This window comes from Vanessa atalanta, chromosome 4 (genome assembly GCF_905147765.1).
Source record: "Vanessa atalanta chromosome 4, ilVanAtal1.2, whole genome shotgun sequence".
NCBI lineage: Eukaryota > Metazoa > Arthropoda > Insecta > Lepidoptera > Nymphalidae > Vanessa > Vanessa atalanta.
In genome coordinates, this window is record NC_061874.1 from 8824018 (window position 1) to 8968196 (window position 144179).

Below are 144179 nucleotides of genomic sequence, written 5' to 3' on the forward strand. Positions count from 1 at the left end.
TTACCTACACTCACTAGTCTCTCAGCCGTGTAATTTCATCCGACAATATTATGGACCACATTTATAATGTTGTAACTTTAGTTCCATAGTTTTAGTTTAGTTAGTTTGCTATTTTCAATTAAGTATGCCGTGGCCGAAATGGGTCAGGACGACATCATCATCAACTTTCGTTACAAATAACGAGTCCTCAAAATTCATAAAGAATTTATTAACATGATTATGAACAGTAATTATTATGTATATGCAATTATGATTGTTATTCTTGAATTGTTACCCTTAAATTTACTAGTATACTTCCTAGAAGCCTTTAACTACCACAATATGTTGTTGTTGAATAATTATTATTGACTAATAAAAATGGCTTATGTGTTTCTATCAATTAATAATACCCATTATAAAAAATACCTTACTTGAATAAAAAAAATCACTAGCTTTTATCGGTGGTACAGGTTTTAATTTCATTCATTATATGTATATACATTTTAAAAAACAGTTGAAAAATTTCATCAGACAATTTATTACATGAATCAGAAGTTTCTTAATTACAAACAAAACATTTATATAAAGCTATTGAATTGCGTAAATATTACTTTTGAAGTTGTAGTATAATCATCATCAGCCCGCATTCGTCCACTGCTGGAGATAGGCCTCTCCAAATGCACGCCACTGTGGTCTTTCTTCGGCAACTAGCATCCAGTTGTAGTAAGCTGATGCTTTTCAAAATTATCTACGCATTTTTTTTTTAATATTAAGCATTGATGTTGTAATTGCGGTAATTTAATTATGGATAAAGTTTCTTACATTGTAATATGTAATTGCGGATAACCCGCAAAAGACCAACAAAACGAGCCTTGTATTCGTTTAATTGGTTACCCGTGCCAGCTTCGAAAAAAACCGCAGCATATTGCGTCCAGCGGGTTAACCACCCGCGAAAGAGAAATTTTCAAATAAAGCTAAATAGTTACACGCTGCATTTAAAATTAGAACCCTTTAGGGCGCCACGCCGACAGACAAAGAGAGAATGGCGAATTGTCGGCAGGTAGCGAATATGCTACAGCGAACCCAATAATTACTAAGGGTTTAATAAATGGCTCTTTTTCTAAATTATGAAGGGCCGATCGCGCCATACGGACATACCTGCCACGAACCCTTCGCCTGCCGAAATAATGAGCTGACTATTGCCATTTGCTAATAAAACATTGAAATATTGATAATACCATGAAAATTTCATGTTTTATTGTCTGTATCTCGTTACTTTATCTCAGAGTTAACTTTTAGAAAAGTAATTTATTTGAAATGTTCCTTGATCTACACACAATAGGAACAAATAATATGTTTTGCACTAAGTAAATACTTATACGTAAAGACGTTACCTACGATATGAAAGGGTAAGGATGTGACAACAAACACCTTTTAGCCTAGAGGCAATGGAGTGGAGCATAATGATTTGTAATTCTGATGTTTTCGCTATTAAAATCGCATTTCCTATAGGCGACATTTAGCAAAGTCACTGAAGCGCACACGAGAGCATTCCTAATGCTGCTACAAAGCTCCGCTAAACAATACCTTCGAAGACGACCAAAAAAGAATTCATCCACATCGCCTTCTTGCGACGCACTCATGGGTTTGGTTTAAGTTACAAGAAGACACGTGAATTTGACTCCTGAAATATTTATTTAAATGAAAGTGTTCTGTACTTATTCATTATTAGCTTAAATATCGACATTATATTGATTATATTATTTTTTTTTTTTAATTATTCGATTTATATATATATAAGATTGATGAACATTAAAAAAACATACATTCGTAGAAATACTCGAATATATAATTAGTACCTTTACTGAGATTTAACTTATCACTGGAAAAGTTACAATTTTCTAAATGAATGTTTGAAACCTCTTGCGTCTTTATATTTCCATCAATGACTCGTGCATCATCATATTCGCTTTAAACTTGAGCCACACACGGAAGTTAACAGAAGGATCGAATGAGTGGCACGCTACCTACTAAACTATAGCAATACACTCAACCGTAAAACTACTGCCGGTAATCCTTTACCGAAGCAAGCCTTTCACGAGCGATAGCCTAGAAATATTTGTTAAATATTTTGGCGGATGATACATTGTGTTCTTCATATAACAATTGCTAAATGGATCGATCGTTTGAAGCTTTGACGGAAGCAAAAAAACTTGTACCTTAGTTTAATATCAAACGGATTAAACTTATATGCTAGTAAATCTCACCAAACCTATAGATACTTAATATGGAATATTCCGTATACCTACAGTAAACCGATGTTCGTAACCTAAAGTATTTCATGAGTACCTACCTCAAAGCAAAATTTGATAAATTTAAATGTATGTACATAAAACAAAATATTGTTATTTGAAATTAACTGTAAAAGCTTAAAATCAAACTGTACAAGTACAATTTATTCGTACTATATGCAAAAGTACTATTACGTAAGAACTCAATTTGTTTCTTCGTAAAAAATGTTTTGTTTTTCGTCAATATAAAAAAGTATCATAATTACTCCATGCATATATGATATTAAAATAAGAATTATTACTACAGCTAGAAGTTACATACGAGTTGTTTCGTACAGGGCTGTTTTTAAATTCTAAGCGTCCGATAATAATTCTTACAGGATTGCATTCGTGGCACCATTGTAACGGTTTTACGTTTATTATACGATGAACTACTTTTTGTGGTATAGCGACTTTCTTATACGGATGTATACCTCAAGGTCCAAGTATACAATTTTCACACAAATTTTCAGTAACTGCCCGGAGTTAGGAGTCGCCAGTTCTATACTGTCGTGCCAAGAAAATAATTTTGCCCAACCGTATCGGATTTCCATCCCATCGGACAATTTACACCGATTGTACCAAAACGTGGCTCCTCCAATTGCTTATCTTTGTGATTGACGTGTCGTGAATGAAATTCGGTCTCAAGGACATACTTCTGTTTTAATTTTTTAAATTTATTTTCACCAACAGAGGGAAAACCGATAAAAAGTACAAAAGCTTTAACATTATTTACTTATATTAAACACACTCAATATGTACTGTAAATAGCCGACATACACGTCATGCGATGTAAATTTAAATATCGAAATCGACTCCAATCGATTTCCTAACTACCATATCCTACTTTCGAGAAATTGTATTTTATGATATTAATTACTCGATCAGTAGAGACTAGAGTGAGACTCAACCAACTAGAGAGGATTTTAAATAAAAGTCAATTAGTGTCTATGCTCATTTAGCGCAAAATATTTTGCAAATTTGATCTAAAAGAGAGAAGACGAAATTTTATTTATAAAATGTTATATTCTAATACTGTTGAATATATTATTTTAAAAATGATGAATAACAGCTGGATGCTATTATCGGTCAGTACAAAATTTTTTGCGTATCTTTTAAACATAAACACTTATAAAAAATTACAGTCATTTACATTATTGAGTTCACAATAATGTTTCTACAAAATTACAATCAATTTTAATTTAAGATACGGTGTTACAATAGAGGTGCTACTAAATTTGTAAATTTTAAGATTTTAGTGCTATATATGAAATGACACGATTAATTACCGTTATCAATTTTTTTATTGGTGTTTATAGTACTACATTAAAGAATAAATGAATTCGCACATTAAATCATTGAATACAATATTTTGGAAAAAAGTAGCAATTATCAGAACTTTTTTTTAAATATTTATTTTAGAATATAATATAAATTTGTAACAAGTGTCCAGACATGGCATAATTTATTGATTATTGTCAACTCTTCACTTAAATAGGTGAGCAGACAGAATCTGAACATAATCGCTTACCATTAATACCCGTCAAGCAAACTGCGACACTCATTTGAGCTAAGATCCCATCATTAATATTGAGTAATAAGTGTAGGCGGTCCCAGTAAGAATACATTTCATAGGAGATCCTTTCACCCTTTACGGCTCTCATCTATTTGTCACTGAAAAGGTATTCGTTCTATTGAGAAAAAAGAGGTCTGTGATGGACAATTGTGCTTCTGAACTATATCCATTAACGAATATCAGAAAACTTCGTGTTGCCGATTTACACGCTTGTCTTACCATTGCCACTTCGACACATCTAAATCAGCGTAATTTCTCATAAGTATGTTTATGTATTAGATATATTTTTTATTTATTTATTTCAAAGAGTAAGATGGACTAGTAAATGCCCCGCCGTCCATGCCGTAAACAATATTAAACGTACCTTACAAAGTCAATGCGCCAACCTTAGGAAATAATATTAATGTTATATCCCTCGGGCCTGTAGTTACAGTGGCTTACTCCCTCTTCGAACCGGCCAAAACAATACTAAGTATTTGTGTTTGGTAAAAGGATATACATATGATAAGTGTGTAAACTCTATTATTATAAGGTACATATGCAGCCGGGCTTGCAGAAATCCCTATCATCAAATGAATACAATGTAAGGTTAATCACTACATATTATAAAACAAAATCGTTTCCCGCTGTCTCTACTGACTGATTTTGATGCGGTTTTTTTAATAGATTGAATAATTCAATGTACATATATCATCCATAATATAGTAGAGAATCACTGATCATTTTAGAGATTTGATTTCTAATATGATGTCGTAATTAAACTATAAAGGGCTCTTTTGCGCCTACGAGATTGATCAAAATAATGTATTGCAGTATTGTATACCTTAAATTAGTCTTCAAAAAGTCCGCGATGGTATATGTCTATCTCTTAGGAATAGCCCACAAAAACCATTTTTTAATTATTTTTACGAGAAATAATGGCTTATATACGAAGCGATGTTAAGCAATAGATATAACATTAATCCTTATCCAATTAATTACCTTAAATACATTGTGCGTTTAATATAAATCAATGTGGCGCTTAACAGCATGTTATTTAAATAAATATTTTCGAAGATATTACAAATTTAAAATGCAGGAACATAGCGGTTTGTATTGTCTAATAACAAAAAAGCTGTGAACGTTGTATATAAAGATAGTCTGTAATAAATTTAGTATCAGCATTGCGCCCGTGCGTAGCTGGGGCGGGTCGCTAGTATTTTATAAATCATTGAAAACACTACAAGCTAAGTATCGACAAGCTAGAACACGGATTTTTATTTTTTTTACACTTTTTAGATTTAAATAGATCGCGTAAACATAGCGCGTGAACACACAGTTTAAAAATTTACATACATGAAGTATTTTGATTATACATATTAATCAATAATCAATTTGTTTATAATTCTAGAATATCAATATTTAAGCGCGCCTAATCAAACATACCTACGTCCTTTTTATGCTGTTATACGTGTAAGTACGTAGTGCGAGTAGGCTTCGCATTCGATTCTCAAGGATTTATGACTTATTATTAGAATTCCACTTTCACCACAAATAATATTGTCACTCGAACGTTATTGCTATGGTAACATATATCATATCTCTTCGCGGATACATATATGTAAAAGTATTGATTTGTCACAACGTTAAGGCTAATAAATACATAAAACAGCTTAAGTGATACAATCGCATTTGCGTTGGTCCCGTTTGCTTTTGCAATATTAATTAGGACTTACTTGTTAATTTTGTTTAGGCTCTTGAATTCGACTGTTTTATGATCGTTAGATATTGGTAAAATCATTCAACTACCCAAAACATTTATATAGAAACATGTCGATCAACCGACACGTATACCCTATATAAAAATGAAAATATTTATTAAACATTAACAAGAACAAAGTTTTTAAAAATATCTTGTAATGTTACTAAAACTACTAAATAAATAATAAAGCTTATAGTAAATAAAAATCAATTTGATTAGTATATTTTCGAACAATCAAACTTAGTATATTTTCATGACATGTACTTATATGGATACGAGTTATTTTAAATAATTATATTAAAACAAAATCTGCAATTTTAAGTAGGCGCACTTTTTGCTATATTCATAAGTAATATAGCAGAAAGTACGCCTAACTTTAAATTGTAATTTTATTTGCAAAAAACATAAAAAGTAAAGTAAAAACCTGTTTATTTCCCAATGTTGGGCAAAGACCTCCTCACCCTTTTAAGGCGAAGAATAACAAGAATGAATACTATGTAAAATAATTCTTAACTTCATTTCAGGAAATGAGACTTAATAGTTAACCGTCTTTACTATGAAATATTAAATCAATTGTTATTCGAAACAAATTGTTTATAACAAACGGGTTTTCCTAAACCTCTTTAAAATCAAAATGCGCAGCGAATCTAAAGTCGATGTTCTATAAGCTCCTTCTTTTTTAAGTCAGTTAAAGGACGTATAATAAGCAAATTATCTAATTCTCATTCTAGCACTAAAACACAAAAATATGTGTTTTTATTTTAAGATCGAAGGCATATAGTGAAATATTTAGTCTTTGATTATAAATAAATAAATGATTAAATATAAATTATTTGAAATGTTCTCATTATTTTAAATCTTTATTAAATTAAATCTGCGATAACTTGTTTTTAATACATTAATATTTTTTAATTACATTTTTTATAATACCTTGGTAAAAATGAATATGAGGAAAAATTAAATAAGTATATTTTTTGTGGCATTGCCCGTCTATTATTTATTTATTTAATGATATATTATCCTTTCACATGTCCGTCTGTGCATTGCAACCAGGCCTCTATACAAAAGGGGAGCCGTCGGTCAACCCATTAGCTCGGACGCACTGCGGGGGCTCATGATCAGTTTGCTCATGTTAATTTATGTACTTTTGTTGCTTTGTACAATAACAATAGGGACATTTTATAGCATTCGGCTGCCGGACAGCCAGATTAACTTCTATGCTCGCTTTCGGCTTTCACTCGTTTTGTGCAACAACACAACAGTCAAACAGGCACCTGGCAATAAAACATTTAATGTCATGGAAATGAAAAAATACTTATTTTTTGCCCAAATAGTTTCACTTACCTGCTTTTAATTCTTATAATCTATTTTGATTACATTTCAGGGGATACAAGTACTGATAGGTCTTTATTAAAGCTCGTCTCGGAACAATTCACGTGTTATACATCTTAAACAGCAATTCCTGCACCTGCTCCTGGCACTGCTCGGTTTCATTTAGAAATGTGGGTAAGCCAGTATAATCATATGCATAAGGCACATACCATCCTATCCTACTGTTGGCGGCGTTGTTGTAAAGAATAGTTAACATCTCTAAGTGCTAATATCTACAGTTGGTGGGGATCAATTTCTATTATTCATACGCCTACTTGTTATATAGTTTTTGAAATTGCATAACTTTATTATGATGATGTTCTCGTGGTCAATATTATGACGGCGGACAGTTGTGTCGCCATAGTAATGGCGGCACAGCTAGACACACTAACACCTTTGTCTATTACACGGACGATGGTAACGATGCTATCGGCAGATACATCGGCCGAGCGGCAGGTGTTTCAGAAAGGACCATCCAAGAGCACAGCCTCAGGACATCTATACATAAACGCGACATGAGAGCCGCCGAGGCTGTCATGTCGCGTTCAACTCTCACTGATCGAGCACGGAGCAGGGCCCGCTGTATTGCAGTAAATACGATTAAAAAAAAACTACTATATACAGTATTTTTATATATTATCATATATTATTTATTATGGATTATTTATATATTATTTTAAAATGAAAAAAAAAAGCCAGCGTGGGCCACGTCTTCCAAGAAAACGACAAGCTCGAAGTCCAGCGAAGATCTGCTGTTGTTCAGTAAAAATATAAAATAACGCCAAAATTTATAACATTAAAATGTAAAAAAGGCACAGGCTTCAGTGAGCCCATGGATGTTGTAAATAAAATTTTTAAAAAAAGACGACGATCAGCGGGCATTAGCCAACTATATAGAATATTTTACAGCGCAAAGACATAGAATATTTACAAAAACATAAACACTGATGAGCTCTCTATTCATGCTTATATTTCGGTGAGACGGCAATCCGATAGGATCGATGTGGGATCAGGTGCTGGACCAACGGCTTTACTAGTTCCAAATGGTTTACGTGAGGCACAGTAGTGCTACACTGACTTTCTAATTCCGGATTACTTCTGAGAGTTTCTTGACAGATAAACCCAATGACTTCTTGACCCTAACCACGTTTCGAATCAGTACGTGTCACCTGCAGGCAGCTTATTCCCTAACCAAGCTAAACTAAGAAGGCGCTTGAAGTTTTTCACATTAATAAATAAAAGCTTGGTACTTTATCTTAATTTTATTGTACATCATCTTAAAAACAAAAAAAAAAAACAAAATAAATATTACTATTCATTTTCAATAAGTAAATCATCATCTCTCACAAGCCTCTGTGATCCATTTCCTGATACTAATTCACCATGAATTCTCACACGATACACGCAAGTATACAACGAGTGGCCCCAGTTCGAATATATTTTTATGCGAATCAAGTTGTATCCTTTATCTGAATTATGCAATACTTCGAAATATTGTATAGGCTTCCCCTCTCTTTCGTATTCGAATGTTCCAAAATCAAACGGATAAGGATCTCCTCGATACTCTAGTCCTTCGATTTGAAACAGCCGTGGTGCTGATGATATTTCCCTTTAAGAAATAATCATAGGTTCCTTATTTACTTGCAAGATAAAACAAAAATTAAAAAAATATAGGTTAAATTAAGATATGTGAATAAGGCTATAACATTGGTATAAATTGACAGTCTTTGTAAAAAAAAGCAAATATCACACAAACAAAAACATATCTTATTTCTTTTAAATGCTAAGTAAACAACTTTTTAACATGTCTATTTGTATTTGAATTAACTGCTTTGTTTTTATAAGTTTTTGCAAATACTAAAATAACACAAAGAAATCCAAAAACATAAAAAATTAAGTACCTGGTGGGTGAAATATGAGGTGGTATATGTTCGAGACTAATGCCGGTTACGTGAACTGTTCCAATTAATCGTATCGTCGCCTCTCCTCGAGCTCCTTTGAATGCCCAACATTCACCGGGCAGTGTTCCTGGTCGAATGATAGCACTGGCTCCGAGACAATCGCGACAAAGCAAGGAGCTGATGACGTGTAACATCCAACCGACTGGAGATTCATAAATGACGTGCTCCAATGTATCGCCAGTGTCTATAACGCGAGCCCCAGCCGTCTCCAGTGCGTAATCAGCCATCTGTTCATAGAATTCATTTCTTTTAAACATTTAGAATTAATTAATAATCTAGGCAAATTAGAACCAAAGTTCTGTAGTTCAACAAAAAAATCCTAATAATAATAATAGATTTTCATCTGGAATATGTAAGTTGATGGCACATAAGAGAGTATTAATGTTTTCACCTCGTCTTCGTCACTACAAAAGTTTTTAAACAAAAGTTTCACCTTTGTCGTGACAAACTATAAAAATTTAAATTTCCTGAAGATAAACTTCCATTCTAAGTCAAGCTACCTTGCACCGTGTAGTACACGCGTTACTATTATATAAAGATCTAGTATCCGCCCGTAGTTTCTAGCCGTCAGGTGTAAGGGTTAAAAAAGTAGCCTATGACCTTCCTTGTAGTTCAAGCTTGCTTTATAACAAATTACATTAAATTTGGTTCTGTATGTTGTCCATAAAAGTGCGACTGACAAACAAAGTTACTTTCACATTTATAATATTATAGTATAGAAGTATAAATGTTTCGGGAAATATGAGCACTGTCCTGTAATAATTCAGAATCTTTTGTTTAATGTCACCCAATTTTGTAAATCTTAAGTAAATGTGTATATCGTCAGCAAAAAAATGGCAGAGTAAAATTATATTTAGTATGTAAAGAAACAGATATTATAAAAATTAAAACAATAGGTTAAAACAATCTTTCCTCGAAGTACACGATAACATCGGTACACGCTGTAATCAAACTAAGAATCCTGGAATCGTATAAGCTAACAGCACCTAAATAGCTATGAAACCAGTACATTACCGATAAAGTTAATATTAAACGAATTTTAACCTAAATAACAAGGAAAATGTCAAAATCTCCAAAAGATATTATAAGTACTACTACTACTACTACTGTATACAAAATAAACATGCATAATTTATAGACGTACCTGCCATATGATCACAGATAGACCAATTATACTAGCTACATATGACAGTAAATATATTTTAGTATATTTTCTTTTAAAATAATACCTTTCAAAACTTTTAAAGATATATCTAATGATATAAAGCAAAATAATATTGCTTTTAAACAAATAGTCTGATGGGAATTTCTAAGTCTATATTCATGTATTTTGTTTATAAAGTAATAAAACTGTGACAATCTCTTTGAGATGTATTAAGTGCCTACAACGATAGGAGCCTTTTGAATGATTTTATAGATGAAAATACGAACTAATAACAAACTTTTCTGTTATCGGTCAACCATTAAAAGGATTATATATATATATACATTTTACCTGACGATCATAGTCCCGCACATCAAAGGAATGAGATAGATGCTGCGAAGGTTCTAGCGCTTCTTTAGCCCTACCGGCTGCCGCTGCAACAGCTGGCAGTACAGAAGAGATACGCTCCATCTCATTTTGTAATCGTTCATGCTTGCGATTTACCTAACCAAGTTGTTTGTAAAATGCTTAAATATCAAAATTACTACTAAATATGAAATATTTCCTCTTGTCTTACGGTGAATATTTGTGGCTTATTTCGTTACTCTATTATAGACCAGGTTGGAAAAATTGGAAACAGCTTATGGGGGTTTCTATCGATATTTTTCTAAGCTATTAAGAAAACAAGCGTAAAACTTATTTATCCAGCTAGGAACAGTTGTGATCCATGTTTTAATTAATCTCGGCCATCTTAATGAATAAGGACGATAATCATATTAAAATTATAAAGAGGTAAGATTAATTAAGGATGTATGTGAAATATGTCTTTGTTTAACTTTAGCCGATGATTTGAAAGAAATATTTGAGAATAAAAGCCTCATATAATTCTGTGTTATTCGTACTGGAATTTGACGACAACGAACTAAAATGATAAAAAAGTATACTTATGTATCGTAGTCAATGCACGGCCAAATAAAGGATTTTCATAAACTTGATACATTTTTTAATTTTTTCACGAAAAACCACTGTCGCCGATTCGTTATGGTTAGTTATTCGTGATTAACTTTTGATGTTTCAGTAGCGTTCTGTGATCTGCTGTTCAACTCAGTACGTCCACCGTATTGGACACGTAAATGAGGCAACGCAGCACATGACTTGTATTTAAATTTAAATAACAAATTGCGTATTAATTTGATTGAAAATCGTAAATTATTAATCAAAATGACATAATTTCATTACAAATTATAAAATACGAACAGAAATGATTGGGCATTGACATTTCTCCATGAAAATTAACCTTAAAAAATAAATAGATTTACTGTGGATTTGACCTTACAAATGTACATCATTAAAAAGCAAGAAGGTATTCATTTGGCGTAGTTTCTTTTCGTTATAAATACAGTTTACACTACTTATAAAAACTTACACTCTATCAATGCGATTAATTTTATAGCCACATTCGAATAATTGCCTAAAAATAGTAACAACCTCTGTAAGCCCGTGAGTTAGTTGCATAACCACATATTTGACATCTGTAAAGTCGCCGTCTAATGCCTCCTGAGAACTCCCGAAATGCATATATACTTGCATTCCGAGTAACAATGTCAGTACCACACAAACAAACGACCGAAAAGTGTTATGAAAATAGCCTTCTGATTCGTATTCATAATCCATGTAGTCACTCTAGTTTTGTACTGTGCTAATATGTATAGAAAATAGTTTCTTAAAATCGTAGATATTGATTTTGACAACGGTTTGATAGAAGTCAAGAAGGTTCAATAACGAACGTTTACAAACAGTAAGCATGGTAACGAGAACCTTTAAAAAGTTTGCAAGACTGATATGCTGCTCATTTTTTAAATTAAAACTTAAATAGACAGCGGTAAGATTGTTATCTTTGACGTTTTTTTTTTTTATTTTAGGTCAAAATAAACACATGCTGGGGTTTTCGTACTTTATTGTTTTTATACCAAAACTGCGAAGGTTGTGACAATATATAAAATAAATATTTGTAGTCCAATGTGAACAACTACAGTCGAGTCATCCATACGCACACTCGGCTAAGATTACCGACTTTCATATTGTTATATGTCAATAAAGTAACTTGACTGACAACGGAAGCATTTGACTATAATCGCTTTATTCTCCAAATAGATAAAATATAATACAATAGTAGTACAGTATAGTAAGGGTTGGGGCTCAGGGCTTCTGCTGCTGCACGGTGTACTCGATCTGCGCGGCGGCCACGGACTTCATGGACTCGTGCGCGTTTTGCACGTTGGCGCGCCACGCCAGCAGCACGTCGCGCAGCTGCTGCCACTGCGCGTGGCCGAACGTGCGGTGCATGGTGCTGGACACGCGCACCGAGCGCGCCGCCTGGTCCATGCGCGCGCGCACCAGGCGCGTTTTCAGGACTAAATGTATAAATAATAAATATATAAATTTAGTAATTATCACTATTTACCAAATGCATTACTAATAAAATTATAAATAAGCTAAAGCAATGAGCAATAGCGAGACTGGGTAGACAGAAGCGAGAGGTCCCACTAACCAATAAGTTTATCTTTTTTACTAAGTCTTGTCTAACTTCGTTCGAAATTCCTTTCATCAAAAGTTGAAAGTTGCTGAAAGCAATGAAGTCTCATTGTTTTCAGCCTATATAGCCTATATTGACTCATTGTTTTTTAATTAATGAGAATGAATAATGTGATATTTATAAGCATTATATAGGCATAGTGTCCTATAAAATTTATGCTATTGTGTAAACTTGGTATAGGCAGCTAGTATAGCGATACAAACAAGTGTAATTAGCTCTTTAAAGTCCGTTTTGTGCTAAATGTTGTAATAATACCTTCAATTATAAAAGCTTCTACATTTTTCTCTTCAATCTGCAATTCGGATATAATTTCGTCAAAAGTAATTTCCGAATTTGATTCCGCCATTTGCATGAAGGACAATATCCTCATCTTCTTTATATTTTGTTCATGATTTAAACCTGAAAATGAAATCAAATCAAATTAACATGTGAAAATACTTATACCTTCAATATATGCTGTAGATTTTGCACAAAGACAAATTATTAACAACTAATTAAACTCAAAACTTTTTATAATAATAATGATTTATACTGTATTCCAACCATTAGAGGAGAAAAGCCAAACAAAGAACAATTGACAGCAAATTCAAGCAATATCATTGGTCAAGAGCTTGATTAATCTATAATATTCACTATGGATTTATGGAAAATGGCATTATGAATTTCGAGGAAACAGTTATCGGTATTATGGAAGTAAAATTAAATTTGCCATAAGTAATGTTGTATTATAAATAAAGATATATTAATCATAAACTCTTAGTAGTGCACAATTTAGCTAAGTTATTAGCAAATCGCATGAAATACGTAATTCTAAGCTTTGTTTAAGTTTATTCCTACTTTGATTTGAATAGGATATAAAATATGTGCTTGTAAGGATTATATATGTATTGTTATTAACTTATCAAGAAAAAAATTAATTAATAAACAATTCATCTGTTATTGCACTACTATGTCTATTTCATTAAATACCTAATAATGATGACAATGACAAGATTTACAATTACAAATCAATAGTACTTATTAGGTACTAATACAAATTATTTATTACATTTTGTGTTTCTATCGATCACATAAAAATATAATTAATTAAAATATTTATATTTTACCTTGAGACTGTACAAACTCCTTATGATTGTTATAAAAAGTTTGGTAGCTCGACAATTTTTCCGAAACAAATATAGTAAGCAAGTCATAAATAAGCTCGCCTTCCAAGAAACGCACAGGTTTAAGTGACAACAGTGGGTCCAATAGGAATGTGTTAGGATCGGCAAGAGCTGTTACTATACACTTAATGGCATCCTCTCTTGCATATGAAGCATTTTCATCAGTATAAGTACCAAGTAATTCAATCATCACTTTTGAAGCCAGTTCACTGAAAATATAAAAAATAAAACCTTTTAAATCTTAATCATAATTATACATTATCGGTGCACTTTGAAAATAATTATTATTTTAAATTAATAAAATAAGATTGATATTTGTGGAATAAATGAAAGATTTAGCTTTTCAATATATTCACCTGTTTTGATCTTTTAGCACTTGGTGTAACAGTCTGTAGAGTTTTTGCATTTGTTCATTAGAGGGAGGGCAGCTAGCAAATTCCCTTTTTAATTGATCCACTCCCTTAAATACTTCACCAACTGAACTTACACGTGCCGCCAATTCAATTACATGATAGTACACATGGTACCGCAGGGGAGAATTGGCTTCTAAATTATTGTAGAGGCGCCACAAGCTAAAATGTGAAATTAATGTCATTTTAATATAACTTTTAATACACTACCTATGATATTATTGATATTTGGTATACTTACGATTGCAATGCAACCACACCAAGTTTTGGTCCAGGTGATTTAGTTAGCCTTTGACTAAATGCCAAGATAAGGTTTTCTCCTCTCTCCAATGGAATCTAAAAAAGTAATCAATTAAAAAATTGGAGTAAGCTCCAAAGAAGATAAGTAAAAATCATTCAAGGACTTAATTAAGAATTCTTAATAAATTAACAGAAAGATCACACTAATTCTACTTCATATGCAACTATCCAAAGTAGGAAATTAATGTATTCTTTTCATACTTTCATTAGGTGCAAATGTGATTTAGATGTTTGAAGAAGAATATCAGATCATAAAAAATATCATATAAACTTATAGATCATGCTTTTGATAGAACATATTGATCTCAGTATGATTAAGTATAAGCAGGAGGTTCCTTTTTCTTGCTCTCAGTTTAATTTAGATCTATTCACTCCAGTTTAAACTACACAAAAATCTTAAAATCAAAGGTAATCATATAATATATTAGAATTTGAATTTTATGTAGTATTTACTCTGATCTTAATCGTCTTAGGAATGACACTTAATACTAATGAACACCAATGGTTTAACATGGAGGGGTGCGCCTATAAGAGCTAATAATACTATAAACAATATCTCTATTGGTTCAATAAAGTCTATGCTTTAAATGTATGTAAGAACATTAATTATGATTACCCAGCAAAAATTATCATATTAAGAACAAAGGTGCAGTGCAAGGTTAGTTTTAAGTTGTTATTTGATTTTTCTCTTTTTTGTTGACAAAACATGAATAATTATCCTAGACACAAAAAGAAAATCATGTTATAAATAAATGTACTAAGACATACTTCACACAAAAAGGGATATCTTAGACAGATTGTCTTTAAATTTTACACTTGATGTGTCAAATAAGAACAGCCTTGCATGCCTTTGAGACTAAGTTCTCTTTGACATGGATACATTTTTTTTGGTATGTTTAATATTGTAATAACTAATTAGGTATCTAAAGAAGAAGAAAAATATGTATTATATCCATTGAACACAAAAAAATACTTACTGAAACCATAATAGACACAATACTATTTAGAATCGCTTCAATATCAGCCTCATTATTTTCTTTGAAGCACACGTCACATACTCCAACTATTTTGTGCAAATCATCTTCAATGCCTTTTGGAGACTTCTCCTCTGATATTTCAGCGCCAAGACTTTTGAAATATTTTCTTAATTCTAGTGCCTAAAATTAATAAATGAAAATAAATCGCACACACATTTTGATGATGATAAAATATTTTGTGAAAGAAAATATTTTATTATTCTAGAAGCATTCTACTTAATTGTTTTCATTAGAGTTATTTCACATACGCAAAACATTTAAAACTCTTGTTAAGGTTATGTTCACGTGAACTTACTTGATCTTCAAGCGATATGTCCATAAAAACCGCTGGCCCTTGCATTTTTGCTTGTAAATACTTTAATTAATGTGTTATTTAGTTATTTACTTAAATTCCACCGCAAAATACAGTTTCAGCATTTATTTGTACGTGTGCCACCAAATCGCTTATGATAGTGACAGAACTGACAGATGCATAATTCATAGATATCCAAAGAGTATACAAACACTATGTTTCATTTAATATGTATAGCGACCCGTAGTCATAGATATATATTACGGAGAGTAGAGGTAAGGAGAAATAGAGAAGTATCTGATATAATATAGGTCTTCATCCAAAAAAATGTCTAGTTGTCTACTGAAATATATTATACAATTAGGATATCTTAAATTTCCAGAATGTCGCTAATATAACTACAGTAATGAACTTAAATTTATTTTAAAGTAAATTATCCGAATTGAAATTTAAGCGTTTAATAATTTCGATATATAAATTTTAGTAACAAAATAATTCGAAATATCTTACACACATTCATACCAACATGCTCACATTCACACATGCATCCACATGCACAAATAATAAAACGCACGCACACGCATACATAATATCACGCACTGTGAGTGCGTGAGTGTACATAATATGTCGATTACAAAAATTACACATAATAAAATACCTTTATTTGATTAACTTATTCACAATATATTTTGTAAGGCGATATTTCTGATGTATTTCGATTATTTTTAAGAGGACTAATTATACTTAAAACATGTTATTGAATTAGCCCAGCTAGGCTAGCCAGTACCTATATCTTTAATCCATATTTCGTTTGATGACTATGTTATTATACACCTATACATATATTGTCCTTTTTTTTTTGTTTAACGAGAAGGAAATGCATTTACGCATGCCGCCCGGTCGGAGGGCCGGGACGGGTATGTGGGACTCAACCGGGAACTAATGCCCCGTGAAAGGGCACGCTATTGCTAATGCCCTGTCCTACCCACTATAACCATCCTCGGGTTTCCACCATGCCGCCGAGTGGTGAGGCCACGGGATCGCCAAGGGCATGCAACCGCGACTCCACCAGCAGCAGCCGCCGTAAGACGGCTGAATATTCATGGAAAGCGCGCCTAGTGCGCACCTTCCCCCTCATCCTCCACGCGGGAATGTGGCGAACTCCCCCGAATCCGCCACTGGAGGCTGGGCGTCAACGAAGCTGACGCCCTGCGGCGGATAAGATGGTAGGCTCCGCCGCTGACCGCCGGTGTAAAACACCTGGGAGGCTCGAGTAGCGAGCCCTCCCACTCCCTCCTAGCCAACGAGGCCACTCACATGGTCCGCCCTGACGCCGATCAGGGACGTACCAGGAGCAGCCTCGCGGCATCCCTCCCGCCCGTCTTAGCCGTGGCCGACGAGCAAGCTCAAGCCGACCCCGTTGCCCAGGGTACACCATGAGGAGTTGACTGACATGTACCCCACACATATATTGTCCTAGATCAACCATGTAATTGTTAATGAATATTTATTTGTGAAATAAATATATTAAGATTGATATTTTAACTATCAAATAACCTATTTGATTGCCTGCAATCTATTTTTTACTCGTATAATATAAGTACCTGCTATAAAAACTTATTCTTTAATTATAACGATACTTCAATTCGATTAACATATTTTCGATATCGATTTATTCAATCACAACAATTGACGATTATTGAGAATTGACATTGGCATATTATTTATTTACATTGTCAAACTTAAACTCATTCTACAGTTTACACTTTACACGTAAAAAACGTGTATTGAGAAATAAAAAGTTGAATATCTTCATTTTTCAACCGGTTTACTATTCATAAACACTCCAATTATATTTTTAAAGTACTGTTGAGGTATTTTAAATGGAATAGCTTTAATTCAAAATGACAAGTTTTCATAAAAAGTCCCTCTCTCTTTCAAGTATTAATGGAACAAAATTAAAAAATAACCTTCCTTATATCTCAAGTGGTATACCATCATTAGATTTTATTATTGGTAAGATACAATACATTATATAAAATAGATGTTTCCAATAAAAAAATATAATTTTACTATGTTATACTTTTAGGAGGAGGATTACCTGTCAGCGGTATCTTTCTTGTAGGTTAGTATTTTATAATTTCGTCCAAATTTTTAATATTTCTCATCCAATACTTACATATATAAAAATAATTTATAAAAAAAAAAAAATATGTATCTGTTTTAATATGATTTTTCAGAAGAAGATGTTCTAGGCAGTTATAGTCGAGTTCTAACAAAATACTTTCTTGCTGAAGGTGTTGTGTGTAAGCATGACCTGTTTATTGCATCAGCTGACGAAAATACAGAAGAAATAGTATGTATTATTGATATAATTAAGAATTATAAAACATACATAGAAATGAGAAAATTAATTTATATTTTGTTAAGTTTTAAATCTTATTATAATGAAACCAATAAGAAACAATAATATTATCTAATTTATTTAAGTGGATAGGAAATATGAATTAATAATCTTATTTGAATATCAATTTCCTAATTTAAAAACTATTTAAGCAAGATGCATACTAAATGAAAATGTCTTAATAGATTATAATTGTTCTAATAGGTCAAAGAACTGCCTCAAGTGTGCACAGTACCTTCTGATGAGAAAGTCAATGAAGTATCAAGTAGTGAGATGAAAATTGCATGGAGATATGAGGGACTTGGTCAAGTGGAATCTTCATTTGGTAGTAATGCAAACTTTGGTCACAACTTTGATCTGAGCAAACATATCGGCATTGATACAATAAACAATTGTAATATCACACATTGTAGCCTTGACCAAAATGAAAATAATTTAAATAGTGAGTATTACTTACTATATAATATAGTAAAGTTAAATAATTATCTGATTTTCCTGTTTCATATGGCTATGTACATTAATAATTTTGAGGCTAATAAAAATAAATGTTGAAATTAATATGAAATATGGCTTAAAACATTTTGGATAATGAATTTTTTTTACAGGCTTCAAAAATGATCTTTACTACACCCTTTTAGTCAAAATTAAGGAGGCCTTGATAAAAGAAGAGTATAACAGTAATAGTAAAAATAAAAATATTCTCCGTGTATGCATTCAATCTCTGGGGTCACCTGTTTGGATGGCAATGGATTGTGACCATGATACAAACATTACTTATGGACAAGATCTTTTAAAATTTGTATACTGTTTAAGAGTCCTACTCCGCGGTACAAATGCAGTAGCATTTATTACAGTTCCTTCACACTTATTTGATGTAAGTAATTAAAAGATTTGTATTTTATTTAAAAAATTATGGCAAGCATTACAAACATGCTTTAGCTAATGTTTCTTATTGTATCAAAACTGGTTTTACATTCAAACGAATACACAGTTTAACTAATCACTCCCTGAAGAAAAATTATTGATAAAGCCATTTAACACGATTAGAGCATACTAATTTCATGTTTCATATGAAAATAAAAATTAAACATTTTGTTTTTATTAGGATGATCACATCATGAAAAGACTTTTGTATTCAGTTGATAATGCAGTAAGAATAGAATCATTTGCTGGATCAAGCAAAGAAACAAATCCTGTATACAATGAATACCATGGTCTTTTTCACATAACAAAGTTGTCTGCTGTTCATTCGCTGGTCCCCTTTGTACCACCAAGTCTGGACCTAGCTTTCAAATTGAGAAGGAAGAAATTTGTCATAGAAAAACTGCATTTACCACCAGGTATTCCTTTAAGCTCTTGTTATATAAAGCCGAAATGTTACTATTATAACATGAATCCATACAGAAGATTGCAAGTGTGATTGAATTTTCATTTGCCTAATTTGTGTTTATAATTAATACTGTATATTGTTATGGAAAACTTTCTGTGAATTCACCAAGTGGCATTGATCCTATATGGTGGAATAAGCTCTAATCTTTCTGCCCAATAAAGAGAGAAGTATTTGCTCAAATGTGCAAAATAGTCTGGAAGGCTTTGATGCTATAACTTTCCTTTAACTTTATTTGTTATAAACTAATGGGTGTTTTTAATAACTTATTTCAGAACTTCAAGAATCTAGTGAGCGTGAACAAGATGATATAACAGCAATTCCCAAGACATGTGGTGGATTTAAGAAAAAGGATATTGATTTTTAAAAACTATATTGTTACATTTTTAAAACTAATTAATACATATATTTTTCACAAATTACATTTTTTGATTTGACCTATTGACCCATGTTTAAAATTTTATAGTAATTTTAAAGAGTGTAGTTACAAACTGATGTTAAAATAGCTCATGCATTATTTTTAGGCAAAACTGACTTAATTATTATTAGTCACCCCACCTGTTCGACAGAGCGTATCTCCCTAAAACCGGCAAATGTATTCATCGCATATTTTTCAACGGCTTACCATAACACGATCACGCGTTGTTAACATATCGTATTTATACTTAGTGACACAGTTTTTATATATTTATTATTAAATTAAATAATGAAAGAAATAGCGAGTGCAAGAGTTTTGTTTGGTTGTTTTAACACCATATTCTTTGTAAGTTAAAGCAAATGTTATTGTATTAGAACATAGAAATATGATTGTTAAAGTGATTTTATTAATTGTTAATATTTCTTTATTGCAAGGGTTGTGGGTTTTTGAAAGTGGTCTGTGGATTCCTACTTCTGAGTGATTCTCGAAGGATTCTTCTATCTCGATTGCTTGCGATGCCAGAGGACGGACTGTATGAACCTCCGTTCTACTACGTCGCTCTCGCGCTCCTGGGAGCTGGACTTATTGTCTGCACTGTAGCAGCTATAGGTGTTTGGGCCACTTACTTGCCTGGATACATTATTTTAACCTTCGTAAGTACTTTTTTATGGTTATATCTTTGGTTAAATTAAATTAAACAAATCATATAAGTAAAAAGGTAGGTTTTAATGTCAAGAAATTCTCCGTAGCAGCCCGAAACTATGTAGTAATGTTTTCATGACCTCCCCTTGAAAGGCACGTTAAGACGTTGTTCCTACACCTGATTACTAACCGTTCGTGTTAGATTTTTATTTTACTTGCACAAAAACGTAACAGTGCATTGTGGGTATATTAATTTATAATGCCTGACTTACCGCAGACCAACGACTTATTTTCATGAGTTTGTTTAACATTGTAATATGGTTCCAATTGCAAGGTTCAAAGGGTAATGTAAAGAGCAAACACGCTTAAAATATTTATATTGTTGAACAAATAAATCTGACCTATATCTTTAAAATATGTTTTTTAAAATACTCACACTATGAAACATAATAACCAGTAAGAGTTTTGCTTCCAGTACTTCCTGATAGTGCTCGGCTTGCTACTCTGCGAATGCGCAGCGGGTGTGTTGGCGGCAATATGGTTGCGGTGTTACGGCATCCAGGCCACCCGCGGCGGAGCGGTCGGCGCTCTACAGAGCTACTACGCAGTACCTGACTTTGAACATTTCACAGCGGCATTGGATTTAGCGCAGACTGAGGTATACACGATTTATTTACACATCACAATCTTTTAAGGTCATCAATAATGTAACGCACATTACATCGGTAATGTCTAAGTATAAAGGACTACGAAAATATATTTTTCCTTTTAAATATATTCACCTGTATGACGGATATATTTTTCAGATCTTTAAAATAATTTATTTATACCTCCTCATAATAAAAATATCATCAAAATACGCCGAAACTGCATCCTTGACTTCATCACCGATACTAAATTTCTAACCCTGTAGCTCTTTTTTCATTTTTGGAAATAGGTAGTAATCACTCCGGGCCAGGTCTGGACTGTAGGATGGGTGATTCAAAATATCATAGCCCACCTTATGCAGAGCAGCCAACGCAACGCGGCTCTTGTGGACGGGCGCGTTGTCGCGCAGCACACTTTTTGTCAGTTTTCTCTTTAATGGCTTTTTTAATAATCGCCCTAATATTGTAGCGTAGTATTCCCCGGTTATAGGAACACCTTAATCTTTACAATCGATCAATAATATTTCTTCAGAGTCCCAAAAAACCGTTGTCATGAGTTTCTCAGCTGCCTGTGACACCTTTAACTTCTTGGGAGGTGCCCTTTTTATGCCACTACATGGAATCTTGTTTCGACTCAGGTTAATAATGATGAACCCAAGTTCCGTCTCCAGTAACAATTAGACTCTATACACCATCCTTGTCTTCGTTGCAGACGTCAAAAAACGAACGTGAACACTCACGCGCTGTTGTTTTTGCGGCGGCTTGAGCATTTTCGGCACCCATCTTGCTCTGACCTTAGTCGTGCCAAGACGATATGCCGGATTTTTTAATATGGTTATATCAGATACTCCAACCTTTTCTGCTAGTTATTTCTAGTATAATCGAGCATCGTTGAATAGAATTTTCTCAACTTTTTGTATAAGTTGAGAAATGGCATGGTCACCTCGATGCTTTTGCTCGGCCTCAGGTCGCCTTTAAGTGATTTCCATCCTTGTATAAATAAATTATGCCACTTGTACACCATGGTTTTTCCTGGGCAACAGTTGCCGTAAGCCGATTACATCTCATTCAGTATAGTCGGAACAGATCTTCTTTGTTTGGTAAGAAACTTTATAACGGCACGATATTCGCTATTTTCCATATATCACTTTTCACTCCCGATTATATTGCTTGGTTGACGATAGTTCAAAGAATAATTGTTTAATAACAATGAAACCTCGTATTTATACTAAATATGAGGCACTGAACACGTTACGATCTTAAAAAGCTTAATCACCCCCCTCCAACCCTCTCATTCCGCGACCCTCGTATAGTGCAAATAAATAAATATGACGATAAAGCATTTTTTTAATATAAATGTATTTAATTGTACCAATCGAAATGTTAACTTATTTACTAATCAAATATTAAACTTTCAGTTGCAATGCTGCGGCATGACAAGTGCACGCAACTACGACATGTCATTGTGGCAGCTGCGACGTCTCGGCCCGCGCGGCATGTCTGTACCGCTCAGCTGTTGCGTGCAGACCGAACACGTCTCCTATCTCAACCCCGCGCCGGTAAACCAATCACGCTGCCAGGAGGTGCAGCCCATTCCGCAATTCAGACATGTGCATGTAAGTTTGTTTCTTCTTACCTGTATCACCGAGATGTAATGTATTACATATATACAAAAATGTTCAATGTTGGTGTAACTGACATCTATATACATTATTTCAGAAATAAAATTATTAATTTTATTTAGTTACACAATATTGTGTTAATATAATTTTACTTTAGACTACTTTGAAAAAAAATTCCGCGGTCTCTTTTACAAGATGTAGATATTTACAAACATTATATTGTAGCAAGTGGATACTTAATCTGGACCTTAATCGCAAGTCAGATCAGTGAAAGCACTACTTACTTTTCTTATGATTGTAATTCATTTTGTGGTCGGCAGGGAAGGTAAACATCATGAGGAAACCCATCCACCATTAAGTGTGGTGAAACTTATTTAGTGCTTATAGCCTTCTTCTTCAAGCGAGAGGAGGCATCTGCCTCTTTTAACTTTTATAGTTAAGTTACTTTACTATTATATTGTTCAATTTCAGGGTTGCCAAACAAAACTGGAAGACTGGTACCAGGAGCAATATTTCGTATTTATGTTAGCATTGTTTGTAGTAGCCGTCTTCAAACTCGCCATATTATTAAGTACTGTGTTTTCATGTATTCGACTAAAAAAAAGCAAGCAGGAGAAGCATTTCTTTACGTTAAAAAGTATGCAGAATAAATCGAATGAAAATATTTACGAACGCAATGTAAGCTTACACGATGAACCGATAACAGCTAAATATGTTCAACCAAATAATTTTTACAGTCCCCGTGTACGCAATCCGAGGATCTTCAACAAGCCCAATGAGATGGTATGAGAATTAGCCGCGGAGATAAATGCTTTAGAGAGGAAGTTAGAGACGTTCTCAGATATTCTGTATAAACACCAAGCCGACTCTATTATGTGGTGATAAATTTTTAATCTTTCACGCAATCAAATGCTTTATAAAAGCCTAAATTAGTAATTCTTATTTTTTCATATGTTATTACGAAATAGTTTCGCCATATCCGTCTGTCCTTCGTTCAGTATAATAGTTATAATTTACGAGCTATATGCTTGAAATAATTATTCAAGTTATCGTGCTTTTTGAATCTTGAAAAAAATTTAAAACTTCATTTTATAGATGATTAGATAAATGTACTAATTTAAAATAAAAAAAAGCAATTAAATCTTCGGTAATTGTGCCCTAGATATGGACTTGCTCAACAATCAATACTCTAATTATTATTATGTACATAACTCAACTAAATCGGAAGTGCCATAACTATGTACAAAATATTTAGGACAAAAGCTATAAAATCGATCAACTAACTTCTATCACTGACATTCTACACCTCGTATTGTAGATTTCGCCATCTCTAAAGTTTTATCTCCGTTTATTTATAAGGATTTGTATTATAAGTAAAAGACTGTACCTAGATTGTAAGATGTTATGAAAATAAGTGTATAAAATGAAAATCATGTTTCAATAAGTAATATTATTTTCAAAAGAACATTCAAAAATTGGTCCTAAAGTTAAAACATTGTTAACAATGGCTCTGGAATGTTTCTATCATTCATAAATGGATTTACAGTTGTAACAGAGAGCTAATGTTTCATTTTACGAAATGATTGTCCATTTTATAAAGGAATAATAGGTGCATTATACATAATCATACGTTTTTTTCTTATTTAGCTATGCTTTTTTAATTAGAATATAAATTTTAATGCCATCTAAAATTGTAAAATGTTCATAATGTATAATATACATATGTATACGATAAGTTAAATTTAATAACATATTGACAGAACTTGTTGAATAAAGGTAAAAAAGAAACCAACATTCTGAATATTCCAGAATCCCACAAACCCTATGTGATACATGAGATCCTTAACAATAACAATATTCTATTCATAATAATTGATTCTATTTTAACCTATAGACCATTGAGACCGACATCACAGTATAATCTACTAATTACATCTTAGGTACAGGAATGACCTTAAAATAAACTTAATTAATAAAATTTACATTTGCACTATAAATTAAAATAGATTGGGTCGTTCACAGGCGGAAAATGAAACCTCGCTAACAATCTTGAACCCGACTGAAGAGACATCAATCGTATAAATAATTACAAACACAATTCCAATAACTCAGCGCCTGCTTAGTGACGAAAGATTATCAGCAAGGTTTTAAATGGAGGTCCAGAAAACAATAAACTATATTGTAATGTCAATTTACCTCTATTATAATATTACAGACGTTATAAATGTATTGCCCCAATTTATGTCGCCATTTCGATAAATAAATTTATAAGCGTGTAAATAAAATCGTTGAAATGTCTTTTGTGCTATTTACTTATATTAATATTTGTAATAAATATACATAGTATATAAAGACTACTTCGCAAAAAATGAGGAAATTAAATATCTCACAAAGATAAAATTAAGTCATGTGAGAATATTCCGCTACTAATTTTAATTATTTTAATATTCTATAAACAACCTTACTATACAATATTTTTACAAACGAACTATGCATGAACAACCATAAAAACTATAAACTCTAAGAAATGGAATTCTTTTAGAATAAATATAGTTTATATAAAACAACGTATCAGAAATGTTTAAAAAACATCGGAAGAACCGCGGCGGCGCCACGTTATCTGGTTGAAAACTTTGGTCACAATTAGTTGCACGTTGGTCGCGAGTTAATGTAATATGAGGACATCGACGACAATGAGAGAAAATGACAAGACATCGATCGACCGCATGCCGGGTTCATCGGCATTCGATCGGGCATCCTATCGAGCCACTCATAGGATATCGTTGAGGAAGGAGTTGTCCAGCGAGTTGAGCAACTCCTGAGCGGTGAGATTGCTGGCGTCCGTGGAAGGCATGTTATCGAGGAAGTCGAGATTGAAGTCTGCAGTTTGTCCGGTGAAGGAAGACGCCGAGTGAAGGGAGGAGAAATGGTGAGGGTTGTTTCCGTTGCCCTGCATGGGTCCGTTCTGAGACATGATGGAGTTCTGCATGGCGTTGGTCTGCGCGTGCATGGGCTGCTGAGTGGGCTGCATGGGCTGCATGGGCGCGTGCGCACTGAGGCCGCCCATGCCGGCCTGCTGCATGCTCATGCTCTGCGACTGCGACATGTGGATGTTTGGCATCTGGAAGTAAACAATTTTAAGATACTTTTATTTTATGTAGGTAAGTCTTAGTATGAATTTAATTGTTTGTTATAATTGTGCATTTTGTATACTTTTTGTTTTTAAAAATATTAGAAACTTTTATTTTTTCAAATACAAAAAATGTCACATGTATTTGTTGTAATAAATACATCACAAAATCTATAGATGTTTTCAATAGAATGTTTACCTGTCCTTGCACGCTCATCATTTGATTTTGTTGCATAATTAGATGTGACATTGAAGACTGTTGCTGATTTGATGCCCTGGAAGTAAACAAACGCAATGAATAAACAACTAACGGCGTCAACAAGGTGAGCGCTGGAGGTTAAAGGGGGGGAAATACAACTAGTTAATTAATCATTACATCACTATGATTGTAGATACCGAGATATATTTGTTTTATTTGTATTTATTATTGTTTATGTCAACTGCTTTGTATGCTTGAGATTTGAAAAATATTAAAATAACAGGTTTTCTTTACTTCAAGCATGAAAACATATAAATAACATACATAATGATTATATGAAGTAATATTTGTCTCTATGATGGCAGAAAGTATTAGCAGTTCAAGAATTAATTGTAGTCATTTATAACCATTGCATTAATATTTGAAAATACATATTGAAATACTTAAGTATTTTATATTCGCCAATAAGATACCTTTGCTGTTGATGCTGCATTAGTTGCTGCTGTTGCTGCAGACGCGCCTGCTGCATTTGTAACTGCTGTTGCTGTGCCATACTGCTCACTCCGCCCACATTGCCCATACCCCCCATACCACCCATATTGAAGCCTGTAAAATAATTATCAATTTAAATAAAATATGTAAAATTATAAAAAGGCATTACTTTTAGTACTCCAGTAATAACAAATAAGTATTGTTTAAGTTGAAGCCAGTCTTAATGGTTCGCCGTTGTCAGTAAAATATACATTGGCGAATGTTTATAGCACGAATAGATAATAAAGAAAAACTTTCAACGATGTATGTGAATATGATCGTATACTATATGATTATAGTATAAAGGATTAATTTAAAATCATTACGATCATATGAACCTTAATTCTACTTTTTTAAGCCATATTTTAAATTATTCCAAATCAGCAGTAAAGACAATAATCTTACGAATACCTTGGGTATTCGTAAGATTAAAACTCGTCTTTACTAATGTATCCAATGATTTGCGTTTATAGTCAAAACAATTTTTTTTTTTTCAAAATTTCTACAGTGCTCTGTAGCATACGCAACATTGATGTAATCTCTATTTTCACATTTTCATATTGAGACGGAAAATTCAACACGACCGGAAATTAAGATGCAAGACCAATGGTTTTACGTACTTTCCGAGGCACAGAGTGTACACACTGATAGACTACGGGCTGTTATTGATTCCGTAATCATTATGAGAGCGAGCCTCACTCTGGCCTAAACTTTGAAATGCCACATTTCAAGCGAGCGAGCAAGCTCTTAATAAGGGCGGAGGCGGTATATCATTTGCTTACTACAAAAACGTTAGCACTGGTAATTATACCTGAAAGATTTTAAAGGTTTATCATGTAAATAATATTTATGAGATCTTATTTCAGAAGGTAATGTATGTAGCTAATGATTTGATGTCGCCCGTACATAATGACATATATAATAAAAGAATAGCTACAAAGTTTCTCCTTTTCACCTCGTTGAATAATTCACATTCCATTCTGGTGGTAAATTAACGTTTAATTGACACGATATACTTTTTAAGCAGCGCCTCGAGAATGCTCGTTTTGATTGAAATAGGTTTTGAACCCATTTGAATAAAATATATTTTCATTTGTTGTTAAACAACAATATGGTAATATTTCTAAAAAGGTAGTTTCGTCGGGTTAATTTCGGCATTATACCTTGGTGGTGGTGCGGGAACTGCTGCCTGGCGGTCTGCTGCTGTATGAGCACGTGCCGCCAGTCGGGCGCGTACTGGCGGGCGTGCGGCGCGAAGGCGCGCGGCGCGGGCGCGGCGGGGCGGCGCGGGCCGGCGGGCGCGCCTGCGAAGCGCGCCTTGTACTCCGGCGGCGGGGGCCGCATCTGCTGCTGCTGTGCGCGCAACATCTGCTGCTGCTGTTGTTGCAGCAGTTTGGCTTGCTGCTCGCGCGATATCCCAGCCGCTGCTATCCCTGTTTCACATTAAGAATTGAAATTCGAAAGGACAATTTTATTAAAGTAATTATAAGGGCGCATCGAAATTGCGATCTCTATCGAATTTGATGATTTCTGTATTAGTTATCTATGCTTATATTTTAAGTACGAAAGTAAGTCTGTTTGAACCAAACCACTAAACTGAATTTGATAATTGATGATTTGGTATGAAGCCAGCTTAAACCCTATAACATGGGGTACTTTTTTATACCCAATACCAACTGAAAATGCGAGCGTAGCCGCGAACGACAACTAGTTCCATACGTATGCAATGCTTTACGAACATACGAGACTTATTAATAACTACTTTTGTCATAAAATTTTCATTATTGAATGAATTGGTACGCAATACCCAAAGAGTAAGAGAAAGTATTATTTTTTAACAAAACGTATATATAAGATGTGGAACGAAGTTGAAATCAATATACATATAATCAATAATCATAAATTTCAAATGCACGTTACTAATAAATTGATTTGAAAAATTGTTAACGTCGGTTTTTTTATTGTATTTATATATTCTAACAACAAGCCAAAACCGATAATAATCAAACAATTTGCTAAGAATTATTATATATAAAGTAAATTTTAGCTCTTAATTTATATTAAATAAAATAACCATTTAAATTGAGCTCGAAATTATTACAAATGTAATAAAAAAAAGAAAAAGTAAAAACGATTAAATATGTGCATATATCTGTCATGTACGAATTGACGGCAAAGTCCGCTGAATGCGTTCTGTCTGCATTATTAAACATAACCTCATCTACTTGTACCGTCTGGGTACTGGATACCGCCGCCGTCTATAATGCATTCGACATGTCGACCTCGCCCATATAATTATTACAAAGTAAAGATTTTCACATAATTCCTATCGATACAATAAGAAACGAGATCGTGTAGTAATCGTATATTCAACGTAATAGATAAGCTAAATCTATTGTAATCATTTGGATTACGTAAACATTCAGTCCGTTGAAAAAACTTTTTTATTAACTTTCTAACTTGTTCTTTTATTCATTCAATTGAAATAGTTTCGCTGTCCATTTTTATTAATTAGGTCGCTGTATATTTAAAACGAAAATAAAATGACATTCAATAATAACTATTAACATTGCGTGAAACGATAAATACAATGTGCAAGGAAATACGAAATAGCAGTGCATACTTGACTACATACTTTTCTTGATAAAAAACTTACTACAAATAATTATTTCAGAATCTGGAAAATAATGATACTAAAAGATATCCTGAAATAATTATACTCTATTTATATATTTTTTCTCTTTAACAACATTTAAAGTATTAAAATGTCATAATTCCGAAAAAGCTAGTGAAATAAAACGGAAACAAAATATGAAACATCTAGATTTAAGCTAAATCAAACTACGATATCTACAAGTATAGTCATGATGTTAGTCATGAGTTCCTTTACCCAGCGTTGGTCCCTGTCCAGGTCCTTGGTTCTGCTGCGGAGGCCCGGTCGGCCGCGGTCGCATCGATGGAGAAAAGTTAATGCTCTGCGACTGAGACACCGAGTACGAGTCGCACCCGTTACCTGTTAATATAATAAAAAAATATATATATTCTTAATCTTCGTCAAATAATTAACAGTTATTTTGGACGTTACACATACAGATTAATTACTCTAGTTATTTATTTGATCTGTACCTATGTATAAATTGAGCAGCTGTTGTTAGTCTAACAAATTTTAAGGAAAAGTTAGGGATGTACTATTTTTTTAATCCCTTGCAAAATATATGTGTATAGTATATAATTAGTTATATACTATTTATTGCTATATTTATGGTAAAGGTATGTACATCACATATGTAGATATATATATTTCAAAATATTTATTATTTTTTCAAACACGTCAGATAAATCATTAATAAACTAACGCCGATAATAAAATGGATGATCGACCATTTAATTTGTTATAATTTAGTATACCATATTTTGAACAGAACCAATCATTTGTACGTCACAATTTCGCTCAGCGTTTTTATTATAACGTGACCATTTTTTACATTCTGTTTATCACAATTCTTTATTGTATATAAATAAACTTCGATAAGAAATGTTGAGTCACACGAGTACATGTATCAATTTCTGTATCGTAGCATACGTATCAAGCAAAAATGCAAGCATTTCTATTTATGAATTTTTCGCTAAATTAATTTAATAAAAAAAAGTATATGATTGTTACATATCAATAAAATTTAATAATTGGTACAAATTCTGTTTTTTTTTTACCTTGAAATATAAATAACTGTAAAAGGTGTGCACGTATTCAGTGATTTACTCAATTAACAATTATCTAATTAAATACTTCTATTGACTTATATAAGCTTTTTTCGTATTTATTTATAGACGTCTTTTTTCTAATATTAATTCTGTAACGTATCATTCTGTCGTCAGTATTGGTTTTACTTCCCATTAGACGCCAACAATTTTAAATATTATTAAATAAATACTGTACTATATTTAATATGACTCTATAAACAAATATACCAGGTATATAAAGTCATATTATGAGAGTAAATAAAAATAGTAATAATGACTGTGCTGAATAATGTAGATACGATTATAGTTAGTGGGCAAGTTGTGATAACAAACGTACACAGTTACATAACGTCTACTGCTAAATGTATTATTTTATATTTATGAAATTCAAATTGATTTTCCTCATATCATATTATTTTCTTAGCTCGGAGCACTTTATTTTTTAAATTAAATATTATAATAGTAAACGAAACATTTATTGTTCATTGTCGGTATTTATTTACGAAGTATATTTTTATGTTATTCGAATTATAAACGGGAATTTTGGATATTCTTATTATTGTAATTAAACGCAGTTACGGTTATAATCTTTGTCTTATTAGGAATTTTCTTAACAATACACAAATCTTTATCATACCACAAAATAAATAGGAGCCGTTGTGAATTATACATTAAATACCCTTATGATAAACGAATAATATAATTGTAGAATCATTTAAAAGCTCGGATATCTTTGTATAGAGAGTAGAGACGTAGATATTTTACATGTAATGTTGCTCAAAGACGAGACGCCCATATAATCAACATGTATTATATCGGCGCGGTTTAAAAAAGTATAACTAAAGTAGCTTGTGGAGTGAACGCAATAAAGACTTCAATCTATGTCATCCCCGAAGTGCGCGCGGCACATTCTCGCCGATCGTCAACCTCAGAGCACACCCTCCCCCCGTTCACAGATCAACTGAACGGCTACTGCATTTTAACACATGTCGAAAGGCTTAACGCGTCAACATAAGGTGTACTTTCGCACACAACACCAACACACGAGACACTAAAGACAAGCTAGTAGAAATACACATACCCTTAGTGCATTGTACTGTGTTATGAAAAATAAACTTAGCACGCAACGTTACGTTGTTACTCGAGACTCGTGTTGAAAGATGTTTAAGTAATGTGCTTTTTATAAACTTTAAACTTTTAAGCTATTTTTTGTTTATCTTTTAGTGAAAATTTACTAACATCTATTAATATTCGATAGATCGTGTAGAGCAAATAAGATACGACGTTGACTTTTAAAACTTTGAAACAAACTAAAAATGGCAATATGTGTTTTTTATTGTTAAACCGGATGCTACAAGCAAAAAGGTTATCTACAATTCAATATTACACCAAAAAGCCGGAAACAATGTACATTCCATCCTAAATATTTAACCGAAAATAACATTTCACTTATGGGTTACAATATTACTATTATTATTTTTTCAACCTCCTGAAGGCGTGACTATTTATTGCTGAACACGTTTGACTAAAACGCGTCAATTATAATAGAGGTATACCTTGATGATGCTGTGGAGATGGAGTGCCTTGGTGCTGGAAGGAGGCATACATGCCCTGCTGCGCCGCCGCTGACACGTGACCGCCGCCCGCGCCGCTCACTTGCATATGTTGCGCTGCGGACACCTGTCAGAAAATAAGGATTTATTATAAATATTTATAACAACGTTTAGTAGACTACGACTTGACCCTATTTAGTTTACCGACATATTTATAGGCTTTACTTAGGAATAATGAATAAAAATAAACAAAGATTACAATAAATAGGTACACTTATTATTTGAAAGTATTACCTACTTGACATTAGTATTTATATAAACAATGTAAATTATATCAATACATACAGTATCAGTTTCTATGATAGAAACCTGTTATTGCGAATAAGTATTTAGGTATTCGGAATATATTGCGCTGCGGTTATTCTGGTTACTTACATTCATATAAACATTTTTTTTAAATAGATAATGAGTAAAACTGTATTAAAACTGCTGCGATTTATAATAGGAAACCAAACTTTGTACGGAACTTAACCGTTTGTAAACTGTATTTAATACTTTATTAATCAACAAAACAAATAATTTAATAAGTATTTAAGCTCATTATATCTAAGAAGAAGCTCCAATAAATCATTTCGATTCGCATTGCAGGTTGCGAGGCATGAAATGTCTTCGCGGGTGACAGCTGTCCGTTTGAAGACACGGGCGGTGGGTATACATCCACACACCACACATCGTCGCCCAGCGCACAAACCAGTTCCGCGCCCCGCTCCGCTACCTCAGTCTGCGACTCGCCGGCTCGATATAATATGCGTAATAGCCGCTAAGCTGTATTGTACAGCTAGACAAGCTAACGGAACCTCTTATCTAGTCGCGCATCGCCTTTCCGCGCGCGCCCGCGGATTTCTATCACGACGTGCATCTACAATATTAAACTAGCCAATGGGAACTGCGCTTATGTGGAGCTTGCAACTTAGCCAGTTTCCCGTTACGATGCAATCGAAAACAGTGTAAAAAGGTCTTATCGTTCACATAGTTAGATAGCTAGCCCAAGGCGTGTCAGTCTTTTTACTTTTTCTCTGACGACACAAGCCACTGAGCTTTTAGCAGTAGGTGGTCACGTGACCTCTATAAGACCCCTGTTATTCGTTCGTGCGATTTGGGATCCATTATGTAGCTTCGTAATATCAAATGCATATTCAATTTATTTAGAAACAACTGAGGTTAGGTAAAAGACTTGATTTAATCACTAATATTTTGTTGTACATTTTTTATTCAGGACAAAATGAATAACAAACTTCCGTTTTCAAATGTAACGATTATTGTTATCGTCAATTGTAAGATATAAATTTAACTCATCGCCTGAAATAAACAATTTAATCGTTTTTTATTTCAAAAATCTACGTGTCTACGATACGACACACAACATAATTTCTTTAATAATTAATTTAGAAAAAAATCTTCTCAAATGGGATCGCATGACGTCATGGCTCGTCGCTGTAGCGGTTCGTGGAGTACGCCCACGAACCGACGTCACTGACACCCACAACTCGGATCAGACTTAAAGTTCATACTAATATTAAACCTGTAAATCATATGTTGCCATTGCACGTAATCATTTAAAATAACCTGAATATTATTGTTGTTACGTAATGAGGAATCAAGTTTTAAAAATATATATTTCCCATGAGGAAAGCAAAATTGTAATGTTATATATTTTGAATTACGTCCACAGTTTCCTCACAATTATAAAGTTTTTATACAAACCATAAAAATACAAATTTCTTCTATTGTACAGCAATTTGTAAATGAAAGAAACAAACTCACTTGACAACTTAAAATTTGTTTTATGAAATTGTATTCAAAGTATTACACAATAAGGAATTTGATACAGAGGCTTCGTCGCAAGTAATATTATGTAACAAGTTGCTATTTCGTACTCAATTCGAATTTATAAAACAGAGCCACATAATGAATAATGTCACAAGTGTGGTACTCAACATCATTACTGAAAATTAAAGACCAGGAAAGCTTAAAAACAAACGACGTAATAAACATACCCAACATTGTTATCATTACGTAATCCCAGATTTTGCACAGATATATATTTAACGTTTAGAGAAATAAAGATAATACATATAAGAATCAATTTAACATATCTTTACTCTACTATTTAATATTTCTTAAATGATGTACCTAATGTAACTGGAGCAAGTGGTGATAAATCAAAATCAAGAAATGATTTTTCAAGTAGGTTATTGTGGGCTATACTGTATGTAATCGTAATGTATGATTGAATTAAATTTAAAGCTACCACCCGGTTCGGTGTAGATTCTAAAAAATAATAATTTTACTGGATGGGCAACAACGAACACTATCTCCACACCTTTTTATCATCCATTTATACAAAAATGCATGGAACAACTACATACGTACAATTATTGATTATATTACTGAGATGGCATTTATAAACGACATAAGTTTTAGTCGACGCCTTACTCTTTATGTCGTTATAATATTAGTATAGTTTGCAGGGATCGAACCTGCAACTGTAAGCACAGCGGCGAACAGTACAGTAAATGTGCTAACAAATCCGCGAGGCATGTCGGTACGGAGAATTTGGTACAATATCGAGAGTTGATTGCAACATGGTTTATGGTCGATCTGTTTTCCATTTTCATTCAATTTTTGATAATTGCTTTGTTTTCTTCACAATAAGACGTTGCAACCAAATAACTTCCTACATTTTTGTGAAAAATTAAAAAGAAAAACGTTATATTGTATGAACTGAATGCAATTAAACGAAGTTATTTACCTTACTGTAAGAGATACTAACTTCATGGAAGGTACAACATACGTATTGGAGTAGAACATTTTTAATTAAAAGAGCGTTAAGATAACTGTGGGTGGGACACGTGGTGTCAATGCAGGAAGTAATCGGACGAGTGACTACACTTTTTTATCAGAACACTTCTAATGTCGCCTGCGATGTTTAGACACTGTATACTACATTACAGACCGTGTTTCGACACACATTTTGGTAACAACTTAAAAAACTAATCCATGTCAAACGACAATGATACCAAGACTATTATCCCGTCATAACATTTTGGTCGTATTCCACTTAACACTGCTTCAATATTTTTAACTATATCGCAAAAATCGTAAGTTCATTATACGTGTAAAGTTAAATTATAAAATCAAACATATGGCTCTAGCACATATGGGATTTGCGAATCCTATTTTGGACATGTGATTGAGGTCATTCGGTTTAAACGTAGTACATACATACTATTGTTTTACCATATTTGCACATCATTGATACACTGTTATTATTAGTGATGGATTATTTTTAATCTGTATACTAAACTATTATCCTATGTAAATGTAAATATTTTATTGTTTTGTACGTAATTTTTAATATGTTAATTCGCTTGTAAAAATTATATATCAAATAATTTGCCTTTTGTTCTTGATAATATTCATAAAATCCAAACAGTATAGTTTAAATAAGTATACAACAATCTCAGTCTATAGTATTCGTTTTGCGTCAAGCTTTTGTTATGAGCATCACATGGGCTAGCTCTACCCTAAATTCTAGTATGATAGTTTATTGTTAACAGCTGGCAAACCCACAAATCTGTTGATTATTTAAAGTACTATTAATTAAAATAGTTGAGCTGTCCATTTTATACATATAACACATATGTAGAACCGACGAAAGATAACTTACTACAAGTAAACTAGTCGTGGCTAATCATTTCAGACTATTTATTGTTAATGTTATTTCAAAATTCCATGCATAAATATGAGTAAATATGAGCAAATAATTACATTTTGATTATATTATATTCGTTTGTACGCGAAACTTGCGTTATATAATTATGATTATTTCGTAAATTTCAAATTCATAGCGTTTATTTATAACTTTTTCATCAATTAAAATATGTATATTATATTAGGTAATTCATATATTTATTTATAGCTCATACTGCACCAAGTTCATACTTTATATTTAGTTACCTAAGGCAAGCAAGTTACGCTCTGAAACCATGAAATGCCTTCTCGGATTTCTTTAGCGATAATATCAGTCGGTATCTATAGAAGTAGTTGGTGTAGCTATGCTAGAGGAAGACGGCAAGGATAGTCGCGTCGCGCTCGCTTCTAACCCTTCGGAGCCGAGTAGCCGGCACTAGGCAGCGCGCGCACTCTGTGCCCGGTCGATACTACACCAGACTCCCATGTTTTTTATGTCCTTTCATGTCACGAATTACCCAATAAAGAAGACTTCCAATTACAAAACGCAATTTACTGCATACATTTTATGACAGTCCGGAAAATTATCGTCGTGGTCTCAAAGACAGGCGATATGTTACTTCTCTGAATATTAGTTAAAATCTACACGTTATACGGGCAACACCCGTTGATATTTCGCTTCTATTCTTAATGTTTGCTAACGATATTGACACGATACTATGTTATATTATATGGCGTAGATTGTAAACATTATATTGTATAGTTAAGAAGAAACCGAAAGCAATATAGGACCTAATACGATAATCGTTAGACAAACTAAGGAATCTGATGCTATTTAAATGAATGGGATGTGAATAGTTATTATCACTTACTTGCAAATTGTGATGCGGTTGTGAGAGATGGAGCTGCTGCTGTTGAGACATGTGTAGATGTTCCATGGGAGGCTGTGTAGGTCGAGGCCGATATCCTCCGTAGCCACGGTAGCGCGCCCAGTCCCCTCCTGCAGCCTGCTGATGTTGCTCTGCCATATGTTTCAGCGTCTGCGCTGCGGGAGACATTTCGCCTCCACCATAGGGTCGGGGTGCAGGTTCACCTTCCGGCGGTTCGTGATTACCCATTCCGCCTCCTCCATTAACTTTCCCGCCATCAAGATCAAAGTCTTTCATGAGCTCGGGATACTCGGATATTTCAGTGATGAGGTATTCGAATGCGTCATCTCCGTCGTCCTCGCCGATGAGATCGGCAAGACCTGGGAACGCTGAGGCGGCATCTCGTTCCAGAGCCGCCGCACACTCGTCGAGACCGACGAATTCGTCGTCGGCCACCTCCGATTTGCATTCGGCTTTGCATTCCCGCTCGCAATCTAAGGGGGACGGTACGCGCGGAGGTTGCTGCGGCGGCGGCGAGCCGGATGTTTTCACCGCGTTGGCGAGCGCTTTCACTGTCACGTTCGTAGAGATCTGTTGCGGTTGCGAGTCCGCTGCGGAGGTGGTAAATTCGAGCTGCTGGACTATTTCAACAGAAAACTTAGTTAGCCCTTCGCCAGCTCCACTTCCGGTATTGTTATTACCACCACATTGTAATTTAGCTGGTGGCTCGTAATCACCACAACCGAATTTTTGTTGCTGCAACAATCATTTCTCAATTAGTTTTAAAAAATATATATACAATTATGTAAATTAAATATATGTTGTTAGTTGTAATTGTTTAGTGTTTCAGAAACGAATGCCCTTATATTAAATTTGAATCAAATATTTTCTCTTCGTGAAATAAAGAGATTATTGGAATATTATGTATTTCTTAATCGTTAATTGCATACGCTAATATATTTGTCCTTGATCAACTAGATTAACATTTAACGAGAAAACATAAATAGGTATTGATATTTAACACGTGAGTTACATATGTACGAGTCCAAAGCAAGATCCGTGTAGACGGTTAATATCCGGCCAACAACGAGATTCGACATCATTTAGTAATATGTATGTTTCACGTCCAATTAACATTTAGCAAGGATAGGCTCTTTAAAGCTATAAGATGTCAATGTTCTGGTAAATTAATAATATGATCGTATTAAAACGATATTACTTAGATGCTACGACATCAAAATACGACGTCGAACCCAGTGTGGACAGACCTTAAATATTTGTAAGATCACGTGTGCAAATATCTGCTAAACGTGTATGGATGTTTACTACATGCAACCAGACGGCTATCGTTGATTTTATTCATATAGCAATGGTTCTATATCAAAGTCAACCTAAAATATATACATTCTACTAAAAACAGAATAGTATTTTTTTCTCAAAATTGTTAAGTAATATGCAATTTAAATTAATAAAATTACAAATTTCAAATATCTCATTGTTAAGCTAATACTTTTTTTTTTACGAATTACGAAAGATTTTATTACGAATTTCATATTAAGTTCATAATATATTACGATACTAGTACAATTTATAAGTGATTGTCAACTTTAAGTTGCAACCGATGGTCGGCGTAAGTATATATTTTAATATACATATTTTACTAGCTTTCCAATCGGCACCACAAGAATACATTTACGAGGTAATCCTATGACATATTAAACATCAGTTTTGTGCCAAGCGAACCTCTTTCTCAGTCATAATTGCAGGACGCATACGAAGATCAAAAATCCAATCAAACTTTATTAATTCTAGTAGGCTGGTACAAACATTTCAAATAATCGTAGTACTTTTAAATACATACATTTTGAAATATCTAAGGTAATGACGCCATTGAAAATGTTTAGTCATTCATATTGATAATATGGTCTAAATTAAGTAATATGTCGAGTTAATGTTGGAGTAATTATATATATATTTGTAATGTTGGAGTAATTATATATATATTTGTCCTACTATTTTAAAAAGAAATTATTGTTTTTTTTCCTAAATATATGTATAAGTTGTATTTTTTAATAATTTCGAATTCACAAAGTTATAATTCCGATCGAAAAAAAGTATTATATTAAGCTCGTTTATAATATCAGGATGAAATCATGTTCCACGGTAAGTTTATGTTGTATATTTTTGATATATATGTAGATTATTATATCAACGTAATTTGAGAGCAAGTTTTGGGACCGGGCGCTTTCCAAACGAAAGAGGAACCTTATTAAAAATACTATAACAAATACAAGAAATTATATTTGCGCACTATATCTATCGTTATCATAAAATAAATAACATAAAAACAAGCATTTTCCGAAAATAAAAATCCCGTTTACATGTTTCAATTTCAACCATTACTTTAAGACATATTTAAAGATATTTAAATCAATGCAAGCGCTTATAAAAGGCGGACACGCTCGAAATTACACCGATGACACAGTACAGTACTGGTAACTCTAGTTAGTTAAGATTTTGAGTTTATTCTAAAACAGAAAGTTAGAATGGGTAATGTTCTACTTATTATTATAAAATACATAAAGATGTATGAATAAACTTTTAAGGCAATGTCTATTTTTCCACGTTAATTAAAAAACACAAACCTGTCTTTATTATATACTATTTTAGTAATACAATAAAAATAAACTTATTACGCATGCCGCTATACTAGTCTGCGATTATTTTATGTGTATATTAATTAATAAAGGAACGATACCACCAAATATTTTTAACAACCTTGAGCATAAAACGATGACTACCACGTACTGCATTTTTTTTTTAATATTCAACAAAGTATATAACAAACTTAATAATATACTGCCACTCAAGATTTTTTTTACTCGGAACTTTTTGAAATCTGTCCACAATATTAAGAAAAATTAAAAATAATATATATCATGACTTTCTTGTATCAATTAATTATACTAAAAATTATCGATGTTGAAAACAGTATAAAATAAGCAATATTGAAATTTGAATGGTTGGAATAATTAGCAAAACTGTTATTGCAATTCACAATAACTATGACTGTTGATCACGCATTGTTGTGTCGTAACTACGTGATGGTGATAACATTCAATCATTTGTGTTAATTGCGATCTAAGTATAGAGAGTAATCCTGTTAAACGTTAATTACATTGCACGTGATTGAAAAATGCAATACAGTACCGGTAACTTGAATATAAATTATGAATACGTTTTAAAAAACCTTAACTTGTGTAAGAAGTTGAAAATTTAGTTAGAGCGATACCTTAGGAAAGTGTGCAGGCTCGGAGGTCGTCGCAGTGAGCGGCGCGAGACAATACGAGGCGATGGTTGTGCAACGAAGCAGTTTACACAACCTCACTCCGCAGCCCTACCGAACTGCAGCTAGTAACGCTTAACAATAGCGAAGCAAAATATTCGAACCTTTTCTAAATTATAAATAAGTAAAATAAGTAACATTTCACTTCTATTACAATCTTAATCAATTTAATCTGCACACTGTCTTAACATCACACAATAATTAACCTATTTTTTCTTTAGCATACAAAACCTGAATACTATTTCCTTTTTCTCGAACATACGATATTTTATTTACGCGCTATGTCGCGTCGCGTGTTATATACAATCGTAGTCGCTAGTAACGACAACTACAAACACGTGCCAATCAAACATAAGGCATACTTTGCGACATTTTCTTATAATTATTTTATAAAGAACCAGAGAATCAATGTCCAGTGGATACAAGAAATTATAAATAAATTTACTAGTTGCCACTTATATTATTTATTATTGAAGGTAAATATTAATAATCACCGACAATACGTTTAAGAATTATTTAATAATCGAATGGTTACTTTTTTATTTCTAGTTTTATGCAATACTCTTTTCTTTAAAATGTAATGACAAACGGAATGAAGCACGGGATGCGATGGCAGGGGTCAAGTCAATTGACATCGGGTTACATCCGGGCGCGATTCGTCGCGTCCCTGCGCTAGCACGTGCTGCTAAAACAATTATCATACACGGTTCACCATCAATAGAACTGAGATATATAAACTTTTTGGACATATCAGGATAACTGGTTTTATAATATTCCAGGTACCGTCAATTACCTTTTTTTAACGGTTACGTTTTATAGCCTATGACATTTGAGATAGTACTACTCATATTATAACCATTTATAAATTGTAAAACGGTTGATACATTAAAGCTCAATATGGTGAAAAACATACGACAGTTTTAATACTACTTACTCTTTACTTGTTGCAAATGTAATAAAACTCTCAACTGTCATTGTAATCATAATAGCAATAAAAAATCAAGTTAAGAATGATGTTAATTTTATCTTCGTCATATTGCTTATCGTATAATCAGATCGAAATAACTTAATTATCACAACAATAAACATCCATTGTCTTGCTCTTGTCACTTCGTCATGTTCATTGATTTGGTCATCTGAATATGACGTGTAGGTATTAATATAGGTATACTTTATATTATTATATATCATACTCTATAAATTTACTTATTATGTAGAATATTGTAGAATGATTCAAGGAGGAAGTCTAGCCGTCTGGGGTACTACCACACAGTGCCCAGTTACTCTACCACCAAACTTACTTTGAATTGTTGTTCTTCAGTTAAAGTGGTGATTCAGCGTTATTATAAGAAACACAATAAGGGACATACTATTATAAACCCCGGAGTGATTTGTGTAAACGAAAAACAAGCGAATCACTATAACAATATGTACAAATCGCTAACCTTGCAATAGATTGCTATGTAGGATATTCATTTACCGGTACCCCTTTCGAACGAAACCTCGAGTCGAAATGTATCAAGATATTTGGAAACATAAAGAATCGCCATATTCATGTGGGGTTCGAACACCATCATGCTTTCAACATTATTCGAAATTTTACGTCGAGACGTAGACGTGGTACTCTACGTGGTAAATAGTATTTTTTTTTTTAAATTAGGTCTATGAAATGATATATTTTTATATACTTGTAAAATATTTTTTGAAGGTCAATTTGTGTAACTTGCCTGGTTTATTTATTCAAGTATGACTGTACTCAATTTTATAAACAATAATTTTTATTATTATAGAATTCTGTATTAAAGTATTCGACGTAGCTGGTTCCGATTATAACTAGTTATCTTATTTTTTTTATCTTTACCTTCATAAGGTTTTGTATAGTATGAAGGTTTGTATAAGCTATTCTATCATCGCTGACACAGTTATGCGCGTTAAAATAATATAGGTAGTTATACGAATGAGCAAATAAGCAACTTGATGGTAATGGTATGTTATGTTACCACCGCCAATAGACATTGCTCGCGGGGTAAGAAATATTCAGCCCAACCCTGTAAAACATGCGTTGGGACCAAATCCTTTTTTTTTTTTTTTTTTTTTTCTCGCTGGAAAAACGCGTTACGCGCTTCCCCCACGTGATGGAGGGTGGGGGGGTGTGTGGGACTCCCCGGAGCCCTGGACGCCGAGTGCGCCCAGGTACGCCGGGTTTACCCACTAAAAAACCAGCGGTACCCTCTCCGTCTTTCGGCGGGCGCCACGGGATCGCTTGCGCATGCTACCGTGACGCCCTGACGGTCGGCCCGCCTATGTTGGGACCAAATCCTAAATCAAGACGTCTTTATCAAAAAAGTATTATTTTAATGAATAATAAGATTTATTGATTAAATTTTCCGGTATTTTATTATATATGCGTAAGTATACCATTGCCTGAAATCGTTCTGTGTACTATATGCACGTGGAAAGCAGTGGGGGGGGGGTGAGGAGGGGATATATAAAATGAATGTTCGTATATCTTATAAGTATAATATATATAACTTATAATATAACATCTCTTTGAAACTAATAGACTTCGACACCATATGCATTTTTTTAATTTTTAAAGTACTCAGTCACTGATATCTGATTTGGATGGTTACGTTAATTTTAATATCACTGATAAGACGTGAGAACTGAGTACTGCGGTATCTGCCATTCGTAATAACTTTTTATTGCTTAATCAAATATTTACAACAACGGCAGTAAATAAATAATGAATTCATCGTGCATTATAAAATTTGGCGGCGTATTGCAAAACTGAACATGCACCGTGAAACCTACGTAATTGTAAAAGAACTTCAGCGACAAGGTTATATGCAATCGATCAATCGTAGTACCTACAGTATGGCACGTAGCATTAGGGATTGGCAAGGTTGATGTAATACGGTGAAGGGAGTGTATCGATTGAACTGAACATGTTTGATCTCCATTAACCAAAATTCGCTTTAAGTCGAAACCTGTACCAATGAAGACCTGTATTTTATATAATATATTATAATATGGCAAACAATTCTGTGTGTATGAAATCGAAGGAAACATGAGGTTAAGTATCCAAGGTGACATTCAAACAAAACGCGCAACCAGTTATGTTACGTACGAGCCGTGTTCGCGACTACGTTCGCGTGGAGTTTGCACTTTGATATCCATTGCTGTATTGAATATCGCCTGAAGTCTCTTTGGAAACTCTAAATAATCATTCCACACGACACAACATACTGATTATCTTATTTATATAATATGGTATGTTTAATCTGTATTTTTTAGATACTTTCTATTACATAGCTATCAGAGCAAATTTCAAACATTACAGTAACTTTTGTTATGTAAAAATGTAATAGAAGAAAGAAAATTTGCTAAATTTTCTGCTATAGTAAAGAAAATTAGCACTAAAAACGAATTCGATTTGAGTATAATAACACTGTTGTAATATTAGTACTTGAACGTTTTTAATATAAATGTAAATTGCCCTTTAAACTTTGAAATTTAGACAAACAACGGAGATTATCGTTATGTGGAATACATCCGGTCATAATAGTCAATTCTTATAAAAAAAAAAAAATTCAACCTGGTGGTTACTGGTTTATTTGGAAAGTGTTACAGATATTCGAGAGCTTTATAGAAATTGTAGTAATCTACTTAACCTTAAAATAAAAGTACATATAAACGTGCTTCTGTACATATCTAACTAGATCTTTACTACAACAGAAACTAGGGTTTTATGCAACTTTTTTTCAATACTTAATATATTAACCAAATATTATTACACGATCAGTATGGAACCCAGTACCACAAACCTCGCGTGTTCCAAAAAATAAATAAATCAACAGCTTGGAAATGTCCAGCTGCTGGGCAAAGACCTCCTCTGCTGAGAAGGTATCTTGTAATACATCATCTATAGCAATGTATACATTATCTATATCTAAATTGCTAAGAATACAACAATTTAAAAAATAATGCTATTATGTGTGTTATTTATTTTGTAAGGGATTAATACCATGAAATCAATAAATAGATGAAAAGCAATCACTTATTTATTTCATATCAGTATTACTGTGACTTTTCCATTGAATATAGATATGATGCAGCGATGTGTAAGCATCTAGAAATATTTAAATCTTACCAAGACTTGTGTATATATCTATTAATTTTGGCAGTTCGAGAATAACGTCTGAACCAATAAAGTTCTCTACTCAAATACGTTGAAATAATAAGATTAAAAAAAAAGCGTTCCATATGAATTGGATTAGTATTTTTTTGAATCGCGTAAAAAACAACAAAAACTTACCTTCTTTATTATGTTATATATATAAATATATATATACCAAGTCAAATCCTTTCTTCGTCGTTTAAAAATTAGTTGTCGAACATTGTAAAGGTATTTAGAAAGAATATATTTTATGACAAAATAAGGGCATTTGATATAATAAATGCGTAAGTTAATTTGTAAAAGCACTGTTAGTATAAAGTAATGTAAGATAGCTCACACAGCTCACATGCACGCTGCTGTGCAGATTGCTGCTAATGGCAGGCAGGTCGGGCTTCCGGTCAGTCTTCTTCGCCTGTCGCTTGGCCTTGCCCTCCAGAAAACGTTTTTGGAGCGCGCTCGTCTCAAGATTCTGCTGTTCGCAAGCTCCACTGAATGACTGGTCGAATCTTGGCACGCATTCCGACTGACGTCTTCTATACGTTTCTATTCTTCGCCTGGGAAACAAAAAAATAAACTGAATTGATTAAATTCTTTCATTATTACCTTTTGTTTATTAATATGTTTATCATTGTCCTTCCTTATCATTGTTCGGAAGGTCATTGTATACACATTACACACGACGGCTTATCGATATATATTTATTAATATTTTTGCATAAGCAATCAAATTAATGTTATTTCCGATACCAATGGCATAAATTCATACTATGTCTTTATTTATTAATTATAGGTTAGTGAGATTTAAAAATGAATTGCTATTTGTGGAAACAATGAACTCTTAAGCGAACATAATAATGTTATAATCTTTTGTGAAACAAAATATACGTTGTGAAGATTTGTATGTGTTGAAACCAATATTACCTACGTATGGATGTTATATTGTGTATCTCAGGAAAGAAACCTCTTTTGTCCAGTTTGCTTATACGGCTGCAGATTATAAGATCCTAGGTTGGGATACCGGAGAAAGTTATTGGGTTGTTCTCTCAAGATATAATCAGTAGCAACCCAGAGTTAACTTGGCGATGTTATACTCCTCAAATAACATTAACCTGATCTCTATTCGGCTGTGGCTGTGATGATAATGAATGAATGAACTCTAGTATGATAGTGCGTCTGTGTTCTATAATAACAGATTCTGCGCAGTATCAAGCCGCGAATGGCCGCGCCGTTGCCGAAATCGGATAACGCGAGTAACGGAATCACTGAAGGCGGGGATAATGTTATTAATTGGGTCATATTTTTTATGTAGGTAAGCAAGATTTCATGAAATTTTATCAATAAAATATCAAATTACTCATTAAACAGAAAATAACTTAGTTTGAAGATAATTTATATTGACTTGAGAGTTTATGTTAGATTGGTCAAGACTGTTCTTCTTCAGGGGAAGATGAGGCACATGAAGGTGCCAAATGTGCTAAGCGATGTCGATGTTCAGTCAGCCGCAACTCCCGAGCGCGGTCACCTTGAGCAAATGTTAATGCGGACACTCGAACAAAAAAAAAATAATCACTACATTATTCGTGAGCAGCTGTGTTGCCAAACAGTAAAACATTCAAGGCTTCTTACCTTCCTTACCTTCGTATTTTTCACAAAACAACTTTTTTCTGTATTATATAAAACATAATTCAGGTATATAGACAAATTGGTTTAAATTAAGGGGAGTACCCCTTATTAATCAAATTGATTGAAATATATACAAGTGTTTATTGATTTAACTGGTTTAGTAATACGTAAAGCACTTTTTAATATTACCCGAAATAAATTTATTTGCCGTTATTTAGTATGCGAAAGCAGCACAATATTTGGTTTGCTAATTGATTTTGATTATTGAATTATCAGCACATTTTATAATTTATTTACTGTTGTTAACAAATTACAATAAAATAACATTAACAGTAATACTTATGCAAAAGTTGTGTTAGAACACAAATAAAGTTGGCATAACAGTTTAAAAAGACGGAAAGAAACTAATAAGTTATTGTATGTTCGTATCTTAGACACAATATGAAATAATAATATGACAAAAAAAAACAATTTACTAACGTTAATATAAGATTGTATTAAAAAACAGTGCAAACTATTATGAAGAAATGAACCAAACAAGACTTTAACGACATTTCTCAAAGATTGCGTTGTAGGATTGCTGGTCTAGAAAATTCAGCTTTTCTTCCCCTTTATAGCGACTAAACTAGCATAATACTTTATACGAGGGATATGCCATGTACATGATATGGTATTAATCGAACAAAATATTTACAATATATATTCTACTATCTTTTATTATTTCGAAATAATCTATTGTGATATTTCGTATATTTATAACACACAGGAAACACATATATCAAATTGTATAATCATAACTATGCCTAATTGATAAAAATAATTATAATATTTTGTCTAATCTTATTGTATCATATTTTACACGTATAATGCAAAATTGCGTCTATTAAATCGATTTTGAATATTTAACTTTCGCTCAGTCGTAACAATAATAACAGCGTAGTCATTCACCGCATCGTGTATGAGTTAGGTAATCTTTTCGATTTGTAGATATTACATAACAAGTTAGTATCGTGGTAACGTCACTCGACGTTTCAAAGCCGATATCAGCGCGCATAGCTACGAGGTATTAGGCTGTATAAATTATTAAGTGCGATAAGAACCTTGTTTAATTACTAGAATACCGTGACGCATTACTGGTAGCAGTGATGCGCGCGCGTCGTTGTATATATTGCGAGTTGCGTGGACGCTTTCGATGCCGAGTGCGACAAAGTTGTAACCCCACCTCACAACGTTATCCAGGGAATGGCAATAGATGACGTTACTTACTACGACCAGTTTAGCTCTATGCTACTTTCACTAACAAGATGATACTTTTGTTATAGTAAAAACGTTATAATACATATAATATGTTTATCTTCAGGTGAACGAGGAATCAAATTGGATTTTTTAGTGTAGAAATGGGTTGCTCATACCAGATGCGTAGACGGCTATGTTAACGACTGCAATAGTAGTCGTATTTAATGTTATCTTCTAAATACGATATAACAGTAACTTGGACTGCAAATAAGATCGATAAATGTCGAGTGAAACTCAAAATAACAATTACAAATTTGAGTGTTATGAAAATAAAGTCACATATTGGTGATTTAAAACAATTATTCTCAGTAACTATTTAAGTTTCAAGATTTAATACAAGCTAGATTAACGCTCCGTCACCTCTGTCGGTCAAAAACCTGTCACATTCTGGTTTTCTGATAAGATAGATTTTATCATTCGTCAGTCAACAACAACTAATACGTTGAACGTGTTTAAAATTAATATTTTAGCGTCGAAAACCATTTTTTACAATCTATTAGATCATAGTTGAGATTTAATACGAAATCAACATTATCATATTTTATACAGCAGAACAAAATTTTCATTTAAAGTCAATAGCGCATTGCTCTTTCTAAATCGCTTAAAGGACATTATTAAATTATTTAATAATTCATTGAAATATGTAATTATTTGTTTTAAACAATAATCGCCTAAGTGGTTAATAAAAGAGCTGTTAACTTGTTTAGTGTTTTCGTTATTTTCAAGTTTAATTAAAGGACGATTCGGATGCATACGGCGCTACGAGGGGCCCGGCGCAACGCGTGTTCGGGCGTACCGCACACCACCCGGTCGCACATAAACTCGTAGGTGTTTTTGTTTAGTTCATTGACCAGTACGACTGTCGCGCGCAACGCAAACAACGCCTCCGATAAGTCCCGATTGTATGTCACGCTATGTCACCGACACCGTAACGTTGTGTTCCCTCAGGTATCGTCTCCTGCTCTCTACACCTGCTTTATATTATATTCTGTTAAAGCCGCATCGACACTTTACTTTAGATAAGTTACGAAGACAAAAATTATTCCTTCTTACGCCATTATATTTATTAATAATAAACGTGACACCATTGTCTGATTCATTTGATTTCATGTTAGTCACTTTATGTATTAAATAAATGTTGTAAATTCGAGGGAAATCACTGGTTTGTGATGATGATTTAATTATTACAGATTTATGTCGTTATTGTTGGCTATTGTTAAATATATTTATTAGTTGACTACATACATATTTCGCACCACTAAGCGCCACCTTTTATTTCATCGAATCATTGAAAAATCTTTAGTAGATCTGATTTCATCGTTGTTTCGCATAAGTAAGTACAACTTTCTCTGAGACACGGACGCGATACACATACTGTAACCTCCAAAGTCTGCTCCTTTCATATTAATAGTCGACACATACTACAAAACATCGACATTAAAACTAATTTTAAATATTAACTAAGATGTTTTAATTATTCACGGGATAAGTTATATTATATAGGTGATAATTTTTGACCTCTCTATTAGAAATTCTAAATGATATCATAGGCCTTAATAATAATTTAACATTTTAAACTAAATTTACGTCTTACACAATAACGTTGACCTTAATTGGGAACCGTAAATATTTCTCGGTATTTGCAGTAATCTAGCTTAGCATTTAGCATTTCTATTATTTTTTGCGGTTTCAAAATAGTTGTTTTCAAATCGACATGACTACAAAATAATTCTAATAATCTACAGTAAATTTATTATTTTTTGATATTATACCACTTATAACTTACAAGTAATACTAACGTTTTATCTCGTATACCAAATAATTATTACAAGTTACATTTAAGAAAACTATGCAAATGATATAATACATAAAATTACCAAACTACAGACAGTCTGAACAGACAGGAAAACTACGCCACACAAAAAAAAAAACTAAATCTTGGATTTTTCTTTATATTGACATTTTCTGCGAAAGTCTATCTTAATTTGAGTAGAAAAAGATATTAAAAATTGAATCAAAAAGTGATTAAATGACAGTTTGTATATGAGTAGCGTAACTATTTTTATACATTATGAAAATTTTGTTGTTTCGGCTTTTTTACGCTAAGGAATCATGCTTGTTTAAATAATCAATCTAGTGATTTTTATTTATTTAGACCATTCATCTGTTATACTAATTTTATTCATTTGCCTGGCTATGTCGGGAAAATATGGTAGATGAACAAGTATATCGAAGCCAGCATTGCGGATTGCGTTGAACTTACAAATTACGATCGATGAGCAGAAGCGTTAGCGTGAAGAAACTATTCACCCAATATTCGTTTCACATTAATTGTTTTACACACTTTTGGATTTTAATTTGCATAATTAAGTCCTGTAATCGTCTTTCCTTATTACATGTAGTAAATGAAAAAGATTCCTTAAGTATGATTAATGTCCAAAAAATGTATCAGACACTCCATCACGCAAGACATCAAGATATTAGCCAAATTTTTGTATTTTAAAAATTCTACTCACAAAGCAATATAATAAAAGAAAGTGACACCAGTGACTACATGGTGAATACTATAATAAATACATGGTGAATTGCACTCTTTACAACAAATATGGAACTACGCTAAAAATATATATTTAAAATATGGACTTCTTAGAACTTTCTAATTCACCCCCGTATATATAAAATTAACGCTTGTTTATGTTGGTACATACGTTTACACACAGTTCATCCGACTGAATACTTTGTTCAGTTTAGTTCCTAGGAATAGGAACACGATAATTTCTATAGATATTTCTATATAGGTATGATTTTAGGCTACGATGGCCTTTCTAAACGGAGCCTAATCAAATATACAGGAGATTGTGTCCTCAAACTGAGGGGCACAATATTCGCTCACTCTCATGTTCCAATAGGCCGGCAATCCGACACGGCCTCGGAGTTCCGGCGCAGCACCAATTGCTTGCCAAGGCACTAGGAGAAGCATTGCCTAACTTCCAAACTCTGGGCTACTACAAAGAAAATCTTGACAAAAAAATCGAACCTAGAACTTGTATTAGCCCGAACCGGAATTCGACTCTTGGGTAGTATTTTAATTTAAAACTGATTTTACACTTTACAGTTTATTATTGACAAACTAAAGAACGCTAAAGTTTTTTATCAAGTTATTTGTTACACACTCGCGCTTGAAAGAGTGATCGTATTCTAATGAGATTTTGACAAGAAGTCGACTATATCGTGGATTATAAATGGGATACTAATATTTTATTTATTATTTCATATGTTACAATGTAATTTATGCCTAACGAAGCAAGCTATTATTATTTAGTAATCATCAAAACAGTATATTAATACTAAAGTATTAATAGCGAAAAATGATCTTCGAAAAATAAGAACGATAAAAAAATGACTAAATAACGTGATAGAGATTAATATAATTTTTAAGTTACACATATTAAACATATAATTGAGATATAATGTCTAACATAATATATGTAGATATTTTATCTTGTAATGCAGGTTTGCCGAGAAATAAATATAGTCGAGTGTATGCATGCAGTGACCGTTTTATACCGTTAGATTTAGCACGGGCGTAACATTGTACCTAGAACAGCTCAAAATATGCAGGTACGTACTATGTAGTATCTTATCAACATAATGAATCAATATTATACATAGTCTCGAGGAAAACGGCATCTTTAAATAAAACTATCGAGCAGACTTTAAGCATAGAATTAGATTATTTTAGGGAAATAGAATAGTTGAATAAAAAAATATATCTAGTAAACCCATTGACATTATACATCATGAAAAATGGTAAAGAAAACATGAGCTTGTCAAATATTTATTTTGTCTAATTTTAAAGTATAGGTATCGGTAATATTACTTTTATTTCGTATTTTTTACGTTTTAATCAAGCTAGTATCTCATTATCCAACACTCTACAAATCTGTTTCATAACTTGTTATAATAAGTTAAGTAATAATTTATTTGGAATAGTGTTTCTCATAAAATGGACTGCAAATAATTGGTGCTATATACTTTGTGGTCCATATTTTCTTTACTGTTAATACATTGTTTTGCAACCTTAAAGAGCACCATTACTCATTTTATATTGGAATTCATAAATCTGGAGAAAAAATGTATTTTCTTACTACACAGTATGTTATACTTGGCAACATTGTGCGCCAATATGAAATTGATGTTTTGTTATATGTTCTTCTTACACAGTTTCAAATATTACTTAATTTTTATAAGCAAATACTTATCATTTTATTGTCGACATTGACATACCTAAACATGACATGCAGTCGACATATCACAAAAAAATGTCTGGGACATTTTCTTTAATTTGGCTAACTATTTTTGGTGTTGTAAAATTTAACAAATCTTAATTTTTTTATTTGTCAGCAAACAAACATTCAATCCAATAATCATTTTGTTAAATCATTATCCAATGATTCACTTATCATCGGGCAACCAACCTCATAGACTAAATGGACTAAATAGGAATTATACTTTGTGTAAATGTATGAGTGTGAACACAGATATACTCTCACTTTCATTCTAACTTGGGGTAGTAGCTAACCAAAAAAATGCAGTATCTTTTATTAATCAGAATCTAATAAATTGGATATAGTACTTTATCAAGGGTGCGGACCCTTAAAACAATGAGGTAGATAAAATATTGAAAAGGCTCTATTACCTGATCAGCTAAAAATACAAGTAAGCTGGTATACATTATTATGATATAAATTTTGATTAAATTTTGCTATAATTAATTTTGTTTTTAGACAAATTTTGTTCAGATTAAAAATAAGAAATACTAAAAAATTATAAATATTTTTTATATTAATTAATTAACCTTCATGAAATATTTTGTTTAAAGAATATTATTTATTAAATCAAATTTAGGCTATATTAGAATTACTTTTAACCACTGCTTTATCAACTATTTATATAAATTAAATTATAAAGTATTTCCATGAAGTATGGAAAACATTTTTCTTAATTTTTCTTAATTTAAAAGTTCTATTAATATTAAATTTTATATATTGACATATAGTGTAAATTTTTAAAATCAATGTCCAATGTATAATATGAATATCATACTCTTTTCAATAGATTATTTATATCATAAAAAAATGATATAGAATCTTTAAGACATTTTTAATTATATTTAGTTCATTATAAACACAAGAGTCTATTAGAATTGCTGTGCGAGTACTAAAATATATTTATTACAGTTATAAAGAATTGCTGAGTTTCAACTTCCTATAATATTTCATTTAAATCAATATAAATAAATAGACACAAGAGAAAATGAAAGCTCAAATACTTGCTGAGTCTACTAAACATTATATAAATTTGTGAGCAATTACAAATGCAAATTACAAATACAAAGACTTGAGCCATATAAGTACAATATTAAGGTTAATTATTATAATATTAAGGTTTAATATTACAGAATGAATCTAACGCAGGGTGTAACAAGTATCTTACATTTATAATATTAGAGTAAAAGCATTTTTGACTAATTAATTAAAAGATAAAATTTGTTTATGTATATATGTAGGAGTTACCTTAGTCTGTCAACAACAGCTTGACGTTTAGGTGGAAGAATCATTTCTTCCATTGGCTGCAGCATATTAGGTGGATGCTGGGCGGGCGAGGCGCCGGGCAGCAGGCCACCCGCGCCACCGCCTCCCACCAGATGCTCCACGGTGGTGACTGCTTGGCACTTTACCTTTGCCCCCTCATACTCTATTTCTTCTCAAAACTTGAATCCACTAAGTACTACAACGTAGTTGCGATAACACTATTAAAAAATAGCAATTCGTCCTGAATACACTGAGTACATTTTTCATATTGACACTTGAGTCTGAAGCACTTAATTATTTCAATTTGTTTTAAACACGACACGGTCTAGAGCATTATTTTTAAAACATCTAACAAAAGTCGGAGATTGATAGTAATAGTCATAAAACAAATGTAGAATAAAACAAGTTATGAAGTCAGGGCCCAATCATCCACAGAAAAAAATATTTTGTTTCATGACACTTAATAATAAAATGGTATAAAGTTGGTAGTAAAGAAGAAATACGGATTTTTTTTATTTGATATTAGTTTAGATAATACTGGTTTATTTTAAAAACATTTCAAAAGTTCACTTTTGTAATCTAACTACAAACACACAACACCAGTAAGTTCTCAAACATCAACTGACTGACGGCGACGCTTGCTCCAGTAAGTTGCTTGCTTGTTATTTTTTTAGAGACGCCATATCTGAATACTAAACTTTTTGCACTACAATTAATTTTATTTATTTGTCAGAAAATTAATTCATGTTGTTGTTATTCATTCAAGCTAAAAACTATTTTACTAACATATTTATTTAGATATCATATTTCATATCCAACTACATTTCGAGTCACTAATAAGAAATAAGGGTAATTAAAAAATCTTTTATGAACTGTATTTTTTATTATAATATACTTATTACTACTAAATAACTACAAAAATCAAACAATCAAACTTATACCAATATATAATTTTTTTATAATATCATTATCAGTTTAAAGATATTTATGAAAAAATAGTTATATAAAATGAAAATAGAAATAAACCCAATCGAAGGATTTTAATACAGTGTTTATTAATAGAAACAGTGATTAACAGAAGATTTGCCTTCATAATTTAAAAAATTGTACAAAAGTATGACGGTGATTTATCCATAAATTTAAATTGTTGTTTATATTATATAATGCTTCCAAATTGTGACATGTTTGCTCGGATATCTGGCTGTAACTATTAAATGTAGCGTGGCATATAAAACTATCCAAAATAATTTTGATACATTTTATCTATGATTTGCAATATACGCTCGATACATAATATTCATATTTTTCATGTATATTATATACCTAAAATATCTTACCATACATACCAATAAATAAATAAACTTCATAAAATAAATTAACCTACTGGCTAATCACATTTCTCATTCTCTTTATTAATAAAATTGCGTCAGGCAACGAGCCTTACAGTAGTCATTTATGATGTGTACCATCTGATATGTTCTTGATAACATCGATAACAAGCAATATTAACAATATATCCTCTCGGAAAATGGTTTGGCAGTTAGTACCATCTGATAGCTAAATCAAGCACCTCGTGCGCTTATTAGTCTAGTCAAATAGCGCGCTCTTCCTCGATTTCCTGTTACAAACTTCCGTCCCTCTTCCCGAAATCAATCCCACGGATTGCAGAAAACCAAGAGAAAAAATATTATATATAAATATTAAATAAGGCTAAAAAAGTCAAACGTAGACGTGGATTTCATACGTAATCACGTCAGTCTCTCAGTCCGGTACTCCCTTAGTGATCAGTCACTCAACGTTCCGAATATATATTATGAATTATGATATCGCCTTGTGATACAATCACGCTTATTAGGAATTTAATATTATCGATATATTCCTTTGATTCTGAAGTTCTCTTACTTAAAAAATATTGTTAGTTGAAACATATTAAATCTTTATATGTTGTAAGTTGCAATATATTTTCCAAAAGGAAGAATTAAAAGAATAATCCTGTTTTTATAGAGGACACTATCTTATTATTATAGAGACTACAGAAATGTCAAGTCTATTGTCATTTGACTCGTTAGTCATTTGTCAATTTTACAACCTAGAAATGAAAAATAATCGTTGAACTCTTCAGTCTTTCCTTGATAATTTGTTATTAATAAACTTTAGTACCTAGTAACTCTAGCAAAAACATACTAATAAAAAACCAATATCTTGAAGCAATTTAGAAAAATAAATCTAATTTCAATTTATTTTTATTATAATGTCAGCCCTCCGTGCAAGACTAAGTTCTACAGTGTTTGCTAGAAGATTGCTCTATAATACAAAAAATAATTCAAAAAGAATCATATACGCTAAGCCTTTATCTATATATAACAATGGTATGTTTCATAAATACATATAATATTAGAATTATACCAAAGAATTTTATGTACCAAAATCACAATTGCTTAATTCTAAATTACAGATAAATTAACATTTATTTCGTGCTACAGTACTGTTTCGGATCATCAACCTGTCGAAACAGTAAAAGGCAATGCTGAGAGAAAAGAATTTCAGGCAGAAACCAGAATGCTTTTAGATATTGTAGCTCGATCTCTTTATTCAGATAAAGAAGTAAGTAAAATGCAAAATGAAAACATACCTTTTTTAATAGTATATAATGAAAAATGATTATTCTAGGTATTCATCAGAGAGTTAATATCTAATGCTAGTGATGCCTTGGAAAAATTTCGCTACTTAAGCGTGAGCTCAACAACAGAATCACCTAAATTGGAAAATATTGATAGACCTTTAAATATCCAGCTAACCACAGATAAACAGAACAGAACACTGACATTTCAGGTAAACAATTTGGAACAATAAAATAAATTTCTAAGTATTGAACACAATGTGATCAAATAATGCAGTTTATTCATTTGCTTCTAATAGGATTCTGGTATAGGTATGACTAAAGAAGAAATGATACAAAATTTAGGAACAATAGCACGATCAGGTTCAAAGTCATTCATAGAAGAAATAAAAAAACAAGGAGCCGAAGAAGCCAGTTCTATAATTGGACAATTTGGTGTAGGATTTTATTCAGCATTTATGGTTGCTGACAAAATTGAGGTCTTTACAAGAAGTAGCATTGAGGGATCCCAAGGATACAAATGGAGTTCTGATGGGTTAGTAAGTCATATTGAATTAAGAGAACAGTTTAAGTTTTATTCATAAATAAATTGTATTTAATTTTATTCAAGGTCTGGTTCTTATGAAATTCAAGAAGTAGATGGTGTTCCAATTGGTACTAAAATAATTGTGTACTTGAAGACTGATTGCAGGGAATTTGCAGATGATACTACTGTCAAAAGTTTGTAATCATATCATAAAAACTATTACTTCAATATAAGTTTTATTATAATGATGTAAAAAAAAATATTTTCTACTTTACAGATATAATTATGAAATATAGCAATTTTATTGGTAGCCCTATTCTTCTGAACGATGAACAAATAAATTCTATTAAGGTATGAGTTATTATAAAAAATATAAAAGTTATAAAAAAATAAATCTAAAAAGCTGTTAACTTTGGATATTTCTTACAGCCACTTTGGTTGATGGAGCCCAAAGAAGTAACACAAGAGCAGCATATTGAGTTTTATAGGTTTATCAGCAACTCCTATGACAAACCACGTTTCACTCTCCATTATAAGACAGATGCACCCTTAAGTATAAGATCTATATTGTATGTGCCAGAAGGCAAACCAGGCCTATTTGAATTGTCAAGAGATTCAGATGTTGGAGTCGCTCTTTACTCAAGGAAAATCCTGATTAAAAATAAGGCCGAAAATATCTTGCCTAAGTGGTTACGGTTTGTGAAAGGTTAGAAATATTTTAAATCTCACAATGTGCACATTGATATATATACTTGAACATAAGTGATGGTCATCATTCATTCATATTATGGGGACGACTCATTATAATACTTTAAAATGTACGGTAAGATGAGCATGAAAAAGTTAACTTATGACCATAAAGTAAATTTGTGGATTTAGACTCCAAACTATAATTACATGCTATACTAGGTATAAGTGAGACCTTATTCTATGATGTTTATTTTATTTCAGGTGTTGTTGATTCTGAGGACATTCCTCTCAATCTTAGTAGAGAATTGTTGCAAAACAGTGCATTGATTGCGTATGTATCTGTTATTTTAATATATTTATTTCATTACATTATTATCAATTATGAATTTGAGAATATTAAAAGTGGTTATTATTTATAGGAAATTACGCCATGTATTAACAAATAGATTTCTGAAATTTATGGTTGAAACATCCAACAAAGACCCAGTAGGATATGACGCATTTTATAAAGATTACTCTCTGTTCTTTAAAGAAGGAATTGTCACTGGTCAAAGTCCTTTAGAAAAGGTTGGTTATTAAATTCAGTGATCGATTATTTAAGATTTAATACTTCTTAATTTTTTTTATTGTTATTAATAATGGTCTTATATGATTTATTATTACAGGAAGAAATAGCAAAATTACTTCGTTTTGAATCATCTAAATTGGAAAGTGGTTCTAAAACTTCTTTAGCAGATTACAATTCACGTCAAAGTAATGATCAAAGAAATATATACTATTTAGCAGCTCCCAGGTAAGATATTCTTTATTTATAGAGAATTTACAAACATAAAGAGTTTATGAAAAATGAATTTAATGAAAGCCAACTAATTTAAAAATAAAAACATTTTTTATCATTGAATATGTTTATTTTTTTTTTTATATATATAATATTTGTTCATAAACCATATTATTAAATTATTCTCGTGATTAAAGACTTTAAATGCAATTGTGATTATTTAATAAGTACAGTTGTAAAAAATCTAATATTTCAGTCGTGAATTAGCTCAATCATCACCCTACTATGAATCCCTGAAAAAACGTGATGTTGAAGTTTTATTCTGTTATGAAATGTATGATGAACTAGTTTTATTGGAACTAAAAGAGTTTGGAGGTAGACAATTAATTTCAGTGGAAAATGACATGCAAAAGGATCCTGCTGATAAATCAGACAATATAATTGGTTGGTTTACATTTCCAGTTTATATTTATTTTTTATTTTTTTTATAATTATTTATGACGCATTTGCCTTTTCATTACAGGGATTGATGATTTACAACAAAGTCAAGTCAATGAAATTATAACATTCCTTAAATCCAATTTATCTGGTAAGGTGTTTGAAGTACGCACAACGCAAAAATTAGATTCGCACCCTTGTGTAATTATTGTTCCGGAAATGGCGGCGGCTAGACATTTTATTCGAACTCAGGCACAGAACCTTAGCGAGGAAAATAGGTTTGCCTTGTTAAGGCCACAGTTAGAAATAAATGCGAAGTAAGTATCCCAGGAACAAAGTTTCTTATGTTTTTTTTTTTTAATTGAGCATGTACTTTTTGTCAAGTAATTTGAGAGAAGAATTACTCAAATGAGGTTTATATATATTTGAGAATTATAAACATTTTACAGGCACCCCATAATCAAAAAACTACACAAGCTTATAAATAGCGATAAAGATCTGGCAAATATGGTGGCCCAGCAGCTGTTTTCTAATGCGATGGTGACGGCTGGCTTACTTATGGATGCTAGAAATTTAATTACAAATATTAATGATCTTTTAGTAAAAGCTTTAGAAAAACACTAAATCTAAAAATAATGTATTCTAATAAATTGATGTTATAATGCTGATGTTTTTTCATTATTTCAATATAATATTTATCTTGCCTTGCCTTATCCATGTTCCAAGTTTACCTATTAGTGATTCAATTATCTTTGGAAGCTATAGGATAAGAAGAGAATTTATACTAATTTGGGCATAAGTACACAAGTTTACTACGACGTGCTGGAAGCTAAAACAATTTTGATGACAAAGATAAATCATTGTCATCAAAATCGACTTTTGTTACATTAAAAACCGAATTAATATTAAAGCTAAATCTGGTTGAGTTTATATTAGCCTCTATTACACTATTAAAAATTAAAAGTAAACTTATATGCTATAATTCAAAATTACATTATTTCAATATTAGTAATTCGCTTCCATCAATTCTCGAAAAAAAAATTGGTGGTAGAGCTTTGTGCAAGCCCGCTATGATAGGTAGTAGGTACCAATGGTACCATCATTAATCAATAATCTTAGTTTCCAATAGTGTTGCATATCGATAGTCCACTATCGATAGACTATCGATAGTTAAGGTGTAAGCGATACTATCGATAGTCTATCGATAGTATTGTCACGTGTCAATACTATCGGTAGTCTCCTATGAGCAATACTATTGATACTATCGATAGGTTTGCAAAATCCATTACTTTTAACCTAAACTATTGATAGTATCGATAGTTTTGTGTTATCGATAGCCAGTAATTTCCGATAGTATTACTTTCTCAAGATAAGTAATTTAGCAGGCCAACTTTAGTGTATATTCTAATAAATGAAATTAAATTCACCACATTATTTGTTTTTAGAATTAAGACATTTTGTGCGAAATAAGGAATAATGAAGAATTTGAATATGAAAAATGTTGTATTGACAACATTTTGTGTTTGATTTATGAATAAACATAATAAATACTCATAACATTAAAAAAGCTTTTAGAGGACGGTGACATTACAATGAAACTTTTTTGTAGTGATCTTGAGTATAGCTATTAGAATACATTACTTACATTGAAAAACCAATATTATCAAAAAGTCCAAAACTATCGATACTATCGATACTAGCAATAGTATCGCTACTACCAATAGTATTTCTTACAGAGAGCTAGCGATACTATCGATAATATCGATAGTATTGATCAATACGATACTATCGATATCCTGAATAGTTTTTGAGGTCAACTATCGATAGTCAAACTATCGACAGTTCTGCAACGCTGGTTTCCTGTTAAAGTTGGTGACGCATTGCCGATGTAAAATAATGATTAATATTTATTACAGAATACAGAGTCAATGTCAATGAGCCCATCACAATTTGTTTTGTTTGACTTTAGTTTTTTTTATTATTAAATTGAATATATAATTTTTTTATATAAATTTTTCATTATTTCAACAACAAACGTTACGTTAACGAACAGTCGAAATAGTAACAATAAGTAGGGTATTTTTTATATAAATAATTAAAAGAATATTGCAAATTTAAGAAAACTAAATAATTTTATGTTAAATTCAAGGTTAATGCGAGCCGAACAGAACAAATCAAAAAGTAAAATATAAAATTACAATAATGTATAGATGGTGCTATGTAGCTCAAATGTTCATATAAAAAAAAAAAAAAATGAATTAAAATTTAATTAGTTGAAATAGTAAAAAAACACATAAGATTGATGGTTAGATTATTTTTTTCATTTTGCCCAGCAAATAGCAATACTGAACTCGATTTTAATCGACCGAAGCGGCGGCGAATTTGTGATTGGCGTTTGGCGTAGTCTGTCTGTATTCTGTAACGGTAGAATGGATTGTTATAGTATTAAACAATACAGAATACAATAAACTTTATCAAATAACTCTGACGAAAACTCATGTTGAATTATAAATTAATGTAAGTGATCAATTTTAATAACCTTTTGCTAGTTGTCCTGCTAACGTACTTTTGTTGCAAAATTTCCATTAACATTAAATTCATTACGCCTCTCTCGATTGTTGTATGATATTAAAATAATAATAAAAATATACTTTCTGTTATAGTATAGTCTCTAATTTTCAAAACAAAGGAGTAAGCGTTTTCAATGTAAAGCGTGTGTAATACAAAAAATAACCATGAGTGCAACCGATATAAATAAAGTTGACGAAGAAGAGACTAAAACGTTGGATAAGCAACAAATAGAAGCGGAAGAGAAAGAAGTGATGCTGAAAACTGAAAATGAAACAGCGGAAGATGATGTAGAGCTACGACATGACGACGGACCTGTTAAAGCGGCACTCTCGGGAGATATTACTGAACAGGGACGGGAAGTTAAACCAAAATTCATACCAATTGGCGCTATTAAGATGCCTGGCTTTTTTACGAGAAATTCAGATAGAGAAAAATCAAAGGTAAATTTGTTTGTAATCAATTATAATTATTAACTCGTCAATACATATCCCGCTTTTCTTTATGAATGAGCACATTGAAATAATCACTAAATTAAGTGACCCAAGTGAACCTAGGCTTTTAACAAACTTATCAGATAGAGGTAAATATTAATGAATAAAATTATTAAAACATAAAATATAAGTACCTAACTATTTCATAAACATAATTTTCTTATTTAAAAAAACAAAATTATCATATATTATAATTAAATTATCATTAAATATATTGTTTAGTATATATAATAATTTAAAAAAAAATTATGTACTAACTGGCCAAAACAGTAGGTAGAATTAAACATTGAAATAAATAAGCAATACATAGTTATTTTTATCTTCAGGAAGAGGAAGCTATTGAAAAAGAAACTGATAATGATAAAAATCAGGAAAAGTCTGATGAGGACAAGACTAAACAGCGTTTCCAGTTTTTACAAACTTGCCCATTTACAAAATTTTTGCAGCAAACTCCAAAGGAAAATGGTATGTGATGTATTATTAAATTTAAAAAATGTTATACAAAGTTAAAACAATAACATCATTCAAAATTAGCTTTTAATGAAATATTCAATTTAGTCCAATATTTTACATTGATGTTTGGGTTTTAAGAGTTTTAATGATAGGTACCAAACTTCTGAGTAATTTTTTTTATGCAAATTTATGGTATTGAACATAATAGAAAAAAATACACAAGATATCCTAAGTTTATATTCTACTGCTTACATCAAGCAGAGTAAATTTTTTATGTACTATATTAACAGCAACCTTCTTAAACCTTGACATATTTTCCATCCAAAACAATTAGAGCATAAGTCTTTGTTCATTACTTATGGTGGCATGCACAATAACTAAAATAAATTACTTGGTGTTAGCACCTTTTGCAAGGCCATCTATGTAAGTACCACCCACTAATCAAACAATGTACTGCACGACAGTAATATTTGTAATTTGCTGTCTGGAAGGGCACTGACCCTTCCTGGAGTTAAGCACAAGAGATATAATATCTTATTTACTAGTTGGTATAAATGATAGAGGAAATTATTAATAGTCATAGTACTTATATTACAACAAACTCTCAAAATACTGTGCTTTTATACAGTACAATGTCTTCCATTTGTATATACTAAATAATTGAACAAATTGTTAGAATGAGAATATGGTTGATTCATCCTCTAGGTCTGGTCTTCATCTGCATAAAACTTTAATAAACCAAATATATTTATATTAATAAACAAAATGAAAGATTAATTCAGGTCAATACAATACAAACAACAAAAGCTTATCAATAAGGACACCAATGTTACAGTTCATTTGGAAGATATTTGCTGATGTCTTACTGATCAGATAGCAATTTTAATTTTTTATTTTAATGAGAGTGTTCATATACTTTAAAAGCAATACAAAAATATAGGTAACAAATAAAAAATATATGTTATAAATTATAATCTAGGCTTATGATCAGGCATCTTAGTAACAATATGTCTAGGTAACCCAAATGTACTAAACTATTTCACAATATATCTAACTAGCAAATTGCCTTTATGGCAAATCGTCTAACTATCGAAACATCTATTTGGCAAAACATTCAATGACTCATTTGGCTGCAATCGGAAGGTATGCACCATGACACTAACGCTAGTTATAATAATATCATAAAATTATCTAAGCTGCTACATTTCGTATGATATATGAGAGTCTCAAAGACCCAATCTCTCTTCTGGCTGATCCTTTTTCTTTCCCACCTGGAATACAAATTAGAACATTTCTTTGTACTATAGGCTGGGGTTTGTGTTTTCATCACAGATGACAAATGCTCTCGTAGCCTCAGCAGCTATTAAGTGTGGGACCTTATTCATTATCTGGCTGCATGTAGGCTGCCAATATAATAGTCGAATCTATGCGTTCCTCTATAGGTCCAATAGAGGTAATGCCGAAACCGACTGACTAGGTACAGATCCACGGGACGGGAGCGCCAGATGCACGGGAGTGCCTCAGCACAACCGATCCAAAGAGATAATCATTCTTGGTAACTTTAATCCACCAAGCCAAATTTCTTAGATCACTTAGTAATGATCATGCGAGGAGATTTAGAATAAATATAATTTTTATTTAGTAAAAGGTGGATCAAATTCTCAGCATAAATAACAAATTCATGTTTATTCTAACACTTTATCTGATTTCCAAAGATTGACATTACTCAAAAAAACTGCACTCAAAAAAATTAAGACTATCTGCTCATTTTACATTCTGCTATAAAGATTGTTCGATAGTTTATTAATTAAAGTTATTGATTGTAAAACAAAATCCATCAATATTTAATTAATTGTACACTATACAATAATTTCAAGGTGTGCGTCCATAGATCCATTATTAATTGTTTATTAAACTTAAAATGATCTTAGATGGTGATTCTATTGGAGCAAAGAAAGGTTTTGGATTATTCAATGTTAGATATCCAAAATTATTTCAAAAACATTCTGCTACGGAGGCAGCACTTGCATCAATGGAAACTTTAGAAGATAAACTCGACACTCCGAATGATGGAATGGAAAATGTGAAATTGGATGTGACTGTTAGTACTAATTAAATAATATTTATAATTTTTATTTTAAATAGTTATAAATAATATGAGTCTATAAAATTATCTTATTCTTCTTCAGGATGAACAAGAGGGTAAAGTAGCAACAAGGCTTCCTCTTAAAGAAAGAATCCGACAAAAGAAATTTATTATTGGTATGTATAAGATTTCTTTCTTAAAGTATTAATCTTATAATGCGTAAATGAATTTTGAAAAACATGCATGAAAGATACCTTAGTTTCTGGCATGTCCAGATTTTTTAATAATTATATTATATATATAAATATTAAAGATAAAATAGCTTAATTGTACATTTTTAGATGACATTATGGTTTGTGGAGTAACAATATTAGTGTTACTCGCTGTGATTGTGGGCATAGTGATTGGAGCACGTTCTGGACCACCTACCGAGCGACCCCTACGTCTTGGTCGATATATCACCACCCAAACCTCATGCGGATTGGTAGAAGGGTAAGTAATTTGTTTTTTTTTTGTTAAATTCTAAACATTTTTTATTCAAGTTGGCTCACAAAAGTACTTTTAAATCGTCATGTTACAGTGTTGAATTAAATGTAAAGCTACCACCGGTTCGGAAAATAGATTCTAACGAGAACTGGCAAGTTCAACTGTTTTTAAATCCAAAAAAATTAACAGATGAACTCTTAACTGTACATACTACTTTTTAAATTTATGTAACACACATTTTATAACAAACAATCATTTTTTTTTTTTTTTTTTAATTTTGGCTTTTATTTATGCCAAGAGGGCACAGATTATAAAACAATCATTATAATCTTAGTAGATAGACATGTATAATATGTCAGTATGTGACGAATTTTTTAATTATTATTATTTATTGTTTGTAGAATACTGGACGATCAAGTCTACAATTTCTATAGCATACCATATGCAGTCCCGCCAATAGAAGATAAAAGATTTACATATGCACAACCACTGAACAATATTTCAATGTGTTGGAATGGTACATTGGAAGTTCATGAACCTGGTCCACTTTGTTTACAATTTTTGGAAAATGGAACGATTACAGGGGACGAAGATTGTTTAACTCTGGATGTTGTCACCCCTCACGTAAGATATGACAGTCCATTACCCGTTGTTGTATTAATTGGCGCTAATACATTAGCAGGCGGGATAAGTCCAGCTCAACCTTCAGCTATGTATGCCAGAACAAAAGAAGTTGTTTTTGTAAGACCCAATTTCAGACTGGGTCCATTCGGCTTTTTAGCTCTGGATGTTTTGTCAAATTCGAAATACCCACGTACATCAGGCAATTATGGTCTCAGTGATTTAATTGCAGCACTGCAATGGATACAGTTTAATATAAAACATTTTGGAGGTGATGCTGAATCTGTTACTTTGCTAGGACATAGAGCTGGGGCAACTTTAACTGCAGCCTTAACAACAGTTAATGAGGCTAATAAGTTATATTCAAGAGTTTGGCTGTCTTCACCTTCTGTTATATTTCCCGGTGATAATTTGGAGCAATCTCAAAAAGCAAATGAACCCTTCAAACAAATCAGCAAATGCAATGATGTTGATTGTTTACGTCGTATATCACAGCTGGAAATTATGACTGCCACGCCGGATACGTGGCTTGGAAGTGATATTAACTCTTTACCTGTTGCTGACGAACTTAAACGTTCTTGGCTAGTACTAGACGGAGACTACTTAAGAACTCATGCATACGAAAGTTGGGATGTTCAAAAGGAAGCAAAAAATTCAGGCAAAAAGAAATTATTTAAGCCCATGGTTTTCGGAACCACGCAACATTCTGGCCACTCTGACGTACTACGTATGAAGTACATGAATTGGACAGCTGATATTGTAGAAAAAATGGTTAATGAAAGTTACTTAGGCGAGAAAAATTTGACTAATGAAGTATTTAAAATGTTTAATAAATCATATGAAGGACTTGTAGAATTAATTTCTTCTATTCGTACATTATGTCCATTAATTAGCTTAGCTCGATTGCGCCTGGTCGTGCCAATGTATGTAGTGTTGGGCTCGGGCCCAGGTGGAGGCATAGCCGCTTCTGGAATGGCAGATATTAATTCTGATATTGAAGCTATTCTTGGTACTTTCGATTCGGAAATGCCAGAACAACGTCGTTTCATGGCAGCTATTCAGCAATTATTTTACTATTATGTTTGGCATGGACAATTACCAGGACCAGAAACTGGTTTGATTGCGATTGGACAAGACTTGCTAGCACACCATGGTCTGCCAGCGTGTGATTTACTCATACAAGAAGATGTTGTACCCAGACAAGCACACATTGACTAAGACATAATAACAGTTTTAATAGAAAGTTTTGCTGTCACTTTTTGTGTGTTAATTTTATCGTATATTTAAAACAATCTCTTTTTTTATTAACATTTATGTAAGTGAAGCTTTTTAGTACTTACAATGCACATGTTATAATGTTTAGGTTATTAAATTTAATATCCTTCTACTACTGATACAGCTGGTCTTCTAGAATAAGTATCTTATAATACTCATGTAAAAAAGATCTGGTCTAGTATATTAAGTACAAATATTTTTAAATGTGTCTTAAATTCTTCACAAGGAATAATTCAAATGAACGAATAAGACTGATTTTCGAATCCCATCATACCAATGATCTCATGCAAACATTGAAACAGTCAACTTATTTTATTAATAATTAATTTTTATACTGTTTAGCTTAATGTAAATCGTGTAGTTAGTTTTATTACTTTTATATACAAGTGTTTTATAAACATTGTAAATTAATTCTATAAGATTCATTGATCATATTTTCTAATAATAAAATTAAAATTTAGACCCCACTAATTAATGGTAATTGTAGAAGAAAAACATTCAGGATTTGTCTTCGTTTTTTAAAGAATCTTATAGATTTACTTAAAGGCTGATGATCCAAAGAGTGATTTGTGAATAATATTTGTATTGATTTTTGATTAAACTAGCATTTCTACTATAATGTGTAATAGTGTGATAGTTCTTATTGACCGTGTCATTAATTCACATTGATCTTGCCAAATAGTAGGGCATTTTGCCATAGGTTTTTAGGTGTGTAATTTTAATTAGCAGCTTTAAAAATTAATATCGAATCTTTATTATGATAGCAGGTAAATTAACCAGCAGTTTGCATTTGACCAGCTGCACTTATTGTGTGTACTTCTTTGTGTCATTAGGATAGTTCTGTAGTCATTAAATTATGTTCAATATGTTACAATTTAATAAATGTATGACGCTATCCAAAATGTATTATTGGTTTTTTAATAATTACTCTGATTATATTATCCTTAATAATATTATAAATGCAAAAGTAACTATGTTACCTCTTCACATTTACGATGCACTTAGTAGTGCATCGTGTATCTACTGTTATCGTGCATCTATTGTTAGTACAATATGAAAGCAAAAAACATTTCGAGCTAGTATGTCTGTTACACGACTAAGCCACTGAACAGATTTTGATGAAATATGGTACGGAGGCAGTCAGTTTTTTAATTCGCCCTTCGCGTAAAATCGGAGGTGAGCGTTTGTGTGCTATAAATTTCGCATTTAGCGGTTGAGTTAGTTTGAATAAAAAGAGCGTTCGAGTTCGCAAAATTTCATAGCAGTCAGGACTAAGTTTTAAATAAAACACGCCTTTCCTTGTTGAGATGGTATTTAGCTAAAAATTACGATTCAGTAACTACGAAAGACCATTCAGAATATCAATATTACCTATCATCGGTAAGCAAAACAAAAATTATAAATGAAAGCAAAAATAAAGACTAAAATGTAAATATATTCAAGACATAATCAGTTTCATTTGACGTCATGTTCTCTGTTCTGTTTTTTTATCGAAAACTCTTAACTTTCACCAAATAATCTTTCACCTTGATTGAGAATTTGTTAATCTCTTAATTACATCACGTTATAAACTTGTAGTATAATACAATTATAAGCTCTAGGTGCCTCGCTTCGATCTTATATATCATTTTGTAAGTTCAACCCGCACACTTTAAAAAATGTCCGTTACATCAATTGAAAGGACTTTGATCCGTGTGACATTTTGTGTCAATACTGGCGAAATCATCCTTTGGTAAGTGGCCACAGATGATATTGGCAAACAATTTGTATGTAGTACCATTACACTGACTCACTATCCTTTCAAAACATATCACAACAATATTGTTGTTTAGAAGTAGAATGTGAAGGATTATGCTTAGGCAGACGGCCTTACAAAAAGCACTACTGCTAAGTGCTGTTAAAACATCGCTAGTAGTCTAGTTTGGAGAAAATCATCCAAATCGGTTCATAATCGGCATTATCCATATCGCGGTTTGTGAGTCTTGTAATGTCACACCATGATAGCTTTTTAGTTTTGTTTGGTATGCAGTCAAATTTGAAAATAATTTCGTAACTTTTATATTTATATTAATGTCTGCACAAATTTTAATGTATTTTGTTAGGTTAAAATTTTATTACTCATTTCAAATTATAACTATTTTAGAAGTAAAAATGAAAGAAAATGTCCGCTTGAGTCTATATTTCAAATCAAACTTATACAATATTAAGATTACAATAAATAAAAAATACATTACGTAATTTCCTAATTGGAGAGTAACATGCCAATAAATTAAAACATAAATAAATAAACGACAATTAGAAACAAATTTTGGCAATCGGCAGTAAAAATGTGTGTCAACATTTTGACATTAATACGACCAAGTTTTCACAGCATTCCTTGTTTTTATAATTAGTGATTACGTTCCCTAAGAGGAGAAATAACTTGTATGTTCTCCTTTCCAATTTTATGACTTTTACGTATTACAGAAGGGGATTTAGGTTTCATTTGTACTTGTTCTGCATCTTTTCTAAGTTTATCCATAACAGAAGATTGTTTTGCAACAGTCATTGTCAATTCCTCATTTTCTTGTCGCAGTAGTGACAATTCAACCACTAAAGACTGTTGATCTTGAATCTGTTTCAATAAAAAAAAAAATGTGATTGATTTATATTTATAACGAAAGTACTCTGTGATTGTAGACGGTTTTTTTAATTATAGGTAATGTCAGGAGATAATCTGCAAATTACTAATCAGAAAGAAGCTTAATTATGCTATAATGGAATCCTGAAATAGTTAATCGATTTATATTTAGCACTTTGCATATTGTGTTTACATGTTGAGGTGTATGCAAGTAAACTACAAACATAATGTTGTCTTAGATTTTCGCGATTATTACACATTGAAATAAAACTAGTTTTTTAACGGATTTAATCGCGTGGTGCAGTGCATGTTCAGTCTGCCCGTGACCACGAACACTGCAAAGTGCTCGAAACGTCGGGATGTTAAAATAATTAATATACGCGATTAAATCCGTTAAAAAACTAGTTTTATTTCAAAACTACGAACAATATTTTATTAATATGAGTTTTTAACACTTTTACTTCCAATCTTCCGATAACAGCTGCTCCGACTTTCAAAACGCAGTTTTTTCGTGAATCTAATGAAAATTATAAATTTTATACATAATGTATTATTATTATAAATTATAGATACCTGCTGTTGGATGCAATGATTTTCGCTCTCAAGCCGTGATATCTCCGCAGCTGCCTGTGCAAGTAGTACACGAGACTGTTCTGCAGCAGCAGTAGCTTGTCCAGCATGCTCTGTCGCTAACTGACACAATACGCGTTTCTTTTCCACCTAAAAGATTGAAGTAAATAAATAAAGATTAAGCATCCTTAAAATATTTTGAACATAATTACCTAGATAAAAATTGTAATCAATGAGATTCTCACCTCTTCCCTTAACATTTGTATTTGAGATTTAGATTCTTTTTTAATAATTTCTACATCTTCTATCAACTCATTTTTAATAGAGCCGAGTTCACGATAAGCTTCCTTTTCAACATTTTGTAAACTTTCTATCAGAGACACATTATGTTCCATAATTCGATTGTGCTCTTTAGCCAAAGCAGCTTTAGATTTCAGTATATTTACAAGAGCTTCCTTATATTCATTACATTCCAAGACAGTGTTATTAAGTGTATTTTTAAATGTCGCTAACTCTGACTCTAGAACTTCTTTAGAATTTGTCAAAGTTTGAACTTGGCTTTCCAAGTGCTCTAATTCATTATCAGATTCTCGTAAACGCATAGTTAAAACTTGTACAATATCTCTGGTCACTGATAAGGACATTTCAAATTTATTTTTTTCCTTAATAGCTCTGTCAACCTCCACTGTCAATTTATTTATTTCATTTTCAGAATCTATAACTTTCTTTTTGGATTCATCTCTCATAACTTCTAGATCCTGCATTAAAGTTTTCTTTTCATTTCTTAAAATATCATTTTCATTTTGCATATTTTTAATTTCTTTATTTAATGCAACATTTTTTTCTTCATTTATATTCAATGAATATTTTAAATCTCTTATCTCAGCCTCTAAGTCTTGTATTTCTCTTTGCTGTTGTGTCCAGTGCTCCTGTAAATGTCTACTACGTTCCTCAAACTGTATTTCACAAAGTTTTAACTTTTCCTGTGTTGCTTCATCAATTTGATCTAATTTAGCTTTCATTTCTTTATCTTTAGCAGCCAAGGCGTGAAGCAACTCCTGTATCTTATCATCTTTTTCTTTTTTAAGTTGATTTTTAATTGAATCTATTAAAGAACTGTACTTTATTTTCAAATTCTCTTGGTCAGCTTTAGATTTAGCAACAATTGTTTGCTTTTCTTCATCAAGTTTTGTTTTGAGAGTTTCAAGCTCAGCTTTGTATTCGCGTCGGATACTCTCATTCGCTTCTAGAGCCAAAGCATGATGCCCCTTGACCATTTCTAATCTTTGATAAGTTTCTTCCAAACAAGTTTCTACATCTGTAAGCTTTTTCTGAAGATCTGTACACAAACTATCTCTAATTGTGATAACTTCCTCAAGAGATGAAAGTTCAACTTGCTTATAGCTGACTTCATTTTCTAACTTTTCACATTGCTTTTGTAATTCAAATATCTCAGACTTTAAATCATTAATAAGTGTAGTTACATAAGCTTCAGTCACTATTTCATTGTTTTTGTTTGGGTTTTCATCACTAATAATTATCATACCCAGCTTCTTATTGATTTTTTCAACATCCTCACATTTGTTATTGTTTTCTTGTAATATCTTTTGTAAATTAGCTATTTCATTTTTAAGCTCATCTATTTGTTTATTGTACTCAGTTATAGTGCAATCTTTGTTCCTAAAAGTTAAAAATAATATATATATATATTTATTGCTTAAATGAAAAGTTTTGAAAGACAAACTTAATTTACCAAGAACTCATACAATTAATATTATGCATATGCTCTACATTTTATATTAAAGTAAAACACAATGGGATTGATGGGAACATTCATGTTAGATATATTACAAAACTATGATGGTTTTCCAACCAAGTATTCTGTAATGAGATCTTTTTGTTAATAAGTTGTTAAATCAGAAGGATATTTTTTTTCTTATTTTAATAATGCTAACATGAAATTGTTAGTTTATTATAATAAAAAATAATTAATTTATTAAAATAGACAACCTTATTTCAACTTGATATGCTTTGATAAGTTCTTCTTGGTCTTTCGTTTCATTATTTTTAGGTAAATTTTTGGTAGGTGGTAGCAATGTCTTCTTGAGGCTACTGGTTAATGTTTTACTTGTAGTACTTGATTGTTTTAGAGGCCTTGGCTGGAAATTAAAGATTATTTAATCAGATTGTTTAAATGAAATCGTTTTTTAATGTTCAAATCTATAAAACTTTATATGTATTAATAGGTAATATTACTTACAGTTTTAAATGATTTGGTGCTTGTTACTGAACTGCATTGAGATTTCACATCAAAGTTTTCCTGAGAAGGTGTTGAGGTAGGCACTTTGTTTTTCGTCACAGCAGGCGCTTTACTCTGGTGTTTCTCTATATCTCGTTTAGGTAAGGGTTTTGATTGAGTTTTAATTAATGCTGCGAATTACAGAAACATCATTAAGCTGCGATGACTTAGTGAAACACGCGGTTTCGTTCTCGTGATAAACGTACTATTACGTTGCTCAAGACAAAATTATTTTTTAATGTTTTACAATAGGTTGAGACGATCAAAGCATGAAAGTAAAAATTATACACTCTCATCATGTATTAATCAATTAAACTGTATGTATAAAGTTAGAGATAGATAGTAAAATTAATCTTTAATAAGTTTTATGTTATAAAAAATTTACTTACCTGATGGTTCAAATCTTTTAGCTTTCGAGAACATACTTCAATTAGTATGTTAACTTTTATTAAATCTTCAATTTAATAAACTAATAATCTTCTTACTTCTTATAAAAGAAATTAAGCAATTAAATTTAATTATTTCACCGTAAAATAAAGCATATACTGTTTAATATCTACTGGCTGCCAGAATCGCGCGCGAAAATAAAAGGACCAAACCTTTGTTTTGATTTCTTTTGTATTCAATTCTTTAACGCTCAGTCAGTGACCGTTAATTCTACGTTCCAAATCACGCTTTGCATTATAGAAATGCAGGGTGACCAGTTAAAAAATTAACAAATACATTTCTAAATTTTTAAGAACTTTAAATTTAAAAAATCATTGTTATTAATAATAATCGAAAGGTCATAAAATTGACTAACTATAGTTGGTCCCTATAAATAAATGATTATATGTGGTTTTTTGTTTTACTTTTGTGCTCTATGCTAGTCTTTTTGGGTTGGTAAGACCATTCTACCACCAAGCAGGAATATTTAGTATTGTTGTGATTCCGTTTGAAGAGTAAGTGTTTCAGTGTAAATATAGACACAAGAGACATAAAACTTAATTCGCAAGGTTGGTGGCGCCCAATATAAAATCAAATCAAATCTCAAGTTATATTAAGAATAATTAACATTTCTTACAGTTCTAATGTCTATGGTCGGGGGAGACCAACAAATGGCCTATTTGCTAATTCACCGGTCTATATGACAATAATTAACGTTTTAATCTTTTTTTATTTACTAGTTACATCAAAGTCAAAGTCAAGTCAAAAATCTTTATTCAATATAGAAGTGTTTGTACTTGCTTATTGATTGTCAAAAATCTACCACCGGTTCGGAATTTAGCACCTCGGACCTGAGAAGAACCGGCGAAAGAAACTCAGCGGGATATTTTTTTTTTTTTTTTTTTAACCATTTTCCATGTAGGTATATTTTAGTTGTTTGAAACAGCCCCGAGGCGATCATTTCATTCCCAAGGTGTGTAGTCAACTAAAAAGTCATTAGTGTTGTAATATCCTTTAGCACACAAACGCTCTTTAACGACTCTTTTGAATTTTATAATTGAATAATTTTGAACGTTTTCTGGGATCCTGTTGTAAAAACGTATACATTGCCCCAAAAAAGAGTTACTAACCCTGTGTAATCGGGTACTTGGAGTAACAAGTTTATTCTTGTTCCTAGTGTTAATAGAATGTACGTCATACATAAATAATAAAACATTGTAATAATAATATAGTTACAGTTATTTTATTAATTTCATTTGCATAGTTTTTGCGTGTAACGTATTCGTAAAAATTTATAGTACAGCAGTTACAAACATTTTAGTAATTTCATCATGTAGAACGACAACCATATTTCACCAAAGATTTAAATCGGTATTTCAGAAAAAACTTCTTCATAATTATTATTTGGAAAAATTAAATAAGATTTATGAGAATCTAATAAACTTTATATAGGTACCCGATATTATATTTCAATAAAAAAAACACTAATCGAAAGTTCATTTTCAATATACATAATCTATTTGCTAGATTAGTCATTTTTTGCCCGAATAATCGTAAATTTTCTATACTCATATCATAAATCTGAAATAAGTCTGTTACTCTTTCATAACCAAACCACAAGTTAATTTTACTAGCACCACTGTCAATTCATGTGCTTAATTTATGTTTAATCTTGGTCACGGTGTTGAAGAAAAACGTCGTGAGAAAACCTGAACGTTGCAGATGAGTATCTGCCATGTATAGCGACAAACCCTCATTGAAGCAGTGGGTAGGAGCTTCAAACCTTCTCGTCAAAAGGGAAAAGAGGTCTTTGCCCAGCTCAACGACATTAACAGGTTGCTCCTTTTCTTTCCTTTACATCTTAAAATAGCTTACGAAATCGTGTGTGCCTCTAACATAAGTGCAGGACACGCTATGTGGGTAACGTTGGAAAAGCACTGAGCCCTAAAATTATTTTATTGTAGATTTAAACTCATACAACTCCATTATGTACATTTTTAAAATAGGAAACTACTAAACTTGCTTTAAAATATTTCGCTTTTCATTAAATAAATAAATACCGCCAAACTTTGCCACTTAACACACCCGTTGAAAAGTTATAGTCCATTTTTGATCAAAATTCAAGGTGTATAACCATTGAAATGTTTTTTGCAGACCATGTTTTTGTCAAAAAGTACCTAAAATTTAAATTCATTTAAAATAAAATCAATAATATTGTGGCAAACGTCTAAAAAAAAATAACGGCAAAGATGCATATACCATCTGGCAACTTTGCCTTCAAAAGTTTAGATACAATACTTTAGGAATTAGATTAACATAATACATATATTTATTACACCATCTACAAAATTGGCCAAGTTGTGATCAACTTAGCCAATTTTGTAGAGGCATCCTTTTATGAAAATTTCATAGAAAGTCGGTAAATACGGTCAGGGTTGGCAAAAAAATGTGTCATTATGTACGTATGTATTTATTTATTTTATTACTTACGATTAATTAGGCACATAGGCACCCCGAAGAAACATAAAAAAACTCAATAAAAGAATTATCAAAAAATAACCCTTAGATATGTTTTCGCTGTAATTATGATAATTCATAAAATACCACTTATTGACCCTATTTCACATAGCCAAAAAGATCGTCATTTCATTCCTGTAAGCACGAACGTTATCTGGTTGGGTATTGATGAGCATTGAGTCCTATAAGTAGGTAATAAGAACTATTTATGGTAAACTAACAATACTTTTTTTTATTTTTTGCTTGTGTACAACTCTATGTCACCACAAATCATGGCAATTAGTTGCCATTTCATACTGGTCGGCATAGGCTCATAGACGATACCCTCGTCACGGCGACTGGGCGGGACTTTCGGGAGGCGGCACGCCTCGCCGAGGTCGGAACGGCTCTCACCGTGGACCGTATGGGAATGCTGGGCTTGAGGGTCTCCATATCCAAAACGGAGGCCCTCCTGTTCCACGGTCCACGGCAAGGACCTCCACGAGGGGCGAGTATCACCGTCGGACGGTGATCAAGGTGCAGGCCCAGATGAAGTATCTGGGCCTCATCCTGGACGGTCGATGGAGCTTCGGGCAGCATTTTGTTCATCTCGGCCCGAGGCTCATCAACGCCGCCGCCGCTCTCGGCCGCCTCCTTCCGAATGTGGGGGGGCCGGGATCGCTAAGCTGGCGTCTTTATTCCGGCGTAGTGAGGTCGATGGCGCTGTACGGTGCGCCGATCTGGGTCGACGTCCTCACCGCTGACAACCGGGCCCTGCTGCGGAAGCCGCAGAGGGTCATAGCGGTGAGAGGCATCAGAGGGTACCGTACGGCGTCGTGGGCTGCGGCGACACTTCTCGCGGGCGATCCGCCCTGGGAGTTCCAGGCGGAGGTGCTCGCGGAAGTGTACCGGTTCCGGGTCGAGGTCAGGAACCGCGGCGACCGTCCAGGGTCGGTGGAGGTCGGGCGGATCAGGGCTCTAGCCCAGCGAGCCCTGATCGCCCGATGGCAAGAGGATCTGGGGTCACCCACGGCGGGACACGGCGCACCACACCCTGAGTGAGTGTGCTGCGTGGGCCCCAGAGGCACACCCTTGCGGCGACTATGGGCGGAGACCTCTCGCTGCCGAGCATCGTCAATGAAATGCTCGGTAGCGAGACGTGCTGGTCGGAGATGCGGTCGGAGGTCACAGAAGGAAACCGCGGAGCGGGAGCGGGAAGAGAATGCCGCTGCTGACCCGCTCCGCCGAAGACGACCGGGGAGGAGGAAGAAGCGCTACGCGCACCTTCTCCCCCCGCCTCAAAAGGCGTCGCAGGGACTAGGGGGGTCTCAGTACAACGAGAACCCCCTCTAGGTGTTGGAGGCCCGCATAAGCGGGTCGACCGTCAGGGCGTCACGGTAGCATGCGCAAGCGATCCCGAGGCGCCCGCCGAAAGACGGAGAGGGTACCGCTGGTTTTTTAGTGGGTAAACCCGGCGTAGATTTTTGACAATCAATAAGCAAGTGTAAACACTTCTATATTGAATAAAGATTTTTGACTTTGACTTTGTACCTGGGCTCATTCGGCGTCCAAGGCTCCGGGGAGTCCCACACAGCCCTCCACTTTCCATCACGTGGGAAAAGCGCGTAAAGCGTTTTTCCAGCGAGAAAAAAAAAGGCTGGTAGCATTGCCACTAATGTTATGAGCCGCAATTCAAACACTACGGCATTTTTGATGTAAACAATCAATTCCTTAGCATAAAAATAACATTATATCTAAAATTTATGTACCTTAATACCTTTGCCTATCCGAGGTTTATCTCCGAAAATCTTAAAATTTCTTGACCAAAGTTTTCATGATTAAATTTCGAATTGAAAATTACAAAGAATGCCGTGGAATTGTCTTATTGAAACTAGTTTTGCCAACTGATACCCATATTTTCCTCTAAAATTGTTACAAAATCAAAAAGTATATTTAATCTGTAAAATGAAAGAAATAAAGGATAGCACTCTCCTGGAGGAAAAGCTCCTTACCCTTGGTAAAGTTGCGAGGTTCGACTGTAACTACAGTAATATTTACCTTATCAATATTTTTTAAAATTATGTAATTAATAGTGTTTATTATATGGAACTAATTATTATTATAAATTTAATCTAAATTTTATATAATAAATAAAAGACTACAATTTCAAAAAGGCTCTCTAAATCGTAGATTATTGAGTTACATCATAAGAAATAACCTAATAACTTTAAAATATGAATTATCTTAAGGCTTTGAAGGTAAAAAACATGTATACTATATATTTTATTTATTTATGAATATTCATACCTAACTAAATTACATAGATGGAGGGGGTGGGGGTACAGGCAGTAATGGGGGTGGAGGCGGTACACCCATCATTGGGGCTCCGGGTGGTGGAGGCAATCTAATACCATGGTTTTCCCACATCTTCGGAGGAGGTGGAGGCATTCTTAATGGTTCCATTTTAAATGCAAATTGAAGGAAAAACTGTTTTGTGTCCTTGTTCCAATGGGTCCAGAACTTAGAATCATGTTTTTCCACCTCACGGCTAGGCACTTTAAAAGCTATTGTTTCATAAGGCTCAGCAGCAAAAAGAAGATATTGCCACCTACGATCTGGTGGTTCAATTTTCTGCTCATAAGCTGACATAAAACGATGTCTGGGTTGCACACCTTCAGCTATTTCTGAAAAGATTAAAATTAATATTTATTTCTCGTTTAATAATTATATGATACAAAAAATTAAATATGTTAATTAATTGCATGTACCAGGATAATCAACTTGAAATAGCAAACTTTGCTGTCCATTTTCTGGATCTTTTTGCTTAGTTACTCTATAACCAGGCCGACCAATTTTAACAAACTTTTTAGGTTCAATTCTTGGTTTCTCAGGGGCTAACTGTTGTGGAGCTTCCTTAGCTTCCTTGGCAGCTCGACGTGCCAAGTTAGCTTGATGCTTCTTTCCTTGGGTATGAGCCAAGTAACTGCCTTCATTATTGTGGAGTGTTAAACACAATTTACATTCATATGAACCTGAAAAAGAGTAATAAATAATAAATAATTTAGGTTATATGAAAATCAATAATTTCTTTAATCCAATGCGATTAGCATACATTTTAAATAATTTAATCAGCATTAGCAACTTACCCAAATGATTTTTCATAAAATATGGATCTTTATTTAAATCTATAGTCTCCAAAGCTAGTTGCCGAAGTCTTTCGCGTCGATCGCGATTGCTTTCGGACCATGATGCTACACCTCCTCCACCGGTTTTACCGCCAGGGCGGTTTTGGAAATCCATATTGTCTTTCTTGTTTTGTAATGTACACTATGTATTAAAATCTACATTAAATACTTGACATCTGTTAAAGTCTCTGTATCTAAATAATGAAGCAAGGCTTCCGTAATAAGTTTCTTTAATATTTGACGTCTTTGTCAAATGTCAACTAGTCAGTCGCAGTCCAGTCGATAGCAATTGACAATAATAAATTACTTTTTTTCGAAAAGTCAAAGACAATTTATAATATAACTTTGGATATTTAAAAAATATTATAAATAAAAATTAGAGGCCCAACTTAGATATTATGTAAATACATTTTAATTTTATGAGTCTTTATACTAAAAAATGGGACATTCAAACATTATCAGAACAAAAAATACCTTTTTTTTTATGGTATAGGTGGTAAAGGAACGTGATGCTCATTGGATTGAAAGTGACTACCACCGCACATGGACATCTGCAACACCTTGGCTTGCAATGTGTACGCTCTTTTCTTCAAGGTCCCCAAGTCATATTGGTTCGGAGAACTGGTCCCACAGAGTGGTGGTGCGAGGCAGGAAATGCCTAAGAAATCGCTTTGTTGTGGATTTTCGGATATCTAGGTGGTTCGGGTGGAACTTGAAATTTTGACGAGATGTCCGAAGATGAAATTCAGCAGTCGGGATTAATATAAAAAAATCCTCAGAATATTCTCCGTGAAAAATGCTGTAGAAGGTGACAGCAAGAAAGCACATTGGAAAGGGCTTGATCGTCGATAATAATTCGACCCACTCTGCGTTTAATATGGTCAAATGGAAGAATCTGGAATTGGGGAGCACCCCCATGAGGTAAGAGCAGTATTCCATGTGAGGCCGAATTTGCGCCTTGTACAGTTGTCGCTGACGTGAAGTACCGTTTTGTCTTGTTGAGCACACAAAGCTTTTTTGATGCCAATTTGGCTTTACCTTTCAATTGACCGCGGAACTGAACAAGGTTCGAAATAACACATAGGCTGAAAAATTCCGAGCCTGACAAAGAAAACGGTTATTTTTTTTCAAAATTAGCTTTATTTATCAAAATTATTTCCATAAAAAACAATGCAATAATTCCAGCATCATTCTATACCACTTTTGTAAAACGATTTGTCTTTTGCCTCATAATAGGCCTTAGTTTCAGCGATAACGTCTTCATTCGAGAGAAATTTCTTACTGGCGTGTATTTTTTTTAGGTCTCCGAATAGCCAGTAGTCGCCGCGAGCCAAATCTGGCGAATATGGTGGATATGGGAGCAATTCGAAGTTCAATTCAAGTAGTTTTACTATTGTTTTGATTGACTTGTGACACGGTGCGTTATCTTGATGAAACAAAATTTTTTGCTTCGCCATTGCGTACGTTTCTTTGCAAATTTAGCCTCAGACGCTCCAGTAACGCTATATAATATTCACTGTTGATGTTATTTTCCTTCTGACGATAGTCAATGAATGTTTACACCATGCACATCCCAAAATATCGAGGCCATAACCTTTCTAACCGATTGTTGTGTTTTCGGGCGCGTTGGTCGAGGTTCACCAGTTTCTGTCCACTCAGATAACGATCGTTTTGATTCCGGAGTGAAGTGATGGATCCATGTATCATCCATTGTCACATATCGATGTAAAAATTCCGGTTTTTTACGTTTAAACATGGCCAAGCACTGCTCAGAAACATCAACACGTTCTTGTTTTTGGTCAATAGCGAGTAAACGCGGCAGCCATTTTGAACAGAGCCTTCTCATAGTCAAATGCTCATGCAATATAAAGCCAACACGTTCTTTTGATATGTTTACGGTGTCAGCTAACTCACGCAACTTCATTTTTCGATCATTCTATACGATTTTGTGGATTTTTTGATATTTTCTTGTGTTACCGCCTCATTTGGACGTCCACTGCGTTCTGCATCGGTGTCTCTGAGACCACGTTTGAAGTCCGCAAACCAACGATTTTTAACACTTTCCAAGTCATTGCTTCGCCTGAACGCTATATTTTCTCGTCAAGAAGTGGTGTAAAATTAAAATAAGAAATTGTGTTTGATCCATTGTTTTAAAAATAACAAAAGTAGCGTCATTCTTAATAACTCACAAACTAATGAATAGGATATCATAAATTTTAACAGTTGTCCTTTTAAGATTAGTACTAACTGCAAAAGAGGTGGATGAAATAAAACTAGGGCCATATATGTGTTAGGCCCGGGACTTTTCAGCCCATGTAATATTAAGACCAAGTATTCCGGTTAAAGCGCAAACTTGTCTTTTTGGGGTTGAATTGGATTCGGTTTAGCAAGCCCCAGTCCAAAACTTTGTTTAACAAAGAAACTATTTCAAACACAAGTTTGTTCCGATTTTCGTCGACTAATTTTTTCCGATTCCCGAGAAATAAATACACGGCAGTGTAGGTATCTAAAGTGTAAAATAGCTGTATGTAACATACTATATAATAAATGTTATAGATTACTTATTTAAAAATTAATTGAAACCACATAACATAAACTTAAAGCAAAGGTGACGTTGTTTGAATCCTGATATATTATTTTGTTTCGATCTTTGTAATAGTAGCAAATCCAAAAAAATCTGTTGTAGAAAAAAAAAACGTTTTTGAACGACAATATCTGTTAATGTCAATTGTCAAATAATAAATGAAAGAACGTGTTGGCAATCTGTGGTATAACAATTTTAACCTCTTTTCTTTTGTCAAAATAGGCGAAAGGTAGTGTTTTGTTATAAAATCTGAATTTATCCATTCAATCAGTGAAATACAGTAAAAATATTTGTTTTCAAATTAATTAAAATGTTATTTCTGCAGTTAAAATATCAATATTTCACATTATTGTGTATTAGAAAAGTTGAAATACTTAACCTTTTAGTTTATAATATCGAATGTCTCAATGTTTTAGGTAGTGGGTCAAGATGTTGATGCCAAAACAGAATCGCGTTTCGATCTATGAATTCCTCTTCAAAGAGGGTGTTATGGTAGCCAAAAAGGATTACCATGCACCCAAGCATCCGGATCTTGAAAAGATTCCCAACCTTCAAGTTATTAAGGCAATGCAATCATTAAAATCTAGAGGTTATGTGAAGGAACAATTTGCGTGGAGGCATTTCTACTGGTACGTACTGATTGTTACTCTATTATGAATCAATTAATCTATTAATTGCACATATGTGACAGTGGTGTTGTAAAGGAAAATGTTAAATTCTAGAATTTAGTTTACTAAGGATATTGAACTATATTGTTTAATGAATACATATTTCTATGTTCATTCAATGACACCTTATTTAAATTATATTCATTATCAAACATCATTTTCATTGTTGTGGAATTATCGCGATATTAAACGATTTAAGAAACAAACAATTACAGTCAAAGTTTTCTAATTCGTCAAGTTAGCTGCTTAGCCTACCCCTAACTACTGAGAACACGCTGCTAAGCACTCAGAACATGCACTCAAAATATTTGTTATATAAAAAAATATTTAAATTATAAATAAGACATTCTATAATTGTGATTATAACCGTAACATGTTCATAATACAGATGAAAATTATTAAGTGTAACAATTAGCATCAATAAATTTTGTTCATTTGAGTATTATATTGAATCATAGAAACTCCAGATATCTGTTTTACACATTTTAAATGTTTTGTTGTGCCATTACAATCATTGATTCATATTTTTAGGTATCTTACAAATGAAGGTATTGAGTACCTAAGGATCTTCCTCCATCTGCCACCCGAAATTGTACCAGCTACACTTAAGCGCTCAGTGCGTATTGAGACAGTGCGTCGTGGTGCTGTTGGCCGTTCCGATGCCCCAGCACGCTCTGCTGAAGACAGATCCATGTACCGTCGTGCACCTACCACACCTGATGCACCACATGATAAGAAGGCTGATGTTGGCCCTGGCTCTGGCAGAGTTGAATTCGTGAGTATTCACAATTTTAATAAGTTTTTTCCCCACATTGAATTAAAAAATATTTTCAGAAAAATGGGATTCTAAAATATTTAGGGCCTAAAATGTGTTTATTTTTGCAGAGAGGAGGATTTGGACGTGGCAGACCAGCTCCTTAATTAAGCTTAATAAAAAAATTATCTACACTTTGTTGTCTAATTTACAATACCTAGTAATAAATTTAATTTTGCAACATTATTCTCAATTGCAATATTACCTCATAAGTATTATTTAGAAACAGTTGACTTGGTTATCAAAGATGTATTTGAATATAAAGACAAGAGGACTGATTATGCCTATTATGTTATAAAATCATTGATTTTTACTCAAGCAATAAATCCAATTCTGCACATTATCCAGGTTACATGTAGAACAATAGTTTAAATGAGTAATAAATTATATTTTTTGGTAAATGACATTTAGGCGTCTTTTTTTTAAATATTTTTTTATAAAAAATAATTCTTATGTAATGCAATCTGATTTATCGTGAATTACGGTATAGTTTTATCTTATTTAAATCGAAAGTATGCAGCCTATTAATACAAATGATAGTAAATAAACTTATATATATAAAAACATTTACTTCACAAAATTTCCTAGTATTTTTATACTATGATATATATGGTAGCCCATCTGACTGTACTGCCTATGTAATAAGTATATAATATATATATATATCAATTTGTGTACTAACACATATCTATCTAGTCAACTCGTTGCTCACACAATTTCAGTTCAATTTCTACTATCGCAGAACTCTATGTTTACATGTAATGGAAACCAATTATATTTTCGCTCAAATAGACCGCTTGTAATTCGCCGTTAAGAGCGACCGGTATTATCCTCTACTTTGTAACAAAATTGGTACTTAAAACGAAAGTCTTTTTATTTTAACGGTCTATCTACTTTAAAGCTTTTGCGAATCCTGTAAGTTCAAATTCGTGGAAGATTTCCTGGACGTAGAAACTTTCAAGTCATACGTAATTTAAGATCTAGATTTATTGTGATATAAAACAAAATATTTAATAAAACGAAACATAATTTATTCATTTAAGCATTCTACAGAGCTGTATCACATGGTTCAGGTTTAACATGTACAACTTTTGACTGAAATATATATTTTAGCATTTTCTTTTAATATGCTGGTTGAACTTTTGGATTAGGAGGTCTAGGGAACTCTCCAAGTTTGTCAATGTAGTACTGATAGGCACGGTAGGGCTTCAATTCCCATGGAACCTGGTCTTCCATGTTTGTGAGGGTGACTCCAAGATCCTCTAGTGTAGGCATTCCTTTTACAAGAACGTCTGTAGTAGCTTCCTGAATAATAAAGTTAGGCATTACTTATTTTTCAACAACAATAATTTTCATGGTAATGATTGGCTTATAGCTCGGCTTTATTATGCACTACATACATATTGAATATTGTCATTATTTATAATATTACACTATTCCACTTAACGACTTATATTAATTTTACTACCAAAGTTTCGATAACAACTTCGTCCATGATCAAAAGGACTTTTCGAATATCCATAACGAATATTATACATTACTAGCGACCCGCCCCGGCTTCGCACGGGTGCAATGCTGATATTAAATATAATACCGAGTGTCTTACAACGTTCACAGTTTTTCAGTCGTTAGACGATACAATATGTCCCTACGTTTTAAATCTGCAATACCTTCGAAAATATTCATTTTAATGACATGCTGTAAAGGGCCATATTGATCTATATTAAATGCACAATGTATTTAAGATACTTAATTGGATAAGGAATAATTATGTATTGCTTAAAATCGCTTCGTAAATAAGCCATTAGTTCTCGTAAAAAGTAAATAAAGGATAAAAAATAAATAAAAAGGTTATTGTGGGTTATCCCTAAGAGATAGACATATATCATTGCGATTGCGGACATTTTTGAAGACCTTTTTAAGGTGTTCAATACTGTAGCACATTATTTTGATCTATATCGTAGGGTTCTGAGCTACAAGCTAATTGCATGGAATACCGAAATCTAAAGTTTGTTTATCTTTCTTCTTCGATTGGAATAGACTATGATGGTTTAGTTTTTTAAATTATCTCTTTCTCTTGGTAGGTACATAACTTCAGTAAGACTGCTTAACATATAAAATTCTAAATACACAGTACAATGAAGGAAACATTTTAAGCGTGCTCCGTAATTAAAATAGCTCTTTAGAAATTCCACTTGAATTAGAATTTTCAAATATATTAGAACAATCCTAAGACAAAATAATGGATGTAAGACACAGTGACAAATGATGGAACAGCTAATTATTTTGATATATTCAGCAGACAATTAATAATATTAAATCTGATTGGTGACACACAAAGAAATGATTATACTTATATTTGAAATTTTAACCACCATCAAAAAAGGAAGTTATCAATTCGGTTATTTATGAATGTTATTCAGAACTCCTGTCATTTATAAAATAATTTGCAATTGTCTTTTTGTTTAAGGGATGTAAATTGTTTGATCCCATTTAAATTTGAATTTAAAAGTCTTATTTCTTATAGTTTAAAATTCATATTATATTTATTTTATAAAATTTGTTTTGTTGATAATCTTTATCAAGGCAGGGTTAAGGCATTGGGGTTGTTGGGGCACTAAATAGTTTACATATTTTATAATATATGAAAGCATTTCATGTATTTACCTTTTCCAAGCTTTCCCAGTGCAGGTTTCCAAATGGATAGGCAGGTGATATCATGTTAACCACCATAACCTTCAGAGGCAAAAGAGGGTCGTATTTCATGTCCATCAGGCGGAATCCCCAATTCTCATCTTTTCTCATTAGTTGGTAGAACCAGATAACAAGGTCACGTAGTAGATAACGTTTAGGTCTGAAACGACACTCACAAGTAAATCTCATTAACAGATATATGTAGGTATATTATGAATACACTACTTTTTTTTTTCCGAAGAACTATAAAACAAATAAGGATATTTTAATCAAATTGTGGCTGATAATAAAAAAAACAATTACAAACAACTCAACTATTGTACTTAAATGCAGAAATAATTGTTTTTATTCATAATTTATCAGTAGATTTTTTTTAAGCAATTTATGGAAGATTTCCTTTTATTATACCTACCCAACCGCTTGATATGTCAAACATCTGGTGTCAGGGTCGCGGGCAGCATTCAGGATGGCTTGGGCCACATCACCAACATACACTGGTTGCTTAATTGTCGCTTCACCATTCTTATACAGTGACATGATATGGCTATGAATGCGCCAAAGAGAAGCAAAAGCTCTGAAAGTAAAATTAAAAGAGATCATAATTAAAAATTACTTGAATATTATTATATTTCTGATTTATGTGAGAAATGTAAGCTTAACTCATGAGGAACAGGATTGTGACCTTGTGTATATCCCACAAAAATAAAAAATAAATTATATTTCATAACATCTCAACATATTTGATGACCTCCATGATCGAGTAGTGTGTACACCGGTTTCATGGGTACGCTACTCCGAGATCCCGGGTTCGATTCCCGACCGAGAATTAGTTTCGATATAGAAAAAGTTAATTCGTTTTCGATGTTTTATTAGGTCTGGGTGTTTGTAGTACTGTCGTTACTTCTGATTTTCCATATAACAAGTGCTTTAGCTACTTACACTGGGATCAGAGTAATGTATGTGATTTTGTCCAATATTTATTTATTAATTATTATTATATATACTAATATTTCTTTCTAATTATTATTATTGTGTAAAATAATTTGTTTAATTTTATCATTAAGCCAGAAAGGCAAGTGGGCGACTGACACTAAACAATCACATTTGTCTTTAAATGAGGCTCATAATTTAAGTAAGGCCAGATTAAGGGAAATACATCTGTGGTTACTGGTTTATTTTCTAAAAGCGCCAAATTAAATTTCTAAAAACTAAAAATTTTTTGAATTCTGTTCATTATTTATAATTTGCTATATGTACATATGTTTATAAATGATTTTATTCCCACATTAAATTTTGATTGAAACAAACAACATTAAAAAAAAATTCAATTTATTCAGCAAAGAATTCTAGACCTCAGGCCCAGTAAATCTAACTCTGATCGGCACTAAAAGAACAGACAGAAAAAAAAGATAGAAGTTATGACTCTCATGCCTTTAAAATTGAACACAACACACCACCATACTAAGTATTGTAGAATAACTGATGTAATTTTCTAGAGAGGCTTGCCCTATTATCTGTATAATTAATAGCTGTTCCAATTTTATAATGATAAGAAAACTGAGACTAAGTTTAAGTAATTACACTAAATTACCTTAAGAATCTGTCTTCTGAACCATAGATATCAGAAGCTCTAAGAATTGTTGCAGTAGGAAACTCCTCTCTGACAGCACATTCACCCAAGTACTTGCTGATTTTATACATGGATGGTTTCTTCATAACAAGAGGAGTTGGATGTTCCTCAGCATTTAAGTAAGATAAATGGATAAATCTCTCTACCCCCATTTCTCTACTGATTCTGTAATTGTTTAATTGTAAATAAGTATTTGGAAAACAAGGATCTATTATTTAGAAGACTGTTCTTAGTTTTTAAAATGACAAGTCAAAGCAGTAATGTAAATAAATCAAGGATAACTGTTTTGTTATTACCTTGCTAGACGCCTGGCTCCATCAACATGTACATCATTAAACTTAAAGTTTTTAGTCTCATAGTCTCGACCTATAAGGTTAATTACAACATTCGAATAACGGACTGCTTTAGCAATGGATTCGTCATCTTGTAAGTGAAACGGTGTAAACAAAACTTGACCAAGATCACCACAAACTTTCAATCTTGCCGCATCATAGAAGTCACCTCTATAAGGCAATATCATCTGCAATTTAACAATTACTTTTATTGCTTATTTAATTTCTACATATTATTTATAAAAGGTTTAGTATGGTTTTGAGAGTCATAGAGTGATTTCTATTGGGTATTTGGACAATATTATTTATAGCAATAATCAATTTTCAAATTTTCATTACCATTTGTATTCTATTTTAAAGAAAGATAAAGTATAGTATATATTTTTACAGTGGAGACTATACAGAAATTAATGATATTCCCCATTTAACAGACACATAAAATTTTTATGACGTAAACAGAGTACAATTTCAATTTTCCCTCAATTTTCCAGAACTCCCAGCTGTTCTGACTTTTCTTTGACTTTTCCCTGACCTTCCAGCATGAAGAAAATGCACCCTAAATGTGTGCTTTTTTTGAAGTAATGATATAGTAATAAGAAATGAAAAATGTTGTTTAAATATTATTGGGTTATACAGCCACTGACCTGGGTACCTGTTTTGCCAAGCTTGTTGCAAACATACCGCCCAACAAACCCTGTACAGCCAAACACAGTCGCCACAACTCCATTGAAGCTACTACGACCACCAGTTCCTCTCTTGTAAGCGGCCAAATTGAGTTTTCCTTCACTGCTATACTGCGCAGACTTGATGTAAACAATACTCATGTATCCATTTTTAGCTGGTAATTGGGTAAAATTATAAACGAAATTAAGTTCTATATGTTACTGATTATATTTGAATGATTACAAATAGATAATTTATTTTTGTTGTCTAGAAAAATATGTCAAATATAAGCTGAGAATTATGTAAGAGCTTTATATTTTTTATTATTATAGAAAAATATATGATAGTTAAGTAAACTTACGTATAATTTTAGTTGCCAAATGGCCTGTTAGGGTTACTGGAGCCATTTTCAGGCCTTTCTGAATTACCTTAATATGATAAGACCTGAAACCTGGTCTTCTCTGATTCCGAAATATGTAATTCTGTGTAGTTTCATTTAAAAGTCAAATTTTTATGTCACTGTCAAAAATTGAGTGACCTAATGTAGATTATAAATTTAAGCATCGAATTGCATATCTTTCTAAAAACCATGTATAAAATCAATTTCAGAAGTTATAAAAAAATTCAAACAAAAATTATATCAGAATAATATTATCATAATAGTTTGTAGAGTTTATTGAAAAACTTTATTTTTAATAGTACATATGCGGATAGAATACTAATTAAAAAATAAATTTATTTAGTTCAGACATACCCCCCTAAATAATACAAATCCCCTTTAACCTTAGGCAGAACATATGTTTCGTGCATCGTGCCGCCCCCAGCGGACTCCTATATAGTATACCTACTGTCTAATGTGTTTAATCTGAAGCTATCATGAATTATGCGTTTATAAATAAAATTTTCAATGTATAGAAACATAATTTACGTTAGCTAGTAGTTAATTTTATTCTAAAATTGTTTAAATAGTGTGATAGTTAGTGGTTACCATAGGCTACAGACATTAGCACTGTAATAAATATTAACCATACCATTCGCCAATGCGTTAACAACTTTGGAATAGTTGGAACAATACTAGATATCTGAAGTTACTCTCATTCATTTTTCAAACTGGAACTCAAAAATGTTAAGTACTGCTGCTTGACGGTAGAATATATAATGAGGTGGTTGTATCTACGTAGACAGACTTGCACAAAAGTTTTATCACCACGTAAAATAATTTATTATTACTATAGGAAGTTTGCCTATCCTTCTCCAATTCAATTCCAAGCTGTCTTACTCTACCGAATATTATCACGATACTTTAAATTATCAAGTTACAAACAAGTGTTAACAGTGCTATTTATTTTAATACATTTTAAGGCACACTTTTTATTTATAGACACATGCCCTTACCTACCTCAACAGTAAACTATGGAGAATTATTAGTTCTGTCTTATTCTGAAATTGTCAATATTCAGGGGACTGGTATGTCATGTCAATTGTCAATTGTCATATTTATCATTTGTAATTAAAATTGCTCTCTGTTTTCATTTGAACCAAGTAAAATTATAATCAACCTCGAGTTTAACTAAATTTAATAAATAACAAACGGTATTATTATACTATAATTATGAACGAAGACGAAATAACTGTTTTAGGTGGTAATAATTTCAGTGAAATCATCCAAATACTAGAGAATTTTTTAAAAGTTGTAAGTTTTTAATGCTGTAATTTTTTAGTTGTTATTAATTTAAGATTTTAAATATTTCAATGTATTTTCAGAATGACAACGTGTTTTCGTTTCCTTTCCTATTGACGAATAATAGACGTGTTTCGTTATGGGCGGCATTATTTCAACATCTTCAATCAAAATCTTCAGAAAGTATTCATGTTCTGTGCTTAACTACAATAAGACTTTTAAGGTAAATTTTAAAATTGTAATATTTAAAAATTTGATCGGTTTATAAATATTTATTTAATACAATTGATTAGTTGTAATCAGCATGTAAAAAGTTTATTTTAATTCCAATTCAGCCGAGATAAAACTGAACTTGAAAGTTTGATCTGCGAAAAATGGATTATAACATTAATAGAAAAGGCAGGCTTGTTCAATTTTGTTGATCCTGAGGATACAATGGATGTTGATATGCCTATGAAGGAAGTGGTAGTTGAGGCACTGAAATGCTTGTGCAACATAGCTTTCAACAGTGAAGTAGCTCGGGCATTGTGTGCCCACACTAGCATAGCCCAGGGGCTAGTGGCAAGACTGCGCTCCTATAAAGAAATATCTTTTAAAGATGAGATAATGCTTTTTGATATGAAATTGCTTTTCATCTTGACAGCCTTAAGACAAGACATAAAGGCTAAAATAAAAAATGATTTACATGGAATGGATTACTTAATAAGTTGTTTGAATGAGCTTGTTGTCGAAGCAACGGAGCCTCAAATGGAGGTTGCTGGAGTGTGTGATGTTATTGAGGGGTCCCATAACTGTTTTTTACAGGTAATTTTTTTTACTTAATAACAAATTTGAGTAATAAAATATACATTTTCAATAAGTGGTAGCTATAGAATTAAATACAATTATGTTATGATGATTCAAATGTGATTGTAAAAGCTTCCTTGAATATAAATGTATTTCGTTTTTGAATGCCGTTCAAATATATTTTAATTAAGTTTGTAATTAATAATTTTTAACTTCATTTTGAGGGATAACTGCTATAATATTTGATATTATATTTTAATAGGAGAACCAACAAGCAATAATGTGTGAAATATTGAAGACACAGTTCAACCTTATGTTGCATTCTGGTTCTGAGGAGCCAGTGAGTGAGGCAGATGAGGGAATGTACCTAAGATTAATGCCAGCATTAACCACATTACTATATGCTCATGTACCAACACAAGATAAGTTGATGGAGCTACACAGTAACATTGCTAACTTGTTAACCAGGTTAGTAATGTAATCATAGTATATAATCTTTTACTTTAATAACATTGAATATTAATAATTACACTGGACATTATTACTTACTATTAATAATAAACTTTCATACTTAGTATTATTTATGTATCTCATGCATAATGTAAGTGATAAGTTATTATTGTTTTCTAGTGTTCCACCAGTTTTCTATCAGTATTTGACACCGGAGTTGAATGATGGAGAAACAGCACAAAATATATATGATGGCAGAAACATGGATGCTTTACAAGCCTTGCTCCAGCTTCTGCAATATAGACTCTCAATAACAACTGTAAGAATTTTTAAAGAAACATATAATTTGTTACTAAATGATCAGTAATTATAGACTATTTTTTTTATTACCAACAAACACAATGTGAATCTTCTTTGTTTTAAACAATTGAGGTTAGTAATCACAGAAATATGTTATAAGAAGAGCTACCTGACTTGCACAAAAAAGTTAATATTCTCATCCATCTGGCATTTTGATGTTCTAATTTATACATTTTCAAATACAATGCATAATAACCACATAACAATCTTGGTATATTGCGGGTAAGAATTAATAAAAGGGGGGGGAGAAGGTTGAGGTGATATTACATAAAGTTCTTTTACAAAGGCGATATTTGAAGGATATATTTTTGGATTAACCTTAACAAAGAATTTTGAGAGTCATGTATAAATAAAATTTCAAATATAACAAATATTTATATCCATCCTGTGATCCTATTGAACATGGTAAACAGTACAAAAACTTGGCAGGTATTTTTAATACGGGGAGTGTAATACAAGTCAGGTGGACTTGTATTTGTATTCAGGAGATTTTTTTAGAGTAAAGCTGCAAAATGACTTCAATTGTCATATATATCATTTTTCCTTATCAAATGGTATATCCATAAAAACTGTTATATTGTTTCAGAGTACAAAAAATCAATATGAAAACCTGTCTCCAATTTTGACCGTTTTGAACAAAAGCTCCCGCGGTTGTCGAGCTCAACGCAAGTATTTAAGGCAGGTTGTGCTGCCACCGTTACGAGATGTCTCAAGACCACCTGAGAAGGGACACACACTTCGTAATCAGCTGTGCAGGCTTCTTACTACCCCTGTAACATCTGTTCGAGATCTGGTCGCCGAGTTTCTATTCATTCTATGCAAAGAAAAAGGTGAGCGTGTTATTTATGTATTCAGTTTATTATATAAAGAGCCGAGTATCGATGGGATATACCATCGGAAACATTAAAGTTAAAATTTTCAGAAATGACGAACTTCCATAAAATCCTTTCTTTCATCCCCTTATGGAATGGATTTTCAAAAACACTAAAGACTGCATTTTTTTGATTCCTCAACACCGATTCCATTTTGGTAACATGAAAATTGCTAATGTATAAACCATCATTCTATGTTTACCACCTTAGGTCATGAATTTAGAAAAAGTTCTAACACATCTCATTAAATCCTTAAGCCTTAATACTGATATCCATATGACGAATTTCCATACAAACTTGCTTTGCTTGATAACTGTCTGGTTTCGACCAAGACTTATATTATTGAGACAGCACTTCTCACATATACTCATTAGGAGATATTAATCTCCTGTGCAGATGGCAGTCTTTGATATTCGATCAGGAGAAGTATTCTACTACATATAACAATATATGTACTTTTTTTAGTGGGTCGTATGGTCAAGTATACCGGATTCGGTAACGCGGCCGGTCACTTAGCACAAAAGGGCTTGATGGGCAGCAGCCGCGGTCCCGTGCTATACTCTTCCAGCAGTGAAGACTCCGACACTGAGGAGTATTTGGAAGCGCAACCTCGCATCGATCCAGTCGTGGGGTGCACGAGACCTCCCCGGTCGAATCCGTTCGAGGGCATGACCGATGAGCAGGTTAATAATATTTTGTTTGATTCAGTTCTTTTTTAATTATATGGGATTCGAGAAAATAGAATACCGATGGTCATTAATCATCTCTGCCTAAAAAAAATAACGGAAAAGAAATATTATCCATTCAACCAGTGGAACTAAGATGTTATGTCTCTTGTTATTACACTGGCTCATTCAAATATTTTTCACAAATAAAAATCATTGCTGTTAACAAAAGATTAACTAAACGATTTGCAAAGCAAAGTATTGCCACCTTCTGGATAGTTTTATAGGAAATTTTGGGATGGCATAAATATTAAATATTACTACCTATATTGTTACAATGTATATTGTTATGGTTAAGGAATATAGTAGACCATTTGTATAGTGTAGTGACTGTGGTGCTTACTTTTCTACCATAGTGTATTTTCGATGTTTATATCAGCCTAGTAAAAACGGCAGCTGACCTTATTCGACTAAATGCGTCAGTAGATCGCTTATGGTATTTTCAATTGGCAAGTAATTTCTTTCTGTTAGTCTAAGGCAGCCGTTATAATTCACAGTAAAAGCAATTTCAAATTTCACATGCGTCATTTTTATGTTAGTGATGTTCTCGTGGGAAAAGCAATTTAATTAATGAATGGGTAGCGGATATTTGCGTCAATTTCCTATCTTTTTGTACAATTCAATAATAATATATCATTGTAGTAGTCAAACCTCACAAACGCTAACCGCAAGATTTCTTTGGATTTACGGTTGACAAGTGTAAACTTATACATGAAATCAATTCCAATGTTTATGTTTCTGTATAAAAAACCTATAGTACTATTACTAGTTATTAGGCATAAGGCGTCCTTAGAGTCCCAAACTTGCTTTATACTGAATTTCACCAAATTCGGTTCGGTGGTTTGGCCGTGAAGAGCATCCGACAGACAGATAGACCTACAGACATTACAGTAAAGATAAATTACAATCTATATTGAAATATTTGAAAAATATAGATTGTTTTTAATTGTTACTATTCATAAATTTTCCAAATATTAAATGACGTCGATAACTTTTAGAAAGAATACGAGGCGATGAAGCTGGTGAACCTGTTCGACAAGATGCTGTCGGAGGGCGCGGTGAAGCCGGCGCGCATCGGGCCCGACGGCCGCCCGCAGCCCATCGACCACGTGCTGGAGATCCGCGACCGCCCGCCCAACCGCCCGCAGTCCTAACTGCCTCCGCTACGCCGGGCCCTCTCCGCCGACACGTCCCAGCTCAGACATCCCCCATATACGTATACCCCATATATTATCTACGATCCTATTCAAATCTAGCCATTGGTCGTATCCGTACGCGCACGCGCGACTTGTCTGTGTGATTGGCGTCTGGTGTGACCGCGCGGTTAGTATGTATTCGTCTCGTTGCAGTTCAGCAAAAGAAAAGCATAGAAAACTAATGTAACGAGTTCGATATTATAAGCTTTTTTGATCAAGGATATTAATAAACGGTAACGTGTCCTCTAATTTGAAAGATACCGCCTTTAAATACGTTACCCTTGTTTAGAAGTAGGTCATACTACGTTGATTTATCGTCAGTGTTAATAATTTACGATATGTGTTCTTCTCGTTTACTAGTATTATCAGCGTCAAAATTAAGACATACTTTTATATTCGTAACAGATTATTCAATCAAATTTCCTGAATTTACAATGGATATCAATGTAACGCTTTCATACTACTTTATCCTTGAAAAGGCGTCCGTGAGCCATCTGTCGGTAGATATGAGGTAGTAGTTTTACGTGGCTACGTCTGCCACGCTACGAGCTGGACGCTACGCACTAGACCAGCTACGAGCTGGAGCTGAATCGACCTTTACACTTTCAGCATTGTAGAAGTCATGTTTCATTATAATTGTAACGGCCCGACTTTAGGAAAATGTCGTTGTGTGACAATTTATAAAAAATGAGTAAACTATTTAATTGACAGGATTTTAGTAATCTATAAAGATGATATGACATAATTGTAGTGTGTTGAGTACATACCGAATTTGTATTGATGTTAATTTGTAAGTTGTTGTGATTGTAATGTTATTTTTTATTCAACACAGACGAAACAATGTGTAAAAGTTTCACTTCATCCATTATATATTTCATACTGAGCAATCGTGTTAGTATAACGTACAAACTTTTTTGTCGATCTTCCAATCGTTTTAATTATATTTCAGTGATAAATATATATCAATATTCAAAGAGACCAGTTAATGTCTCTTCATTGTCTATGACACAAAAATACATTTCAATATAGTTAATGCTATTTCTTTTTCATATATTTTTTTTCATGTATATTATGTAATATATATTATATACTTATAAATTGACGGGCTGTTTTTCAATAATTCTTTATTAATTATAGCAAAATAAATATTAAGATTTTAAAAGATCTTCGCATCGCATAGTGTAGTCGCTGTTTGGTGTTTGTCTTTATGCACTTTAAAATAGGATAGGCCAAAGTTATATATTATTTATAAGATTTTCTAGTTTTGACTAGTCACTATGATTATTTAATTATATAATTAGATTTTCTTGCAGAGTATATGCATTGTTTATTATATAAATAAATTTGTAACTTTTAAATATCACTAGATTTTGATCTAGAACTACTAATATTAGTCGAATTACGAAACTAGATAATATTTTCAAAAACGTTTTATCCAATTTAGATGTATCTTTTTATATCTCTTAAATTTAGAAATAAGAACTAGTTAAGTATTTGCTAAAACAAAAAGTTTAGTAAAATTTTAGTAATTTTTGATTATTAAATGTCTTTCTAAGCTTTAAGTATTTTAAAATAAATATTTAAATTAACTAAAAATGGTTGTTTTTATTTACAATACCTCAGAGTTTTATAAACTTTATTATATTTATACATGTATTATATATGTACAGTTACATGTATGTTGTATGAACATGTTTATGTAGAAAATATATTTATTTTACTCACATTTATTCTATAATAGTTCAAACTGTATAGTAATAGTTGTTTAAGCTCTCACTGCTTTGTGAATCACATGTCTTTTATTCAAAGATCTCTGGAAAGTTGCTTTCTTAGAGATAAGATCTGCTTTTGTACATATAATTAATTTTAATTTTGTCTATTACGATTGTCTATATGGGTATTTTAATTTTACTCTTGGGGTACAAAAATCAGTATGGAAATGAGTGTTTGTTAATGCAAATTTAGTGCGACCATTAGTATTACACGGTAGGTACGGTGTCCCTTCGTAGTCGACTTACCGGCGTTTGATTGCCAAATCTGAGGCAGCCGGCTCGATGTGAAAAAGCAATTATGTCTGTGCAGAACGATAATACGAGTGATAAGACGACGACAACGCGTGTTTCCAACAGGACGGCGCTACATTCCACACAGCAGATGCCACTATGATCATTCTGCGTGAAAAATTTAAGTGTATGGTTATCTCACAAAGATGTGACGTGGATTGGCCACCATGATCGTGCGATTTGACCCCGTTAGTCTTTTTATTGTGGGGTTTCCGAAGTCTAGTCAATAAGACGCAAACGACCGACGCCCTTAAAGTCAATATATACCAGTCCTTTGTTAAAAAATCAGCAGGATATATGCGATAATCATCGAATATAATACCACTCTGATTCGTGTAGCCGCATTTAAATGACGGACGAATGATTACTTTCAAGTAAAAAATAATTACATTAATCCCTCACACAACTTTTTAATTTCAATATTGATCCGTCATTATTGAAAAAATCCTTTAATATTTTCTCGTTAAGTCACAGGAAGCATTATTTGGTTAATACTTTTTCTCGTATAGGTAAGTTGAAAAAAGTTGAATGAAAAAGTTATTTCTTTAAATGAATAAAACTTTAACCACGCATTGAACGCAAAACGAATTAAGTTAAAAATCAGAGAATGTTTGTGTTTGAAAACACCATTTTTACTATAACTTTCATTTATTTTTTACCCCGATTTTGTCTTACAATTGTTTAAGTATTCAATAATGTTACGTATTAAATGTACGTGTTAATCCACCCTTAGCATTCAAGATTCGTTCATACATTCGCATCTCACAGTTCAGCCCCGCAACTCGCGAAGGGCGGGCGGCTTTACGTGCGTGTGCCTTTTAACACAAATAAATCGCGATGAATTATTTAATATAACTGAATAAAATTCAACATTATAGCAATTTAACTAAAATAAAATTAAAGATGAATGCAAATATTATTAATTTGTGAACTAAATAAGTAGGTTAGTGACCTTTCTTTGTTTAGGCTAGCGTTTCGACCCTTTGTTTGTTAAGTAGGATTACATACTTATTAAATTTCAATATGTTATACAGTCGTGTCAAGAGGGATTTAGAATGATGTACGGGGATTGCTTTATTTTTTAAAATAAAATAAATATCTATATAAATAATTATTTATTTGTGTTTTGGTTGGATGTTTATTTTTTCTTATATAATAATGTTGTCTTTGAATATACATATATTAATAGATATTTTTTTCACTTTTTTATTTGCAAAATAAAATATCGTTAATAAAATCACCCGTTAAAAGTGTATCTAAAATAATACAATATAATATGATTGTTCCCTTGCTAGGCTAAATAGTCCTCCCTTTGAGAAGAAGGTTTGGAGCTTATTATGACTACTATAAGTGTACCTAGTAATTTTATTAATTGTATAGCAATATTTTATCTGTTTTATTAAATATTCAATCGTAAAGTTTTTAGTATTTAGTACTATCGACTAACTATTCTTCGTGTCTCCGTGCGTATTAACTTTTCCCCGATTTTTCTCAATGTTTTTAATTTAGATTCGTTTCAGTCAAAGAAATCAGAAAATTAATAACATCAGTTTTTAATATCTATGTTTTCTGTTAATTGGTTTTTAGCCTTTATAGTGTACGAAATACTAAAACCATTTTGATTGTATTCTGACAAAATGATTAAGATTTAAATCTGTTTAATTATAAACATTTGATATTAATGTTTCTAAGGAAATAACCCAAACTTGCAGTATCAAATTACTTAAACATGACGATAATATTTACAAAAAATATATATATTAATTAAACATGCAACAACAATTTTCTATAAGGCTAAAGAAATTCTCTAAAAGCATTAGTTACCAATTTCCATGACTGAATAGAAACTGACAACTACAAAATAAATTTAATTTATACTTAATAGTCTAAATTAAATAGGATATTTGCAGTCGGCAACATTGAGATTTAGAATTCATCTGAAACTTAGTTAATAGTAAGTTAAATATTTTGTTTTCAGATTTCTAAATTCAAAAAACTTTTTAGTGCTCAACCTCTAGACCCACCGGGCAGTTCGTTCTGTCATTTAGTTAGTAGATTCAACATGCTTCTGCTATTTGTAATATGTATGATGGGAGAGACATTTGCTTCGAATGCTACATTGAAACCATGCGAACAAGCGCCCCCCCACGCGCAGCCTGCAGACTCACTGTACAAGTTAGGCGTAGCTGGCGATCCTGATTTATTCTTACCAGGAGAACTTTATACGGGTACGATCATGATTGTAATGATAAATAAAATATAGAATAATATAAATACCTCTATAAACTTATATAAAGCAATTAATCATTAACCTAATGGTGTATATGGAAATACCTTAGTATTTCTATTTGTGATTTGTTAAAACAAATAAAAAAGTACCTGTTAATTAAATTGCTGCTTGTTGTAAATAATGATTGTATGTAGTACTGCATTAATGTAATATATTAATTAATAATATAAATTTATTTAGTGTCTCTGCAAGGCGTAGATAGCGGTAAAGGTCCTACGCCTTTCGTGGGCTTTATGATATGGGCCGAAGTTGTGGAAGACTCGCAAAATGATAGTACAAATGGTACCAATAGTAGCAAAGTAAACAGTTTGTCATTTGGAGCGTTTCAAGCTTTTGATGCGCAGACTAAATCATTTGAAGAATGTAATCCAGCGGTCGACAACGCGACGGCACATCCAAAAACCGAAGTTCAAGTAAGCAAGGACAACTTGTTATTTTTTAAATTACTAAGTTAAGTTTGCCCATTGTTTTAATACGTAAATCTTAACCTCAAAGTCCGGGCCAGCATCTCAAATTTTATTCTGCTTAATTTGTTTTTATAATTTATCTCGTGCGCGGCGGTGATGGAAAGCAGCGTGAGTTTGTATCTAATATCCTATATGTACCTATAAATATCTATATCTGTCCTACCGAACTGCATTGGAAGAGCGTGGTGGTAAAATGTTAATTGTTTTTTATATGTGTTAGAATCATTTAAATAGTTTATATTATAGTATAAAGTATTACATAAAAGTGAAACAAAAACCATACATTTTAATATTTCGTAGCGTGACTCGAAATAATGGATTTGCATCTAGATGGTCATGATTGCCAATAATTTAGCTATATTTATTTAAAAGATTTTTAGTGAGGTAGGTATATTTTATTGAAAGCAAATCGTTGATTTTGCTAATAGGTGATTTGGAGCGCACCATCTATCGTATCTGAGTCGTGCGTGCGATTGTGTGCTCGAGCCTCTCATGCAGAAGGATCTAAAACTTCCATATTGGCAAGGAAGATTTGTCCTGCTCCAACAGGATCCGCAAGTCTCAGCCGTCAGCCGCCAATCATTGAGCCTTGTTGTGCATGTGATGAGGCTAAATATGAAGTAAGCATGACTATTAAGGATCTATTTCTGTCGGCTTTGATTAAATTTGACAAATTATTGGTCATTGACATTTTTATTTTCAGATTACATTTGAAGGTCTTTGGAGTCGTAACACTCATCCACGTGAGTTTCCTCCGGAGAGTGCGCGTGCCCATTTCGGTGACGTCATTGGTGCATCTCATACGGCACAGTACCGAGTGTGGCAGGAAGGTAGAGTTGCAAGTACTGGTGTGCGACGTTTAGCTGACGATGGTACTACTATCGCGCTTGAGAAAGAACTTAAGGCTGAAGTGAGAAATAATTATTCCTTACGTTGTAATATATTCCTATTGTATAATTGAATATTTACTTTATAATATTGTTTCAGAGTGATCACATTCGCACGATAATTAAAGCTCGCGGAATTTCATGGCAGCAAGTTGCAAGTGGTGGTATTCCCACTACTTTTGCAGTATTTCGAGTGGACGCTAAGCACCATCTTATTTCTTTGGCTGCAAAATTAGCACCATCTCCAGACTGGATTGTCGGCATTTCGGCTTTAGAACTGTGTAATGCAAACTGCACTTGGCGAAGATCAGCTACTCTACCACTTTATCCATACGACGCTGGAACTGATAACGGAATCAATTATACGGTAATTTCTCATAAAAAGACAATATTTATCGACGTAAATAAGCTCAGCTTAAACATATCGTATATATCGTATGCATTTAGCAAATGCTTTTCTTCAGTAAACGCTCGTTATAAAATGAAATAAGTATACTAATACTTTATTAATTAATTATTATTATTTATTAATAGTCTCGTCGTAGTCCAACAATCCCACCCACTCCAGTAAGAGCTATTCGACCCGATTGGCCTCGCGATGCGCGATCTCCTTTCTTTAGTTCTACTGGCGAGATGCGTCCATTTGCTCGACTCAGATTAACCAGGTTACGACTTTACGAAAAAAGCTGTGAAGTTGTAGGTATTTATGAAGATTATTTTACATATTTTAAGCCTAATTATTGAAAAATGTTCTTCATTGTTCTTTTCTTGAATTAATACACTAAAAAATTATATATATTTCAACAATGCACAAGAATATTTACCTTCTAGTATATTTATATTAGAATCCGGTGGTCTGCAATCTACCGACGGCGTAGTGAGTGGTCCAGGTGGCTCATGCGCCACTCACGCGTGGGGCCTATGGGGGCCCTGCAGTGTGACTTGCGGGTCAGGACAGGCCGCTCGTCAGCGACACTACATGTATCCTGCACGTGCTAGAGCCGACGCATGTCGGGCTTCCCTCACTGACTATCGCACTTGTCACGGACCGAGGTTGCATTGCAGGTCTGATTTTTTTTTTGTTAATTTTGTTGCAGCAAGTTTGTTGTAAAAAATAAATTCTTCAAGTAAACTTTACTTCAAAATTCAAAATAACTGGTTATTGAATGTATTCACACTTCTCGTTTAATTCGTAGGTATAATATACGAAATAACTTTTATCCTTAAACAGAGTGAAGTCAGATTACGAGCCAGAAGCGGCAGAAACGACGGGTCCATGTGCAATGTCGGCGTGGTGCGAGTGGTCCCCGTGCGTGGGCTGCGGTGTGCGCGCGCGTACCCGGCACTACCTGGTACCGCGCGCGCACAAGCGCTGCAGCGTCGGCTTTCGCGCCCGCGCTGTTATGAGCCAGGCCATGCCGTGCGAAGCGGGACCTTGTTTCAAGTTAGTGCACTGGGTTTTGAACAATAATGTAAACATTTATAAACCAGTTCTGTTTTGTAATCTATAATTATCGACATGAAAATGATTTATTATTTTCCGTTACAGACCTACTGGAGATTTAGCGAATGCTACAAACTACGATTGGTTTTTTGTAGTGAGTATTTAAATGTATAAATATAATTTTAAAGATCAAAAACATCCAGCAAACGTTTCTTGGCCTAGTATTCTTCATTGATGTAGGTACATACATGTACATAATATATATTAAAATAGTATTTTTATTTTTTTACTTTATTAGGGAAACAAACAGTACAAGTCATTCTTAAAGCTAAAGCATAAAAATTAGCACATATACCAGTAAAGTTATATAATATATATCAAATGTAATGCCGATCGGATAAACTGCTGCATCCTACAGTGCCCGAAGTATCAACTACACGCCCTTCACGATAACTCTTTGAGACTTACTAATACAAAACAGATAAAAAAAGGAAAATCATTGTCTGAGGTATGAGACCGTTGGCAGAAAATTTATACTAATATTATAAATGTGGAAGTGACTTTGTCTGTTACGCTTTCACGACTAAACCACTGAAACGAATTTGTTGAAGTTTTGCATGAAGCAAGCTCGAACGCCAAGGAAGTCCATTTTTTATGCATAAAATAAAAATACATGACCTAAATGAACTTTGCTTGACATAAATTAACATACATGAATTGACGCGATATCATTGGCCTAAATCTCAAATAATTTATCTGATAAATAATATATATATTTTGAGATTCGTGAAATGTTACCCTTTTAAATGATGACTTATTTGCTGTCGGGACTTTGAAAGGAAAATTAAAATGTATAAGAGTAGTGATAGGGAATGGGTTTATATTATATCTAAAGGTATATTAATCAAGAACTATCTGTAGGTCAAAATATAGCAGAGTTATGTATGTATATCGTGCATTATATAGATATTATATAGGATTATCTAGGATTTGTTTATCTTTACTAGTTCTTTGATTAGAATTGGTTTTTATCCACAGCTTTGGTATCTTTGATAATATAGGTATATGTAAAAAAGGCATATTATACTTTTATCAGGAATTGGTAGCAAAACATTTTTGTTTTTAGGATAATCCGCGATCTGATTGTCCCATAACCGCATGGGGTGGATGGTCACCGTGTTCGGCGCGTTGCGGGCGCGGACGTAGAATTCGCACACGTCTCTATGTATCTCGTGACTCGCGGGTGCAGAAACAACTAACGAAAAGGCTACTACAAGATTGGAATATTCGATTCGCCGAATTACAGAACATTGTAAGCCAGATGTTTTTTTTTTAAATCCCAGTAATAAAATAATAAAGAAAAACAATTAGGTTAAACTAGTGGGAGGGTTTAACCTACTACTACGGCACTGCCTAATAAGAATATTAATGTTTAATTTATCATTGCAATAGGAGCTCCCGTTTGAGAATATAACAAGTGATGATCCAAAAGTAGACTCACTGGTGCAGGAACATTTAGATCGTTGTCAGTTCACAATGACTCAACAAGAAGCGCTCTGCGACGGAGAAGACAGTACCTGCGAGAATGAGACCATTTCAGAAGGTTTTTATTTTAAATCTAATATTTATACATTTATTAGTCAATCTACTAACTACTACTAGGAACTACTAAAAGGAACTTAAAGATAAAGATAATATGTTAGAAAATATGTACAAAGTATATGGAGACATATATTAAATATGAACATAGTACAGATACATACAGTATTTCAGACTAAATATTGTGCATCGGCTAACATCATATTTAAGAATATGACCGACCGCATCGAGGCTCTATATAATGCAGATTTGCACTTACCAAATGGTTTTTTGAAATTCAATGAATAAGTAAAAATGGCGAGGGGATATATCAAATTAGTATAATACAATCCTAGTCGTAAATGACTTACTTAATTACTACCCCGTACGTATCGCTTGACTATTGTTGATCTTAGAAACGCCATTGATGTTGACTTATTGTTTTGTGATAAAGTGTTTTTAGGACCAGTATTTAATTACTATAAATACTTGCCATTTATAATGAAGTCTAATTAAAAAATAAATGGCACTAAATTGTATAATGAAGTCTAATTAAAAAATAAATGGCACTAAATTGTCCTTAAAGGTTAGTAATTTTTTTTTGTAGAATTTACATATCACACAAAAGTTGGATTAGATGTTTTGACGACAAAATTTAAAAATATAATTACTCAAATCTTAAGCACCGTAAAATTCGACATTCGATTTTAATATTTTACTAATAGTTTTTATTTTTTATATATTAACTGTGTGTATATCCAGTATTCTATAATTGAACAAAAATAATCGAAATAAAACCCACTGAAAATATATACGGAATAAACAATGTAATAGCCTCACGATGTTTTATATCGATTGGCTTGATTATAGCAGTGGTTACGCGCATCGAGCTTAAAAATAGCAAAAATTGACAAGCGGCAATTGGAATAAGCGCTCTTAAGTCTGTTCAGTGGGAGGTCACGGCCGCTCCTTTCAAGCTAATCGTCAATCTTTTCGGCCGTCATCGCTGTTGCTTTATATATTTTTTCATTTTTTGTATTTCACATGTTTTTATTTAGCTTCTTTTGAAGCTGAGTTATACATTGAAATATTTAAAGAAACATTCGGTTTCGGAACCAACCCATGGTTAATATCAGATGAGAATTAATTTAACTTTTGTAATTATATAAATTACTAAGTAAGATTTTATTACTAGTAATTTTCTTTAGAAATTAGATTATTTTTCTTCTTAGATTTTGAAGAGATGATAGTAGATTTTATTTTGTGAGAGAAAGCTTGTAAACGTAGTCGCAGAAGTTGGAAGTTTCCTATGCGGGCCTTTTAAAGTAAACAATAGAATATAATTATATACGAGAGTTGAAATTGATATTAGAGATTTATATACCTCTAAAATTTCTTCTTCAATATCTAGCACATTAGTTTTTGAAGATACCGACGTATCAAAGCCTGTAATTTTAATAACCTTTTGTCCAAATTACAATCGTATCCTTGTTCAGTTTAATGAAAATAGTGTTACCGAAATATATTTAATTCGATCTGATAGTAGTACTTTACTATAAATAACTAATTTGAAATATTATGGCTAACTAATTATTATATCAGTATTCATCAAATCTGCAGTAGCAAAGCAAAAATCAATTTAATAATGGCTAAAAATATATTTGCAGACGTGTGCAAGTTGCCTGTATCGGTGGGTCCGTGTCGGGGCTACGAAGAGCGCTGGTTTTATGAAGCGTCTCGTGGTGCGTGCGAACCATTTGGTTATACAGGGTGTGGAGGAAATGCTAATAATTTTAAAAGCAGAGAGAATTGTCAAAGGGCTTGTGTAATCCAAAACGAAACCACAGGTAATACACATTTCGAAAGTAAGTAAACGTATCTATTGAAGCTACTAAGTTCCGATGAAAGTAAACTAGTACATGTTGTAATAAAGGGAATTTAATTCGCTAATAGTAACGTCATCACTTTTGGAAACGATTACGAAGAGAGTGAAAGCAACTCCTTCAACTGAAGACAACGAAGTGATGCTGAATGATTCTCCAGCTGGTGAGCTTAATTTTAACTAAATTCAATTTAAATAATTTTATTTACAGTCATTGATATTTGAAATTAAACAAAATACAAAATAGTTGATTTTACATTTATTTTACAAATGTAGTGATTGTTTATAGTACCTATTGTCAACGTGAGTGTTATAATGAATTGTTTTATTTTTTATTAAGTATCCAGCAGAACTATTCTGCAACATCAAACTCGAAACTCAACACCGAACTTGTAGATGAATATCGTCTAATGGAAATCGAATCTTACAACTGCATTCCACTATTAATAAAAACGAATCTGTAAATAATTTGTTGACACAATATGAATTAATTTTATACATTATACACATACAATACGCTGATTTTTTCAAAGCAACCTAGTGATATATATATTTTTTTTATAATTTTAATCTTAGTTAAGCTGTTTTCCTATACGATAAAAGCGATTGTTGATATTTTGTTTATAAGTACACTTATAGAACAAAGACTCCTCTTATTTGAAGCATTCAATATTCATATAATGGTCATTATAAACGAATCTTCATATTGCGGGTGACGTATAAGACGTTAACTGCGAGATGGGGCCGTGGCTCGGGTGGAGCGAGTGTTTTGGCGATTGCGAGTTCTCCGTCAAACTGAACTACCGTCACATTCTGGTGAGAGAATCAATATAATTGTTATAACAATGTTTATAAGAAGGCCAAGATGGCCTAGATGTCAACCTTAACCGATGTTTGCAGGGTCAAATCCAGACAAGTACTGCAAAATTTTCATGTGCTTAATTTGTGTTTATAATTCATGTCGCATTCGGCGATTAAGGAAAACATCGTGAGGAAACCTGCATATGTCGGTTGTTAATCTGCTTACTTTACTTTATAAGTAAGGTTTAAAATAGTCGTTTTAAACGGAACGAAAGATAAATATCCCTAACAACTCTCCATGCATGAGGTACATTGTTGAAATAGTGGTATAAAAAAGAAAAGAAAAATGGCAGTAACAAACTTCTTAGGCCTTTTTGCTTTCGTCAATCTCTTAATTTATGAAGTAATTTAGATAAAATAAGTAGTGACTGACAGAACCTTGGGCTTCTGCCAGATTTGTGCAAAAAACACTTTCGGCCAAACCTTCGGCTTCGGCTAAAAAAGGCCGAAGTTTTGGCAAAGGCCGAAGCTGTGGATGGAACATATTACGGTCCAATTAACTATGATTTCATTGTGGTTTCAGCGTCCCGCTTCTGGATCAGGTAAGTCTTGTCATAAAGTGGTTAAAAGTCGTGTCTGTAAGCTTTTACATTGCAAAAGACTTCACTTAGTATATACTAACTCTTCCGAATTATATCATGCTGATGAGCATGAAGACTAATTCATTCTGATTTAGAAATATGATTTTACCATATAAAAAATTTACGTAATGATAATGTACAACCTGATCAAAATATCTGTGGTACTGGCGACGATGACGTAATATCTGCAATAATGCAACTGAGTTGACGATGCGGGAGTATCGCATATGAAGTCCACAGTTTTTTTTGTATTGTGTGTAGTAGTGCTGTTGGCTCTACGGGCCTTTACAGCGTCACCGGATGTTGGGGCGAGTACTCAACTCAGCCTTGAAATTTGAACCCTTTCGAGCTCGAGAGTGACGTTTGTCCTGAGATGGGTGTCTTCTATGAGATCGCACCTCGGCTCAGAACGTAATCGGTGGGGTGGGAAACACTTCTGATATTTTGACCGGGTTATATACATATATATATTCATAATGTTGAACGTTAAATGTCAGTGTAAAAATCTTAATGCATGAAAATAACCGGATGGGTTTTCGCGAAAGCCCACAAAGAAGTATAATTATTGTTGTTTTTCTTTATTTTTTTTCATTGCATTAACTTTGGAATATAAACTAAAACGGTATATGTAATTGATTTTCGTAATAGACAACTAGGTAAGTACAGATTAAAACGAATTTCATTAGTAATACTTATTATTATTTATAGTACCTAGTACTATAAATAATAATGTTTTGCGTAAATAATTAGATTATAAAACAATATTTCTTAAGTATAAGAGGCTCAAGCTGTATTGTTGATATAACTTTAAATTTCATATTATGTAAGTTATTACTTATTAATACTTAAGTGAAATTAAGAAATTGTTAAATTAAAATACACTTTATTGTTCATATATATTATTTATTTTACAAACAATAGTCAACAAAACTTTGTATACAACTTATCTTAATTATTGTCAATAAGAGTAATTCGTTTAGTAACTAAATAACATTATCAATGGGCTATATCCATAATATAATACTGTCTAGGAACATCACAATTATTTGAATCGATTACCTAGTATTCGGATAACTAAAAAAAGTCGATATATCAAACGATGTTTACAGTTTTCACACTAATTATCATACTAATAGAATAGAAGTCTAAGTTAGTTATTAACAGTTTTAGCGATGTATTGTTTAAGTGGTGATAAGCTTAATAACGCTGTCTTATTCTTTCGAATGTCAAATCAGTGTTGGCAGAAAGAGAGGATCAGAGTTTAATTTAACACCGCTAAATTACATAAGTAATTCCATAAGTATTTGTTATGGTTTCTTTGTTAAGTCAATAGTGAATTACATAAATCTATACATATAATAAAATTGTTAAGAATAAGGCACTGTTTGTTTGATTGTATCATTTAATAAATCGTTCAATTATGCCTCTCTGTTTTATTGAAGAATTTCCTTTAGTTATCATTTATAAAATTGCATAAGATTAGTAAGGCCGTTTAATAATAATCACTTTTGAATAATAATTTCGTAAGTTTTCTTAAAAACTAAATTATAGTATATCTTCTTTATAAACACTAATCCTTAACTAATATAATTAAATTGGCAAGTTGTCAATGAGGTTATAATTAACTGGTGGGAATAATGTAACAAAATCAACATAAATATCAAATCCACGTAATAACTTTTATTGAATATATTTCTTTCTAAAGATATTATATTACTAGACTATAATCTCGATCACAACAATGACATTTTGTTTCGTACAAAAATAGTAAAAATATACGCACAATATCGACCCGACCTTCTATCACGTCTTGTCGACTTTCACTCCGATATCATTAAATGAATAACTGCTACGTATATAAAAACATTTGCTATGACTTCCGAAAGTTCTTTGGTTGTACTAGTTTCTGTATTTGTGGTACAATCTTAACTACTACTTATATATAATATGTACAAATAACTCATTACGCGTTTAAATTAATAAAATTGAGCGGTTATTCATGTTCAATTCGTGTGCATCCGTTAAAGTTTTAATTGTATAACAAAAAGCCTCAAATTAAACGCTTAAATTTTGCCAAAATATGAGCACAAACTTTACCCTGTTACCATTATGTAATGATATGTCTTAATAATGTTCTGCAGGTTCATAACTAAAAAAATGGCAATCGCCGTCGTTTTCAAAATGTTTTGATTCAGTTTATAATAATCTCATTATTAACTGAATTGTATACCTATGTTTGTTTAATTTTCCAACGGACATTCAGTCTCGGACTTCAATTGTTATTGGGTCCGATAACTCATCTTCAATAAGAAATGATATTCAAATGCGAGTAATGGAAGGTATCTGAGCAGCTTGGCAACACCGAGGTGCGGTGCACTCTTTAGCGCAGGGACATGAACAAGCCACATTTGCAAAATCTATCAACATTTTCTTTTCTTCGTCTGTACCTGTTAGAGATTCAACATTAGTATAGAAACGTATTTTTGATAAAGCTTTAATAAGAACGAGTAGTAGTAGCAGCAAATCGCGTTAGATAAAAGATTTTAAAACAAAAAGTAGTAACCGATTGTGAGAGTTTGCTTTGTTATTTTGGTTTTATTTTTATTAAAAAATATATGTTTAATCAAGAATACAATTACTAGTGTGTATTGTATATAGAAAATGTGACTATAATTATTTGTCAAAATAACAGTCAACGAATTTTTATATCAAATTTTTTTTAAATAATATTCGCTTACAGTTTAAAAATATAAAAAATATACTTACCAGAGATGGTGGAGAGAGTAAATTCTGGTTGTAATGTAACTAAACCAATTCCATGTCGCTTAAATATATCGCACACGACACTCGAACTGCGGAAATATGCCTAGAAATGTTAAATAGACTTATTAGTTATAAAAGTAACGTAACAATAACACTAGCAGGCATTTTTATAATATTTGCCTTAATATTTCGGTTAATTTATTTTGTTTGACCTTAAGGTTTTGTGTTATATAATAAGGAATAAAGCCAAAAGAGGATATAACTGAAAATGAAATTTGAAATTCTGATCTATGTATTTTAAATGTGCATCGCAATTTGATTTATATATCCGTGGTTTAATATATAACATGCATACAATACAAGTGACGTAATAAACATTACCTCTTGCGAATCATAGGAGATATGCGCTGTAGCCACCAGTCGATCCCTGTGCAGTTGCCACACGTGCAGCTCGTGTATGGCGAGCACGCCGGGGACGCGCAATGCAGCCGCGCGCAACTCGCACGCGCCCAGACCTTCGGGCACCGTTTGTAGTAACACTAGCCCAGCAGCCCGCACTATTTAACAATATTAACGATGTACAATTTCATTCAAAAGTAAAAATTTTTAATCATGATGTAAAAACATTAAAATCGTTTTATTTTCACTGATAATAAAGCCAGAAGAAAACGAGAATTAAAAAACGATTGGTGTAACGAATATAGTAACTCCAAAGTAAATTGTTGTTAGTGATAAAACAAAGTACATAATAATGTATTCCCTTGAATACTCATATTTTTGGACGATAGGTATAGTTCTTATATTAATGTACATTGAAATTTTTATTCAGATTTTACAGATTTGTATTTTACATGTAGCTACATAAAGCTATACGTATTATACATTTTTACAAATAAATAATTTGCTTCCACGAATACTTGTAGCCATGTCATTGACCTAACCTCGTAATATGAATTACCATAATGGCCAGACATGTAAAGGTATGCATAAATTTAATCAGAAGATGAGTCTTCTTGACAGCATTCATAAGGTGAACAGTGAATATAATATAATGAGTTACGAAGGCTTACATGATTGCATTAAACATTTGATACTTCATAGTATTAAGCATAAGAAACGTATAAAAAATTAAATTCTTAAATTATAAAAATATTGTGACCTTAATTTGAAATTTTGAAATGTTAGATTACTTACTGAAGGGATAGTTGAATATGACGAGAATTATGGCGGCGCTGGCCGAGAGAGCTGGGTCGGCTAGTTTAGCTGCAATGGGTTCCCATTCCAGAGTCAAGCCTGCTCCCATCACAAATAGACTACCTGCGAATTTCATGCACACTATAATACATATAATATATGCATTCTTGTGAGTTATTTATTTATCACACTGTAATATATTTCAGAGACTATGAGTTTTAAATCCGCACTCTCCTTCTCCTTCTTCTCCCTCACCCGCAAACCATCATAAAATTTAATATTCACGTTCATACTGGATACCACTACGTAGGTTAAAAAAAATCGTTACGTACAGCATTGGATAGACACTTGGACCTCGGGTTAAATATAGTTTTTAAAGAGAACCAGATATGGACCTAAATAATAAAAGTAGTCGTAGTTTTCTGTTAAGAATCGGGAGAGAGAGAGAGCGTCAATTTGCTGATACTGTACCTATTATATTTCCGCTTGTATCGGAGTGCCGTCCTATGACATTATGAGCAATAAGAAAAGTCAGTGTTCAATATACATGAGTACACTCCTACCTGTGGACTATAATATATCATGCTCCTGCCTTGACCATAGGCTAGATTAATATTTTATTATATTATGTTCAATATACTTTATCTTACTGGCTATGTCAGTGGGCGCATGAGCGAGCACAGGCTCTGCTGATCCAGTCTTTAGTATAACTTCGCCTCCCTCTGTCATACTCAACCGTCGACTGTAGCTTAGTTCTCTACCTGGGATTTCCAAATAATAACAATATTGTAACATAATGTGTACTATACATTTATAGCTATACTGAGAAATAAATTGCATTTTGTTACTTCGATTATATTTTCACACTGTGGTTAAAACGTTCGTGGTTTCGTGGTTGTTGTCATAACATTGACTACGATAGTGCTGTAAAAATAATATCAAAACTAAATTTTTGATATTATATACCAAGATATTGATTAAATTAAAATAAATTGCATTACAATTGTGTTATATAAATTAAATGAAACGGAATTATCACATTCTATATTATTAAATAGTTTCCAGTTGCGGTATAATTTTGTATGTTTAAGAAAGTTAAATGTTATTAAAACATAATAATAACTATTTATTTCGTACCTACTTATGTATGTAGAATACAACTAAGCTTAATACACTGAAATAAAAATTACTTTTATTTTACAATTTTTTTTAATATATACATATATATATGTACGGTACCATTGAACTTTATTCATATGAGGTATTGCTATACTTGCCTTGCCATGTAATGCAACTATTTAATATTGAATTATTTATATTCTATGTTACTGAATTGAGCTACCAATTCACATGCATTGGGGTTGTGTGCTTGATTTGAATTTTACAGCCCAGTGTTGAAACGTACAAATGTTTTTTGTCATACGTGATAACCTAAAGTGTGTGAAAAAAATTTATGAAGTTACTTAAAGATTTGCAGAACCAAGCATTTTTTACTCATACATACGTATTTGTTAATAGATGCTTACCAGCAAGTAGCATGTAGTTGATGGCATTAAACAGGAGACCAATGACAGCACTGCTGACTATCACTCTCGGGTAGCGAGGCGGTTGCACGTGAGAGGAGTGCACGCCGAGTTGCAGTGCATTCACAACGAGGGCTAGCGCAAAAGATGCGAATAATATGTGAACGGATAGACGGCCCACAACTTCAATACGAGCCCATCCAAATGTGTTCCGTAGACGACCCTCGCGCCCAGTGCCTTCATCTGCACGTTCATACTAAAAACAAAATACGTTTATAAATATTGACACTAATTAATTATTTACATTTTTACTTAGTTATAGTTTCTAGTCTATTTACTAATTTTAAATTCCTCATTTAGTTGAATGTCATGGATTATAATTGTTTCATAATTATCACAAATCCATTTCATGCCACTCTACAATGGGCTCCTGTAATAATTTTGTGTAAGCTGTTTAAACGTTTTACTAAATATTTTAAGTAGTTGAATGTTGAAAAAGTATGTAACTCGTTATTTAGAATACCTTGTAGGCTAGTAAAGTAGTAATAAGACCGACGAGTCGGCATAGAGAGTGGCAAGTATCGATGAGAAGTGTCGGTGAATGTGTGACGTGGGCAGCGAAGAGCCGGCCGCTGAAGCCAGCCACGGCGATCAGCAACGCAAGCAGCGACCGAGGTGGCGGTAACCATTGTAGCCATTCCTTCATTGCCATGATTGCTCAAACGTAGAATCCTGACGAAAGAAGAAATTATTTAATACTCGATTTTGAGTATTGGTTGTGTATTTTATTTCTTACATCATACATACATTTTCATTTTTTTAAAGATGTTTTTAGATCTTAACCATGATATGTTTTCAAAGAATTACTTTTTAATTTAAGTATTGAGTCAAGTAATTTATTTATATTTTGTTTAATTTACTTAGCTAATAATCTTAATCAAATATATTTTGTCACAACTTTTAGGTTTATGACCGGAAACTTCATCCATGTGTAGGAAAGTATGCAAAATAAAAATCAATAGAGCTAATACCATCAAGTTCAGGCTGGCCGAGTGCGATAAGCACTAGAAATCTTGTATCGTATCAAAATAAATAAAACAAAAAAGACAGTAAAAGTCAATTAAAACAGTAATTCTGACTGGAAATTAAAAGAGTACTAAACTTAATCAAAAATAAAGAAAGATACACCAAACGCACGGACTTCACCTCTATATGACTTGAAAGTTTAAATAGGATAAAAGACAACAATATTTTTAAAATAAGATGTGGTTTCGGATCTTGATTAATTAATGCATGTCAAAAAGTCATAAATTTATCAATCAACCATATTATACCTACTAAATTAATGTCCTATATTAAAATCCTATAAGTAACAAACACTTTTAAAAAATGTCGTTTGCTTCGAATATGTATTTCTAAGACGTCACTGGCAGTTGAAAAGGCGGCTTAGAGATAGAAGAAGACTTATTAGACTAGACTCCTTATTTTTTTTTTAAATTAAATTAAATATGTATAAAAAACTATATTCGTAACAAAGTAAAGTCGAATCGTGAGGCTTACTTAATGCATGTGAGGATAAAATATAGTTGCGTTGAACGTGTTAGTCTGTTCAATTACTGCACGTTAAGCGGGAAGTGTGTGGGGAGCATTTATGAAATAATGCATAAATTATAGCAATTTTATGAATGGAATATAGAATGGTTGTCAAGATTTACAAAAAACCAATCATTGTCTTAACGCAAAGTATAAATTCACTATAATATATAATTTCAGCCAATCAGTTTATTTTGAGATTTCTTTCAACTTGTTTTTTTAATTGTTATTTTGAAACGGATATTAATTAGCTTATAGCACTCTCGAGACAGTCTACCACATGATATTTTTTATATTGTACGTCATATATTCTTATTATTAATTAAAATGATTAAGAACTTTGTAAAACTTAAATTACTTTCACAAACGGCTTGTAGGTAAATGTATGTAATCAATTTCTCCTGATAACTACTCAACTGCAAGGGCCATATATACACCACTTACATTCCCTCGCTTTCGAGATCTGATAGGACAACAAATTCGGGAGGTGTTCTGGTACTGGAATATTTTTGAATCACCTGTATGTTTTCTTTTGTTTCGTTTGTATATTTATTTTTAGCTCTTAAATATTTTTGATCGGAATGTTCATTTATTGATTACTAGAATGATATCTACTAAGTCTTTGAAAATAAATGGCATATTCAGCAACGTGTTGCTAAATTGCGCGTATTAGGCATCTTTGTTCTAGTTTCGTCATATAATTTCCTATAGAGGATGGATTTAGTTCAAGCGGCAAACGAAAGTTGTTATAGAGTATAGATCGTCTAACGGTCATGGTACAAAAAAGCTATACTTGTTTGTGTGGGTGATAAGATTACGCAGATGGAAAAAAATATTCGAGAGTATTTAAAATTTATTAAAAATAAAATTATAAAATAATAGTTAATAATATACATAAAAGAAATCACTTTCACAAACTATGCGAATAAAATATAAGCTTATGAATATGAGTCTTGAGACAAGTTTTAGCCATACAAATGATTGTTCTTAAAAATCTTGCGTTTTTAAAAACATGCAAGTATATACCACTTCATGTTTATTTAAAAAAGGTAAAGTTAAGGTTTTCTCTGTGTTTTAATAATATTAACAATATTAGAACAAGATGAATGCAAGTGATGTATTAGAAATATATCTAAGACGACTGATCTTAACGGCTAATTGTAAATAGAAGTTTTTATTAAAAGAAAATACTTAAAATTAATATGATGTTTATTTTGATAAGGATTAACCCTAAGGGTCAAATAAATTGACCTAAGGTTATCTAACATATTTTTAAACATTAAATGGTTACTGTGTCATATATAAAGAAGATATACACGGTCGCAATTTTCAAGATCTATAAATATACTATACAAAGTTTTCATGACATTTCTTATACATTTCGTAACGCTTCTTTGTAAAGCCGACTGTAATTTTTTTCTATTCCTAATAAGACAGAAAAAATATGTTTTGTTTTCAAAAACATGTTTTACTGAAACATAAGGTATAACCTTGTAACGTCCAGTTATTATAAGCTATCGGTATAAAAAGGTTCCAAATCAATCGGATTTGTAGTTTTTTCGTGAAATCGAAAATCGATAAGCAATCTAACCTCTTATCAAACATTGTATATAACTAACTGACTATACAAAGTTATACTAAAAAAGTTCTTTTTTAATTATTTTTTAAGGATTTATTAATAAACGTACGTATTAACTACATATGTAGGTACGGTCCGACTTTCTGTTAACCCTGTATTATTCTCAAATTAAGTATTCATATACAAAGACTTCTCATAAACGTAATATTAAGCGAACTTCGAGGAAGTAAGCATTCAGACAATATCCGGCGAGTCGGCCAGTATAGTTTATAGGTGAGTACCACTTATTGCAATTCAATGGGTACATTCATGTCAATAAATGTTTGCCTAAAGATAACAGTTATTTGAGATAACCAATGATCAATATGTAATATAACGGTTAACGACTTGTCTCATTTAGTAACACTCCATTGTTATTAAATTTCACACTTGAGAAGATAAAACGGTACATTTATCTTTATAGCTGATTTGTAACTATTAATTATTTACATATTTTACGATTCTACATACAGATTAAAGGTATTTGACTCAAGATTTGGTGATTTGGCTGCTCTTTTCAATCTTCAACACAAATCTTTAAATGAGTAATAAAACTTGTAAAACTGTTTTCCACCATTCGAATGAAAACTTTTACCCACTAACCCATTTCTTAGCTATGTTTAACTCGCAGAAACAAATTCGCACAAGTAGGTTAATGCATCGATATACAAGTGTTGCAAAAAAAAACTCTATAGTAGTCGTATCATAATTTTAAAATTGAACATACTACAACAAAGTATACTTTCTATATTAACATAACATTTATTTAATATTTTTCATTCTATTAATGTTGTCTTGCAGCTTCGCCCGAGTGTTCGCTGCAGTATCTATTATAGTGATTAGTATATTTTAAAATTCTAATACCCCGAAGAACTTTTTATAGAGAAATACCTAGGTAAAGAGTTAGAGCCGAAATATTTAATATTTTTTAAAAACTAATTCTTCTTTTGCAGACAACAAATCCGGAAGGAGTTCTGGTACTGGAATATTTTTGAATCATCTATGTTTTGTTTTGTTTCGTTTGTATATTTTTTGTTCTTAAAGATAGCACAGCATTTGTTCGCGTCGCGAACTTCCTATCGCATTGAATATTATGCTCGATGTCGTAATTTTCAAGCCTGGTAATAGTAATTGATCAGAAGTTACCAGAGACAATTCTATTTAATTTAAAAATTGAAAATAATCTTTATTTTAATATATATTTGAATTAGAAAGCGGATCGGTGCAATTCCTTATATCGACTAACCTGTTTATACTTGCTTGCCCAGTAATAAGGAAGAGAAAAATGTAGGCAATACACCATGTTCCATAAATGCTATATAATATTGCTTCATATTAGGTCCTTTCGCTAAGCAAGAGGATGAAATATTTTTTTTTAATTATATCCTATATTAATAATCAATATAATTGCGATTTGTTTTAATACAGATAATATTTATTAAAAAAAATATATCTGATAAGCAGTTGCTGCAGGACATCCTCTTCTTGGATCTTATCCTTTCCAAAAGAATAGTTAAAATGAGGAAGCTTTGTTAAAATTAGCACAATAATAATTTGTTTTAATGATTTTAATACACTATTCTATTAATACAGATTACTTTATCTATACAATGAACACTGCTAAAATCTTGTAAATTTTTCTTTATTAGTTTTATTTAAGATGGGAAATTTTACATTTCGGACTTTTTTATGATTGTAAAAATTTTACTATAATTATTTAAAGAAGAGATTTCTACTTAGAGTTAGACTTTTGTTGAGGTTTTTTGTTATTGCGCTGCTTGGTATTTAATTTCAAGTAAAGATAATAGAAGTTAATATCAAACGTGTGTAGGTTGCAGATAGAGCTTATTGCGAGCGTTGTCTGTGTAAGTACTCTTATCTGTAGACTGCCAAAATATATCTGCTAACAAAGTATGAGTACGTTACGTAGGTTTCCGACCACGTTCTTGGCTGACTTTTTTATATTTATTTTTAACGATATTTTGAGTTATAATTGTGCATTTATTACAAATTGATATTCAAACAGCATACAATTTAATGCGCGCAAATAATCATAAGTAAAAGAGTTTGATCATTATATATATATTAATGTATAATATTAGCAATGTTTTGATAAATGAATTTCAGTGATCGCGTCAGTGGCGGCAGGTGTCATGTTTGGATTTTTTTCAATATTAAAGGTATAATGGGTGGCCGCCATATTTGTCGGAGCAAATTGAAGAAATATTTTGAATTGAAAGCTTGTTTTTAAATTTATTGCTGCACTAAAAAAAATATATATTAAAACTATTTGTCAAAAATATACTATCAAGTGTCAACATTAAATATACATATGTTTATAATCCAAATAAAAAGGCCAAGTATGGTTCACCAATCAAAAACTTCATCTACATTAAAAAAATACAATAACATTGTAATATTAGATGTTTTAGTATAACTTCTGTTTATATACTTCAGTCATGTATAATTTTGTGCATGTCATAGACATGAAGATTTCTAATTTGGTAGATTATTATTTATATTATATTGGTATAGATATCGTTCAGATTTATATTCTAAGTTTCATTCATTTTAACTGGTCTAATATACACTACTTAATATTCAAATTTATTTTAAATTTATGCTGGTTCTATGCTTGTATCCAAATATAATTCAATAATTTGCAACAGAGTTATTTCGATAGCTTTTGTTATATTGAATGGCTACACATATAAGACTATGTATGTATATTTAGTATGAATATAAATAATTATTGAGAAAATCAGACAAGTATTCTGTAGTCTGTAGTATCTCACAAATAGTTAGGTTTCGTATTAAATTTACGGGCGTGTATGTTCTATATTTTATACTAGAGTAGGTACAATTGTACAATAGCTCTCTGAATTTAATGTAAAGGAACTTTTGTAAATAGTTCTTCAATTTATTGCTTTTTTATAGGTAGACTTATACTGTATGGTAAACACTATTTCCGTATTATGGAATAACATATACTTGTAATGCAAATAACTGATTCAATATATATTTATTATATACTTGAAAGTATATATAATATAGTTTTAAAAGTACGAAAACCCATTTTTAGAAGACATTATGAGCGTTTCTGTATGTTTATTTAATCCTACGTATGTTTTGGGTATGAATTTAATTTCCAGTTGCATATAAAGCTTACATTCTTCGTTCAATAAAAATATTCTAAGAAGATTAAAATCCTTTATATTCGAACTAACGCTGTTCACCATATAAGCTCAGATGAAATATTTCTAAAAATAACTCTAAGTAAACTTAAGGTTACTTATTTTCTCTAAAGTTGTATGTTTGAATTTCTTAAAAATACATCGTTTGAATTAGCAGTTCTTGTAATATTGAATTTACTCTCAACCGGTAACAAATATTTGTGCCTTTATTTTCCAGTACGCAATAGATGCCACAAGAAGAAGAAACTTTTATAATATTACATTAAAATCGGTCTTCCTTTATTTATTGTAAAATAATAATTTGTTTTGTCAGTATTGAAGCCGATTAAATAATAAAAAAATGGTAAATTTAATTCGTCTTGCAAAATTTAGGGTAGAGGTACCTTTGGTTTTCTTCCTAAACTCCACCCGACTTGTTACAATATAAATATTTCATAAATTTACAGCTTATTTCATGTCAATCGAACAGATGTTTTTTAACGATACCCCAAGGTAAGAGCCGTAACGTAAATTGTCATTGTATTATTTCACAAATAAATAAAAATGCTTAACATCTATTTCTTCGGTATCGCTCTATTTACCTAATTACCATTGAAATAAGAAGAAGAAAAAAGTACTTAAATCTTTTGTTACTTTAAAAGCATAGTTATTGATAAGATTTATTAGATGTTTTACAATTTAAACAAAAACAATATACAATATATATACAAATTAAGCTGACTAAGTAAACTAATTATTTAGCCTTGTATACTTTTATTTATACAATCAATTTACATGGTACTAAACGTTCTTGTTTTAAAGAGAGTGAGCGTGTTTCTATACTGTATGTAGCGACAGTTTAAACGTGAGATGGAAAATGTTTAGTTTTATTAAAGTAACTTAAGAAAGTTTAAACATGAGAGGTATCTATAGTGAGTGAAAATAGATCCAAGTTGCCGGCTACGGTCGGGTGCGCTGTCGGACGACACTCTCGCTGCTAGGCTAGTTGATGTCAATTACAGGCAGTTAGCAGTTACTTTCCGCATCGCCATAGCAAATAAACTCCACGGTCAACGTGTGATGTCAGCATCATTTTTTTTTCACTATCGACGTGATCTGCTCTAATCTGCTTGCTTAACTTAAAGTAACACTTTCACACGAGATAAAAACCTAGAAGTGAATATTTGAACTTACCAGTCAACTTGCAGCGTTATTCTTCCACTAAACTGTACCAGTTAAAGTTAAATGCGATGTTCGGCACAACACAAAAGTTTACTAAACACGGACCGGCAGTTTAGTAATATTGTTTATATTTTCAAACGTGTAGCGGTCATATCGTTTCAGTGGACAATGGAGCCGTGATCACCGTGAGCTAGTGCGCCGGCGTCTATTACGGCACTGACGACTGCGTGCGCGCAGACCGCCTTATCGTCAAACCTTGCGTACCCGATAAGCGAACTGTCGAACTGTTAAGTACTGAGGCATATTGTTCGGAAACTGGCGTAAATGTGCAAATATTAGCAATTTTATAGGTTAAAGTCTATTCGTGATGAAGCGACGGGATAAAGTATACAGCAATTATTTTCAAATTGTTCTAAATATTTAAAAAAAATATAGATATAAAGTAATAAAAACAATGAGTAGTCTGCAAAATGTCAATGAACTTACGTATATAAATAACAATTACTTTCGTTAAGTACAATAATACCGGGAATATGTGTCGTAGATTTTAATACTTTAAGATATATTTTTATATTAGATTAAACTAGTGGTAGTTGGTGCTTTATTCAGCCCGGATGATCTAGATATAAAAAAAACGTAAACATGTGCCGTTTCACGAGACGAGTTCGTTAGAAAATGTATGAAACGCTTTCGGGTCACGGCCGAGCGTCGTTATTTCCGCAGCGGCGCAGGCTCAAAATATCTTCTCTACAATTTTGCGTGAAAATAAATAAATCGAAGCGAAAAAATTTCGTTAAACATTCCACAATTGTGTTATCTTTTACATTTGAACGTTTAGTTTATCAATAAAAGTTTAATTTAGAGATCCCAAATAGCGTTAACCTAGTTAGGATAACTTTGATATAACCCATATTAAAGAAGATTAGTTGGGATTTATTATAGAAATCATTTTTTCATCATAATGTAGTAAGTTCGCGGTAAGTCTAATTTCCTACGGATATTTAGTAATTAGTAATGGGTTAATCATAAAGAAGTTAGGATTTTTTCTAACGTTACTAAAGTAACATTTTTAGTAAAGTGTAAATAAATTAAATTTTATTGAAATAAATAATAATTTAAAATATAATGACTGTTTTTGTATATATAATTACAATACTTGTAAATAAAAATTATAGTTCTTTGAACTTAAAGCAACTGTATGTAAATGCTTGTATAAATATACATATATATAACAGTGGCTTTAGGTAAAAATAAGTATGGCATATTTTAATAAAAAAATACTGTCACATACCTACTACTTAATAACCAGAATTTTATTAGAAAAGATTTATAGTTTGATTAAATATACCAGATATATTATGTAATATTTGTGATTAGGCAAAATTTTGTCTGGAGATGTTATTTGAGGCTTAAGCTACCTACTAGATATGTTTTATAAATAAAACTGTTGTGTGTGTTTCTTTTTTTTTTTAATTTTTTAAATTAATTTGAAAAAGGAAACAAAAAATAGCCAGGTAATGTGGTAAAATAATAAATTTGACAACAATTTTTGTTCACATTTAGTTTCTGAGAATTTACGAAATAATTACAAACACGATATATTTAAATGTCGCTAGTGTCGGGTGTAATTATTTGAATAGTATTAGATGATTATTTTTATCAAGGGTACTACTGTTTACGCAGAGTGATAGTAATCAGCACACCTTATCAGCTCACCTTTTGTAAGCAAACCAGTAACACAATTCCATCAAAAAGATATGTGTATCTGACGATTGTTAGAAAATATCGAGACAACCAAAACAAAAAATATGTGTACATCTGAACTAGAAACGAGAAGGAAAGTTTACTGCAACTTGCCAGCGACAACATTTATAAGGGATAAATGCTGTTCAAATATTTACTTCACTCCATTCGAATTTAGGCCATAGATAAGGTTCGATATTATAATCGTAATCAAATTGTTTTAATGCAAGTATTGCCTATCGTTTACTTAAGATAAACAATATGCCTACTTGTTTAGCAATACGTTTCTTATTCATGAGATAACAATGAAGGTGCAATAAAACTTGTAAATTATAATTCGTGTTTATTTGTAAAAATATATACACTAGTTGTCTGTCCCGACTTCATACGAGCCATATAGGTATTTTATTTTTTGTTTGAATCCCGTTCACAGCGCTACCAACCAGGTCCATAAACCAAAAATGAACAAAAAATTCTACGATTAAAAATGTTGGTCCAGACGTTTCGGATTACTTCAGTGACATATACATGTACAAAATAATTCCGTACCTAAATAAGTATAAATAGACGTTGCAATTTATTTACTTTTAAAGATTTTAACGCAGTTTGACGTATAGCCATAATTGTGTTGCAGTACTTCTTCTTCTACTTCTACCTCTTCAACTTCTATATAGTGTTAAGACCAGACAACGTTTGCTTGGTCTTGCTTGTTTCTGAGTTATATAAATTAATTACCAAAATTTAATGTTTTTTTTTTGTTTTTTAATTTACCAAATGTTACTATTACGAAATGTAATTTACTACACTAAGTTATCATATCAGTGAATAGTAACGAGTCGCTAGTTTAATAAAGAGTTCGTTTAATATTTAAACAAACTCCATACTCAAATTAAGTTAATTTGTAAATTAATTGCTGACAATTGGATAAAATGAAATACTATTAATTCATTTGTGATCCTTTTTTTCTGTCCACGCTATTACCTAATTTTCCCTTAGAGACAATCAGTTTATACGATAAAAACTGCTGCTGCGAATCGAATTTATTGAAAACTTAATCAAGTAATCATTACGCGTCATGCATCATTATGCATGTTCGTGATTTTTGTTCAACGATGATATAAACCACACTCTAGACTAGACTCTGTACTGTAATCTGTAATATATTATAATTCAACAAGATACCTACCTTTTTATAATGTTATTTTTGTGTAATGTTGCAAACGTAATAGTTTGGTAGTTGGGCGTTTCGTTTAATCGTTTTCATGAATAGATGTTAGTGATTCTGAGTTAAATGTTCGTTATATTTTTTTTAGATGCCCTTGATGGCTCTAAATTAAATATTTTGAAGTTATCGCGACGTTCTTGACTAGCCTAAAAATAAAACTTTACGTAAATAATGATAACGCTGATATTGCGATTTTGTTGAATTTTTTTTGCAAAACATACAGATTGATATATGTTTCTTATTTATATTGCGTTAATATATATAAAATATTAATGTATGGTTGATTTTTTATGCAGCATTTGTTATCGATACACAAAATCGTTTAATATTTAGATAAGAATGATTATTTATTTATTATATTTGTTATACACTTTTGAGCTTCTTTGAACTTGCGTTTTAATGAAAATATTTATGATTTAGATAAATACATGCAGTAAGAATAAATACAATTGTATTGAAATATAAAAACTTTTTATAAACAATGTGTATATTTATAGATGAATATAGAAAAGAAATATCTGTCAAAAATTATTCAAAACTGTCAAAAATTCCAGTTTTATTTTAAAGGTTTTAAAGTATAAAATAAAAAAAAAATCTTGCTATGATTAAAGGACAGTGTAACTCCAGTCCAGGTTAATAATGTTAATAATTATACGTGAAATTCAATTTAAAATGTAATACAGTTGTATCATATTATATGCGCCCAGCACTGAAAGTACAACCTAAAATGTTAGTTTATTATCGATCTAACCAAATAACCTCTGATAAGGAAAGAAAATGGCCTATGTAGTAATCGATAATCCTAAAATTTAAATTTAATATTGACGGCAAATAACAACACGTAGGCGCATAAAATAACCTAAATCCAAATAACCGTAGAGATACACCAAAACCTCAGACAACAGTCTGTAGATATTATTCTAGAAATCGAAGAAAAATGTACATATAGAATATACTTATAAATATATAAGATAGAGCCATAAAATTAACATTATACTATAAAAACAACGAAAAAATTCCGTTGCAAAATAACTGTGCCAAAAAAGGGCCGTGATCTATAATACATATTTATAATATTTCCATTAGAGCCTTGATCAGTTTCACCTTGGTAGTTAGTGTTATTTATGATTGGTCTTATCATTACGATTCAGATTAAGTTCATCGCTATCGCGTTTTTGGGCTTTATAACTATAAAGATGATTAAAATATATTAAATGTAAAAATAAATTATTGATCTTTGAATCTTGAACCATTTGAAAAAGAACTGGCACCTCATGACAATATTTGACCTTACATTGAAATCATTATCTTTAGGCGATGATGTTGCATCTAAAAGAAAACGGATAACGCGAACCCCGTTCAATAAAAGGGCGCAATCAGCAAGCCCTATTGCTGGAAGTCCACGCGTAAGAATTGTTTTTATTAAATATTAAAATTAAATCATTGTAGTTCGACATTAATTAAATGTATAGTAGTTTTTAGTTTAATGGTTTAGTATTATAAGCAAATATAATTAAATGCGTTAACAATATAAATTAGTTATATTTGAATTAACGATAGACTTAATACCATAATGTTTGAAAATCGCTTATTGCTTACGGATCTTTTAAAAAGAACTATGATATAGTTATACCATTACGTATTTCACGGAAATTAAAAAAATAGTTAAAAATTATCATATACTCAATACTACTAGATTAGATTGACTTATGTAGAATTTAAATAAAAATAAATATTTATATTCAACTAGCGACCCGGCCAGGCTTCGCACGTGTGCAATGATGATACTAAATATACTACAGAATATACTAAGTATACACAACGTTTACAGCCTTTTGATTCTCATTAGACAATACAAACTGCTGTGTTCTGTATTTTAAATCTGTAATATCTTCGAAAACATTCATTTAATTTACATGCTGTAAATGGCCATATTGATCTATATTAAATGCACAATGTATTTAAGATATTTAATTGGATACGGATTAATGCTATGCTGCTTAAAGTCTCTTCGTAAATAAGCCATTATTTCTCTTAAACAGTAAAGGAAAAAAGATGTTATTGTGCTATCCCAAAGAGATAGACATATATATATTGTCAGACGTTTCTGTATGATCTAATTTTTGACTTGCGTCTGCAATTTTAATAAAAAAGATCAATCAAAATCCGTTGCGTAATTTTTAAGATCTAAGCATCATACCCAAGGACAGACCGACAGCGGGAAGCGACTTTGTCTTATATTATGTAGTGATGATTTATTTCTAGAACCACCATCCTGCCCCGCCAATAAAAAAACGAGTTGATATAATAAGTTAAAGTTTTATACGTTTTTTTTCTACGAACTTTTAAGCTTGTAGTCGATTTGTTGTTGTCTCGGTTTCTCCGTATTTGTTACCGCTTCGAACTTTAAATATTTAACTGTTAAAATATATTTTAGAACCCCTCCCAGCTAAGAATGTTGGCGAAAGATCGAAGATGTCAGAGTCTACCTCCTCTTGATGTAAGTTACATTTCAATGTATGTAGAGTATCAAATTCTCATGCTTATAATATGTTTTATTATATTTATAGGTACCTATTTCATTGCATACATAATCAATAAATTAGTTTTTATGATAATGAATATATGTAATTTTTCTGTGCTTATTTAATGACAGAAAGAATCAAAAACGCCATTCGATAATATTGAGTATTCACAGCAATGTGTGTTGGCTCCAAAAGATACAACCGAACAATTGCAAAACTCCGAGTTTCGAGAACAAGGTATATTTGTACTTGATATTATTATTACTGTTAATTAAATAGAAATAAATATGTTACTTATAATTAAAATCAGTTCCAGAAAAAGATGTACCAATGCCACATTGTGTAATTACTAAAACTATGAGAGCGTTGGCCACAAAGAAAAGGGAATTTATTAAATTAAAGAAGAACTTGATTATTCAACAAGTAAGCCTTTAAAACTACGAATTAACTTTATAGTAAAGAATATGAGTCTGTATTTACATCTGAAGTAATATGAATATTTTGATTACAGAATTCGTTACTTGAAAATTACGCTAGCTTAAAAGATTTAGAAACAAGAGCAGGAATTGTTGATAAGGACTTGGGTGATATACGCATTCTATCAGTAAAAGACTGGCCAGCATATGACCTGTTGCTACTAGTCAGAGACGACCTTGAAATGCCAATGAACTCAGAGATAACTGGCATTTTTGGTTAAGTTCTTTATCTTGTCAATAGCACGTACTTTATTTGTCTTTATCGGTAATTCGAAATTATCAAAATCTTTTTATAGATTCCGGCACTGTCGTATATGTATGTGATATTGCAGACGCGCATTGAACACGCATAAGGTTGTTCCAATATAACATAAATCAACTTTTAAGCACATATCATAACATAAATCGACCAATTGTACATGAATACACAATAAGTTAAACATTTCCATTTAGTTACTGAAACATAAAATAAATAACTTAATTATTCAATATTCACAATTCAATAGTACGTTTAAAAGAAACAGTTAAAATAATATAAATCAAAGAATTATAGTCTTACATAAACGTTATACAATGTGTTGTATGTCTGGCGTTTTTGTTACATAGATGGAACACATTTTGATGTATATAAAATCCTCAAAGGGGCGGATAACATTTTGTAGAGCCATAAAAATAAAATATATACATAATAGTTAAAATACCTACGTGATATTTTATAAGTTAAGAATATTTTTACAAAAATATTTCTATTATTTATGTAATGGTTTTAAAGTATATTTTAAATAAATTAGGTCCTCAAGTCTTACAGCAGTTGCAAGCGCAGTTGAATCCTATTCCTGAGGACGTACTAGGTATGGGCGCTGAGATCATGGCGCGGCGTATTGAGATCTTGAATCTGCTGCGTTACAAGCACCGCAGTGACCGCGCTACCTACCAAACCGCAAGTTTTTCTGATAAATTTAATTTGTTTCCTGTCCCATTTAGTTTTTATGTACATTTATAAAAAGTATTTTTTCACGCCAAAATTAAATAAATTATAATAATAATCGGAGGTGTTAGTTTTTATGTTTTTAATTCACGCAAAAACTGGTAATCGGGTTTATGTGGGACTTTCACTATTGCAAAATCCGAAATAGACCAGTTAATAGAACACGGAAATCTTAACGTCATATATTAAGATTCCAATCCGGTTAAGTTGCGCTAATTTTTAATGTGTTGTATTTTTGTTTATGATTTATTTTGTGTGTGGCAGCGAGGTAATGATCTTTACGAAACCTCCATGATTCGGAAGATTTTATGCCACATGTAAAACTAGTTTAGCCATAATGAAGAAGCGTTAAGGAAACATCAGAAGGGGGTTAGGCACAAATATGTGATCATTGCAACTGTGGTATGGTAGGTTAGTGATAACTGCAACAGTGGTATGTGGTTATGTGATAAGGCACGCAACCCCGAGATATCGGGATTTAGAGTTGTCTGAAAAATATACCTTTTGGAAAAATTATCGAGTTACTTCAGAAGCTAGTTATATATATTATAATTATTGATTGTAGAATATGGAGTGGAAGGCGAAAAATATAGAATTTGATAGCATAACGGAACAACTGCACAGAATGGTAGCTGGAATTGCAGAAAATTTAAAAGCTAAAATAAACTATTCTCTTGATCTTGCCAAGTATGTAAATCTCATGATGTATATAGGAATATTGCTATTAATAATGATAATGATCATTACTAAATATTATTTTGAATTTATATTTCTAATTAAATAAAGAGAATAGATATATTAGAGAATAGGGCAGAGTATATTTCGTCCCTCAGAATGCAAAAAAAAGATACAAATCAGCTGAGTATGTAATATTTGTTTATCTTTATATTTGTTTATCCTTCTTCTTTCGTTTAGAATTGAGTCAAAATCATTGACTTGTGTGATTCCGTTCTACCAATGAGCCTTATCATGAGGTTTCACTTTTGTTGAGATCCGCCATTATAACTTAAATATTTCTATATATAATAATAGATAATTCGAAGATGGTAATTTGTTGAACCAAAAATTCAAAACTTGACTTTAATCTGCAGCAGTGTTAGGGCAAATACGCCTTATTAAATTGACCCGTGCATAATGTGGAAACTAAAACTCGATAGCCAGTACGAAAGTAATGTTAAATATAATTTAGCCTCTTTAATAATTCTTGATTATTAGTGGATTTATTTTATAGAATACCTTGGATAGATCGTGAAACTATTATTAAAAAAAATGAGCGAATACAAAAAGAAAATGCACTTTTACAACATAAAATTGAAGAAATGAGTAAAAAAGAAAATGAGGAGAACAAAGAACCGTCTAATAATGAAACTTCTACTACCAGTTATCAGGTTATTTAATTATTTAGTTACAATTTTCAACAAGTCAGCTTAACTCGCACATAGAAATAACCCGTACACATTTGACCATTACAATACCATTTTTGAAAATTGATAAATTTTCCGGTATATTATTGAAATTTATCAACATAATTATCCAATTAATCTTAAATATCTGTACTAACAAGTGAATTTAAATACCAGTGATTTTATCAGGAAATATGCAATGAATTGGCTAGAGAACGAGCTGCTCGAGGGTCTCTGAAGGAGGTGGTGTCAGCGGCGGAGAATATGTTACGCGTGGCACGCGGCCGAATAGTTACATTAGAGAAGGAATTAAAACAAACGAAAGCTGAACTAGAGGTGATGCAACGGAAACATAAAGACATGGAGCAACTTGTAAGTAACTAATAATTATTTTTTAAATATAATTTTAGAGATATTTTTTTATACAAATTTAAATTGCTCTTCAGTCCAAGTAAGATGTTCACTTGTAAATCTTAAACAAGCTTGTCTGTGAGCTGCTGACAGCATTTGATGGTCTCAAAGAGCTGACTGCCGCTTCCTTAAGCCTCCTCTTATTGTTCGTGCACTTACGTTTATTACTCCATGCACTTCATTTAGCTCTGTTCTGATGATTACTCATGTAAGGAAGCTAATTCGTAGGGAAGTTAAAGCAATAAATCGTTCGTCACGACGACTGGTTGCTCGAGTTCTGCTCATACCGATGCATGTTCCAAGCCTTCCCGAACCAATACCACAATTTGAGCGGCTTGTCCGGACGAACTATCCATATTTATGGCTCGTTCGTTCGTTTATTTGTAAATCGCAAATAAAAAAAACCGGCCATGCCGGCGAGTCGGACTCGCGTACGAAGGGTATCGTAAAATAGTATATCTATGAAAACGGTAAAAATTGCCGTTTGTTCTATGGGAGCCCCCTTAAATATTTATATTATTCCGTATTTTAGTATTTGTTGTTACAGCGACAACAAAAATACAAGAATTAAATTCAAACTTTAATCTAATAACAAACGACTTTGAGACTATGCATAAATGTTATTATTGGTAATTCGACGTATTCCAGTTAGGATGTAATAGGGGTGATTGTTTACGATAATTTTAACCCCCATATGCATATTACAAAAGCAAACCATTTTTGAGTTATCATGTTTGTAGATTTTTCCAAAATAAGTCAAAAATTTATTAAAAAAAAATATCAATTAAAATCTATTTTTTTCTTCTGATTTATAAAAACGAATAAACACTGGTTATTTGTCAGTAATAAAACAATAATTATCGGTCCAAATTTAAAAATTCGAGACGGCAAAAGATATTACTTCAATAATTTTTTGATTTATTTTTTTCCACAAAAATGCCTTAACAACTATTTTTTAATTATTTTATAAACATAACCGTTTTCTTAGCTCTAAAAAAATGTATAACAATTACAAACTTATTCCAAAACAAACGAAATAAAATGACTACAAAGGACGCTGGTGGAAATTCGTATTCGAACATGAACGAATTCGGACTAAAGTTCGCTCTATAAATCACTTTTTTACCTCCTAACGGGAATATGTCAAATTACCAATAACCCGGAATATATAATACACATAATATAATATTCCGTATTTTCCATAAAATATGTAATAATTAAAATTAAATAATTTTAATTTTCAGTATCGTCATCGGGAGACAAGTTATGATGTACGCTCAAGAAAATTAATTGAGGTTTCGAAGACTGGAGAAATGGCAATAGAAACTTTGTCTCGTCAACGTGATTTACTGGAGTTAAGGTTGAAATAGATAATATTTAAAAAAAGTAGGTACTGAAAATTGATTAATGCTTCTTACTTAACATTTAATTATTAGAGTCAAAGAATTACGGGAGCAGGCGGAAGCAGCTGAGCGTGCAGCAGAGATCCGTGTAGCAGAAGAAAAAGCTCACATCGATACGCTGCAGGAGAAGGTAGCAGAACAGGTGCCATGAAATAAAAGCTTACCATAGTTACACTAGAAAGCTTTTATTGGTCAAAATTATGTTTTACTTGTCCATTAGTAATGAATATTACGTTAAAATAAGCATATTAACCCAAACCAAGTGTGATGCGTTACGAGTATCAATTTTCTTTTCACGTTCAGTTTCGATTAATGCCTATTCCATTATAATTTACACCAAGCGGCGTAAACTAGACTGACGGCCATATAAACTGCATCAAAGTACAGGAAGACTTTAAAATAAATAGTTTAACAAACTTTTCATACAAATTTAAATTGACAACTATAGATTGCTTCATTAACTTTCAATCAGTTTAGTATCATATCCTTGAGTTAAAGTTTGTTTACTGGACAATCCAAACCATTTTCTTCTATTTAATCGTAATTAACGTAGATTGGACCGGTTGAGTTATCGACGATAAAGCCCTTTCCGACCTGCTTGGCAGTAATTTTATTTCTATTTTTTACGCGAGAACAAAATCTTGTATTAATTATTAAGCTATACAAATCACGTTCTTAAATCGATTACACTTATTTTTATACACAATAACAAAAATATATATTTACTAGAGTATATATCAAAATAATATTAATTTAACTGTATAAATAAGTATTTCTAACATTCGGCCGTTCTGACTATTAAGTTTGTCCTCATTCATCTCAACTAATTATAAGTTGGCATCACGTCCCTCATTAATGACTACGGGAGCATTGACTGTAAAGGTCAGTCCAGCAGCAAGGTCATCCGTCCTGACTTATTGTGACCGCGTGAGCCTTCCTAACCACCACAATCCTAGCCTACTTTATTTTCTTACAAACTTTAAAGGAATATAATATAAAACTGTTACAATTTGTTTTTAGTGTACATTAAATAAAATAGTATCATTTAATTTTTTTTTTATTATTACGAAACACCTCCTAAATTAACACGTTCCTCACTGCAAATTCGAACATACTCATCTCTCCTTACCTCGACGATAAACCCTTCTGCGCCATGTAAATATATCCTACATTGATCGGTGAATAATATGCGAGATTATTTGTGAGTGTCTGCGGCTCACTAAAAAGCAACTTTAGACTATTTTTGGTGTAAAAGGGATGATAGTCTTTCCCTTAATCCCCCGTTTATTGTTCTTAAACTCTATTTAACTCCAAGAATTTGATTCAGCTCTGTTGATCTGAACTGAAATTGAACTAACGAATTACTGAACTTGAATTATATATCACGACGGGTGGTTACTACAATTGTGCCGGTTTCTTTTGTAAGAACTTGTCTCTATAAACTTTCTGTACACTCTGGAAACTGTAGGATGATTTAAATTTCTACCAGTCGTTCGTTGATTCTAACTTTGCTGTACGAATGCTATAATTTGTGCGAATTGTTTGGACGAAGTATCCATATTATTGTACCAAAACTATTATTGAGTTAAAAAAAAATACCTAAATATTTTATTGGTAATAATAACTCAATTATCAAATGAAAAAAGTCAATAACAGTCAGTTTAAAACGTTACCCTAATACACACAAATATGACCCCGCGGATTATTCTTCCGGTTAGAAGCATTTGCTGCAGTTGCATTTTTAAAAATATATTTTTATTATGTTTAATGGCCAGCCTTCACTTTTTAATCTATTTAAATCTAAAAAAATGCATACTCATTAAAAATATTCATTTGCAAGTAATCCTGAACCTTGCAGTTGTAGTTTATCTGTCCGACAGTTTATAATAAAATCTTGATCTCCAAAAAAAAGGCCGTACTATAAGTAAGAAGCCGAGATAGCCCAGTGGCTAGAACGCGTGCATCTTAACCGATGATTTCGGGTTCAAACCCAGGCAGGCACCACTGAAATTTCATGTGCTTAATTTGTGTTTATAATTCATCTCGTGCTCGGCGGTGAAGGAAAACATCGTGAGAAAACCTGCATGTGTCTAATTTCAACGAAATTCTGCCACATGTGTATTCCGCCAACCCGCATTGGAGCAGCGTGGTGGAATATGCTCCAAACCTTCTCCTCAAAGGGGAGAGGAGGCCTTTATCCCAACAGTGGGACATTTACGGGCTGCTAATGCAAAAAAAAAAATAATGCTAATACACTACTTATTATTATACCGCACCTGGTTAATAAAGGTAATATGTGACCATATTACCACACTTACTGCATGGATGGGTTAATATTTTAACTACGTAGTTTTAATTTAAGCTTCTAATGTTCTGTAGGAAATAAGCAGAAAAGTGGCTGAAGATACAATTATAGAGTTAGAAGGACGTGTTAAAGAGTTAGAAGAGCAGTTACAATCTTTACGTGAACGGTCTTTACGATTAGTTGATTTGGAGCGCAAACGTTGTCTTGGATACGTCCCTGTTAAAGGTGTAGATTAATTTTATTTATGGAGTCTGTATGCTAGTGACATTTTATAGTGTAGTTTATAATCCTCATTATAATTATTTTATAATGCACTGGTCAAAGTAGGATAATATTTTCAGAGAGTGAACCCTCAGATAAAGAAACTGAAATTTGGAAAGAATTACAACTCAGTCGTCTGGCTTTGTCTCGCACTGAAGAAGAGCTACGCCAGAGTCGTGCTGATAAGGAAAATTTTTTAAACTCACTAGCAAAGATTGCGGTTAGGCTTAGGATTTTTCATTTCATTTATTCTATTGACGTACTAAGATATTTAAGGTACTAGATTTGAAAATGTATGCATTTTAGCAAGAGGAAGGTGATAAGGAAGATAAAATGGCAGGAGAGCTGTTAAATAGAGAACAAAAAATAATGAAGTTGCAACAGATTATTGAGGAATTACGAGAGAACGAAAAAATGATGTACGCTATTTTTATTATATTAATTTTTATATTAAAACAATGATTTCAGATAACTTATTTAAAATTGTAGGGAGCAAAGCATGACCAGTTACGAAAATCAAATGGCATCGTTACGTTTAGAGGTTATGAGATTGAGAAATTATGACTGTTATTCTAAGGAAATCCCATACCAAGATTTACAGACAGAGGTTAATATTAGTTTGATCTTTCCATACTTCATCTATATTATAAATAGTACGATGATGATGTTCTCCTGTCCAGTGGCCAAGGAGCGGCGGCCAACCTCAAGGGAGACTGACTAACTTACGCAAAGATTGTAATTTAAGTAATGCTTTGGATGCTTACTACTGCTAGGTAGTCTCCGAAACATCTTATTATTATTAAGGCATATGTTTCTTTTTTATATTAGGGGAAGGATGCGTTCAATATATCTATAATATATATATAATATATGACCTTATCTATTGTATAACGTTTGTTTATCAGTTATTGGAAATGCATATGCAAGTAGAAACCCTGACTCGAGAACGTTCGGCTTTGGTAACGGCCGCTGCTTCCCGTGCGCTCATGTTAGAGCGGCATGAGCGTGCAGCAGAACTTTTCGCACGCATGACTCGAGTGCGACGGGAACTCGCCGCGTATCTCAATGGTCAGACCGATCCTCCATCTAACGATGACAGTTTCCATGTTGAGGTATAAGTCAGTATTTATATAACTTAATACGTTTTTTTTTCTACCGGATAAGTAAAATATATTTATACTCAAATATCACAATGTATTATGTTATAGATGGGTAAAATGTCTTTTTTGACGTTAAAATTTGAAACGATATTTAAAAAAATATTAATTGACTAATGGTATGGATACTTACATAAAGTAGAATTGTGAACCCTCTACCTAAACCTAAATATAAATATATAAATACTAATAATCTATAAATTGCAAATATTTTAGTAAATACACTAATTTTTTCACGGATTCCGTACAAAAATCTCCATACAAAATAAGTTGTCCTCATGATCACTCGAGTTAAAATGGCAGAATTAAAATTCTGGTTACATTACAGTATTTAAATATTTATGTATTTATTATTATAGTATATATTAATTTAGTATTTATTATTGAAATAATACAATTTGACATTGATAACAGATTGATACTTGGTGGTAGGACTTTGTGCAAGCCCGTCTGGGTAGGTACCACCCGCTCATCAGACATTCTACCGCCAAACAGCAGTACTCAGTATTGTTGTTCGGGTTTGAAGGTTGAGTGAGCCAGTGTAACTACAGGCACAAGGGACATAACATCTTAGTTCCATAGGTTGGTGGCGCATAGGTGATGTAAGGAATGATTAATATTTGTTACAGCGCCATTGTCTTTTTTTATGTTATAGGGGGCAAACGAGCAGGAGGCTCACCTGATGGAAAGTGATTACCACCGCCCATGGACATCTGCAACACCAGGGGGGTTACAAGTGCGTTGCCGGCCTTTAAGAAATAAGTACGCTCTTTTTTTGAAGGTTCCCAAGTCGTATCGGTTCGGAAAAACCTCCGGCGAAAGCTGGTGGTGACCACTTATCATCAGGTGGCCCATTTGCTCGTCCGCCTACCGATATCATAATTACTTATTTTAATTAATTTATTTTTCATCTTTAAATTTTTGTCCAAATACATGTCCATTATTTTATTTATTTTTCTCACGATCAAATTAAGCAATATTTGTTAATTATCAAATGGCATCACTCAGTCCCCGACGAGCCTATCTCATGCCAGAAGCGATACGCCTCAGCCATTTTGTCTTAGGCATGCTTTGTATGAGTGACCCATGATTTTCTGTCGGGGACAAACAATCTAATTTTAATTCATCAATTTTATTTGCTTTACCAAGCCATTCGGGTAAGTAAAAATACTTGTTATTTAATTTATTACAAGGATAAAATATTGTCGACGATTACAGAAATGTAAGATGTTTGAAACTTATTGATATTTGTGTTTGGCTTAAGATATTCATTTTTGTTATGATTCTTCACGTTTTTTCTCATGTTATAAAAATGAAATAACAAAAATGGACATAAGCCGTATAGTCACAATGCGGAAGTATTTTGATAAACAAATATTTAATAAATTTTAATAAAGCTTTACGTGAGCGAATGTAGCTTATGTGTTAGGAGGGCACAAATTCTAACACTTGATTAAAGAGAGCCAACTAGCTAAATTATATGGCTTACACAAACTTTAAAGAAATAGTTGATTTGGCTGATTAAGGGAGAGAAGGGACGGCTGCTCCAAGTATAAATAAGGTTAGCATATGTAAGGGCCCTCTATGGAACACAAAATATTACTATTAAGGTAGTCTTTGTTTATATTTCTATTCATATTCTTGTCCGTTCGTTGTTTGTCTGTTTGTATGTTTTTCTGTCAATTTGTCAGTTGTCTTGTTTGTATATCTGTAACGCTAGTCAATCTGTCTGAAGACATTATTGTCTGGGTGGTTCTGGGTCGTTCTCTGACCGCTTTTTTGTTAATTGGTTTGTCTGGTTATTTGTCCGTTTGTTTGTTTGTAATTAAGATAATTCTATGTGTTTTTATTTTTTGGGTGCCAGTTTCAATAAAAGGAATATAAAATTAAAGTATAATCAAATAAAATATAAAAAATATTATTATTTTATTGCATCACATCTCGTATGCGATAAATAAGGATGTTACGCATCTTAAACATTCAACTTATCAATTACCATTCAAAGAGAATAATATTTCTTGGGAAAAGCTTTTAGAAAAGAGTTTAATATTACACTTTTGTTGTTTTGGTACGCTTTCATTTTTGTTACATTAGTCATTTGACCTAGATACTATTCTCTAAACTTTTATTTAAGAACAAATTTTATATTGTTAGATTAATATAAAAATACAGTTTTTTCGATTATCCTAACACTAAATTGCTCTCGTGATGGAACTTGAAAAATTACACGATTCCTTTTCATACAATTTGTCGCCCTTGCAGTACATACGTACATATTTTAAGTAGTTCCAATGTTTTTCAGGTATCCAGATCGTTGTCGTCGGTGTGCGCCTGCTCAGCAGATACTTGGACGGCACTTCGAGTTGAACGTGCTCGTGTCCTTCGGCTGGAGAGTGCAGTATTGGCTCAAAGTCTTCAACTTGAAAAGGAAGGAAGAGTCCGGACCCAACTTGAGCGACACAAAGCTGTACTGGAGAGAGAAATACTTCGCACTCGAAATTCTTTATCAGCCGATAAAGTTACACATAATCAAAGTTTGATATTTTTTAATAACTGAAAGCGTTTTTTTTACTTATTAGGATAAACTATCTCAACGTTGGCATTTTTTATTTATTTTATCGTTGTCATTGTTTTTCTGAAGTGACAATGTAAATGCATAAATTTTGAATCTTCATCAAATATGTTCGTAAAAAATTTTGACCCAATTAATTTAATGTTTAAGTAACAATTATATTTGAATTTATCATCACATTTGTACATAGGTATATCTTTTTAATAATGTACATTATTTAATCAACATAAAAAAGCATTATGTTTAAGAAAACTATGATTTTGGTAGGACCAGACTCTTCATTGCAGACTAATGTATCTATAGAATTTAGTCTTATTTTTGTTTATAATTTCTTACTTTATTAAGCGAGTGACTATGTCGGATGACAATTATTTTTGTCAACCAAACTGTTGTAGATTTGAAATATTCCATTCTCCTTTGGGTGGACAAGTGTTGTCGTGATGGAAAAGAAACTAGATCCATTGAAGTTTGAATAGTTGTTATTTTGACAGTGAACTTGTCCATTATTATATAAAAAATCTGTATTGTACCTCAACGATGAACTTGTTGTGCTGTTTCAAAAAAACTGTAATGAACTGGCTAGCACAGGGACACTCATTACATTTAAGAGCCGCGAACGAATATTTTCCAAGTCATAAAAGATTCATTTTTCATCATAAAAGACAACCAATCAACCACAAAACAAAAAAAGCCCTTTTAACTAAAATTTTATATTTTCTCTACATTTTCAGTAATGTATTCTTTTCCTTTTCAGAAACCAACTTTTTATTCTACTGATTGTAAAATATAGGCAATAAAGAATTTATAACTTACAAGATGTTTTATTAAAAAACAATATTAAACTATTTAGAAAAAACAGATATATAAATCACGAAACAAATATTAAAAAGTACAAAATATGTTTACTACAACTGGTGACTAGAATTTTTAAACATTTTATATATTTTTTGGTCACGAGCCTGATTCAATTCAATAAAATGTATTTTTTTTAATTTCTCTTTCGAAAGTAGAAGCGGTTTTTTTTCTTTAATGCATAAAAATGTGTCATTATTGAAATGCGACATAGGAATAAAAGTACTTTTGCTATCAGCACTTGGTATCCATTTCTGAGCATCGATATTTGTTATTGCCTGTTTCCGTGCAAGATTTTCGGCATTGTGTTTATCATCATTATTATTAGAATTGATGTTTTTATTTTCGCAGGTAACCCTCACATATTTTGTTGCTGCTTTATCTTTTTCTATTTGTGTAAATGATTTTTTTTTGTCGTAATCTTTATATTCACCACGGTCAGCTATATTATTTTCATTATGATTGATAAGATTAAAATAATTATGATCTGTGTTAATTATTGGCGATTCAATTGTTGGTGTAAGTTGACTTCCTAATTCATCTTCAAGTATTTTAATAATATTATCGAAATCGTTAGATGGTACATTTTTGATTTGATGCTTTAAACAATATTCGTGTTCGAAAACCTTTTTCTCAAGTGCGCAAATTTTATCGTGATCTCTTCGCTTTTGAATACAGGCCTTGCGGTTTCGGTCTTCTAAAGTAAGAACTATTTTTTCTAATTGATCGATCTGTTCTTTTCTGGATTCTAAACTATTCAAAAGTACTTCAATTTCGGCGTTTTTTTCAAAAATTTGTGCATTTAATTGTGAAATATCTGCTTGTTCGTCTTGTTTTTCAGAAAGTATTTGCAATAAATTTCCTTTTTGCTTAATATGTTCGTCTTGTTCAGCTATAGAATCTGTTAATTGTTTCAAAATATTTTTATTCTTTTCTATTTCTTGAAGCAGTTCATTATTTTGGCGTTTCGTATCATTGAATGTAGCATTTTCTTTATTTATCTAAAAAATAACACGAATATTTTAAGCAGTGTTTAAAATACTTTAGGTCCAAGTCCCTTAATAATAAAAATAAAAAAAAATTGAGAAAATAAATGTATTTTATTTTTTTTTCAGATTTTGGTCCTTAAAAAGCTTTAGTTTTATTATTAAGGGACTTGGACCTAAAGTATTTTAAACACTGCTAAAAGTAAGTCTTTTTCCTATAATTTAAAGGCCTCATTTATTGTACAGACAGTATTTTTAAATCATTAAAAAAAAATACAAATATAATCAATTTTAATATTAAGTGCTATGTATGTATTCACGCATATTCCGAATAGTATCATGTAACCTACAACTGTTCTGCAACACGTATGAGAGACTGCAACACGGAGATGGAGGAGCCATCGTTTTTCGTACTAATATTAGACATGATAATATAATGATGGTTGATTTAATTTATATTTATTTGACTGGAGTCTTTTACTTTAGAGATCACGACTTAGGAGCCAGAGAACCTTAAATGACTATGAGGACTGTTGACATGATAATACACTTAGTTGCGATTTTTGATAAAGTTGAGCCGAGTTTTCTTCGAGGTTAGAAATTAAGGGTTTTTTAGTTTTTAACCCTAAAATTTAAGACAAACTGTTTTTTTTTTATGATACGTAATGAATATTTATAATATACCATTTCATGAAGATTGTTTAAATTTTCAAATTCGCCAAAATGTTCTTTTAACTTAGTAATATGTTTTTTTAATGTAAGTAATTGATCTTCGTACATTTCCATTTTGGATTCACTGTGAAACAAGAAGTATTATTATTTTATTAAATTGAAATATAAGAAATTAAAATTATATAAAAGGTATTTAGATTTTTTGCAAAATTCGTAAATTAATGTAGAATTATACTTTTCATGTGATTGTTCAACCAAAAGTTGTTGCTTGATTTCCAGTTCTTTTATGTACTCCGTTTTGTTATGAATTTCTTCACTTAATTTGTTTTCTAAATCATAGGACTTTTTCAAATTTTGCTGTAATATCAAACATAAACACAAAGTAAAGTGAAATTCAAATTACAGCACAAAAATGTATTAGTATTCGACCTCTAATTCCTGAATGGTTTCCATGTATTCTGTCAAACGTTTTTTACATTTTTCCATTTCGATTTTTGTTTCATCCAATGTCTGTTGGACTTGTTCAAATTTACTTTTATAAATGACAAGTTCACCTAAAAGTTACAATTAATTAATACTTAATTACATCAAAAAGTCATCAATCATCTAAAAATCCAAAAGTGTCATTTCCTTATCGGTATATTCTCACAAGTCCGTAAATAGCAAAAATGATTGATTTCTATAATAATAATGGACGTTGTGAATGAAAATATTTGTAATATTATTTATTATATGAAATAAATTTATATTCTTACCCAATGCAGAGTCTTTTTCTTGCAACTTTTGCAACATCTCTTTATTACGTAATTCCGATTCAACTAAATGGGCACATTGAGATTCAATTGTTGTTTGCAAATGCTTTTTGATTTCAATTTCGTCGTTGTATTTTTTTTCAACGTTAACCAGATTAACGATATTTTTATTTATTTCCTCTTTCATATTTGACATGGATTCGTTATAATGCTTAGATAATTCTTCAAGTTTGTTTTTCAGTTCTTCTTTTCTGATAGAGAATATTGAGAAATACGATGTTTTATTATAAATAAACTTTTGAAAGATAATATGATATTCAGATAAAGACAATTTTACTACTTCATGAATATCTTAGACATAAAAAGTAAACTATACATAGTACTTTCTAATGAATTCACATAAGTAATCAAACTTACTCTTCTTGCAACTTTTCTTTAGCGAGAACTATTTCTTCTAAGTGAATCGTATTTTGTTTCATACATTCATTTAACTTGTCCAATTCTGTGTTAAACTCTTGTTGTAACTGATGATTCTAAATATTAAATAGTTCTCATATGTAGTATAACAATTTATAATATAATGCACAAAACTATTTTGTCAATGTTCTCTTAATTGAAATTAAATAATTTATAAATATTAAATTATAGGTATATCTTTTATTTTGGTATATACAGTTATTCTGCCATGAAACAAAAGTTTCCTCGAAGAAATAGCATGCTAGTCCCTAGTTTTACACAATGAGAAATTCTATTATATAAATCTGTTACTATAATGTTATTATATTTTGTACAATAAAGTATTTAAAAAAAAATCAATTATTAGAAATTTCTCTCATTTGTTAGAAATAACTTCTTGTAAGAAATTCCAATGCATGGGTAGAGATGATAATTGTTATGTCCGCAATCGTATGAATGAAACCAGCATAGATTAAGTTTGCTAGTATCTTTTGTCAGTTTGATTAGACGGTCAATCAATCAGCTGATAGAATTCTCAGTTCTATTCTACGTCATAAGATAAATTGATGTACCTTTTCATGTAGCTGTTGATTCGTGCGTTCCAAGCTTCGAGTCTGCGCCTGCGCTTCATTGAGAGCGGATTCCAGAAGTGTCGCCCGTTCTTCGCCGATCTTTATTTGTCCCTCCGCGCGAGACAACCTGTCTTTCATGCACATTCTTTTCATTTTTTCCTGTTTTAGTTCTGTTTCTAAGCCCTGTCATAAAATTCTTAAGTTGCATATAATTTATTTCGTTTTTATAATTTAGCTTGAAAATGTAAAAAATGTTCTATACAGGGTTACTTGCTTAAATCAATTGACTTAGACTTAATCAATTAATTAGACACTATCATATCAGTTTTACAGTTAGCTCTAATGATATAGGATCTGACTGTTATAAGTACCTCAGCTTTTGCTTTGTTTATGTATGTTTTCTGGTGCTCAAAATTGGTAATTTGTTTTTTAAGATTTGCATTCAAGGCATTTAACTCTGACAATTCATAAATCAGACCTTCGTTGCGTAGCTGTACGGATACTGCCTCATTCCAACAAGTTCTGCAAATAATAAAATAAAGCATAATATCTCAAGCTAAAAAAGGACGATACGTCGTTTTATAAATGAGCATTACCTTATGAAATCACTAATTTCCTTGAGAAATTCATTCTCTTGATTTTTCAAAGAACTACTTAACATATCGTTTTCTGCAATGAACTCATTTATCTTTTTTCCAAGAGTACTCTTTGGACATCCCTGAAATAAAAATATACCATTTACTTTGCTAAATTATTTTGGTTTACATAATTTTAGGAATGTCAAAGTAGGTAGGTAGTAGTTATTTTATTCTTTAATCAGAATATAAAAGATTTAAACGCTTGTAAGTTGGAGAAACAAGTAATAAATTTGCATTTTAAATCTAAATACATTTTTATGTTTCGAATAAAAGTAGTATGTATAGTTCATTACTATTAAATCTTTTTTAGACTACCTATTCCTCTGACCATTTGCCAACCGTCTTGTACTTAATTACCACAAAAAAAACAGATACGCCTGGGGATGTCCGACAGAAGTGATAACTTACATTGTCCGAAATACGAATTTACAAATATAATAGCGCTATGGATTAAAGTGAGAGATGAGGACCCTGCCTACCGCTGCCGTATGTGTAAGGGAAGCCAGTCAGAGTGGCGCCATAACGCGTTACGTAACGAAACGGTTTACCCTCCCATAAGAAGTCATCACATCACGCGCTATTGTTATATAAAATATGAATTATATCTTTTAAGTAAAGAAATAGATTAGATTTTAAGATGTTACTAAAGTTTAAAATAAAGTATTTCTAATGAAAATAGCCAAAAATAAACAAAATATTTTTAATAAAGTAATACATTTAATACCTTGTCACAATTTTTTAAATTTTCAAGCCATTCTATTAGATTTTTTCTGGCCTCCAAAGCGTGTTCGCATGTAGCTACTAACTTTGCAGGCATATCGCGTAACCTCTTTAGATCTATTGTTACAGCGTCCTTAGTATCTTCTTTAACTTCTGTGATATTGATAATTTAATAAAAATATATATGTAGTTGTTATTTAAAATTAATTTTAATATTATTAAGAAATCACACATTAAATTCTTTAAAAAGTATAAGACATTACGTCTTTGGCTTGTAACATATTAAAAAAAATAGATATGTACTTCATAATACAGTGTAAACGCTATATAACGTCACTAAATAATACGTCACTAGTATAATAAAGCGACAAAAGAACGTACACGTCTGTTTGTTTTTACTAATTTTGGCAAATAAAAAATAACTTTTTATTATTTAATGTCGTTATTGAGAGTGAATAGAAGACAAGCTGAAACAACCAAAGTCGAGTGATTTTGACGCTTTATGGAGTTTATCGTTAAATCGATTGACGTTACATGGAGTTTACACTGTATTTCGTAATTTAATCCTAGTCCAATATTTAATTTCTCATTTTATTAAAAATAAAATAAAATTTTTATTAAATCAAAGGATAAATAGGCCGCTGGGATAGTAGTGTGTGGAAGTGAGTGTTGTGTTTACCATACCATTCCTATCCCGTACAACAACAAGTGAGTATTTCTTACTTAAAATCATTATATTTTGTCATGGAATACCAATTGGTGATAAATTGTAATTATAGTTCTCGTATCAGAACTTTTAGTGTGTTAGTGCAAAGGATATTTCGGTGTATTTACCAATTTTTTGACATTTTGTCTCAGCCCACATCTTAAGCAGTTGACTTGGAGTCATGTTGGTTTCCTTTATAACATTTAAGTCACCCGTAGACGGTAAATTTGCGCTTTGACCCAACGCTGACAACTACGGCAGTTCAATTCCTTAATTTTATATTATTTCACAAGAGACAAAAAGTTTTATTATTAAGAATCAGAAAATATTTTTAAAACATTATTTTAGCAAGATTTTAGTCTATACTTATATTAGACGAGTAAATGCGAAAGTGGCTATGTATGTCATTCTGCCTGTCTGTTATTCTTTAGCCACAGAACCGAATATTGTATGCCTAACACCTGTTGATCAACAACACCACCACCAACTTTTGTCCACCAAGGTTGTTTACCAAGTTTGTTTTTTATATTTACGCATTGTTGGGTTGAAAAGTATATAATACAGTAAATAAGTAACGCCGAACACAGAAATATAACAGCAGTTGTTGATAATAATTTTTATAAATAATTAATATGCGAGCTATTTCATTCGAGAAATAAATATTAAGCTAAAACCCTACATTAAGAAGATGTAATATGTGATAATAATAAGAAGATCTTCAAAAATTATGATTGCGATATTCGTTTTCAATACGCAGAATATCTACAATCGGCGTGAAGGTTTATTTTTTAATTTTTGATGTGATTAAACTCCTGCTGGGATAACGTATGAGAGCCGTATACTTGCCAACTGATTAAAATGATTGATTGTCAAAATTTTATAGAATTACTTACAAGAAGACTCATAATTGATTTTTTGTTTTTAATTTAATTCTTTTAATAAGTAATTAATACATCGAAATTATTATGTGATATGTTAATTACACTATTTAAACGTATGTATTATGTATCTTGAAAAAAAGGATCTTTTCTACGAATGTCTGTATAAAAATATAATAAATAATATAAATTTTGTTTCATAATATTGTTACCTTTTAGTGATCAAACAGTTAACTAATGTAGTTAATTTTGTGGATACCTTTCGATCATTAAATTCATTTTTCATTCCTTCGAATTTTGTAATTTTCTTTTGCCATATATTTGTAAGTTTTAATATTTTATCATTTTTCGAAGCGACAGAATCTAAAAAAAATAATAAATAGAAAATTTTTTTTAGTTGTCTATTGATACTCGATCATCTTGTGTCTAAACCTTCTCGGGACGTCTTAGATTCTGACCCATCGGATTTTGTGAGTAATAGGGAGGGGGGGCGATAAAAAGTACTTCTTACACATCAGTTTGATTTAATATGTCATGTATCATGTTGCCTAGTTTCACTTGGACATTGTCAATCGGTCACGAGGACTTTACCATAAACGATTTAAGGATTGCAAATATGTTAAATACTTTTACCCCCTTCGTACTCCACGAAAACGTCTTCTATTTCATTGCACAAGGGGCTTGTATCAGAAAAATCTTGTTTTATTTCTAAATCTTCGTATTTCTTTATAGTGTCCTGTTATTTTAACAAAATAAATTCAATGTGATATGATTTTTTTATTATTATTCAGAAACAGTATCTAATATCCCCCTCTTAAGTGATATATTTTCAAAAACGCTGTTTTAGGTGTCTCTAACTTATAAACAAAAGACTTAACACAGATTTCCATATTTTTAACTTTCAACAAATGACGGACTCCATACTTTCAATTTCCAATTTCATTTTCGTATATATATATTTCCAACATGAAAAATTACGAATTTATATATAAAATTCATCCCATTAAACCTTCTTAGGGGACGAATTTTGGAAAATTCATCTCTAGTGCTCTCTTACGTTCCTTAAAAATGTCTTCGCAAAATTTCATCCTGTTATATTCATCGGTTTAGGGAGTTTTCTGTATATCAGTCATTCATTTTATTAAGAATAGGAATACTTATACAACACTATATTGATACACACAAACAAACAGACTACGAAAAATACGTTTTATTTTTGTTTTAGTACAGTTTGTTACATAATTTGCACTGTATATTGTGTATATAAGAAACTAGCTGTTACCCGCGTCTTCGCACGCATAGAATAAATAAATAAATAATAAATATTGGACAACATCACATATATTACTCTGATCCCAATGTAAATTACATCTACTCATTAATAGAATAAAGAAAATAAAATTTCATGTTTCTAACTTCAAAATGTCGAACTTCCAGACTATTTTCGCTAGTTTTTTAACCCCCCCCCATAATATCTAAAGGAGAAACCACCCCCTTGTAGGAAAACATAAGACATGGTCGACGCCCCTCCCCCTTAAATCGTCTTACGTAATAAATGAATGGCCCCTAACCTGTATGCGAAATGTCAACCCCTACTTTTTCCCTGTAGGCGTAAAATATCAAGAAAGGCTTAAATACGTATCTACTTATGTTTAATTAGTGTCCCAAAACAATAGTTTCATGTTTTGAATTTAAAAAATGACGGACTTCCATAAAAACTTACATCTATTATTTCACCCCCTCGGAGATAGAATATCAAGAAACACTCAATCAATATCTACTCATTTTTTAATTAGTAGCCTATAAATAAAGTTTCATGCTTCTAACGTCAAAAATGACGGACTTCCAGACTTACCTTAAGCCCTTAGAGGTAGAATATCTAGAAAAACTTAAGTACGTATTTAATCATTTTAAATCAGTATCCCAATAATAAAGTTTCATATTTTTAACTTAAAAAAATGACGTTTACCATAAAAAGTTTCAACCCTTATTGGTAGAATATCAAAAATCACTTAAATAAGTATTTATTCATTTTTAATCAGTATTCAATAATAAAGTTTCATGTTTTTAACGTAAAAAATGACTGAGCACATAAAAACTTTCAACCCTTATGTAACCCCCTTCGTGGTAGATTATCTAGAAACGCTTAAATACGTATCTATTCATTTTTGATCAGTAACTCAAAAAATAAAGTTTCACGTTTCTAACTTAAAAAATCACGGATTTCCATGGAAACGTTCAACCCCTATTACACCCCTATAGGCGTAGATTTTCCAAAATTCCCTCCTTAGTGGGTGTCATGATATGTTAGTTTATAAGCCTAAAATATAAGTGTTATGCTTCTAGTTCTAAGAAAGACAATACTTTCAACAACTAACAACCTTTCATCCCCCTTCCTTTTCAACCCTTTACAGCACTTTTTTCCAAATAAAAAGCCTATGTCCATTCTCAGGCTCTAG

General features: G+C 32.0%; 16 protein-coding genes across 22 annotated transcripts in view; 8 read left to right on the forward strand and 8 right to left on the reverse strand.

Annotated features, from left to right (window-relative positions):
• Positions 1–8208: 8208 nt before the first annotated feature.
• LOC125077908 (SUN domain-containing protein 3-like) lies at positions 8209–11776 on the reverse strand. Its single transcript, XM_047690022.1, has 4 exons — positions 11591–11776; positions 10454–10606; positions 8899–9185; positions 8209–8606 (listed from the first exon to the last, which is right to left on the reverse strand). Exons 1-4 carry the CDS (start codon positions 11774–11776, stop codon positions 8309–8311), a joined length of 924 nt encoding a protein of 307 aa, XP_047545978.1. The 3' UTR covers positions 8209–8308.
• A 266-nt stretch (positions 11777–12042) lies between these two features.
• LOC125077577 (eukaryotic translation initiation factor 3 subunit M) lies at positions 12043–16066 on the reverse strand. The gene is made up of 7 exons (XM_047689527.1): positions 15904–16066; positions 15549–15728; positions 14513–14607; positions 14218–14433; positions 13805–14070; positions 12954–13097; positions 12043–12516 (listed from the first exon to the last, which is right to left on the reverse strand). Exons 1-7 carry the CDS (start codon positions 15946–15948, stop codon positions 12302–12304), a joined length of 1161 nt encoding a protein of 386 aa, XP_047545483.1. The 5' UTR covers positions 15949–16066; the 3' UTR covers positions 12043–12301.
• A 1581-nt stretch (positions 16067–17647) lies between these two features.
• LOC125077696 (elongator complex protein 4) lies at positions 17648–20124 on the forward strand. Its single transcript, XM_047689700.1, has 7 exons — positions 17648–17916; positions 17990–18025; positions 18141–18256; positions 18509–18746; positions 18910–19178; positions 19410–19644; positions 19967–20124. The coding sequence occupies exons 1-7, from the start codon at positions 17805–17807 to the stop codon at positions 20056–20058; spliced, it is 1098 nt and encodes a 365-aa protein (XP_047545656.1). The 5' UTR covers positions 17648–17804; the 3' UTR covers positions 20059–20124.
• A 126-nt stretch (positions 20125–20250) lies between these two features.
• On the forward strand, positions 20251–24451 carry LOC125077608 (CD151 antigen). Its single transcript, XM_047689581.1, has 5 exons — positions 20251–20454; positions 20544–20762; positions 21227–21409; positions 22817–23014; positions 23492–24451. Exons 1-5 carry the CDS (start codon positions 20398–20400, stop codon positions 23807–23809), a joined length of 975 nt encoding a protein of 324 aa, XP_047545537.1. The 5' UTR covers positions 20251–20397; the 3' UTR covers positions 23810–24451.
• A 199-nt stretch (positions 24452–24650) lies between these two features.
• LOC125077607 (neurogenic protein mastermind-like) lies at positions 24651–53442 on the reverse strand. Of its 4 annotated transcripts, none has more exons than XM_047689580.1 (9): positions 52817–53442; positions 44669–44876; positions 36800–37552; positions 32178–32301; positions 29771–29893; positions 28044–28313; positions 26823–26955; positions 26350–26425; positions 24651–26141 (listed from the first exon to the last, which is right to left on the reverse strand). In XM_047689580.1, the coding sequence occupies exons 1-9, from the start codon at positions 52879–52881 to the stop codon at positions 25791–25793; spliced, it is 2103 nt and encodes a 700-aa protein (XP_047545536.1). In that variant the 5' UTR covers positions 52882–53442; the 3' UTR covers positions 24651–25790. The 4 variants fall into 4 exon arrangements, with proteins under 4 accessions (XP_047545536.1, XP_047545535.1, XP_047545534.1 ...); XM_047689579.1 differs by having other exon boundaries at positions 28044–28304; positions 44660–44876; XM_047689578.1 differs by having other exon boundaries at positions 28044–28307; positions 44660–44876.
• A 1454-nt stretch (positions 53443–54896) lies between these two features.
• On the forward strand, positions 54897–58545 carry LOC125077865 (heat shock protein 75 kDa, mitochondrial). Its single transcript, XM_047689960.1, has 13 exons — positions 54897–55203; positions 55290–55438; positions 55505–55666; positions 55754–55989; positions 56065–56174; positions 56258–56331; positions 56410–56686; positions 56932–57001; positions 57090–57237; positions 57336–57463; positions 57705–57892; positions 57972–58203; positions 58336–58545. Exons 1-13 carry the CDS (start codon positions 55086–55088, stop codon positions 58508–58510), a joined length of 2067 nt encoding a protein of 688 aa, XP_047545916.1. The 5' UTR covers positions 54897–55085; the 3' UTR covers positions 58511–58545.
• Positions 58546–60265: 1720 nt separating this feature from the next.
• Positions 60266–66775, forward strand: LOC125077887 (neurotactin). Of its 2 annotated transcripts, none has more exons than XM_047689999.1 (7): positions 60266–60403; positions 60550–60897; positions 61275–61413; positions 63333–63502; positions 63591–63663; positions 63829–63979; positions 64375–66775. In XM_047689999.1, exons 2-7 carry the CDS (start codon positions 60622–60624, stop codon positions 65810–65812), a joined length of 2247 nt encoding a protein of 748 aa, XP_047545955.1. In that variant the 5' UTR covers positions 60266–60403; positions 60550–60621; the 3' UTR covers positions 65813–66775. The 2 variants fall into 2 exon arrangements, with proteins under 2 accessions (XP_047545955.1, XP_047545956.1); XM_047690000.1 differs by having other exon boundaries at positions 60286–60403; positions 60555–60897.
• A 1258-nt stretch (positions 66776–68033) lies between these two features.
• Positions 68034–71997, reverse strand: LOC125077809 (centromere protein F). The gene is made up of 6 exons (XM_047689880.1): positions 71748–71997; positions 71320–71489; positions 71070–71218; positions 69305–70739; positions 69063–69209; positions 68034–68483 (listed from the first exon to the last, which is right to left on the reverse strand). Exons 1-6 carry the CDS (start codon positions 71779–71781, stop codon positions 68259–68261), a joined length of 2160 nt encoding a protein of 719 aa, XP_047545836.1. The 5' UTR covers positions 71782–71997; the 3' UTR covers positions 68034–68258.
• Positions 71998–76552: 4555 nt separating this feature from the next.
• LOC125077748 (splicing factor 3A subunit 2) lies at positions 76553–77713 on the reverse strand. The gene is made up of 3 exons (XM_047689790.1): positions 77427–77713; positions 77049–77312; positions 76553–76964 (listed from the first exon to the last, which is right to left on the reverse strand). Exons 1-3 carry the CDS (start codon positions 77578–77580, stop codon positions 76597–76599), a joined length of 786 nt encoding a protein of 261 aa, XP_047545746.1. The 5' UTR covers positions 77581–77713; the 3' UTR covers positions 76553–76596.
• A 2458-nt stretch (positions 77714–80171) lies between these two features.
• Positions 80172–81665, forward strand: LOC125077628 (40S ribosomal protein S10). The gene is made up of 4 exons (XM_047689609.1): positions 80172–80278; positions 80466–80678; positions 81249–81492; positions 81603–81665. The coding sequence occupies exons 2-4, from the start codon at positions 80479–80481 to the stop codon at positions 81636–81638; spliced, it is 480 nt and encodes a 159-aa protein (XP_047545565.1). The 5' UTR covers positions 80172–80278; positions 80466–80478; the 3' UTR covers positions 81639–81665.
• Positions 81666–82540: 875 nt separating this feature from the next.
• LOC125077900 (NADH dehydrogenase [ubiquinone] 1 alpha subcomplex subunit 9, mitochondrial) lies at positions 82541–87359 on the reverse strand. Its single transcript, XM_047690013.1, has 7 exons — positions 87212–87359; positions 86832–87025; positions 86152–86375; positions 85817–86020; positions 84638–84799; positions 84199–84385; positions 82541–82836 (listed from the first exon to the last, which is right to left on the reverse strand). Exons 1-7 carry the CDS (start codon positions 87255–87257, stop codon positions 82654–82656), a joined length of 1200 nt encoding a protein of 399 aa, XP_047545969.1. The 5' UTR covers positions 87258–87359; the 3' UTR covers positions 82541–82653.
• Positions 87360–88371: 1012 nt separating this feature from the next.
• LOC125077905 (synembryn-A) lies at positions 88372–94206 on the forward strand. Its single transcript, XM_047690017.1, has 8 exons — positions 88372–88543; positions 88615–88754; positions 88867–89335; positions 89580–89785; positions 89948–90086; positions 90714–90957; positions 91465–91682; positions 92723–94206. Exons 1-8 carry the CDS (start codon positions 88463–88465, stop codon positions 92876–92878), a joined length of 1653 nt encoding a protein of 550 aa, XP_047545973.1. The 5' UTR covers positions 88372–88462; the 3' UTR covers positions 92879–94206.
• A 1690-nt stretch (positions 94207–95896) lies between these two features.
• LOC125077681 (spondin-1-like) lies at positions 95897–103943 on the forward strand. The gene is made up of 15 exons (XM_047689685.1): positions 95897–95926; positions 96962–97211; positions 97454–97686; positions 98169–98360; positions 98444–98650; positions 98728–98994; positions 99162–99327; positions 99473–99692; positions 99859–100071; positions 100177–100225; positions 101198–101383; positions 101524–101674; positions 103317–103496; positions 103603–103695; positions 103872–103943. Exons 2-15 carry the CDS (start codon positions 97046–97048, stop codon positions 103925–103927), a joined length of 2379 nt encoding a protein of 792 aa, XP_047545641.1. The 5' UTR covers positions 95897–95926; positions 96962–97045; the 3' UTR covers positions 103928–103943.
• A 1968-nt stretch (positions 103944–105911) lies between these two features.
• On the reverse strand, positions 105912–118314 carry LOC125077864 (zinc transporter 1). 2 transcript variants are annotated; one of them, XM_047689959.1, is made up of 9 exons: positions 118032–118314; positions 110977–111185; positions 110621–110709; positions 110457–110560; positions 109581–109691; positions 108931–109053; positions 108118–108293; positions 107740–107839; positions 105912–107420 (listed from the first exon to the last, which is right to left on the reverse strand). In XM_047689959.1, the coding sequence occupies exons 2-9, from the start codon at positions 111163–111165 to the stop codon at positions 107293–107295; spliced, it is 1020 nt and encodes a 339-aa protein (XP_047545915.1). In that variant the 5' UTR covers positions 111166–111185; positions 118032–118314; the 3' UTR covers positions 105912–107292. The 2 variants fall into 2 exon arrangements, with proteins under 2 accessions (XP_047545915.1, XP_047545914.1); XM_047689958.1 differs by having other exon boundaries at positions 105914–107420; positions 110457–110709.
• Positions 118315–121536: 3222 nt separating this feature from the next.
• Positions 121537–135300, forward strand: LOC125077863 (centrosome-associated protein CEP250-like). Of its 2 annotated transcripts, none has more exons than XM_047689956.1 (19): positions 121537–121619; positions 122302–122393; positions 123425–123487; positions 123644–123749; positions 123823–123935; positions 124024–124204; positions 124780–124928; positions 125542–125663; positions 126208–126364; positions 126569–126751; positions 128035–128150; positions 128227–128335; positions 130573–130723; positions 130840–130979; positions 131066–131178; positions 131249–131366; positions 131665–131871; positions 134219–134450; positions 135243–135300. In XM_047689956.1, exons 1-19 carry the CDS (start codon positions 121589–121591, stop codon positions 135263–135265), a joined length of 2406 nt encoding a protein of 801 aa, XP_047545912.1. In that variant the 5' UTR covers positions 121537–121588; the 3' UTR covers positions 135266–135300. The 2 variants fall into 2 exon arrangements, with proteins under 2 accessions (XP_047545912.1, XP_047545913.1); XM_047689957.1 differs by having other exon boundaries at positions 128227–128323.
• A 93-nt stretch (positions 135301–135393) lies between these two features.
• The window catches only part of LOC125077994 (restin homolog), a 12395-nt gene continuing 3609 nt past the window's right edge, over positions 135394–144179 (reverse strand). The window contains exons 7-17 of the mRNA XM_047690128.1: positions 140971–141094; positions 140141–140289; positions 139375–139496; positions 139150–139300; positions 138779–138961; positions 138168–138283; positions 137754–138001; positions 137428–137552; positions 137234–137355; positions 137011–137122; positions 135394–136341 (exon numbers count right to left, since the gene is read on the reverse strand). Of these exons, the coding sequence (XP_047546084.1) occupies positions 135394–136341; positions 137011–137122; positions 137234–137355; positions 137428–137552; positions 137754–138001; positions 138168–138283; positions 138779–138961; positions 139150–139300; positions 139375–139496; positions 140141–140289; positions 140971–141094 (2400 nt within the window). The remainder of the gene's footprint in view (positions 136342–137010; positions 137123–137233; positions 137356–137427; positions 137553–137753; positions 138002–138167; positions 138284–138778; positions 138962–139149; positions 139301–139374; positions 139497–140140; positions 140290–140970; positions 141095–144179) is intronic.

Coding starts and splice junctions, on each gene's coding strand:
- LOC125077908 (XM_047690022.1), bottom strand. CDS start 11,776: ATGGATTATGAATACGAATCAGAAGGCTATTTTCATAACACTTTTCGG. Junction 9,186..10,453: donor TGCGGGACTATGATCGTCAG/GTAAAATGTATA, acceptor TTCTATGAACAG/ATGGCTGATTACGCACTGGA. Junction 8,607..8,898: donor CCTCATATTTCACCCACCAG/GTACTTAATTTT, acceptor TATTTCTTAAAG/GGAAATATCATCAGCACCAC.
- LOC125077577 (XM_047689527.1), bottom strand. CDS start 15,948: ATGCAAGGGCCAGCGGTTTTTATGGACATATCGCTTGAAGATCAA. Junction 15,729..15,903: donor ACATATCGCTTGAAGATCAA/GTAAGTTCACGT, acceptor TATTAATTTTAG/GCACTAGAATTAAGAAAATA. Junction 14,071..14,217: donor GTGCTAAAAGATCAAAACAG/GTGAATATATTG, acceptor TTATATTTTCAG/TGAACTGGCTTCAAAAGTGA.
- LOC125077696 (XM_047689700.1), top strand. CDS start 17,805: ATGACAAGTTTTCATAAAAAGTCCCTCTCTCTTTCAAGTATTAATGGA. Junction 17,917..17,989: donor ATCATTAGATTTTATTATTG/GTAAGATACAAT, acceptor TTATACTTTTAG/GAGGAGGATTACCTGTCAGC. Junction 19,645..19,966: donor AAAACTGCATTTACCACCAG/GTATTCCTTTAA, acceptor AACTTATTTCAG/AACTTCAAGAATCTAGTGAG.
- LOC125077608 (XM_047689581.1), top strand. CDS start 20,398: ATGAAAGAAATAGCGAGTGCAAGAGTTTTGTTTGGTTGTTTTAACACC. Junction 20,455..20,543: donor GTTTTAACACCATATTCTTT/GTAAGTTAAAGC, acceptor CTTTATTGCAAG/GGTTGTGGGTTTTTGAAAGT. Junction 20,763..21,226: donor GATACATTATTTTAACCTTC/GTAAGTACTTTT, acceptor TTTTGCTTCCAG/TACTTCCTGATAGTGCTCGG.
- LOC125077607 (XM_047689577.1), bottom strand. CDS start 52,881: ATGCTGCAGCCAATGGAAGAAATGATTCTTCCACCTAAACGTCAAGCT. Junction 44,877..52,816: donor GCTGTTGTTGACAGACTAAG/GTAACTCCTACA, acceptor TTTGTTTCCCAG/GCGAAGAATAGAAACGTATA. Junction 29,894..32,177: donor ATCTCCACAGCATCATCAAG/GTATACCTCTAT, acceptor TTATATTAACAG/GTAACGGGTGCGACTCGTAC.
- LOC125077865 (XM_047689960.1), top strand. CDS start 55,086: ATGTCAGCCCTCCGTGCAAGACTAAGTTCTACAGTGTTTGCTAGAAGA. Junction 57,002..57,089: donor CAAAACAGTGCATTGATTGC/GTATGTATCTGT, acceptor TATTATTTATAG/GAAATTACGCCATGTATTAA. Junction 57,893..57,971: donor TAAATCAGACAATATAATTG/GTTGGTTTACAT, acceptor TTTTCATTACAG/GGATTGATGATTTACAACAA.
- LOC125077887 (XM_047689999.1), top strand. CDS start 60,622: ATGAGTGCAACCGATATAAATAAAGTTGACGAAGAAGAGACTAAAACG. Junction 63,503..63,590: donor ATGTGAAATTGGATGTGACT/GTTAGTACTAAT, acceptor ATTCTTCTTCAG/GATGAACAAGAGGGTAAAGT. Junction 63,664..63,828: donor ACAAAAGAAATTTATTATTG/GTATGTATAAGA, acceptor GTACATTTTTAG/ATGACATTATGGTTTGTGGA.
- LOC125077809 (XM_047689880.1), bottom strand. CDS start 71,781: ATGTTCTCGAAAGCTAAAAGATTTGAACCATCAG. Junction 70,740..71,069: donor GCATATCAAGTTGAAATAAG/GTTGTCTATTTT, acceptor TTTAACTTTTAG/GAACAAAGATTGCACTATAA. Junction 69,210..69,304: donor TACAAATGTTAAGGGAAGAG/GTGAGAATCTCA, acceptor TCAATCTTTTAG/GTGGAAAAGAAACGCGTATT.
- LOC125077748 (XM_047689790.1), bottom strand. CDS start 77,580: ATGGATTTCCAAAACCGCCCTGGCGGTAAAACCGGTGGAGGAGGTGTA. Junction 77,313..77,426: donor TTTTATGAAAAATCATTTGG/GTAAGTTGCTAA, acceptor ACTCTTTTTCAG/GTTCATATGAATGTAAATTG. Junction 76,965..77,048: donor ATTTCAAGTTGATTATCCTG/GTACATGCAATT, acceptor TAATCTTTTCAG/AAATAGCTGAAGGTGTGCAA.
- LOC125077628 (XM_047689609.1), top strand. CDS start 80,479: ATGTTGATGCCAAAACAGAATCGCGTTTCGATCTATGAATTCCTCTTC. Junction 80,679..81,248: donor GCGTGGAGGCATTTCTACTG/GTACGTACTGAT, acceptor TCATATTTTTAG/GTATCTTACAAATGAAGGTA. Junction 81,493..81,602: donor GCTCTGGCAGAGTTGAATTC/GTGAGTATTCAC, acceptor TTATTTTTGCAG/AGAGGAGGATTTGGACGTGG.
- LOC125077900 (XM_047690013.1), bottom strand. CDS start 87,257: ATGGCTCCAGTAACCCTAACAGGCCATTTGGCAACTAAAATTATAC. Junction 84,386..84,637: donor TTGACATATCAAGCGGTTGG/GTAGGTATAATA, acceptor GTGTCGTTTCAG/ACCTAAACGTTATCTACTAC. Junction 82,837..84,198: donor ACTGGGAAAGCTTGGAAAAG/GTAAATACATGA, acceptor TTTATTATTCAG/GAAGCTACTACAGACGTTCT.
- LOC125077905 (XM_047690017.1), top strand. CDS start 88,463: ATGAACGAAGACGAAATAACTGTTTTAGGTGGTAATAATTTCAGTGAA. Junction 88,755..88,866: donor ACTACAATAAGACTTTTAAG/GTAAATTTTAAA, acceptor ATTCCAATTCAG/CCGAGATAAAACTGAACTTG. Junction 90,958..91,464: donor CATTCTATGCAAAGAAAAAG/GTGAGCGTGTTA, acceptor TACTTTTTTTAG/TGGGTCGTATGGTCAAGTAT.
- LOC125077681 (XM_047689685.1), top strand. CDS start 97,046: ATGCTTCTGCTATTTGTAATATGTATGATGGGAGAGACATTTGCTTCG. Junction 97,212..97,453: donor ACCAGGAGAACTTTATACGG/GTACGATCATGA, acceptor AAATTTATTTAG/TGTCTCTGCAAGGCGTAGAT. Junction 103,497..103,602: donor AATCCAAAACGAAACCACAG/GTAATACACATT, acceptor ATTCGCTAATAG/TAACGTCATCACTTTTGGAA.
- LOC125077864 (XM_047689958.1), bottom strand. CDS start 111,165: ATGGCAATGAAGGAATGGCTACAATGGTTACCGCCACCTCGGTCGCTG. Junction 108,294..108,930: donor CATATTCAACTATCCCTTCA/GTAAGTAATCTA, acceptor ATTGTTAAATAG/TGCGGGCTGCTGGGCTAGTG. Junction 107,421..107,739: donor TACTCTCTCCACCATCTCTG/GTAAGTATATTT, acceptor AATCTCTAACAG/GTACAGACGAAGAAAAGAAA.
- LOC125077863 (XM_047689956.1), top strand. CDS start 121,589: ATGATTAAAGGACAGTGTAACTCCAGTCCAG. Junction 125,664..126,207: donor TATTCTCTTGATCTTGCCAA/GTATGTAAATCT, acceptor TTTATTTTATAG/AATACCTTGGATAGATCGTG. Junction 128,151..128,226: donor CGTGATTTACTGGAGTTAAG/GTTGAAATAGAT, acceptor TTTAATTATTAG/AGTCAAAGAATTACGGGAGC.